General features: G+C 44.1%; 3 protein-coding genes and 2 long non-coding RNA genes across 16 annotated transcripts; 3 read left to right on the top strand and 2 right to left on the bottom strand.

Moving 5' to 3' along the window:
- The first annotated feature begins 15,081 nt into the window (after positions 1-15,081).
- LOC144996606 (uncharacterized) lies at positions 15,082-25,154 on the top strand. Its single transcript, XR_013659515.1, has 3 exons — positions 15,082-17,065; positions 18,048-22,331; positions 25,013-25,154. It is a non-coding gene; the product is annotated as an uncharacterized LOC144996606 (long non-coding RNA).
- Positions 25,155-34,951: 9,797 nt separating this feature from the next.
- Positions 34,952-43,663, top strand: dync2i2 (dynein 2 intermediate chain 2). Its single transcript, XM_004075040.5, has 9 exons — positions 34,952-35,164; positions 38,232-38,483; positions 38,572-38,681; positions 40,072-40,229; positions 40,619-40,728; positions 40,831-41,001; positions 41,755-41,987; positions 42,104-42,261; positions 43,297-43,663. Exons 1-9 carry the CDS (start codon positions 35,087-35,089, stop codon positions 43,533-43,535), a joined length of 1,509 nt encoding a protein of 502 aa, XP_004075088.1. The 5' UTR covers positions 34,952-35,086; the 3' UTR covers positions 43,536-43,663.
- On the bottom strand, positions 43,651-76,548 carry sptan1 (spectrin alpha, non-erythrocytic 1). Of its 9 annotated transcripts, none has more exons than XM_004075041.5 (56): positions 76,378-76,529; positions 67,830-68,069; positions 67,573-67,698; positions 66,867-67,007; positions 66,179-66,459; positions 65,927-66,071; positions 65,674-65,828; positions 65,261-65,396; positions 65,052-65,153; positions 64,382-64,519; positions 64,140-64,250; positions 63,981-64,058; positions 63,707-63,862; positions 63,383-63,587; positions 62,499-62,680; positions 62,173-62,416; positions 61,951-62,073; positions 61,642-61,859; positions 61,428-61,520; positions 61,163-61,297; positions 60,471-60,619; positions 60,187-60,243; positions 58,705-58,903; positions 58,500-58,604; positions 58,387-58,419; positions 58,268-58,303; positions 57,772-57,819; positions 57,241-57,332; positions 56,270-56,414; positions 56,004-56,185; positions 55,815-55,914; positions 55,538-55,735; positions 55,315-55,461; positions 55,136-55,239; positions 53,881-54,043; positions 53,700-53,714; positions 52,881-53,012; positions 52,475-52,612; positions 52,291-52,395; positions 51,243-51,451; positions 51,040-51,160; positions 50,804-50,925; positions 50,590-50,722; positions 50,208-50,306; positions 49,974-50,133; positions 49,054-49,130; positions 48,759-48,968; positions 48,278-48,574; positions 47,968-48,080; positions 47,839-47,856; positions 45,833-45,887; positions 44,770-44,966; positions 44,636-44,689; positions 44,411-44,557; positions 44,144-44,291; positions 43,651-44,070 (listed from the first exon to the last, which is right to left on the bottom strand). In XM_004075041.5, the coding sequence occupies exons 2-56, from the start codon at positions 68,064-68,066 to the stop codon at positions 43,945-43,947; spliced, it is 7,440 nt and encodes a 2,479-aa protein (XP_004075089.1). In that variant the 5' UTR covers positions 68,067-68,069; positions 76,378-76,529; the 3' UTR covers positions 43,651-43,944. The 9 variants fall into 9 exon arrangements, with proteins under 9 accessions (XP_004075089.1, XP_078812006.1, XP_011480318.1 ...); XM_078955880.1 differs by lacking the exon at positions 76,378-76,529 and adding an exon at positions 74,449-74,728; XM_011482016.4 differs by lacking the exon at positions 53,700-53,714 and having other exon boundaries at positions 76,378-76,548.
- A 1,281-nt stretch (positions 76,549-77,829) lies between these two features.
- On the bottom strand, positions 77,830-91,906 carry odf2a (outer dense fiber of sperm tails 2a). Of its 4 annotated transcripts, none has more exons than XM_023960878.2 (19): positions 91,769-91,906; positions 90,802-90,918; positions 90,502-90,615; positions 89,144-89,332; positions 88,398-88,585; positions 87,135-87,276; positions 86,905-87,027; positions 86,312-86,386; positions 85,655-85,726; positions 85,401-85,517; positions 85,096-85,281; positions 84,888-84,997; positions 82,717-82,852; positions 82,421-82,531; positions 80,692-80,955; positions 80,473-80,573; positions 79,494-79,656; positions 78,896-79,021; positions 77,830-78,811 (listed from the first exon to the last, which is right to left on the bottom strand). In XM_023960878.2, the coding sequence occupies exons 2-19, from the start codon at positions 90,907-90,909 to the stop codon at positions 78,641-78,643; spliced, it is 2,496 nt and encodes an 831-aa protein (XP_023816646.1). In that variant the 5' UTR covers positions 90,910-90,918; positions 91,769-91,906; the 3' UTR covers positions 77,830-78,640. The 4 variants fall into 4 exon arrangements, with proteins under 4 accessions (XP_023816646.1, XP_023816642.1, XP_023816643.1 ...); XM_023960874.2 differs by having other exon boundaries at positions 91,686-91,879; XM_023960875.2 differs by having other exon boundaries at positions 79,494-79,653; positions 91,686-91,879.
- Positions 91,907-94,391: 2,485 nt separating this feature from the next.
- LOC105357309 (uncharacterized) lies at positions 94,392-95,069 on the top strand. Its single transcript, XR_002874344.2, has 3 exons — positions 94,392-94,502; positions 94,783-94,842; positions 94,934-95,069. It is a non-coding gene; the product is annotated as an uncharacterized LOC105357309 (long non-coding RNA).
- The last annotated feature ends 40,866 nt before the right edge of the window (positions 95,070-135,935 follow it).

Genomic DNA, 135,935 nt, shown 5'->3' with positions numbered 1-135,935 from the left:
CTGAGAAGGGCGGCCTCCACTGTGGCCCAGAAAAGCTTTTCGTCATTGGAATGGAAGTCTTTGTTGTGGCCCCCCCCCTTGAAGAACCGGGCAGAGCAGGCCGAGGGGGGTTAATCTGCCTGGGGAGGGTGGTCTGCATGATGACCAAAGGATGAAGCCAAAATTAGGCCCAGAGAAGTTTTTTTTTTCAATATGAAGGGAGTCTCTGCTGTGCACCCCCCCCTTGAAGGGATGGGAGCTCTTCTACCTGGGGAGGGGTGGCCAGGTAGAAGCCTCTGCTGTTGCCCCCCTGGAAGGGGCCGGCGCAACAGCCCAAGAGTGGCACTTCTGCCTGGGGAGGGCGGCCTCAACTTTGGCCCAGAAAAGCTTTTCGTCATTGGGGTGGAAGTCTTTGTAGTGGCCCCCCCCTTGAAGAACCAGGTTCAGCAGGCCGTATGGGCTCCTCTGCCTGGGGAGGGCAGCTTCCACTGTGGCCAAACACACGCTCAGGCCGAAAATAGCTTTTCTCGATTGGGACGGAAGCCTCTTTTGTGGTCCCCCCTGGAAAAACCAGGCGCAGCTGGACGAGATGGGCTAATCTGCCTGGGGTGGGTGGCCCCCACAAGCCGCAGCCAAGAATAGCTCTTCTTCTTCACTGGGAAGGTCTCTGGGCTTGAGCAATGCACCTGCAGGCTGGAGTGGCCCTCCGTTGGACAGCCGGCGTGAAGCCGGGGCCAGCGGTGGCTCTCCGAGGGCAGGTAGAGTGTGCCAGTCGGTCGTTCGCATGTGCGGAGGGGTCAGCGCCACAGTGGCACGTCCCAAGGCAGCTTCTGAGCTTTCAAAGTACGGCCGGAGTGACCCGAGTCGCTCCCCTGCCGATTCCTGGAGCTTCTCGCTTTCCGAAAACCAGGTTTCTGAAATCGTTCCCAAGGTCGTTTAGTAATGGTCCAAATCTGCTGTTTGCGGGAGATGAGTCAAAACCGTGCCACCCCAGCCACTCATCCTCCCCGCTTACAGCATTTGCTGTATGCAGGAGATGAGTCAAACCCACGTCATTCCATGCACTCATCTCCCTGCAGACAACGTTTGTTGTTTGCTGGACACAATGGCCCCAGGAAGACGCATAAGCTCAGGTCAAGAATAGGTTTTCTTGATTGGGACGGAAGCCTCTAATGTGGCCCCCCCTGGAAGGGCCGGGGGCAGCACCCTGAGAGGGGCTCTTCTTCCTGGGGAGGGAAGCCTCCACTTCGGCCAAAGGAAAAACCTCAAGCTCAAGTTGAGAAAAGCTCTTTTTTGCTTTTAAATGGGCCTCTGTTGTGGCCCCCCCTGGAAGGGCAGCCTCAAAGGGGCTCCTCTGCCTGGGGGGGGGGGGGGGGGGGGGGGGGGGGGGGGCTCCACTGTGGCCAAAGGATGAAACCTAAATTAGGCCCAGAGAAGTTTTTCTTTTCAATATGAAGGGAGTTTCTGCTGTGCACCCCCCCTGGAAGCACCAAGCACTGCAGGCTGCGAGGGGCTTATCTGCCTGGGGAGGGTGGTCTGAATGATACTCAGCGGATGAAACCCAAATTCGGCCCAGGGATGTTTTTTTATCAATATGAAGGGAGTCTCTGCGGTGCCCCCCCCTAGAAGGGCTGGGAGCTCTTCTACCTGGGGAGAGTGGCCAGGTAGAAGAGGTAGAGCTTTTCCTGATTGGGACGGGAGCCTCTGCTATGTGGCACCCCCTTGAAGAACAAGGCGCAGCAGGCAGAGAGGGGCCTTTCTACCTGGGGTGGGTGGCCAGGTTGAAGCCTCTGCTGTGGCCCCCCCTTGAAAAACCGGGCACTGCAGGCCGAGGGGGGCACTTCTTCCTGGGAAGGGCGAGCTCCACTGTGGCCCAGAAAAGCTTTTCGTCATTGGGATGGAAGTCTTTGTTGTGGCCCCCCCTTGAAGGGGCGGGCGTAATAGCCCGAGAGGGGCACTTCTGCCTGGGGAGGGCGGCCTCCACTGTGGCCAATGGAAGAAGCACAAGCTCAGGCCGCTAAAAGCTTTTCTTGATTGGGACGAGAGCCTTTTTCTGTGTGGCCCCCCCTTGAAGAACAAGGCACTGCAGGCAGAGAGGAGCCCTTCTACCTGGGGAGGGTGGCCAGGTAGAAGTCTCTGCTCTTGCCCCCCATGCAAGGGGCGGGCGCAATAGCCCGAGAGGGGCACTACTGCCTGGGGAGGGCAGCCTCCACTGAGGCCAATGGAAGAAACACAAGCTCTGGCCGAAAAAAGCTTTTCTTGATTGGGAAGGGAGCCTCTGCTGTGTGGCCCCCCCTTGAAGGACAAGGCGCAGCAGGCAGAGAGGGACTCTTCTACCTGGGGAGGGCAGCCTCCACTTCGGCCAATGGAAGAAGCACAAGCTCAGGCCGAAAAAAGCTTTTCTTGACAGGGATGGGACCCTCTGCTGTGTGGCCCCCCCCTTGAAGAACAAGGTGCAGCAGGTGGAGAGGAGCACTTCTGCCTGGGGAGGGCAGCCTCAACTGTGGCCAGAAAAGCTTTTCGTCATTGGAATGGAAGTCTTTCTTGCACAAGCACAAGCACAAGCTCAGGCCGCAAAAAGCTTTTCTTGATTGGGAGAGTAGCCTCTGCTGTGCGGCCCCCCCTTGAAGAACCGGGCACAGTAGGCCGCGTGGGGCTTTATCTGCCTGGGGAGGGTGGTCTGCATGATGGCCAAAGACTGAAGCCAAAATTAGGCCCAGAGAAGATTTTTTTTTTTTTTTCAATATGAAGGGAGTCTCTGCTCTGCCCCCCCACCCCCCCTGGAAAGGCTGGGAGCCCTTCTACCTGGGGAGAGTGGCCAGGTTGAAGCCTCTGCTGTGGCCCCCCTGGAAGGGGCGGGCGCAATAGCCCGAGAGGGGCACTTCTGCCTGGGGAGGGCGACCTCCACTGTGGCCCAGAAAAGCTTTTCGTCATTGGGATGGAAGTCTTTGTTGTGGCCCCCCCTTGAAGGGGCGGGCACAGCAGGCCGAGGGGGGTTAATCTGCCTGGGGAGGGTGGTCTGCAGATTGGTCAAAGGATGAAGCCCGAATTCGGCGCAGAGATAATTTTTTATCAATATGAAGGGAGTCTCTGCTGTGCCCCCCATGGAAGGGCTGGGAGCTCTTCTACCTGGCGAGAGTGGCCAGGTAGAAGCCTCTGTTGTGGCCCCCCTGGAAGGGGCGGGCGCAATAGCCTGAGAGGGGCACTTCTGCCTGGGATGGGCGGCATCCACTGTGGCCCAGAAAGGCTTTTCGTCATTGGAATGGAAGTCTTTGCTTTGGCCCCCCCCTTGAAGAACCGGGCACTGCAGGCTGAGGGGGGTTAATCTGCCTGGGGAGGGTGGTCTGCATGATGGCCAAAGGATGAAGCCCAAATTCGGCCCAGAGAAGTTTTTTATTTTTTTTCAACATGAAGGGAGTCTCTGCTGTGCCCCCCATGGAAGTGCTGGGAGCTCTTCTACCTGGGGAGGGTGGCCAGGTAGACGCCTCTGCTGTGGCCCCCCTGGAAGGGGCGGGCGCAATAGCCTGAGAGGGGCACTTCTGCCTGGGATGGGCGGCATCCACTGTGGCCCAGAAAAGCTTTTCGTCATTGGAATGGAAGTCTTTGTTGCGGCCCCCCTTGAAGAACCGGGCACTGCAGACTGAGGGAGGCTAATCTGCCTGGGGAGGGTGGTCTGCATGATGGCCAAAGGATGAAGCCCAAATTAGGCCCAGAGAAGATTTTTTTTTTCTTTCAACATGAAGGGAGTCTCTGCTCTGCCCCCCACCCCCCCTGGAAAGGCTGGGAGCCCTTCTACCTGGGGAGAGTGGCCAGGTTGAAGCCTCTGCTGTGGCCCCCCTGGAAGGGGCGGGCGCAATAGCCCGAGAGGGCAACTTCTTCCTGGGATGGGCGGCATCCACTGTGGCCCAGAAAAGCTTTTCATCATTGGAATGGAAGTATTTGTTGTAGCCCCCCCTTGAAGAACTGAGCGCAGCAGGCAGAGTGGGGCTTATCTGCCTGGGGAGGGTGGTCTGCATGATGACCAAAGGATGAAGCCCAAATTAGGCCCAGAGAAGATTTTTTTTTTCTTTCAACATGAAGGGAGTCTCTGCTGTGCCCCCCATGGAAGGGCTGGGAGCTCTTCTACCTGGGGAGGGTGGCCAGGTAGAAGCCTCTGCAGTGCCCTCCCCGTGAAGGGGTGGGAGCAATAGCCCGAGAGGGGCACTTCTGCCTGAGAAGGGCGGCCTCCACTGTGGCCCAGAAAAGCTTTTCGTCATTGGGATGGAAGTCTTTGTTGTGGCCCCCCCTTGAAGAACTGAGCGCAGCAGGCAGAGTGGGGCTTATCTGCCTGGGGAGGGTGGTCTGCATGATGACCAAAGGATGAAGCCCAAATTAGGCCCAGAGAAGATTTTTTTTTTTCTTTCAACATGAAGGGAGTCTCTGCTGTGCCCCCCATGGAAGGGCTGGGAGCTCTTCTACCTGGGGAGGGTGGCCAGATAGAAGCCTCTGCTGTGGCCCCCCTGGAAGGGGTGGGCGCAATAGCCCGGGAGGGCAACTTCTTCCTGGGATGGGCGGCATCCACTGTGGCCCAGAAAAGCTTTTCATCATTGGAATGGAAGTATTTGTTGTGGCCCCCCCCTTGAAGAACCGGGCACTGCAGACTGAGGGAGGCTAATCTGCCTGGGGAGGGTGGTCTGCATGATGGCCAAAGGATGAAGCCCAAATTAGGCCCAGAGAAGTTTTTTTTTTTTTTTTTCAATATGAAGGGAGTCTCTGCCCCCCCCCCCCCCCCCCCTGGGGAGGGTGGCCAGGTAGAAGCCTCTGCAGTGGCCCCTCTGGAAGGGGCGGGCGCAATAGCCTGAGAGGGGCACTTCTGCCTGGGATGGGCGGCATCCACTGTGGCCCAGAAAAGCTTTTCGTCATTGGAATGGAAGTCTTTGTTGCGGCCCCCCCTTGAAGAACCGGGCACTGCAGACTGAGGGAGGCTAATCTGCCTGGGGAGGGTGGTCTGCATGATGGCCAAAGGATGAAGCCCAAATTAGGCCCAGAAAAGTTTTTTTTTTTTTTTTTCAATATGAAGGAGGTCTCTGCCCCCCCCCCCCCCCCCCTCCCCTGGGGAGGGTGGCCAGGTAGAAGCCTCTGCAGTGGCCTCCCCGTGAAGGGGTGGGAGCAATAGCCCGAGAGGGGCACTTCTGCCTGAGAAGGGCGGCATCCACTGTGGCCCAGAAAGGCTTTTCGTCATTGGAATGGAAGTCTTTGCTTTGGCCCCCCCTTGAAGAACTGAGCGCAGCAGGCAGAGTGGGGCTTATCTGCCTGGGGAGGGTGGTCTGCATGATGACCAAAGGATGAAGCCCAAATTAGGCGCAGAGAAGATTTTTTTTTCTTTCAACATGAGGGGAGTCTCTGCTCTGCCCCCCCACCCCCCCTGGAAAGGCTGGGAGCCCTTCTACCTGGGGAGAGTGGCCAGGTTGAAGCCTCTGCTGTGGCCCCCCTGGAAGGGGCGGGCGCAATAGCCCGAGAGGGGCACTTCTGCCTGGGGAGGGCGACCTCCACTGTGGCCCAGAAAAGCTTTTCGTCATTGGGATGGAAGTCTTTGTTGTGGCCCCCCCTTGAAGGGGCGGGCACAGCAGGCCGAGGGGGGTTAATCTGCCTGGGGAGGGTGGTCTGCAGATTGGTCAAAGGATGAAGCCCGAATTCGGCGCAGAGATAATTTTTTATCAATATGAAGGGAGTCTCTGCTGTGCCCCCCATGGAAGGGCTGGGAGCTCTTCTACCTGGCGAGAGTGGCCAGGTAGAAGCCTCTGTTGTGGCCCCCCTGGAAGGGGCGGGCGCAATAGCCTGAGAGGGGCACTTCTGCCTGCGATGGGCGGCATCCACTGTGGCCCAGAAAAGCTTTTCGTCATTGGAATGGAAGTCTTTGCTTTGGCCCCCCCCCTTGAAGAACCGGGCACTGCAGGCTGAGGGGGGTTAATCTGCCTGGGGAGGGTGGTCTGAATGATGACCAAAGGATGAAGCCCAAATTCGGCCCAGAGAAGTTTTTTTTTTTTTTTCAACATGAAGGAAGTCTCTGCTGTGCCCCCCATGGAAGTGCTGGGAGCTCTTCTACCTGGGGAAGGTGGCCAGGTAGAAGCCTCTGCAGTTGCCTCCCCGTGAAGGGGTGGGAGCAATAGCCCGAGAGGGGCACTTCTGCCTGGGATGGGCGGCCTCCACTGTGGCCCAGAAAAGCTTTTCGTCATTGGAATGGAAGTCTTTGTTGTGGCCCCCCCTTGAAGAACTGAGCGCAGCAGGCAGAGTGGGGCTTATCTGCCTGGGGAGGGTGGTCTGCATGATGACCAAAGGATGAAGCCCAAATTAGGCCCAGAGAAGTTTTTTTTTTTTTTTTTTCAATATGAAGGAGGTCACTGCCCCCCCCCCCCCCCCCCCCTGGGGAGGGTGGCCAGGTAGAAGCCTCCGCTGTGGCCCCCCTGGAAGGGGCGGGCACAATAGCCCGAGAGGGGAAATTCTGCCTGAGAAGGGCGGCTTCCACTGTGGCCCAGAAAAACTTTTCGTCATTGGAATGGAATTCTTTGTTGTGGCCCCCCCTTGAAGAACTGAGCGCAGCTGGCAGAGAGGGGCTCTTCTATCTGGAGAGGGCAGCCTCCACTGCGGCCAATGGGAGAAGCACAAGCTCAGGCCGCAAAAAGCTTTTCTTGATTGGGACGGTAGCCTCTGCTGTGCGGCCCCCCCTTGAAGAACCGGGCACAGTAGGCCGCGTGGGGCTTATCTGCCTGGGGAGGGTGGTCTGCATGATGGTCAAAGGATGAAGCCCAAATTAGGCCCAGAGAAGATTTTTTTTTTTCTTTCAACATGAAGGGAGTCTCTGCTGTGCCCCCCATGGAAGGGCTGGGAGCTTTTCTACCTGGGGAGAGTGGCCAGGTAGAAGCCTCTGCTGTGGCCCCCCTGGAAGGGGTGGGCGCAATAGCCCGAGAGGGGCATTTCTGCCTGGGATGGGCGGCCTCAACTTTGGCCCAGAAAAGCTTTTCGTCATTGGAATGGAAGTCTTTGTTGTGCCCCCCCCCCTTGAAGAATCGGGCACTGTAGGCCGTGAGGGGCTTATCTGCCTGGGGAGGGTGGTCTGCAGATTGGTCAAAGGATGAAGCCCGAATTCGGCGCAGAGATAATTTTTTATCAATATGAAGGGAGTCTCTGCTCTGCCCCCCATGGAAGGGCTTGGAGCTCTTCTACCTGGGGAGGGTGGCCAGGTAGAAGCCTCTGCAGTGGCCTCCCCGTGAAGGGGTGGGAGCAATAGCCCGAGAGGGGCACTTCTGCCTGAGAAGGGCGGCATCCACTGTGGCCCAGAAAGGCTTTTCGTCATTGGAATGGAAGTCTTTGCTTTGGCCCCCCCTTGAAGAACTGAGCGCAGCAGGCAGAGTGGGGCTTATCTGCCTGGGGAGGGTGGTCTGCATGATGACCAAAGGATGAAGCCCAAATTAGGCGCAGAGAAGATTTTTTTTTCTTTCAACATGAGGGGAGTCTCTGCTCTGCCCCCCCACCCCCCCTGGAAAGGCTGGGAGCCCTTCTACCTGGGGAGAGTGGCCAGGTTGAAGCCTCTGCTGTGGCCCCCCTGGAAGGGGCGGGCGCAATAGCCCGAGAGGGGCACTTCTGCCTGGGGAGGGCGACCTCCACTGTGGCCCAGAAAAGCTTTTCGTCATTGGGATGGAAGTCTTTGTTGTGGCCCCCCCTTGAAGGGGCGGGCACAGCAGGCCGAGGGGGGTTAATCTGCCTGGGGAGGGTGGTCTGCAGATTGGTCAAAGGATGAAGCCCGAATTCGGCGCAGAGATAATTTTTTATCAATATGAAGGGAGTCTCTGCTGTGCCCCCCATGGAAGGGCTGGGAGCTCTTCTACCTGGCGAGAGTGGCCAGGTAGAAGCCTCTGTTGTGGCCCCCCTGGAAGGGGCGGGCGCAATAGCCTGAGAGGGGCACTTCTGCCTGCGATGGGCGGCATCCACTGTGGCCCAGAAAAGCTTTTCGTCATTGGAATGGAAGTCTTTGCTTTGGCCCCCCCCCTTGAAGAACCGGGCACTGCAGGCTGAGGGGGGTTAATCTGCCTGGGGAGGGTGGTCTGAATGATGACCAAAGGATGAAGCCCAAATTCGGCCCAGAGAAGTTTTTTTTTTTTTTTCAACATGAAGGAAGTCTCTGCTGTGCCCCCCATGGAAGTGCTGGGAGCTCTTCTACCTGGGGAAGGTGGCCAGGTAGAAGCCTCTGCAGTTGCCTCCCCGTGAAGGGGTGGGAGCAATAGCCCGAGAGGGGCACTTCTGCCTGGGATGGGCGGCCTCCACTGTGGCCCAGAAAAGCTTTTCGTCATTGGAATGGAAGTCTTTGTTGTGGCCCCCCCTTGAAGAACTGAGCGCAGCAGGCAGAGTGGGGCTTATCTGCCTGGGGAGGGTGGTCTGCATGATGACCAAAGGATGAAGCCCAAATTAGGCCCAGAGAAGTTTTTTTTTTTTTTTTTCAATATGAAGGAGGTCACTGCCCCCCCCCCCCCCCCTGGGGAGGGTGGCCAGGTAGAAGCCTCCGCTGTGGCCCCCCTGGAAGGGGCGGGCACAATAGCCCGAGAGGGGAAATTCTGCCTGAGAAGGGCGGCTTCCACTGTGGCCCAGAAAAACTTTTCGTCATTGGAATGGAATTCTTTGTTGTGGCCCCCCCTTGAAGAACTGAGCGCAGCTGGCAGAGAGGGGCTCTTCTATCTGGAGAGGGCAGCCTCCACTGCGGCCAATGGGAGAAGCACAAGCTCAGGCCGCAAAAAGCTTTTCTTGATTGGGACGGTAGCCTCTGCTGTGCGGCCCCCCCTTGAAGAACCGGGCACAGTAGGCCGCGTGGGGCTTATCTGCCTGGGGAGGGTGGTCTGCATGATGGTCAAAGGATGAAGCCCAAATTAGGCCCAGAGAAGATTTTTTTTTTTCTTTCAACATGAAGGGAGTCTCTGCTGTGCCCCCCATGGAAGGGCTGGGAGCTTTTCTACCTGGGGAGAGTGGCCAGGTAGAAGCCTCTGCTGTGGCCCCCCTGGAAGGGGTGGGCGCAATAGCCCGAGAGGGGCATTTCTGCCTGGGATGGGCGGCCTCAACTTTGGCCCAGAAAAGCTTTTCGTCATTGGAATGGAAGTCTTTGTTGTGCCCCCCCCCCTTGAAGAATCGGGCACTGTAGGCCGTGAGGGGCTTATCTGCCTGGGGAGGGTGGTCTGCAGATTGGTCAAAGGATGAAGCCCGAATTCGGCGCAGAGATAATTTTTTATCAATATGAAGGGAGTCTCTGCTCTGCCCCCCATGGAAGGGCTTGGAGCTCTTCTACCTGGGGAGGGTGGCCAGGTAGAAGCTTCTACTGTGGCCCCCCTGGAAGGGGCGGGCGCAATAGCCCGAGAGGGGCACTTCTGCCTGGGATGGGCGGCATCCACTGTGGCCCAGAAAAGCTTTTCGTCATTGGAATGGAAGTCTTTGTTGCGGCCCCCCCTTGAAGAACCGGGCACTGCAGACTGAGGGAGGCTAATCTGCCTGGGGAGGGTGGTCTGCATGATGGCCAAAGGATGAAGCCCAAATTAGGCCCAGAGAAGTTTTTTTTTTTTTTTTTTTTCAATATGAAGGGAGTCTCTGCTCTGCCCCCACCCCCCCCCGGAAAGGCTGGGAGCTCTTCTACCTGGGGAGAGTGGCCAGGTAGAAGCCTCTGCTGTGGCCCCCCTGGAAGGGGCGGGCACAATAGCCCCAGGGAGGCATTTCTGCCTGAGAAAGGGCAGCCGCCACTGTGGCCCAGAAAAGCTTTTCGTCATTGGAATGGAAGTATTTGTTGTGGCCCCCCCTTGAAGAACCGGGCACAGCAGGCCGAGGGGGGTTAATCTGCCTGGGGAGGGCGGTCTGCATGATGACCAAAGGATGAAGCCCAAATTAGGCCCAGAGAAGTTTTTATCTATTTTTTTTTTAATATGAAGGGAGTCTCTGCTCTGCCCCCCCCCCCCCCCCCCCCTTGAAAAGGCTGGGAGCTCTTCTACCTGGGGAGAGTGGCCAGGTAGAAGCCTCTGCTGTGGCCCCCCTGGAAGGGGCGGGCGCAATAGCCCGAGAGGGGCACTTCTGCCTGAGAAGGGCGGCCTCCACTGTGGCCCAGAAAAGCTTTTCGTCATTGGAATGGAAGTCTTTGTTGTGGCCCCCCCCCTTGAAGAACCGGGCAGAGCAGGCCGAGGGGGGTTAATCTGCCTGGGGAGGGTGGTCTGCATGATGACCAAAGGATGAAGCCAAAATTAGGCCCAGAGAAGTTTTTTTTTTCAATATGAAGGGAGTCTCTGCTGTGCACCCCCCCCTTGAAGGGATGGGAGCTCTTCTACCTGGGGAGGGGTGGCCAGGTAGAAGCCTCTGCTGTTGCCCCCCTGGAAGGGGCCGGCGCAACAGCCCAAGAGTGGCACTTCTGCCTGGGGAGGGCGGCCTCAACTTTGGCCCAGAAAAGCTTTTCGTCATTGGGGTGGAAGTCTTTGTAGTGGCCCCCCCCTTGAAGAACCAGGTTCAGCAGGCCGTATGGGCTCCTCTGCCTGGGGAGGGCAGCTTCCACTGTGGCCAAACACACGCTCAGGCCGAAAATAGCTTTTCTCGATTGGGACGGAAGCCTCTTTTGTGGTCCCCCCTGGAAAAACCAGGCGCAGCTGGACGAGATGGGCTAATCTGCCTGGGGTGGGTGGCCCCCACAAGCCGCAGCCAAGAATAGCTCTTCTTCTTCACTGGGAAGGTCTCTGGGCTTGAGCAATGCACCTGCAGGCTGGAGTGGCCCTCCGTTGGACAGCCGGCGTGAAGCCGGGGCCAGCGGTGGCTCTCCGAGGGCAGGTAGAGTGTGCCAGTCGGTCGTTCGCATGTGCGGAGGGGTCAGCGCCACAGTGGCACGTCCCAAGGCAGCTTCTGAGCTTTCAAAGTACGGCCGGAGTGACCCGAGTCGCTCCCCTGCCGATTCCTGGAGCTTCTCGCTTTCCGAAAACCAGGTTTCTGAAATCGTTCCCAAGGTCGTTTAGTAATGGTCCAAATCTGCTGTTTGCGGGAGATGAGTCAAAACCGTGCCACCCCAGCCACTCATCCTCCCCGCTTACAGCATTTGCTGTATGCAGGAGATGAGTCAAACCCACGTCATTCCATGCACTCATCTCCCTGCAGACAACGTTTGTTGTTTGCTGGACACAATGGCCCCAGGAAGACGCATAAGCTCAGGTCAAGAATAGGTTTTCTTGATTGGGACGGAAGCCTCTAATGTGGCCCCCCCTGGAAGGGCCGGGGGCAGCACCCTGAGAGGGGCTCTTCTTCCTGGGGAGGGAAGCCTCCACTTCGGCCAAAGGAAAAACCTCAAGCTCAAGTTGAGAAAAGCTCTTTTTTGCTTTTAAATGGGCCTCTGTTGTGGCCCCCCCTGGAAGGGCAGCCTCAAAGGGGCTCCTCTGCCTGGGGGGGGGGGGGGGGGGGGGGGGGGGGGGGCTCCACTGTGGCCAAAGGATGAAACCTAAATTAGGCCCAGAGAAGTTTTTCTTTTCAATATGAAGGGAGTTTCTGCTGTGCACCCCCCCTGGAAGCACCAAGCACTGCAGGCTGCGAGGGGCTTATCTGCCTGGGGAGGGTGGTCTGAATGATACTCAGCGGATGAAACCCAAATTCGGCCCAGGGATGTTTTTTTATCAATATGAAGGGAGTCTCTGCGGTGCCCCCCCCTAGAAGGGCTGGGAGCTCTTCTACCTGGGGAGAGTGGCCAGGTAGAAGAGGTAGAGCTTTTCCTGATTGGGACGGGAGCCTCTGCTATGTGGCACCCCCTTGAAGAACAAGGCGCAGCAGGCAGAGAGGGGCCTTTCTACCTGGGGTGGGTGGCCAGGTTGAAGCCTCTGCTGTGGCCCCCCCTTGAAAAACCGGGCACTGCAGGCCGAGGGGGGCACTTCTTCCTGGGAAGGGCGAGCTCCACTGTGGCCCAGAAAAGCTTTTCGTCATTGGGATGGAAGTCTTTGTTGTGGCCCCCCCTTGAAGGGGCGGGCGTAATAGCCCGAGAGGGGCACTTCTGCCTGGGGAGGGCGGCCTCCACTGTGGCCAATGGAAGAAGCACAAGCTCAGGCCGCTAAAAGCTTTTCTTGATTGGGACGAGAGCCTTTTTCTGTGTGGCCCCCCCTTGAAGAACAAGGCACTGCAGGCAGAGAGGAGCCCTTCTACCTGGGGAGGGTGGCCAGGTAGAAGTCTCTGCTCTTGCCCCCCATGCAAGGGGCGGGCGCAATAGCCCGAGAGGGGCACTACTGCCTGGGGAGGGCAGCCTCCACTGAGGCCAATGGAAGAAACACAAGCTCTGGCCGAAAAAAGCTTTTCTTGATTGGGAAGGGAGCCTCTGCTGTGTGGCCCCCCCTTGAAGGACAAGGCGCAGCAGGCAGAGAGGGACTCTTCTACCTGGGGAGGGCAGCCTCCACTTCGGCCAATGGAAGAAGCACAAGCTCAGGCCGAAAAAAGCTTTTCTTGACAGGGATGGGACCCTCTGCTGTGTGGCCCCCCCCTTGAAGAACAAGGTGCAGCAGGTGGAGAGGAGCACTTCTGCCTGGGGAGGGCAGCCTCAACTGTGGCCAGAAAAGCTTTTCGTCATTGGAATGGAAGTCTTTCTTGCACAAGCACAAGCACAAGCTCAGGCCGCAAAAAGCTTTTCTTGATTGGGAGAGTAGCCTCTGCTGTGCGGCCCCCCCTTGAAGAACCGGGCACAGTAGGCCGCGTGGGGCTTTATCTGCCTGGGGAGGGTGGTCTGCATGATGGCCAAAGACTGAAGCCAAAATTAGGCCCAGAGAAGATTTTTTTTTTTTTTTCAATATGAAGGGAGTCTCTGCTCTGCCCCCCCACCCCCCCTGGAAAGGCTGGGAGCCCTTCTACCTGGGGAGAGTGGCCAGGTTGAAGCCTCTGCTGTGGCCCCCCTGGAAGGGGCGGGCGCAATAGCCCGAGAGGGGCACTTCTGCCTGGGGAGGGCGACCTCCACTGTGGCCCAGAAAAGCTTTTCGTCATTGGGATGGAAGTCTTTGTTGTGGCCCCCCCTTGAAGGGGCGGGCACAGCAGGCCGAGGGGGGTTAATCTGCCTGGGGAGGGTGGTCTGCAGATTGGTCAAAGGATGAAGCCCGAATTCGGCGCAGAGATAATTTTTTATCAATATGAAGGGAGTCTCTGCTGTGCCCCCCATGGAAGGGCTGGGAGCTCTTCTACCTGGCGAGAGTGGCCAGGTAGAAGCCTCTGTTGTGGCCCCCCTGGAAGGGGCGGGCGCAATAGCCTGAGAGGGGCACTTCTGCCTGGGATGGGCGGCATCCACTGTGGCCCAGAAAGGCTTTTCGTCATTGGAATGGAAGTCTTTGCTTTGGCCCCCCCCTTGAAGAACCGGGCACTGCAGACTGAGGGGGGTTAATCTGCCTGGGGAGGGTGGTCTGCATGATGGCCAAAGGATGAAGCCCAAATTCGGCCCAGAGAAGTTTTTTATTTTTTTTCAACATGAAGGGAGTCTCTGCTGTGCCCCCCATGGAAGTGCTGGGAGCTCTTCTACCTGGGGAGGGTGGCCAGGTAGACGCCTCTGCTGTGGCCCCCCTGGAAGGGGCGGGCGCAATAGCCTGAGAGGGGCACTTCTGCCTGGGATGGGCGGCATCCACTGTGGCCCAGAAAAGCTTTTCGTCATTGGAATGGAAGTCTTTGTTGCGGCCCCCCTTGAAGAACCGGGCACTGCAGACTGAGGGAGGCTAATCTGCCTGGGGAGGGTGGTCTGCATGATGGCCAAAGGATGAAGCCCAAATTAGGCCCAGAGAAGATTTTTTTTTTCTTTCAACATGAAGGGAGTCTCTGCTCTGCCCCCCACCCCCCCTGGAAAGGCTGGGAGCCCTTCTACCTGGGGAGAGTGGCCAGGTTGAAGCCTCTGCTGTGGCCCCCCTGGAAGGGGCGGGCGCAATAGCCCGAGAGGGCAACTTCTTCCTGGGATGGGCGGCATCCACTGTGGCCCAGAAAAGCTTTTCATCATTGGAATGGAAGTATTTGTTGTAGCCCCCCCTTGAAGAACTGAGCGCAGCAGGCAGAGTGGGGCTTATCTGCCTGGGGAGGGTGGTCTGCATGATGACCAAAGGATGAAGCCCAAATTAGGCCCAGAGAAGATTTTTTTTTTTCTTTCAACATGAAGGGAGTCTCTGCTGTGCCCCCCATGGAAGGGCTGGGAGCTCTTCTACCTGGGGAGGGTGGCCAGGTAGAAGCCTCTGCAGTGCCCTCCCCGTGAAGGGGTGGGAGCAATAGCCCGAGAGGGGCACTTCTGCCTGAGAAGGGCGGCCTCCACTGTGGCCCAGAAAAGCTTTTCGTCATTGGGATGGAAGTCTTTGTTGTGGCCCCCCCTTGAAGAACTGAGCGCAGCAGGCAGAGTGGGGCTTATCTGCCTGGGGAGGGTGGTCTGCATGATGACCAAAGGATGAAGCCCAAATTAGGCCCAGAGAAGATTTTTTTTTTTCTTTCAACATGAAGGGAGTCTCTGCTGTGCCCCCCATGGAAGGGCTGGGAGCTCTTCTACCTGGGGAGGGTGGCCAGATAGAAGCCTCTGCTGTGGCCCCCCTGGAAGGGGTGGGCGCAATAGCCCGGGAGGGCAACTTCTTCCTGGGATGGGCGGCATCCACTGTGGCCCAGAAAAGCTTTTCATCATTGGAATGGAAGTATTTGTTGTGGCCCCCCCCTTGAAGAACCGGGCACTGCAGACTGAGGGAGGCTAATCTGCCTGGGGAGGGTGGTCTGCATGATGGCCAAAGGATGAAGCCCAAATTAGGCCCAGAGAAGTTTTTTTTTTTTTTTTTTCAATATGAAGGGAGTCTCTGCCCCCCCCCCCCCCCCCCCTGGGGAGGGTGGCCAGGTAGAAGCCTCTGCAGTGGCCCCTCTGGAAGGGGCGGGCGCAATAGCCTGAGAGGGGCACTTCTGCCTGGGATGGGCGGCATCCACTGTGGCCCAGAAAAGCTTTTCGTCATTGGAATGGAAGTCTTTGTTGTGGCCCCCCCCTTGAAGAACCGGGCACTGCAGACTGAGGGAGGCTAATCTGCCTGGGGAGGGTGGTCTGCATGATGGCCAAAGGATGAAGCCCAAATTAGGCCCAGAGAAGTTTTTTTTTTTTTTTTTCAATATGAAGGAGGTCTCTGCCCCCCCCCCCCCCCTCCCCTGGGGAGGGTGGCCAGGTAGAAGCCTCTGCAGTGGCCTCCCCGTGAAGGGGTGGGAGCAATAGCCCGAGAGGGGCACTTCTGCCTGAGAAGGGCGGCCTCCACTGTGGCCCAGAAAAGCTTTTCGTCATTGGGATGGAAGTCTTTGTTGTGGCCCCCCCTTGAAGAACTGAGCGCAGCAGGCAGAGTGGGGCTTATCTGCCTGGGGAGGGTGGTCTGCATGATGACCAAAGGATGAAGCCCAAATTAGGCGCAGAGAAGATTTTTTTTTCTTTCAACATGAGGGGAGTCTCTTCTCTGCCCCCCCACCCCCCCTGGAAAGGCTGGGAGCCCTTCTACCTGGGGAGAGTGGCCAGGTTGAAGCCTCTGCTGTGGCCCCCCTGGAAGGGGCGGGCGCAATAGCCCGAGAGGGGCACTTCTGCCTGGGGAGGGCGACCTCCACTGTGGCCCAGAAAAGCTTTTCGTCATTGGGATGGAAGTCTTTGTTGTGGCCCCCCCTTGAAGGGGCGGGCACAGCAGGCCGAGGGGGGTTAATCTGCCTGGGGAGGGTGGTCTGCAGATTGGTCAAAGGATGAAGCCCGAATTCGGCGCAGAGATAATTTTTTATCAATATGAAGGGAGTCTCTGCTGTGCCCCCCATGGAAGGGCTGGGAGCTCTTCTACCTGGCGAGAGTGGCCAGGTAGAAGCCTCTGTTGTGGCCCCCCTGGAAGGGGCGGGCGCAATAGCCTGAGAGGGGCACTTCTGCCTGCGATGGGCGGCATCCACTGTGGCCCAGAAAAGCTTTTCGTCATTGGAATGGAAGTCTTTGCTTTGGCCCCCCCCCTTGAAGAACCGGGCACTGCAGGCTGAGGGGGGTTAATCTGCCTGGGGAGGGTGGTCTGAATGATGACCAAAGGATGAAGCCCAAATTCGGCCCAGAGAAGTTTTTTTTTTTTTTTCAACATGAAGGAAGTCTCTGCTGTGCCCCCCATGGAAGTGCTGGGAGCTCTTCTACCTGGGGAAGGTGGCCAGGTAGAAGCCTCTGCAGTTGCCTCCCCGTGAAGGGGTGGGAGCAATAGCCCGAGAGGGGCACTTCTGCCTGGGATGGGCGGCCTCCACTGTGGCCCAGAAAAGCTTTTCGTCATTGGAATGGAAGTCTTTGTTGTGGCCCCCCCTTGAAGAACTGAGCGCAGCAGGCAGAGTGGGGCTTATCTGCCTGGGGAGGGTGGTCTGCATGATGACCAAAGGATGAAGCCCAAATTAGGCCCAGAGAAGTTTTTTTTTTTTTTTTTCAATATGAAGGAGGTCACTGCCCCCCCCCCCCCCCCCCCCTGGGGAGGGTGGCCAGGTAGAAGCCTCCGCTGTGGCCCCCCTGGAAGGGGCGGGCACAATAGCCCGAGAGGGGAAATTCTGCCTGAGAAGGGCGGCTTCCACTGTGGCCCAGAAAAACTTTTCGTCATTGGAATGGAATTCTTTGTTGTGGCCCCCCCTTGAAGAACTGAGCGCAGCTGGCAGAGAGGGGCTCTTCTATCTGGAGAGGGCAGCCTCCACTGCGGCCAATGGGAGAAGCACAAGCTCAGGCCGCAAAAAGCTTTTCTTGATTGGGACGGTAGCCTCTGCTGTGCGGCCCCCCCTTGAAGAACCGGGCACAGTAGGCCGCGTGGGGCTTATCTGCCTGGGGAGGGTGGTCTGCATGATGGTCAAAGGATGAAGCCCAAATTAGGCCCAGAGAAGATTTTTTTTTTTCTTTCAACATGAAGGGAGTCTCTGCTGTGCCCCCCATGGAAGGGCTGGGAGCTCTTCTACCTGGGGAGAGTGGCCAGGTAGAAGCCTCTGCTGTGGCCCCCCTGGAAGGGGTGGGCGCAATAGCCCGAGAGGGGCATTTCTGCCTGGGATGGGCGGCCTCAACTTTGGCCCAGAAAAGCTTTTCGTCATTGGAATGGAAGTCTTTGTTGTGCCCCCCCCCTTGAAGAATCGGGCACTGTAGGCCGTGAGGGGCTTATCTGCCTGGGGAGGGTGGTCTGCAGATTGGTCAAAGGATGAAGCCCGAATTCGGCGCAGAGATAATTTTTTATCAATATGAAGGGAGTCTCTGCTCTGCCCCCCATGGAAGGGCTTGGAGCTCTTCTACCTGGGGAGGGTGGCCAGGTAGAAGCTTCTACTGTGGCCCCCCTGGAAAGGCCGGGCGCAATAGCCCGAGAGGGGCACTTCTGCCTGGGATGGGCGGCATCCACTGTGGCCCAGAAAAGCTTTTCGTCATTGGAATGGAAGTCTTTGTTGTGGCCCCCCCCTTGAAGAATCGGGCACTGCAGGCCGCGAGGGGCTTATCTGCCTGGGGAGGGTTGTGTGCAGATTGGTCAAATGATGAAGCCCGAATTCGGCGCAGATATAATTTTTTATCAATATGAAGGGAGTCTGTGCTGTGCACCCCCCCTTGAAGGGCTGGGAGCTCTTCTACCTGGGGAGGGTGGCCAGGTAGAAGCTTCTACTGTGGCCCCCCTGGAAGGGGCGGGCGCAATAGCCCGAGAGGGGCACTTCTGCCTGGGATGGGCGGCATCCACTGTGGCCCAGAAAAGCTTTTCGTCATTGGAATGGAAGTCTTTGTTGCGGCCCCCCCTTGAAGAACCGGGCACTGCAGACTGAGGGAGGCTAATCTGCCTGGGGAGGGTGGTCTGCATGATGGCCAAAGGATGAAGCCAAAATTAGGCCCAGAGAAGTTTTTTTTTTCAATATGAAGGGAGTCTCTGCTGTGCACCCCCCCCTTGAAGGGATGGGAGCTCTTCTACCTGGGGAGGGGTGGCCAGGTAGAAGCCTCTGCTGTTGCCCCCCTGGAAGGGGCCGGCGCAACAGCCCAAGAGTGGCACTTCTGCCTGGGGAGGGCGGCCTCAACTTTGGCCCAGAAAAGCTTTTCGTCATTGGGGTGGAAGTCTTTGTAGTGGCCCCCCCCTTGAAGAACCAGGTTCAGCAGGCCGTATGGGCTCCTCTGCCTGGGGAGGGCAGCTTCCACTGTGGCCAAACACACGCTCAGGCCGAAAATAGCTTTTCTCGATTGGGACGGAAGCCTCTTTTGTGGTCCCCCCTGGAAAAACCAGGCGCAGCTGGACGAGATGGGCTAATCTGCCTGGGGTGGGTGGCCCCCACAAGCCGCAGCCAAGAATAGCTCTTCTTCTTCACTGGGAAGGTCTCTGGGCTTGAGCAATGCACCTGCAGGCTGGAGTGGCCCTCCGTTGGACAGCCGGCGTGAAGCCGGGGCCAGCGGTGGCTCTCCGAGGGCAGGTAGAGTGTGCCAGTCGGTCGGTCGCATGTGCGGAGGGGTCAGCGCCACAGTGGCACGTCCCAAGGCAGCTTCTGAGCTTTCAAAGTACGGCCGGAGTGACCCGAGTCGCTCCCCTGCCGATTCCTGGAGCTTCTCGCTTTCCGAAAACCAGGTTTCTGAAATCGTTCCCAAGGTCGTTTAGTAATGGTCCAAATCTGCTGTTTGCGGGAGATGAGTCAAAACCGTGCCACCCCAGCCACTCATCCTCCCCGCTTACAGCATTTGCTGTATGCAGGAGATGAGTCAAACCCACGTCATTCCATGCACTCATCTCCCTGCAGACAACGTTTGTTGTTTGCTGGACACAATGGCCCCAGGAAGACGCATAAGCTCAGGTCAAGAATAGGTTTTCTTGATTGGGACGGAAGCCTCTAATGTGGCCCCCCCTGGAAGGGCCGGGGGCAGCACCCTGAGAGGGGCTCTTCTTCCTGGGGAGGGAAGCCTCCACTTCGGCCAAAGGAAAAACCTCAAGCTCAAGTTGAGAAAAGCTCTTTTTTGCTTTTAAATGGGCCTCTGTTGTGGCCCCCCCTGGAAGGGCAGCCTCAAAGGGGCTCCTCTGCCTGGGGGGGGGGGGGGGGGGGGGGCTCCACTGTGGCCAAAGGATGAAACCTAAATTAGGCCCAGAGAAGTTTTTCTTTTCAATATGAAGGGAGTTTCTGCTGTGCACCCCCCCTGGAAGCACCAAGCACTGCAGGCTGCGAGGGGCTTATCTGCCTGGGGAGGGTGGTCTGAATGATACTCAGCGGATGAAACCCAAATTCGGCCCAGGGATGTTTTTTTATCAATATGAAGGGAGTCTCTGCGGTGCCCCCCCCTAGAAGGGCTGGGAGCTCTTCTACCTGGGGAGAGTGGCCAGGTAGAAGAGGTAGAGCTTTTCCTGATTGGGACGGGAGCCTCTGCTATGTGGCACCCCCTTGAAGAACAAGGCGCAGCAGGCAGAGAGGGGCCTTTCTACCTGGGGTGGGTGGCCAGGTTGAAGCCTCTGCTGTGGCCCCCCCTTGAAAAACCGGGCACTGCAGGCCGAGGGGGGCACTTCTTCCTGGGAAGGGCGGCCTCCACTGTGGCCCAGAAAAGCTTTTCGTCATTGGGATGGAAGTCTTTGTTGTGGCCCCCCCTTGAAGGGGCGGGCGTAATAGCCCGAGAGGGGCACTTCTGCCTGGGGAGGGCGGCCTCCACTGTGGCCAATGGAAGAAGCACAAGCTCAGGCCGCTAAAAGCTTTTCTTGATTGGGACGAGAGCCTTTTTCTGTGTGGCCCCCCCTTGAAGAACAAGGCACTGCAGGCAGAGAGGAGCCCTTCTACCTGGGGAGGGTGGCCAGGTAGAAGTCTCTGCTCTTGCCCCCCATGCAAGGGGCGGGCGCAATAGCCCGAGAGGGGCACTACTGCCTGGGGAGGGCAGCCTCCACTGAGGCCAATGGAAGAAACACAAGCTCTGGCCGAAAAAAGCTTTTCTTGATTGGGAAGGGAGCCTCTGCTGTGTGGCCCCCCCTTGAAGGACAAGGCGCAGCAGGCAGAGAGGGACTCTTCTACCTGGGGAGGGCAGCCTCCACTTCGGCCAATGGAAGAAGCACAAGCTCAGGCCGAAAAAAGCTTTTCTTGACAGGGATGGGACCCTCTGCTGTGTGGCCCCCCCCTTGAAGAACAAGGTGCAGCAGGTGGAGAGGAGCACTTCTGCCTGGGGAGGGCAGCCTCAACTGTGGCCAGAAAAGCTTTTCGTCATTGGAATGGAAGTCTTTCTTGCACAAGCACAAGCACAAGCTCAGGCCGCAAAAAGCTTTTCTTGATTGGGAGAGTAGCCTCTGCTGTGCGGCCCCCCCTTGAAGAACCGGGCACAGTAGGCCGCGTGGGGCTTTATCTGCCTGGGGAGGGTGGTCTGCATGATGGCCAAAGACTGAAGCCAAAATTAGGCCCAGAGAAGATTTTTTTTTTTTTTTCAATATGAAGGGAGTCTCTGCTCTGCCCCCCAACCCCCCTGGAAAGGCTGGGAGCCCTTCTACCTGGGGAGAGTGGCCAGGTTGAAGCCTCTGCTGTGGCCCCCCTGGAAGGGGCGGGCGCAATAGCCCGAGAGGGGCACTTCTGCCTGGGGAGGGCGACCTCCACTGTGGCCCAGAAAAGCTTTTCGTCATTGGGATGGAAGTCTTTGTTGTGGCCCCCCCTTGAAGGGGCGGGCACAGCAGGCCGAGGGGGGTTAATCTGCCTGGGGAGGGTGGTCTGCAGATTGGTCAAAGGATGAAGCCCGAATTCGGCGCAGAGATAATTTTTTATCAATATGAAGGGAGTCTCTGCTGTGCCCCCCATGGAAGGGCTGGGAGCTCTTCTACCTGGCGAGAGTGGCCAGGTAGAAGCCTCTGTTGTGGCCCCCCTGGAAGGGGCGGGCGCAATAGCCTGAGAGGGGCACTTCTGCCTGGGATGGGCGGCATCCACTGTGGCCCAGAAAAGCTTTTCGTCATTGGAATGGAAGTCTTTGCTTTGGCCCCCCCCTTGAAGAACCGGGCACTGCAGGCTGAGGGGGGTTAATCTGCCTGGGGAGGGTGGTCTGAATGATGACCAAAGGATGAAGCCCAAATTCGGCCCAGAGAAGTTTTTTATTTTTTTTCAACATGAAGGGAGTCTCTGCTGTGCCCCCCATGGAAGTGCTGGGAGCTCTTCTACCTGGGGAGGGTGGCCAGGTAGACGCCTCTGCTGTGGCCCCCCTGGAAGGGGCGGGCGCAATAGCCTGAGAGGGGCACTTCTGCCTGGGATGGGCGGCATCCACTGTGGCCCAGAAAAGCTTTTCGTCATTGGAATGGAAGTCTTTGTTGCGGCCCCCCCTTGAAGAACCGGGCACTGCAGACTGAGGGAGGCTAATCTGCCTGGGGAGGGTGGTCTGCATGATGGCCAAAGGATGAAGCCCAAATTAGGCCCAGAAAAGTTTTTTTTTTTTTTTTTCAATATGAAGGAGGTCTCTGCCCCCCACCCCCCCCCTCCCCTGGGGAGGGTGGCCAGGTAGAAGCCTCTGCAGTGGCCTCCCCGTGAAGGGGTGGGAGCAATAGCCCGAGAGGGGCACTTCTGCCTGAGAAGGGCGGCCTCCACTGTGGCCCAGAAAAGCTTTTCGTCATTGGGATGGAAGTCTTTGTTGTGGCCCCCCCTTGAAGAACTGAGCGCAGCAGGCAGAGTGGGGCTTATCTGCCTGGGGAGGGTGGTCTGCATGATGACCAAAGGATGAAGCCCAAATTAGGCCCAGAGAAGTTTTTTTTTTTTTTTTCAATATGAAGGAGGTCACTGCCCCCCCCCCCCCCTCCCCTGGGGAGGGTGGCCAGGTAGAAGCCTCCGCTGTGGCCCCCCTGGAAGGGGCGGGCACAATAGCCCGAGAGGGGAAATTCTGCCTGAGAAGGGCGGCTTCCACTGTGGCCCAGAAAAACTTTTCGTCATTGGAATGGAATTCTTTGTTGTGGCCCCCCCTTGAAGAACTGAGCGCAGCTGGCAGAGAGGGGCTCTTCTATCTGGAGAGGGCAGCCTCCACTGCGGCCAATGGGAGAAGCACAAGCTCAGGCCGCAAAAAGCTTTTCTTGATTGGGACGGTAGCCTCTGCTGTGCGGCCCCCCCTTGAAGAACCGGGCACAGTAGGCCGCGTGGGGCTTATCTGCCTGGGGAGGGTGGTCTGCATGATGGTCAAAGGATGAAGCCCAAATTAGGCCCAGAGAAGATTTTTTTTTTTCTTTCAACATGAAGGGAGTCTCTGCTGTGCCCCCCATGGAAGGGCTGGGAGCTCTTCTACCTGGGGAGAGTGGCCAGGTAGAAGCCTCTGCTGTGGCCCCCCTGGAAGGGGTGGGCGCAATAGCCCGAGAGGGGCATTTCTGCCTGGGATGGGCGGCCTCAACTTTGGCCCAGAAAAGCTTTTCGTCATTGGAATGGAAGTCTTTGTTGTGCCCCCCCCCTTGAAGAATCGGGCACTGTAGGCCGCGAGGGGCTTATCTGCCTGGGGAGGGTGGTCTGCAGATTGGTCAAAGGATGAAGCCCGAATTCGGCGCAGAGATAATTTTTTATCAATATGAAGGGAGTCTCTGCTCTGCCCCCCATGGAAGGGCTTGGAGCTCTTCTACCTGGGGAGGGTGGCCAGGTAGAAGCTTCTACTGTGGCCCCCCTGGAAAGGCCGGGCGCAATAGCCCGAGAGGGGCACTTCTGCCTGGGATGGGCGGCATCCACTGTGGCCCAGAAAAGCTTTTCGTCATTGGAATGGAAGTCTTTGTTGTGGCCCCCCCCTTGAAGAATCGGGCACTGCAGGCCGCGAGGGGCTTATCTGCCTGGGGAGGGTTGTGTGCAGATTGGTCAAATGATGAAGCCCGAATTCGGCGCAGATATAATTTTTTATCAATATGAAGGGAGTCTGTGCTGTGCACCCCCCCTTGAAGGGCTGGGAGCTCTTCTACCTGGGGAGGGTGGCCAGGTAGAAGCTTCTACTGTGGCCCCCCTGGAAGGGGCGGGCGCAATAGCCCGAGAGGGGCACTTCTGCCTGGGATGGGCGGCATCCACTGTGGCCCAGAAAAGCTTTTCGTCATTGGAATGGAAGTCTTTGTTGCGGCCCCCCCTTGAAGAACCGGGCACTGCAGACTGAGGGAGGCTAATCTGCCTGGGGAGGGTGGTCTGCATGATGGCCAAAGGATGAAGCCCAAATTAGGCCCAGAGAAGTTTTTTTTTTTTTTTTTTCAATATGAAGGGAGTCTCTGCTCTGCCCCCACCCCCCCCCGGAAAGGCTGGGAGCTCTTCTACCTGGGGAGAGTGGCCAGGTAGAAGCCTCTGCTGTGGCCCCCCTGGAAGGGGCGGGCACAATAGCCCCAGGGAGGCATTTCTGCCTGAGAAAGGGCGGCCGCCACTGTGGCCCAGAAAAGCTTTTCGTCATTGGAATGGAAGTATTTGTTGTGGCCCCCCCTTGAAGAACCGGGCAGAGCAGGCCGAGGGGGGTTAATCTGCCTGGGGAGGGCGGTCTGCATGATGACCAAAGGATGAAGCCCAAATTAGGCCCAGAGAAGTTTTTATCTATTTTTTTTTAATATGAAGGGAGTCTCTGCTCTGCCCCCCCCCCCCCCCCCCTTGAAAAGGCTGGGAGCTCTTCTACCTGGGGAGAGTGGCCAGGTAGAAGCCTCTGCTGTGGCCCCCCTGGAAGGGGCGGGCGCAATAGCCCGAGAGGGGCACTTCTGCCTGAGAAGGGCGGCCTCCACTGTGGCCCAGAAAAGCTTTTCGTCATTGGAATGGAAGTCTTTGTTGTGGCCCCCCCCTTGAAGAACCGGGCAGAGCAGGCCGCGAGGGGCTTATCTGCCTGGGGAGGGTTGTGTGCAGATTGGTCAAATGATGAAGCCCGAATTCGGCGCAGATATAATTTTTTATCAATATGAAGGGAGTCTGTGCTGTGCACCCCCCCTTGAAGGGCTGGGAGCTCTTCTACCTGGGGAGGGTGGCCAGGTAGAAGCTTCTACTGTGGCCCCCCTGGAAGGGGCGGGCGCAATAGCCCGAGAGGGGCACTTCTGCCTGGGATGGGCGGCATCCACTGTGGCCCAGAAAAGCTTTTCGTCATTGGAATGGAAGTCTTTGTTGCGGCCCCCCCTTGAAGAACCGGGCACTGCAGACTGAGGGAGGCTAATCTGCCTGGGGAGGGTGGTCTGCATGATGGCCAAAGGATGAAGCCCAAATTAGGCCCAGAGAAGTTTTTTTTTTTTTTTTTTCAATATGAAGGGAGTCTCTGCTCTGCCCCCACCCCCCCCCGGAAAGGCTGGGAGCTCTTCTACCTGGGGAGAGTGGCCAGGTAGAAGCCTCTGCTGTGGCCCCCCTGGAAGGGGCGGGCACAATAGCCCCAGGGAGGCATTTCTGCCTGAGAAAGGGCGGCCGCCACTGTGGCCCAGAAAAGCTTTTCGTCATTGGAATGGAAGTATTTGTTGTGGCCCCCCCTTGAAGAACCGGGCAGAGCAGGCCGAGGGGGGTTAATCTGCCTGGGGAGGGCGGTCTGCATGATGACCAAAGGATGAAGCCCAAATTAGGCCCAGAGAAGTTTTTATCTATTTTTTTTTAATATGAAGGGAGTCTCTGCTCTGCCCCCCCCCCCCCCCCCTTGAAAAGGCTGGGAGCTCTTCTACCTGGGGAGAGTGGCCAGGTAGAAGCCTCTGCTGTGGCCCCCCTGGAAGGGGCGGGCGCAATAGCCCGAGAGGGGCACTTCTGCCTGAGAAGGGCGGCCTCCACTGTGGCCCAGAAAAGCTTTTCGTCATTGGAATGGAAGTCTTTGTTGTGGCCCCCCCCTTGAAGAACCGGGCAGAGCAGGCCGAGGGGGGTTAATCTGCCTGGGGAGGGTGGTCTGCATGATGACCAAAGGATGAAGCCAAAATTAGGCCCAGAGAAGTTTTTTTTTTCAATATGAAGGGAGTCTCTGCTGTGCACCCCCCCCTTGAAGGGATGGGAGCTCTTCTACCTGGGGAGGGGTGGCCAGGTAGAAGCCTCTGCTGTTGCCCCCCTGGAAGGGGCCGGCGCAACAGCCCAAGAGTGGCACTTCTGCCTGGGGAGGGCGGCCTCAACTTTGGCCCAGAAAAGCTTTTCGTCATTGGGGTGGAAGTCTTTGTAGTGGCCCCCCCCTTGAAGAACCAGGTTCAGCAGGCCGTATGGGCTCCTCTGCCTGGGGAGGGCAGCTTCCACTGTGGCCAAACACACGCTCAGGCCGAAAATAGCTTTTCTCGATTGGGACGGAAGCCTCTTTTGTGGTCCCCCCTGGAAAAACCAGGCGCAGCTGGACGAGATGGGCTAATCTGCCTGGGGTGGGTGGCCCCCACAAGCCGCAGCCAAGAATAGCTCTTCTTCTTCACTGGGAAGGTCTCTGGGCTTGAGCAATGCACCTGCAGGCCAGAGTGGCCCTCCGTTGGACAGCCGGCGTGAAGCCGGGGCCAGCGGTGGCTCTCCGAGGGCAGGTAGAGTGTGCCAGTCGGTCGGTCGCATGTGCGGAGGGGTCAGCGCCACAGTGGCACGTCCCAAGGCAGCTTCTGAGCTTTCAAAGTACGGCCGGAGTGACCCGAGTCGCTCCCCTGCCGATTCCTGGAGCTTCTCGCTTTCCGAAAACCAGGTTTCTGAAATCGTTCCCAAGGTCGTTTAGTAATGGTCCAAATCTGCTGTTTGCGGGAGATGAGTCAAAACCGTGCCACCCCAGCCACTCATCCTCCCCGCTTACAGCATTTGCTGTATGCAGGAGATGAGTCAAACCCACGTCATTCCATGCACTCATCTCCCTGCAGACAACGTTTGTTGTTTGCTGGACACAATGGCCCCAGGAAGACGCATAAGCTCAGGTCAAGAATAGGTTTTCTTGATTGGGACGGAAGCCTCTAATGTGGCCCCCCCTGGAAGGTCCGGGCGCAGCAGGCCGAGAGGGGCTCTTCTGCCTGGGGAGGGCAGCATCCACTGCGGCCAAAGGAAAAACCACAAGCTCAGGTTGAGATTTGATCTTTTTTGCTTTTAACCCTTGTGCTATCTTAGATGACCCCACCCTTGCATTGACGTGTTATTCCTACCATGACAAAGATGGATAAAGGTGGAAAGATTTCATGTAATCCATGGAAACCATGCAGTGAAGATCACAAATCATTGAAGAAAAAAGGTTCAGAGCACTGTCTAGTGGGTCTGGATGACCCAACTCCCAATGTTAAAGTGCCAAGGATAGCACAAGGGTTAAGGGAGCCTGTGCTGAGGTTCACCCCTTGAAGAACTAGGCGCAGCAGGCGGAGAGGGGCTTTTCTACCTGGGGAGGGCGGCTTTCACTGTGGCTAAAGGAAGAAGCAAGAGTTTAGTCCTAGAATAGTTTTTTTTTTCAATAATGAACGTAAAACTGAAACTCAACGAAGCTAAATCAAAGATAAGTAAAAAGTGAGATGACACACAACGCATGCAAAAACTATTTTGGCGGGGCAATAGTGGCAGTTTTTTCACACTAAGTCGCGCTCAGAGTAGTCAGCAAAATCGAAGATAGAAAAAAGGGAGATTTGACACAATGCATGCAAAAACGTGTTTTGCAAACGCAAAAAAAAACGTTCTTGAAAGCAAAAAAAAAGGTTTTGAATGCAAAAAAGTTTTTGAAAGCATGAAAAATTGAAAGCAAATTTAAAAGTTATTGAAAAGCAAATATTTAACATTTTCATTTGTAACTTAGAAAGTTTTGTGTGTAACGGTGTGGCAGAAATTTCACTCCATAAAGTTTCTGTTTAGCATGACAAAGCTGCCTTCAAACAGCTGCTGATTGGTCCAGATTCTAACCAATCAGGTTTCTCTGTCTCATATTGACGGTGCTTGGAGGCAGACATGGACTTTGTGTCGGTTCTGTTCTAAAAGGGTTCTGACATTTTCAACCATTCTGGCCCGTTTCTTTCAGAGTAAAACCCAGAAAGAGCAGCAAAGCAGCTAAAATAAAACCAAGTTTTGTATTTATTTATGTCATTGTAGCGACCAAAATGTCTGCAACAGAAAAAAAATCCAAGCTCCAACTCAGTCCGTCCAGCAAGAAGTAAGACTTAATAATTTGTATCTGAACTTTTGTTTTATTTTAATCAATAAGTGTTTAAATATTAAGAGAAAATAGCAAAATGAGTGCCCCTACTTTGGACAAACACTCAATAGTTCTAAAAAGATAGGAAAAAAGCGAGATTTGAAAAAATGCATTTGAAAAAAAACAAAAATGAGTTTTTGAAAGCAAAAATAAAACATTTGAAAGCAAAATAAAAAATAATTTAAAGGCAAATATTTTATATTTTCAGTTGCAACTTAAAAAATGTTGTCTGCAATGTGGTGGCAGATATATAACTCTATAAATTTTAAAGTGGCGGGCAGGGCAGTACACCCCCAACAACAGGTTATATCAGTGTTTTTCAACCAGTGTGCTGCGGTACACTAGTGTGCCGTGGGAAATTGCCCTCATTCACTGATCTAAAGACATTTCCTAACTCCAGGAAATCGGCTTTGTTCACCCAAACAGGTCCTAATAAAACACTGAGTAGTTAAGAATATGAAAGATCACAAAATTATCTTTTCTTTGTGTTTATTTGATTCTATTAAAGACATTTTGATAAGAATGACGGTACAGCGATTTAGCTGCAGTTTAAGCTCTGTTTTAGGAAAAGTCCCGCCCCTTTAACTGTTTCCGCCAATCATTCTTGAAGGCTTAATCACATCATCAGTCTGACCAATCAGAAGTGGTTAAAGACTTAACTTCCTTGTCCCAATTAAGCTCAAAAAGTCGCTAAGTTCTATCAAAAATAAGGTAGCGGTGTAGCTTTCCACAGAATCCGGTATCAGACCGTGGCACAAGTGAACAAAACAATGAAGCTCAGAGAAGAGTCTGTCTGCACTGTAAGTGTCACTGAAAAGGTTACAAAATTAGTTCATTTTTGGTTTAAAGGAAGAAATACCTTTGGTTGAAAATTGTGTTATTAAAAAGTGTAAATTGTGTTTTATTTGATTTTATGCTGTTTAGTACTGTTATATTACAATGTTATAGTTGTGTATAACGCTAATAACGCGAGAGTTCATGAGAACTCGCATGATTTGAAGTTGGGCTGAGGAGTTTATTCTCACATTATAATAGACTTAGAACCAAGATCCATGCAAAAAAGCAGCTTGGAAAAGGAGTCAACCAGCTGCGAAAAGTTGAATACAGGCTGGTTATTTATCAAAGACCTCCGAAGTGACAGGCAGCCACGAGGTAGTTAACTTGTTATGTATTTTTTGGTGAAACTGTAAATGTCAAGTCTTACGGTATTTGTACAACTCTGTTATGTAGTTACATGGAGTGAAAACATTAAAATGTGCCTGTTCTCGAGAATACCGTGTCCAGCATTGTCATTGAGGAGGAACAGTGAAGAAAATTCTACATCCCAGCCAGCAATGTCACGTGGGCCCCAACTTGGAGAGAGGTGGGCTACGTGGGTACTGACTGGGCATGGGTTTATTTTGGGTAAACTTATTTTTATTTTATTTTTTATTTTGGGTAAACCCCATTAGGTTTTGCCTACATTGGCCCCACATTGGCCCCCCACATGGGTTACCTGTTAGGGCCCTACAAAGGATCCATGTTGGCTAGAACCCATGTAGGTCAGCCAAGTAAGGCCCATATGGGTTGCATCTGGGCCATGAAGACTTGGGCTGTAACTGGGACACTGTATATGGGACCCATATGGTGTGGCCTACATGAGTCCCACGTGTGGAGCCCTCATGGGCTAACCATATAGGCCTGATAAAGAGCCCGGGTGGGCAAAGAAGACCTGGTCTGTAACTGGGCCACTGAATGTAGGGCCGATGTGGTATAACTTACATGGGTCCCATATGAGGAGCCCTCATGGGCTAACCATATAGGCCTGATAAAGAGCCCGGGTGGGCAAAGAAGACCTGGTCTGTAACTGGGACACTGTATGTGGGACCCATATGGTTTGGCCCACATGAGTCCCATGTGTGGAGCCCTCATGGGCTAACCATATTGGCCCGCTACAGGATCTAGGTGGGCAAAGAAGACCTGGTCTGTAACTGGGCCACTGTATGTAGGACCCATGTGGTATAACTTACATGGGTCCCACATGAGGAGCCCTCATGGGCTAACCAAATAGGCCCAATAAAGGGTCTATGCGGGCGAAGAAAACCTGGTCTGTAACTGGGCCACTGTATGTAGGGCCCATGTGGTATAACTTACATGGGTCCCACATGAGGAGCCCTCATGGGCTAACCAAATAGGCCCAATAAAGGGTCTATTTGGGCGAAGAAGACCTGGTCTGTAACTGGGCCACTGTATGTAGGACCCATGTGGTATAACTTACATGGGTCCCATATGACGAGCCCTCATGGGCTAACCATATAGGCCCGCTAAAGGATCTAGGTGGGCAAAGAAGACCTGGTCTGTAACTGGGCCACTGTATGTAGGACCCATGTGGTATAACTTACATGGGTCCCACATGAGGAGCCCTCATGGGCTAACCAAATAGGCCCAATAAAGGGTCTATGTGGGCGAAGAAAACCTGGTCTGTAACTGGGCCACTGTATGTAGGGCCCATGTGGTATAACTTACATGGGTCCCACATGAGGAGCCCGCATGGGCTAACCATATAGGCCCGCTAAAGGATCTAGGTGGGCGAAGAAAACCTGGTCTGTAACTGGGCCACTGTATGTAGGGCCCATGTGGTATAACTTACATGGGTCCCACATGAGGAGCCCTCATGGGCTAACCAAATAGGCCCAATAAAGAGTCAATGTGGGCGAAGAAGACCCCGGGCCTCATTTATAAACGTTGCATACGCACAAAAGAAGGCGTACGCCACTCTCTACGCAATAGTTGATATTTATAAAAAGCAAACTTGACGGGAAAAGGTGCGGCCCTTCACACAAGCTCTGACCCAGGCGTACGCACAAAAACGGGTGAAATGAGAAACGGCGACACCGTCGGCAGATGGAAGAAACACGTGAAAGTGAAAATGACAATCCTGCCTCTCATAAATAACATGAAGACTTCACAAAGCAAGTCTTACGATTAACAGCCTACACGAACACCCGTTTGATCGATCAGCAGTGAAACAAACAAAAAAATCAAACGAAAATTACAACAGAAATTCAAATGAACACATATTTGCAAAAAGAAAAGTGAAATATGTTTTGCAATATTGGCATGTTGTGCAATTCATCCTCATAAATAATATAGTTAACAGAACGAAATAATGTAAAAAACTGATATTCTTACCATTAATTACCATTAAAGGACATATGTCCTTTAATGGTAATTTTCACACTACTTCTCCCATGATGCATTGGGTTAAAGGGACAGCGCCTCAGCGCACAATGAGTCTTGTAAAGTGTTAAATGTCTTGAAACCAAAACGATCACACATCAAACTGTTTTAATTTTTTTTTTTTAACTTGTCCTGTCCAACAGCTGGGCAGGCAGATGAGAGCTGAGGGCCTCTTGTGTTGGACATATTTTACTTTAACAATAGGGGTTATTAATCTTCATACAAACCAGAGGTATGTCTGAATAAACCCCTTTTGTAATTGAGGCCAAACTTTATTAATTTCAACCATGTTTGAAAATCTTGGGTGTTGGACCGGACGGAAAAGGAAAGAAGGGAAGAAAAGGGAGGGATGTTAGAGAGAGAGGGGGGTAGGAGGGTGATAATAGGAGGGGAGGGGGGATAAGACCATGAAGCAGCATAAAGCAACAAGTTTACTGGTTGTTTATCATTACGGTAAGGTTCAAATGTAGTAAAAAAAGGGCGGGGCCTGTCCACACACACACTCAAATGTTATCAACACACCTGTTAGCTGCAAAAATGTCCACATGTCGACATGCACACAAAACAGATAGTGTTCACACGCATACTTATGCCTTAAAACCAACTAGTGTAAAATATTTCAGTCATTCAATCATGCAAACTGTTAGTGCAAAGGTGATCTAACACCTGTGCTCAGGTGAGTGTTTATGTTCTTCTAAAATGGATGGTGGAACGTGAAAAGAAGGAGGGAGAGTGCCCAGCCATCCCCACCCCAAGACCCCCGCCGCAGCAGCAGCGGCAGCCGGAATCCCCCCAACGCCACACGGGAACAGGCAGGGAACAACCGCCCCCCGGGCGACCAAGACCGCCATCCAGGACAGGGCCAGCAGGACCGCCGCGAGGCCCCCAGAGCCAGAGAGCAGGGAGGTGGGGAGGGAAAGAGAGCGCGGCCCCAGCCCAACCAGGAGAGCAGCCCCTGCCGCCGCGCCAGGAGAGCCCAACGCAGGGCCCCACCGGAGAAGGACGCCCACAGCCCCAGACGAGCACCCCTTCACCACCCAGGAGTTCCGGGCATCCCCCCGCCCCAACCCCAAGTATGAGCCAGGACCCCCCAAGGGAGACCCGCTCCGCACTCCAGGCAGCCACCCACCCGATCCACGGTTGGTCCAGGGAGGAGCAAGGCAGGGGCCCGCCGTCCCCGCCCAGGAGGGGGGAACCCCGGGGAAAAAAGGGGGCCCACAAGGGGTGTTGTAAATATGGCCCGACCAGGCTCGGCCACAGTAGGAAATTTGGCGGGGCCCAGCGCTCAGGGGCAAGGACCAGTACCCACCCCCCAGGGAAACGAACACCCCCGGCTCAGGTGTAATGTGAACCCCCCCACCACGCGGAGAGAGCACCGCCGGGCCCAGGAAGCCGGCACCCAGGGGACACGGCCGCCGTTGCCAAGGGGCCCGCACCCCCCACCAGGGAAGGGGCAGGGGACAGATGGTCCTAGGTCCCACCTTCCTTGCAAAATGTGTGTGCGTGTATGTGTGTTTGAGAGGGTGTGTGTGTGCATGTGTGTGTGTTTATGTTGGAATGTATGCATTGAGGGGGTAGGGGTGTGTGTACTAAGGGGGGTGCAGTTAAAATTGGCGGGTAGGGCACTAAGGGGACATCTCCTGATTACTCACAGTGATGTCCCCTCACCCTCCCCACCAAGGGGCCCTTAAATGTCTAAGGTGCGGTTAAAATTGGCGGGTAGGGTGCTAGGAGGACATCTGCTGCTTGCTGGCAGTGATGTCCAAGCACCCACCCTACCAAGGACCCTCCATGTCTAAGGTGCAAATAAAACTGAAAGAGGGGGGGCCCACTCCATACGGCAATCATAGGAGGGGGGCCACTGCCAAGTAGCCCCCCCCCAAGGTGAATCGCAGGCTAAACCCCCCACCCCCCCACCCTAATATGAGGTTATATGAGGAAGGGGGTAAGTTGGGGACAGCTGGTAGACTGTCCCCCGGTGGTCAAACAGCTGTCCCCCAGCCCCCCCCCCCCAGCAAAGGGGCCAGGCCCACCCAGCCCAGGGGCCCCACCCCCGGAGACCGACACCCGAGGCCCAGCACCACCCACCCCACACAGAGAGAGAGGCCCCACCCAGGCACCGGACCCGACCCCCCGACCAACGGAGCCCCCACTACCCCCCGCTAGGCACCGGAGGCCCCGACCCCCACCCCGAACCACGGCAGAAGGGCAATGAGCAGCGACGACAAGGCCCCCCCACCCCCTAAGTCATGGAGTTAGCTATGGGAGACCAGAGAGACTGAATTCTTTCAAAGTTACTTGAACTTTGGGCTGTCATTTTTTCCAAGCTGATATGATCAAGCAGCAGATTTCTGTGTTGACTTATATTTATATTTTTCTTGTTTTTCCAATTTATTAAAATAGTTTTTTAGCAATACAAAGAGTTATGAAAATGATAGAGCCTAATCCTCCTTCTACATCGATGGCACTCATGTCACCAAGCACACAAAGTGACGGTGAAGCCGTGATTGAAACTTTAAGCCAGACTGATAGATCGGCACATACCTGCTGGCAGAGAGCCTGGACAGGCGTGCAAAACCACAGTAAGTGCATGTAACTGTCGGGTAGATTACTGTCACAGTGCTGACAAATGTCTGAGTTGCTGAGACCCATCTTGAACATCCAGTGTAGTAAATTCTGTGAAGAGTTTTGAAATGGATTAGCTGCAGATTTGGACTTTTTGTCAGTTTAAAGTTGTTTAGACAAAGTTCTGACCAGAAGCTTCCATCTGTGCTGATGCTCAAATCCGCATCCCATTTTGTTGTTGGAAGTGAAATATTATTATCTAAATTACATAAAAGTTTGTATATTTTGGAGAGAGTTTTATTCATTGAGAAATTAATCAGAGTGGTAACTACATCTGGTGGTTTTAAATCGTTGTCTCTGTATTTAAACTTTTTAGTAATAATTGATTTAAGTTGCTGATATTCCAAGAAGTTATTTATTCCATGTTTGTCTTGAAGTTCCTGGGGAGTTATGAATCTTCTATCAATAATTATGTGCTCTAGTTGTTTTATGCCCCCTGCTTGCCAAGCTGGGAAGTGGATCATTTTTTTGTTTATAAGGATGTCTGGGTTGTTCCAGATGGGTGTCATTTTGCATGGTTGAATTGATGATTTTGATATTTTGAGAAATTCCCACCAGGCTGTCAAAGTGGCATTTATATTAATACTTTTGAAACAATCCTGTTTTTTAACTGTTTGGCTAATAAATGGAAGATCTGACAGGTTGATCTTTCCACATAACGCCTGTTCCAAGTGTCAGGGTCCGCTCGGCAGAGATTGAGCCACAGGACAAAAAGATCTTCAAATCAGGGGTTTTTATTTTACCCAACACAACACGACAGGGGCTCAAATTAAAATGGGGTCAACTTAACAAAAATGTAACTGAGCGAATCAATAACAAAAGCTCAAACCAACTGAACTCAAACTGACCCCCCAACAGGAAACATTAGGGAGATTTTATACTGGCTGATCAGACCAATGACACAATAGGGAGGGGAGCACAAATACAAAACATTCAAAACCAAAATATTAATTAAAGTAGTAAATTACTAGTAATTTAACGCTTCAACAGAAACTGAACTTGTACCTCAAAGCAAGCTTAACATATTCCAAAAAATACAAACAATAGTCCAACATAAGAATACACTTCGTCTTTCCCCTCCATCTTCTCCAGATGGAAGTTGTCCATGCTCCTCCCTTTCCAAGTCATCAGGAGCTTCTTCAGCTCCTCCCACTGCCACATCATCAGGAAGTTTTCTGCTCCAGCCTCTGCCCCAGCATCAGGCCTCAAACAGAACTCAAAGAATAGAATTACTCAAAACAATACAAAATTAACTAAATGTGTGCACAAGTCATTAAGTCAATTTTGTTATGAAATGTGTGAAATAAAATGAAATGGTTTATTCAAGAGAAAAATATAACAAATGAACTTAACTTAACTGTGGGGCAGTGGGTTCTGCCCTCACACCAAGTCTAACCATGAGTTGGTTTCTGGATTATTTTTTAACCATTTTAAGATGTATTGTAATCTATTTGCAAGAAAGTAATTGTGGAAGTTAGGTTATTCTAATCCTCCACAGCTTTTTGCAGATTTTAAAGTTTTTAGACTGATTCTTGCAGGTTTATTGTTCCATAAAAAGCTTGATATGGATGAGTCTAATGTTTTGAACCATTTTAATGGTGGTTGTGTGGGAATCATTGAGAATAGATAATTAACTTTGGGTAAGATTTTCATTTTTACCGTGGCTACCTTGCCCATAAGGGACAGAGGCAGGCTGGTCCAGCGTGTTAGATCGTCCTGTATGTCTTTCAGTAATGGGGTGTGGTTTACTGCACCAGTTCTGATAGTTTGGGGGGAAAATTGATACCTAGATATTTGATATTTCCTGATTTCATCTTAAAATTGACTTGAATTTGTATCCTGTATATCTTCAATAAAGTTTATTAAAAAAAATTAATCTCTGCCTGGTGCATTCACGAAGCCTCAGTACATAGGACTCCAAGCCACACAGCCTAACTCAGTCCGCCATTATATATTGATGAAGGGGGAAAAAAACACCGAACCGCCCAAATTATCTATACCCGCCCAAAGCCATTTTTACCCGCAAAATTAGAACCCAAACCGCCAAATTGGGCAGAAAACCGCCCAACACTGCCTGGAACCAGACGGGTTTAGTTTTCTTCATCTAACCGGAAATTACGTCACCGTGGCGCAGCCTCCTTTTCGGGTAACCAAGGTAACGACGCTTTGTGGCAAAATGGCGGCTGCTGCGTCAAACGGGTTTCTGCCTGTTTAGCCTATTTTCGTTGCTCTTTTCAGTTGTACTTCTTTTAATAACATTTTAAAATGTTTCATGATGAAACCTTAGAGGCTGTGACTGTTGAGTCACAGTGGAAGAAATCTCAGCTGGGAACGTTACACACGGTACGTTTGACGACGTTTTCCTTTCCTAGCTACGAACGAAAAGATAACTAGACCACCTTATCCAAAAAAATTGAATATCACAAAAAGTGTTTTCATTTTCAAAAACTCCATTTGTAAAATGTAACTTTTAGAAAATGTCGATTTAGGCCCCACTTTTTAACTGATTTCAAAATAGTTTTTTGACATAAATTGGGGTTCCAGCCTATAAACCTACCAAAACGGGTTTTCAGAAATACTGTGGAGAAATCTAGTTCTAAGTTTTTCAAAAAGATAAAGACAGAGATGATCACATCAATCAAAATATCAAAGTAAAGTATTTTCAAGATGTCAAGGCTGTCTTCAGTGCTTCAACTTTCTGGGCTGAGTCCTGCAATATGATATTTCGTTTTTTTAATTTATTTTTTTATTCTTGCACTGAAATGGTGATGCTTCAATTTCATTGTACAATGGAAAATGGCAATGAAAACAAATGTGATCTAAGTTTAATCTGCTGGAAGATGAAATCTGCATCTCCTTCTAGATCTTCAGCAGAAGAAATCCTAAGGTCCTCTAGAACATTCTGCTAGGACAGAATGCAATGACTCTGGACATTGCAGCCACAATCATGACTGACTGTGGAGATTAAACACTGGACCTCTAGCAGTTTGGGTTCTGCTCCTCACCACTCTTCCTCTAAACTGCTGGACCTTAATTCCCAAATGAAACACACTTTCCTTTCCTTTCATAAAAACAACAACAACAAAAAAACAACATGGTTGTTTTGGCCAACAGTCCTTCTTCTCTTAGGCCCAGTCGAAATGTTTCCTCTGTTGACCAAAGGAATCCAACAGTTGTAGCCCATCTTCTGATGTGGTTTCTGAGGCTGTTCCTCCACCTCATTCCACTCTTTCTGGATGTCTCCCAGATTCTTGAATCTTGTCCTTTCGATAATCCGTTGAAGCCCGCGGTCGTCTCTTTTGCTGGAGCTCCTTCTCCTGACACATTTTTGTCCTTCCAACCCCGATCCTCAGGAGCCTTAACACTGCCCATTCTCCAGTTCTCCCTCCACTGCTTGATGCTGACTACCTGAATCAGGTGTTTTCAGTCAATCAGGATGTTGAATTACTTGATTCAGCTTATCAGCAACAAGCTGGTCAGCAAGGACTAGATCTGTGTTTTTCAACCAGTGTGCCGCGGCACACTAGTGTGTCCTGGGAGATGGTCAGGTGTACCGTGGGAAATTGCCCATTTTCACTGATCTATAAACATTTACCATCCCCAGGATATCAGATCTGTGTTCATCCAAACAGGCCCTGATAAAAAAAATAGTTAGGAATATGAAAGATCATAAAATACTTATTTATTTGTGTTTATTTGAGTCTATTAAAGACATTTTGATCAGAATGACGGTACCGCGATTTAGCCGCAGCTTCAGCTCTGTTTTAGGAAAAGTCCCGCCCCTTTAACTGTCTCCACCAATCATTCTTGGAGGCTTAATCCTACGTCATCATTCTGACCAATCAGAAGTGGTTAAAGTTTTCACTTCCTTGTTCTGATTCTGCTCATAAAGTCTCTCAGTTCCAACAAAAAGACCAGCTAAAGCTCGTCTTTAGCGGTGCAGCTTTCCACAGAATCCGGTGTCAGACCGTGGAACAAGTGAACAAAACAAAGAAGCTCAGAGACGCCAGTCTGTCTGCATTCGGAGGCTGATTGCACTACATCTCCCATGATGCACTGGGTTAAAGTGACAGCATCTCAGCGCACAATGAATCTTCGTTGTTAAACATCTTGAAACCACAACAAACACAAATCAACCAGTTTTTAAATCTTTTAACTTAACTTTTATTACATCTTTTAGAAAAAAAACAGCTACAACTTCCTGCTTTTTCTGCCACAATAATTATCACAAAATGCATGTGAGATTGCAGAGGGGCTGTAGATCAATACAGACTATGAGTTTCTCTGGTGCTGGTGTGCCGTGGGATTTTTGTCAAGCTTAAAGTGTGCCGTGGCTCAAAAAAGGTTGAAAAACACTGGACTAGAAGACAGGCAGGGTTGTGGCTCTTCAGGACCAGGGTTAGCCAGCCCTGTATTAGACGTTCCGTTGACCTGTATGGACACGGCGCTCTGGGAACAGCCAGCCTCCTTAGCAAGATAGTTGGATACTTGTCAAGTCTGAAGTCTCCCCCACATTGAATTAAACATGACCAATTTAATGACATTTGAGGAGCCTGTGCACATGCTTTGAGTTTAGTAGATGATTAGTGGAGGAATCTCGGTTTAAAACATTCATGTCTTGAAAAATGTGAGCAGATTTCTTATTTCAAAAAAATCTTTTTTCAGTGGGTTTATGACCTGGAACCCAAATATATGTAAAGATAAACAAATACTTAAAATCAAGTAAACAGTGAGCCCTGAATCTGTATTCTATGAAAGGTTACTTTTTTAATGAAAATTATGAAAATGAATACACTTTTCTGCTCATATTACATTTGGTGCATGTATGGAAAATATTGACAAACTTTGTCTGAATGTAATTCTATTGACAGGGAAGTTTATTATACACATATAAAAAATATGACATTTCCTCCAAACTTAATTATTTTTCATTTTCATCTTTAGTCTTTAAAATGATCAAAAGGACCAAAAAACAAAACGAACACATGATAAAATGGAAATTTCTTCCAATCTGTAATTAATGTTTACATTAATAAGTGGATCTCTCATGAATTAGAAACATAAAGTGTTCTTTTTCTCACATTTTATTTGACATTTATATTTCTTTGAATCGAATAAACCCTTTTCCCTGATGGTAATGACTTTGAAGAAAGTATGACAAATACTGATGTGTGCTGCCATGTTTGCTCCTGTTTAACATGTTTGTAAAAACATATTAAGCTTAGAGCACACACAGTCGGAAACTTTCCATTTCAAACCAAGTTAATCCCTTCTAAGACTAGAAGGAAACACAAAGACAAGAAGAACAAATATGAGGACATAATCTTGTGTATTTGTCAGTCCCTGTAATCAGCGATTCTGAATGTTTTACACGGGTTGGGAACTCACTTTTTGTTGTTCCATGTGTTAGAAAAGCTGTCAGAGCACACCTGTGCACACTGCAGAAGCATCGGTCCAGACCGCCTTTACCACTGATGGTGATGCACAGACAGACGAGCAGACACATCAGAACCACCAACAGAACTGGGACCAGCCACCGCCGCCCGGCCTCCTCGACTTCCTTCAGAAAGTTGAGGACAAGGTCGTCAGGGAGTTGGTGAAAAACGCCAAGAGCCATGCTTTTGATGGATTTCAGGCAAACTGGGAGGATCACAGCACAGGGGTAAGCGGTCACAAACATTCATCGGTGTATTATTGATTAATCTACGTGACGAGATCGAAAAATGTTGATGTTACTGTCACGTTTGAAGGTTTCCCGCCTCCACTGTCTTCAGTATCCCAGTGCTCAAGAGCAAGGCTTTCATGTCACCAGCGTGAGCTGGAGCTGCACAGGTTCAGTCGTCGCCTGTGCCTACGGTCGGTATGTTGGAGTTGGTCTGACACGCTCGCATCCTGAAAGATGCTTTAAAGGTTTTCTACAATCTGCTACTGTGAGAAACACCAGCATCATTTCTGTTTAGTACCTATTTTAGCTCACACTTTAAGTTTTGTTGATCTGAAAATCTGATCTCATGGGGATTATGGTCTTTTTGACATATTCTAGTGGCATTGTTTTTAAAGATGGAGGCTGTTTGTAAAAAAAAAAAAAAAAAAAAAAGCTCAAAATTGCATTTCTGAGTATTTCTAACCCTAACTGGTTTTTGGAATTTCACAAAAAAACGGCATGATCATACGGCATAATTGTTATTATTATACATTAAAAAATGATCGTAGTGGGTCTTCAAAGTCCAGCTCCTCTAAAGTACGGACGGCCGGTGACAACACTTGCTGGATTAATGCGAATCTTTACAGACACGCTGGTTTCTTTCCTTTTACTTAACAACGCAACATTAAGCCCATCCCATCCAAGAGTGATGCAGAGAAACTGTTCATTATAAGGCAGATTTGATCTGTTTTGAATAAATGAAATCATTTTAAGTGCACATTATGTCTAAGGGTCACTTAATTAGATCTGATTTCATTTTGGTTTGTTCGATTTATGAATTTCTGTCAGAGATGCACCACAAACATTAAAATAAACTGTGTGCTTTTTGATTTTTCAATCACTGCTATGTGACACAGGCTGTCTTTTATTTTGGAAGGAAGTCATGTGAACCTCTGTCAAAAGTTATAAACTATTTTGTATTTTCAGAAAAGGGCTATTTCTGTTTGTGCTTATGTTTTCTTTATGCCAAAAAACAATAACTCATTTATATTTAGTATAATAGCAATAATTACATTAATACAAATCGGTTTCCTGTTTTTCTAAAGAGCTAGGTAAAGTAATGGGGTTTTGTGGAGAAATGGACCTGAATGATTCTATACGTGTTGAAGGCTGCAGACACCGTTATAGGTCCTTTTTGGTTATCATATAGTACAGTAAATATTTGATTTTGATTTAAAATGGTTTATTTCAAGCAATCATGAAATAATGCACAAAACAATGCAATAAGCATTCATACATTCATTCAAAGATGCATCAAACTTAGGATAATTAGATATTAAATCAAAGATTGCTTGAAAGGGAGTGGAAGGAAGCCAATTTATAGAATCCCACCCCTGTTATCATTATACTACTGTAATTGAGTATTATCAGGCTGTTTAAACATATCAAGTCTTATCATAAAACCTAGAATAAATTGTCTTTTTTTTTAAAGCTTCTTTTGTTTTAAGACTAGAAAGCTGTTTCCCTGAGTATCAGATGCAGGTTGTGAGTTTATGCTGTGTGAAATAACTGAATACATTTCAGATTGGGGTTTTCTGCTGAACAGGACGGACGATGGAGACTGGAGCACGGAGAGGTCTTGTGTTTGCCTGTGGAATCTGGAGCAGAGAGGCCTGCAAAGCAACCAGCCCAACCTGATCATAGATGCTCCTTCAGCCGTCACAGCACTGTGCTGTCACCCCAATCATCCCGCCCTCATCGCAGGTATATTAAAAACAATTTTTTTTTTAAAATGACATGTGCCACATAAACAACAGTTAACAGCAATCTCCATAATCAAAAGAACCTCTTTAGATTGCAAATCTTTAGTGTTTGTGCAAATAATCATTTTTTGGTATCTATTTTGATTTTATATTCAGTATTATACATTTGTTTTACTTAAATGCAATCTATATTGTATAATTTAAAAAATATTTTTTGTTTCAAACAGTGACTTGCTGAGATTTGTGGATTTTGAAATGGATAATGCCCAACGAGGAATTCATTTGATTTCATTGAATTAAAGTATTAAAAAACCTTTATCTTCAGATGCTACAAAGTCTGTGGTGTTTAGATGACATGTTAGTCAGAACTGTGGGATGTTTTGGTTGCAGGCGGTCTTTACAATGGAGAGGTGGTGGTCTGGAACACCAGCCAGACTCAGGATCCTGTCTGGGCTCAGACTGGGATGTCTTCAGACAGTCACAGAGAGCCTGTGTACCAGGTGCAGAACAGACAAACGGCCTCTGGGTTCATGCAGAGTGAACCCAGTCAACAATAAAAGAATTTTGTTGGAAAAGTAAAATGAAATTCCCCATCTTTCCAGGTTGCCTGGGTGCCCCTGCAAAAGAAAGGAGACTTTGGGATTCTGAGCGCCTGCTCCGGTGGAAGAGTGCTGTTGTGGCTTGTGGACTCGTATCGGACCAGGCTGGTTCTGAATGATGGATACGCTTTAGCCAAACAGCAAATTCCACACAGCATCAGTGTTGGTCTGAAGGTGAGAATCAAACCCTCAAAGTGTGTTCTTCCACCTAAAATAGATCTGCCAGAAGTTCCCGGTTGTATGTGAAGCAACCTGAACTGGACCTCTGTTAACTAAACCAGCTGGGAAGAAGCTCAGAACCATAGACTGGATCTACACACAATAAGTTAGGAATATTGTGAAAACCTTAGTGGATGTTGTATACACAAAGCTGGTTTAACTTCCCAGATTTTCTGAATAGAGAGGAATTGAATTTTGGTGATTGACTCACCTCATGTTGTGTTCAGTGTTTTTTACTTCTTGAGGCCAAAACCAAGAAACTCTAAACCATTTCAGTGTGGAATCAATTCAGCATTCTGTGGATATAAAAAAGCTGACTTTCTCAGTAAGTCATTTTAAGTTCAAACAGCTATGAACCATGTGTTAACAGTGCAATCCCCTCTTGTTCTTTTAGATTAAAAGCAAACTAGAACGTTTTTACTTTAAAAAAAGGTTTGAACTTGTGATGTGTAGTACAATTTTTCTAAGACAATTCTCCATCATCTTGACAGGATGTCTATGTGGGTCCCCAAAGTACTTTAATCTGAGCTGGATTTCACTAAAGTGAAGTCATGAACTCTGTTATGCAGTTAGTTAAGCATGGCAGAGGCAGTATCTTCATTTGAAAGCACTTTTGCTCAACATTCTCTTATCTTCCAGATTGAAACACTTAAGCATTTATTTTTTAGAGTGAGAGCTGTTAAAAAACGGCTCTTGTGTTGCTCATAGGGTCGTGGCAGCAATACTGTGGGCGTCACCTCCCTTGCTCTGTCTCCGTGGGACTCCGACACCTTCCTGGTGGGGTCCGAGGGCGGCCTGCAGCTCAAATGTTCCTTCTCGTCCCGAATGCTGGCGGCGGTGCCTTCTGAGGGCCTGAGCGTGGCTCTAAAAGCCCCAGCAGTCTTTGCGTTCAGGCCCCACAGCGGCCCGGTGTATTCCCTACACTGCTCCCCTTTCCACAGGTGAAGACTCAGTCGCTTATTTGAGCCGTTTCATCTTGTCCTAAAATGAAACACGTGGTCAGACAAAATACGAGGCATCTCTGCTGTTTGGTGAGCTTTCGTTGTTGTGTTTACAGAAACCTGTTTGTGAGTGCAGGGACTGACGGCCTGGCTCACATCCACTCCCTGCTGCAGGCCGACCCGCTGCTCTCTCTGAGGGTTTCAGACTCCTACGTGTTTCAAGTGCAGTGGTCTCCAACCAGGCCACTGGTGTTTGCTGCAGCCAGTGGACAAGGTACACCGAAGTGCTTGGTGACAAACATCAGTTTATTTTCCTTCTAAACGCCAGCCTGTTTTTGAGGAACACGGACTGATGGGACGAGAAGTGGAGCTGAGTCCGTTCAACATTTAGATGGAATTTTTTCAAAGATTCCAGATCTATATCTTTAGCCCCAGAACAGCTGATTGTGTAACAGTTCTGGTCTTCTTTTAATCTATTTTCAAAGTTTTCCCAGTGGTCTTTTAATTATGGTGTTTATATTTTTAGCCAAAATCAAAAATCCTGTGTCGTTTTCTAGGACATAGTTTCTGCAGAGCGGTTGTAGTTCACTAGAAATTCACCTGAGTTGTGGACGGAACTGTTATTACCCCTATTATTCCTCCCCATTGTTGAGGGCTCTCCGTTTACACTTTCTCTCGCTAGCTTACAGCCGCTCACAACCCCAACCTAACGTTAGCGGTACAACAGGAATGGCGAACAATACTGGAGCTATCCCGCCGTACAGTGCTGATCCAGATTCCAGCTCAGACCAGGAAAATAAAGACGTACATGGATCCATTTGTCTGCAAGTGGATGAATCAGAATGGAGTGGAGCAGATACTTTTCTATGTCGCAAATGCAATCATTTTCTAAGCTTAATTTCCTTCATATATCCTCCATTATTAGAAGAATCCAACAAGAGCATGTCAAAAACACCAAAAACATGATTTTCATCAAAGTGGGTCTTTAAGCAACACCAAGAAATATAACTAGGCCTATCATGTGAAAGTATTGTTTGTGAAAGCAAAGACATTAACCCTTGTGCTATCTTAGATGACCCCACCCGTACATTGACGTGTTCTCCCTACCATGACAGAGGTGGATAAAGGTGGAAAGATTTCATGTAATCCATGGACACCAGTGAAGATCACAAATCATTGAAGAAAAAAGGTTCAGCGCACTGTCTAGTGGGTCTAGATGACCCAACTACCAATGTTAACATGTCTAGGATTGCACAAGGGTTAACCTCATCCTACATAAACCCTAACGTGCTAAAATTAACCTCTCTAGGTGACGTGCAGATTTTTGACCTGGGCCGCAGGTCACTTCGACCAGCAGCCAGCATCCAGGACGGAGGAGCGGACCACGCCGCCACGTGTTTGGATTTCAACCGTCACAGGCCACGAGTGCTGGCGGTGGGAAAAACCAATGGAACAGTCAGCATTTGGCAGCTCAGCGATGATTTGGTGGAACAGAAGCCCAGAGAATGCACCCAGCTGGAGCAAATAGCCAATCAGGGGGCAGAGTGAGACCTGCTACCAAAAGACGGAAGACCGCCTTAAAAAGAAAAGCAGATCAAACTCACATCTGCTTCCATTTCTTTACTGAAAGGACTCATTGGAAAAAATAAAGCAGCAGCACAGGTTTCCAGTTCTAACCATTTGCGTTTATTGAAGCACACTGCAGTCATTAAGGTGTTATAATAGTTCTTAACATCATTAAAAGCACAAGCTAAAACAGCAAAAACAGTCACATTCAGAAGCAAAGGGATTTACTAAGCTATGATGAGAAGCACACGTAGCTAAAGGTGAGATAAACTGACATTACAGATACTTAAGTGAGTTTCATGTGCCACCATCATGCAGATTCAGCTGTGAGGTTGATGAAGTGTGTGGGGAAAACGCTTCCTGATTGGTCACTGGGGAAGGGGGTGGGGGATCAATTGACGAAAAGCGAGCGAGTGAATTCAACAAAGTCGAACGCCGACGGCAGCTCGCGGCCCTTGCTGTCCAGGTACGGCTTCATGTGGGACAGACAGTAGTCGGCCTGCTCCCTGGTCAGGTTCTGGAAGACAGGTGACGTGGGTCAGGACAGCAGCGATCACAGATCTGCACGAAGACAAACCAACACCACTCACCTGATAGAGCTCCTCTTTAGTGACGTAGGGTTTGTTTTCAGCGCTGAGAGCCCGGAAGGCACTCTCAATCTCTTCACTGGACTTTACGTTCTCCGTCTCACGGCTGATCATGAACGCCATGTACTCCTGCAGCGATACGTTCCCATCCCTACAGAAACACATCACTCCAGTACCTTAGATTGTGGAGGTCTTCCCTAAACTCTGACTCTCTAAGCAATGCAGAGACTCGTTCCATGCAAGACCAATACATGTAAAACAGCAGCAGACCTGTTTGGATCCACTGTGTCAAGTATGGCTTCAAACTCAGGATCAGGTTCTCCTTCCTCCACCATGGGTAGGTCGTATCCCAGAGAGCGCAGACACGACTTGAACTCCTGATGGTTCAGGCGGCCGGACTTCTCCTTGTCAAAGTGTCTAAATGAAACAGAAACAGGTGATGATTCATCCTGGCGTTGAACACGCCCATAAATCCGTTGACGTGAGGCAGCTTACTTGAACATCATGCTGAACTCCTTAAGAGCCTCTTCTGTCACTCCGGTGGTGTTTCTGAAAGCAGGATGAGCAGAAACATGAACACAGATTCCCTTTAGCATGTCGTGAACTTCAGCGTCTGCTGCGATCAGCACCTGGCTTGTATCTGTTGCTCCAGGTTGTGCTGCATCCTCATGCCCAGCTGGTCCAGTTGGTCCCACTGCTGGGCCAGGCCCACCGTGCTGTGCTCTGTGTACTTGTTGTCCAGGATGAGAGCTTCTTCCATGGCCGCCCCCAGGTCTTCAATCTTCTTCAGCTGGCTGCGCATGGCGCGGATCTCCTGGTGCTTCCGCTGCAGACGCGCCAATCCAGGAAAGCAGATTTAGAGTTTCACTCAGTTCAGTGTTTCACTGATTCATACTAAAATGATTAGTTTAACTGTGAGGCCAACTTTATTTATGGTTAGTACAAAAAAACAACACATTTTTTATTTTTAAAAATACTTTTATGGATGATTTGCAATTTCACACATGTTAATGACTTTAAATGTATGGTGGTTTTTGTTTTCCCTGATCCTGATTGTCATTGTAAATATTTTTTTACAAGATAAATAAAAGTTTAACAACAACTCTTTGCTGCGTTCAAACTGCATCACATTTGGTGAGGGTCACCATCTGCTGCAAGATCTGCGTCTGAATGACGGCTGCTTTCAGCGGTACTTCCAACTCTCCGTGACCCACTTTGATTACTTGCTGTGCCGCATTAGTCCGAGGGAAAATTATAAATAAGAATACAATTAGAGGAACCTTTTATTATCGTCTGGATGCTTATTGTGAAAAAAGTATAAAGTTTACGATGAGAACAATCCGATTCTCCTCCATGTTGGTTTTGGACTCCATCCGGTGAATACCTCATCAACGCGTCATGGGCCAAAGGTGAGTTCCTGATTGGAATTCGCGGTGCGTCTTCTTCACCAACGTTAAGATATTTAAACTCTAAAAACACTGCATTGCACCACAGGACCTCTGATTATCTGTACACTGACTTAGCATTGAAAACAGACGGTCCTGACGGTGTGAACGCAGCATTATGCATATTTTATTTCATGCTATAAAGATTCCGGACCAGTGTGTAACGTTTCAAAATTCTACCATGAAAAGGGTTTGGGGTATCTGCATGAACCCCACAGAAATGCAATAATCCACAGGATCTTTTTACCTTAGTGGCCTCCAGTTGGGACTCCAGTGTACCAGACTCCTCCACCATACATGACCTGATCCAAAAAACAACAACCAGAGTTAATAATAAAAAATAAAAAAAAGAATGGCAGCTTCTTAAATAACATTATCTGTATTTACATCAAGCTTTTATTTCAGATTGTATTACAAAAATGTATTTCTGTATTGAATTTGTGTCTGTTATTCTCCACACGCTGTATAGACTAAAGCTGTTCCTCTATACAGTATTCCCCCGCTTAATCACGTTTCACGTCTTTGCGGATTTTCTCCGGTTCATCACAAAAACTCAACTGAAGACGCTTGTATGAGACTTTTGCGTCCGAAGAATATGCTGCGGGGCAGAGATGAAGAGCACGGCAGCCCATCGGCTTCCTCGCTGGCTGCTAAAGAATATTTCACAGCTATTTCCTTCTTTTTCTGGTTCCTGAATCTCTGTAACTAAAGTTTGGCCCCCTGCATGCAGAAATGGCATTAGCTGACTCCGAAGCGGCTGGAAAATATCCTGATACGCTGAGGAAGATAATGGCGGAGAATAATTATCATCCGGATGAAACCGGCCTCTTCTGGAAGAAGATGACCTCCTGCACTTAAGTGATGGAGGAAGCACAGGCTCCTGGTATTAAGGCACAGAGAAAGAGTGATACTCCTATTGTGCGTTTTAAAGTACACTACGGTACAGTCTATTGCTCTGAATAAAAAAAAACTCTATGTAGAGCAATGTTCCAATGTACTTTCATAAATGTTTTAGAAAGCATCAGAAATGTTTCAGACGGGTTTTTGATGAGTAACGATCGGTGACGGACATTCTTCGGCCGCTGGGTTGGGGGTGGTTTTCCGTATTTGCAGGTGTCAGGTCCCTAACCCCCACGGATAAGGGGGGGGAGTACTGTAGTGTCTTTGTGTTCAAACAGCAGCTACATCTGTGCCAATTTATCCCACTAACCCAAACCATGCTGGATTAGGGCTGCAGCACCCTTAGTGCAGCCGGTCAGCGGTGAACTGTGGAGGTCAGTGTCCATAAAAAGCACAGCACACGTGCAGAAAAACCTTCATGTGTGTGCACACAGAGGGAGGAAATGAAATCCACACAGGGGGCAAACCAACACGTCTACGGCTTTAAAGCAGCACTACTCTAAAGGCCGATTTCCACGGCTCTGCCTGCGATGCGTCTCCATGTGACGAATTAAAAAAGCCAGAGAAACAGGTCCAGGTTTCAAAATAAAAACTTCCATTGTTCTTTCAGAATAAAACTATAGAATGTTTTTCTATATTTAAAAGACGCAGGTTATCACTGCGGTAAACACCGTTGTCCATTTTCAACATGACGAAAGTTAATTGTAAAAGTACAAACACATAATCTCTGACACAAAACCTGCATTTTACAAGGACTCGGTGAGGAAGGAGGGGGCATGGGGCCTTTACTTGAGTTTTGAATGGACTACTTGACATGGGGGTGGCAGGACAAACCAATCCTCTGGAAGCCATGGGGACGGACCAGAGATGCAACAAAGACGATGTCAACTAACTGACGGTCGTGAGTCGGACTCCCGCACAACACAAGGGAGACGCACCGCAGACAGACCAGTGTAAATCAGTCTCAACTGTGAGGAGGGTTAGTGCAGAGGGGGGGTGCTGGAAACATGATGGCCCAGTCGGGTATAATTAGAATGAAGTGAATGAGGTCACACGGCCTCCACGGCACGGTGTGGGTCAGAAAAGCCAAATAAACCAGAGCAAAGCCTGAAAAGGATTGACCTTCCTGAAAGATCATCAGCTACTTGGTACTGATAGACATAGATAACCCGGCGATACGCTATGCTACACAGAGAGGGGACACCGGGAGGAAGGAGCACAGATTAGAACAACGAAACAAGAGGAATTAAGATTCTGGATTACTTCATTTAAAAAAAACAAGATTAAAAAGATGTGCAGAACATCACATCTTACAAATCTAACTTTTACAAATATAAAAGAAGTGATACTAACCCATCCAGAAGATAAGTCCTGATGAGGAGAGCGATTCCGAGCACCAGCAAGAGGAAAAACAGATTAGCAACATTACTAACCCGGCTGCTCCACAGTTTAACACTGGATCCGTTCAGAACCACACTCTACCTGGTCTCCTGCAGCCACTGGTGGAAAGCATTAGCGTGCTGAGCAAACTCCTGACGTAGCTTGTCGTTTTCTTCCTGCCTCCTCTGCTCCTTCTGCAGCTCCAGCTCCCGCTCCTGAACTCATTGAAGAAAAGAAAAATCAGGAAAGAACTGCCTCCTAAAAATACTCAAAACTGCAGCATGAATATGTTTACACTTTGAGACAACTGGACTTGAAACATTCTTCCCTGAAACATTTCTCCACTAAGATTTCAAGTCTCACTTTCAAAACTCTCAACAGTTCTCTATAGAACTGGGTTTCATGCACATGCCTTGATGATCTTCTGTAGGTTCCTCCAGGTCTCCTCCAGGGCCTCCATGGTGAACCAGGTGTACGGGTTGGACACAACCTGGTAGCTCTTGATCTGTTGGTCCAGCTCTGCCAGCTGGTTGAAGTCCGCCTGAGCCGAGCTCAGAGAGGAGCGGAAGGCCTCATGGGCTTCACGCAGCGCCCGGATCTCCTCCAGAGAGTTGCACCTCACCGGATCGGTCAAGTCCTCCTCTGCGTTCTCAAACCAGCTGTTGAAAGCCGACGCCTTCTTGGCAAAGGTCAGGAACAAGTCCTCGACCTGTGATGGAGCAGGGAGTAAAGTCCTTGAATAGAACTCAACTGAGAGAGCATCATTGCAAACTTGTTCAAACGCTTAAAAGTGGCCAACATCCAGGGATCCACAGACTAAAGAACAATTTACAGGGAAAGGTCACTAAGAAGGAGGATGTAAAGAATCCGTACAGATAAATGTGACCCCCAACCTTTCTGAAGTGCTCCTGGGCCTCAAGAAGCTTCTTCTTTCGTGCAGCAGAGTTGGACAGCAGCTGGTTCCAGCGTTTTATCAGAGCCGCATGGCGAGCCTCGATGGCTTTGGACTGGACGTGCTTGGCAGTGAGCAGCTGGTCCTTCAGAGCTGTGATGTTGGTGATGCCCTCCTGCTGGAAGGCCTGCAGACCGGCGTCAAATGTTTCCTGCAGAGGAAAAAAATTGTGACAATGAGGAGCCGACTCTCACGACAAAGAGGAGGCAGGAATATCTGGGAAAGCGCGGCCTCACCTGTTTGGTGAGCAGAGTCTGCACTGAGGAAAGGTCTCTGCCGTAGTCATCAGTTTTCAGGCTGTTTTCCTTCTCGCCTGAATACAAAACAGCAGTTCAGAGATGAGGAGAACATTCAGAACTGTCAGCTCAAAACCATGGACACTTTACAACAACTCAGGTTTTGGACAAAGACCAGAACATTTTAAAAAAGACAGAAAATTAAAAATAATTATCCTTTCTAATCTATAATTGCTCTGCAAACTGTTTGATACTTGCAAATAACAAAATAATAAAAATAATAAAAAACCTTGTTTTTAAACAACAATTTATTAGGATGAGACAACTTGGACCGAGCTGCTATTCTCATTTAGTCATAAAATTAGTCATTTCCACTTCCACATTTTGTCAGTAATCAAAATAAACTACAATTAGGTACATGGGAACCCCAAAAACATAAACTATTTGCTTAAAACTAGCAACAACAAAAAAAAAACTTACTGCCACATATAGTCCGCATTTTTTGCTTTTTTTTCCTTCCTTTTGGAATGCTTTTGTGGAACTCGTTTTTCTATATTTTGATATCTTGTTATCCGATTTCTTGTTTAGGAAAAATGACTTACTGCATGGACAGTTACTTTTACTACATTCTAGTGATTTTCTAGTTGAGATTAGTATTCTTTTCCAATTTCTAGGCTCTCTCTTTTTTGCATTTTAGTTGGATGTTGATGTGTGATCTGTCTGGTGTTTTGATGACTTTGTCTATCTGCTAAATCTCAAACTCTGCAAAGATTTTAATCTGAACTAAGACGCTCGTTCGCTTTCTTTAGGCATTAAACTTTTTTTGGCTAAACTTTAAAATCCAACTTTAATTCAAATTAACAGCAGGATTTGCAGTCTGTCTGGATGAGGGTGGGGCCCACAAAGGCCAGGCTTCCTACCGATCCAGGACTCCACCACGTCCGCCTTCCAGTTGAACTGCAGGAAGGCAGAGTTCTCGTCCAGCTTGGCCTTCCTCTGAGCGGCGGCCCTGTCCAGCTCTGACACCTTTCCTCGCAGAGCGGCCATCTTGGCATTGATGTTGTCCACGTGATGGTTGTTCTGTTGTCAAACACGGATCGTGAGTATCTGTGTTTGCAGCGCTGCTTGTTGACCTGCATTCTGCTCGTTACTACCTTCTTGATGAGCTCCTCTCCGTTGGCGCACACGTCGCTGACTCTGTCGCGGTGAACGGTGAAGTCCGTCTCAAACGCTTCGTGTTTTTTCAGCAAACCCTGAAGATGCAGATTGAACCCACTTTGTTAAAGAATGATGAAGCTGACCAGCAGACGAAGGAACACTTCTACAAAGAGCTCAGCATTGTGTGCACTTATAAAGCTGGGATTATTTTAGATTTCAAAAACTTTGTTTTTACAATATAGTCACTTCACGGTTTATTTTTAAGAGTTTTTTTGCATGAACAATCAAATCCAATAATTCAAATAAAATGCACCCACAGGACGTTTCAACAGTCTGGCAAAGCTCTTCAAAAAGTCCGATATGTTAACAGTACAGTACCTGAACAGCAGCCAGTGTGTCTCCGTAGTCCTCACTTCCCACAAGATTCAACTTCTCATTAATCCACGCTTCTTCTTCCTCCACATTCGCCACAAACTGCTGGTACTCCAGCGACTCCTCCAGCCTCCTCCCCCTGAAGCCAATCACACATTTGTAGACTCATTTCTATACGTGCAGATCCGTCTACTGCACCTGTGTGGCGTAGCAGGCTCACCTCGCTCCAGATAAGTCATTGAGTTCCTTCCAGTGGTCCACAAACTGGGCCAGCCTCTGCTGGATCTCCTCCTGACCAATGGTGTTATCATCTGACAGCTTCTTCCCAGTGTCCAACACCGACTGATGACACACACAACACACAATGAGTTACCGTCTCCGAAACTACTGATCATCAAAACACTGACGACATGAATCCAACAGAAATGACTTGTTCTGATGAAGCTCAAAGGTTACCTGGATGGCTGGCTCATGCGCTCCTAGCTCAGCCTCAAGCCTCTTATGTTTCTTCCTCAGATTCTGCACTCCTGTCAAATCACGTCCGTAGTCTTCAGAACCCACGAGCAACTTCTTCTCCCTGAAGAAGGGTGCAGCAGAAGTACTTCCGTTTACACTTTTTTCTCCCAAAAAAGGACAACAAAGAAAGTGGAATCACTTACTTGATCCAAGACTCCTCATCATCCAGGTCCCTGAAGAACTGATGAAGGCGGTGGGACTCGTTGAGCTTTGCACGGCGGGCTGCAGCCATGCTCTTGATCTTGGTGAAGCGTCCGTTCACGGCATCGCGCTTGTCCTTCACCTGGGTGGTGTCGAAGGCATTGCTGGCCATCAGGCTGTCTGCCTGACCGTTAAGATCCTTCAGGCGATCCTGGAGAAGTTCATGTAAAGACCCCTCAATGCATTCATCACGACTCTTCAATCAATGTTAGAGATTAGATCCTCTAAGATGCAGCATGTTTCCACTGGGACAATAGCAGAATTCTGATCTTTGGAGATGGTTGAGCTTTAAAGGTTGGGCTCTCATCCAAGGAGCTTCTTCGGTCTGCTGGAGATTTCCAGTTGTTTATTAAATGATTATCCGTCTACAGTGCTGATGTGGTGAGGGAATTCCTCCAATTCCTGGGTTTTGATTTGAGCCCACTGATTCTTGCATCGAAACCAGTGGCTGTGTCCGAATTCCTTCATCACTCAGGTTAATGATAGGTTAGGTTTTCACTTCAGCAAATCTATGGTGTCATATTTGGCTTTAAAAAAAAAAAAAAGTAAGCATGGTGTCTGAATTGCGTTAAAATCCAGCATTAGAACTTTTGCAGTGTCGCTGTTTCAGATTCTTTTTAGTGCAATTTTGCATACTTTTTTATATTTTTAAACAGCACGTTGGGTTCTGCGTCCTGGTTGGCTGCAGATCTTGTCAATCAGTCTGTGTGCCGTATCTCCTGTACAGAGTGCATTCACTTTGCCACATTTACATACATCTTTGATTGCAACCAGTTCTCCATCAGCTGTTAGAACTGAAGAAGCGGTTAGGATGAGAACCTTTTAAAGTTCAGTTGTCATGGCGAGCAGAATCCAGTGAGAATATGACTTGGATGACTGAAAATCTTCAGGCAACTGGGACAATGTCATTTAAAGATGCCACAGCTCTGAAACGAGGTTAGGGAGGTTTAAAATACGGCTGCCCAACATTCAGGAAATCATGATGCATACCTCATGGGCAGAAATGTCTGCTTCTAGCAGCTGGTGTTTCTTCAGCAGGTTGTTGACTGAAGCCAGGTCTTTGCCATAATCTTCAGAAGCAAGAAGGGCTTCCACCTGGGAAGAACCAGAGACTTCCTTTAGTTTCATGACATGTACCCAGGTGTGCCCAGTCCTGTTGGACGCTGCCTCTCACCTCAGAGAGCCAGAAGTCAAAGTCTTTGATGCCAGTGTTGAAGTTCTGCTGCTTGTTGGCCTCCTTCAGTTTCTGACTCTTTTCTGCAGATTTGTTGACGAGGAATTGCCACTGCTCATCCAGAGCGTTCAGACGAGCCTAAGTGGAACAGAGTTGTGAGTCTGTTAAAGTGATCCATGTTTCGCTACAGCCCCAACAAATAAAACTTCCAAAAAACTGTCCAGCTGAGTAAACAAATTGTAATTTTTCATAAGCTTCATCAGTTTCTAAAGATAAAAGCTGCACTCAACCTTTCCAGCTCAACATACTTTCTAAATAAAATTTAAAAAAAGTGTTTGCTGCAGGAGTGATTTAGTGAAGAAAAACAAAAACGTGTTGAATGTAAGAGAAAATAGGCGTGAGAAACCTTGACTGCATCCTCACTGCCGGCGCAGCCTCCCCTCTGGATCAGAGCGTTTCCGGTGTCGATGACTCCACGGATCCGGTCTGCATTGGCGTGCAGCTCGGCTTCAAAGGCCTGATGTTTCTGATGTTTGCTCTAAAATCACACACACCAGGGCCGACCAGAACCAGGCTTAGAACCACATGAAACCTTAGAAAATGCTCACAGCATTTTATTCCACACAAGAAGCCATTAAGCTCCGAAACTTCTGCTCAGAGGCAAACAAAAGCTCAAAACTGATGGAGACAACAGTCTTCACATTTTAGGCACCAAACACAAATTAGTCACAGGTGTTTGAGTCAAACACAAAAAAGCACAATGCAAAATGATGAGACAGGCAGCAACTATGATGGACATCTACAAACACGGAACACAACGTGAGGAATACAGCAGACTTTGAGGACGAGTCACTAAAAAGCTGCTGATGGTTGAGTCCATCATGTGTGCAGCTGCTCCAGAACATGCTCAGTACCAGAGGCACGTTCACCGCATGCTGAGTTCTGGTCACGCGTCTTTGACTCTGGATTCTGAAGCACATTTAAAGTCAACTCCCCTCCAAGACAACAAACAAAAACGAAGCACAAAACAACAAACCTTCAGGAAAATAAATGACCCAGAATTAACTAAAAGGTTTTTAACTCAATTAAAACCAAGCCAAGAAGCTGATGAGGGACAAACTCAAGCTAGAGCAAACGGAGTTCTAGGTCACGCTCACACAAACAACAAAGACGTGTGACGATCGTCTGCTCGGAGGTTAGTCAGCGACAAACTACTCAAACTTACCAGCAGCTTGGAAAGCTACAAGAGAACAAAACAGTGAGAGAAAGATTCAGTCTCACTTCAGACAAGACATACATGTTTCATTAAGAACTACTGAAGAAGTAAAAACGTGAGATTCCTCCTCAGGATCCTCCAGTGGGAAGCCCTGCTGCTCTTGGGGTCATACCAGAGACCCTGTGAGTACCTGGATGTTGGTGGGATCCTTGTAGGACTCATCAGTGGCAGTCTGCAGTTTCTCACTGATCCAGGCCTCGATCTCATCCACGTCCCGGCTGAACTGCTGCAGGGTCTGGGATTCACCCAGCTTCGACCGCTTCTCGATCATCTGGGCCTTCAGCCGGCGCCACCTTTCACACATTACAGTCTTTGGTTAAAAGAGGTTCCTCCACTGGAATTGGGCAATCACTGAGGCTATGCCCAAACTTCCTTACTAATCACTAACCCCTAAAAGACTCCACAGTGGTCCCTCACTATAACAAGGTTTACTTTTTGCAATCTCAGTGTTTCACAATTTATTTTGTTCAATTTTTGCACGCTTCTTTAAAAATGTTACCAAAGCATTGTGTTCTGCATCCTGATTGGCTGTTGACTGTCAACGATCTCCTCCGTGCTATGTATCCAGAATGTGTTCAGTTTGCCAAATCTACACAAATCTTTGAACAACCTCAGATTGTTGTTTTCATTCTATAATACTGGACTTATTTTTCTATAAAGGTTTGAACTTTGAGAGTTTAAACAAGAGAAAAAAGTATGAAAATGTTCATTTCTGTCTGAGAAAAAGTCAAATGTGTAGTGACGATTTTTACAGCATTGAAACATCTGTAATCCTACTTTTTAGATGTCACCTATCGCAGTTTATTTTAACTCCCGCAATAAACGAGGGAAGACTATCTAGTGCAGGACTCCCCTGGATTTTAAAGCATAGCATGCTTACTATTTTTTAATTCATTGAAAAAATGGAAAACTTTCTTTCATTTCTTTAGTTTGGAAATACAATAATCTGCAGAGTGTAACTGTAAACTGGGATTCAACTGTCATGACAAACAAGGTTTTGATGAAGCAGCAGCAGGGAGCTGAATTAAACTTTCATATTTACATTTATTTGACTTTAAGTCCTTGTTTAATTCATGTTTTCTAAATATACTTAATAGACATGTTTGGTTCATTTTTTTATTTAATTTGACGAATATGCTTAAAGAATTGCAGGTATACTTTATACAGTATTAATATAAGTACTAATAGTGTTTTTTTTTGTCATATGGTACATTGGCAAAGAAGTTACCTTTTCAAAAGGCCCAACATTTGTACCAAACATGTTTGTGGGATCAGAAGCAGAATGGGGTGAGCTCCTCTTAAACAACATATTTCCGAATCTTTCTTTGTCAGTGCTCAGCAGTTTGTTTTAGTAATGATGGTCTAAAAAGACCAGAGCTTCTTACCTGTCAAGCACCTCATTGCGGCGGTTTGTGATGTCAGGTTTGGCGTAATGACCAGCTCCAATCAGCTGGTCAGCAAAGGACTGCAGGGCAGCAATCTTCTCCTCCTGTCCAGCAAAACAACCATCATGAATTCTTAACCCAAAGCATTTCTGTGATTTTCCTCTGGACATTTTCCTCACCTGCACATTGATCGCTTTGTCAAAGTCCTCGTGTTTTTTGATGAGGGCCTCGACGCTGTCTAGGGAGTCTCCCTTGTCGTCGCTGGCAAGGAAGGCCTCCCGAGCTGCCATCCAGTTCTCTGCCTGCTCACAGTCTCTGTTGAAAAGCTGTGAACAGAAAACCCCCACAGCTGTAAAGGCTGGATTCTAGTTGGTTCCTTCAGGAGGAAAGAAGCTTCGTTACCTGAAGCTCCAGGCACTGGTCCAACATCATGCGGCGCTGAACCCAGGCCTTCTCCAGGTCGGCACGCTCCTGGTCCAGAGCCTCCAGTTTCTGTTGAATCTCAGGACTGGCATAGTGACCTCGAGCCAGCAGGTGCTGACCAAACTGTTCAAAGGCCTGGAAGGTTCCAGCACGAGCGTCGATCTCTGTGCGGTGCTCCTGCAAACAGAACCATGTAGGGTTAAATCTGTTGAAGTCTGGAATTTGGTGAAGCTGCAGGAGAGGAAAAACCACAGACCTGATGTCTCTCTAGCAGAGCCTCAGCTCCAGTAACATCTTTTGCCAGCTCCTCTGAGGACACCAGTCCTCGGATTCCATTAATCCAGGACATGAGATCTCTGCAAAAGGGGAAAAGAATGAAGCCGTCAACAAAACATCTCAACAGCTACTCTTAAAGACGGTCTAACAGGGTTCATCTGCTGCTCACCTAAAGTCAGAGAGGAAGCGCTGCAGGTCATGAGAGTTGCTGAGCTTTTCCTTGCGCTGGTCGGCTCGTCCCACCAGGCTGCTCCAGGCTGTGTTCAGCTCTGTGCATTTCTCCTGGATGTCATCCTTCGCCTCAGGGTGCGACTGGATAAGGCGCTCCGCTGTCTCTCCAAGAGAATTCACCTACATTTGGAAAAAAACGATATAATACTGCAAAAGACAGTAAGGCTGGCGGTTAAAAGCATGTTTCCTCTGTGATCATCTGACCTTATCACCCAGGGCAGCCAAGTCTCTCTCAAAGCCCTCATGCTTGCGCTGCAGGGCCTGAACACTGGCCAGGTCGTGTCCATAGTTGTCCGTGTTGAGTGCTTGGTTCTTCTCCTCAATCCACTCCTTGGTTTCATCAGCATCCCTGAACATCAATTATGTCAAGAAATGGAGAAACAAGCATTGGTTAAGAAAGAAAATAGGAAAATGTACTTAAAGTTCTAAAAGTGTTCCCAGTGGTCTTTTGATTATAACCATGCAATTTGTAAGCCAAAAATAAAAAAAACTTTTGTCGTTTTCTAGGACATAGTTTCTACAGAGTGGCAGTAGTTCATTAGAAATTCACCTCTGAGTTGTGGGCGGGACTGTTGGATCAGAGTAGACACCGCCACCCCCAATTACCCATGATCCCTGTATTTTAAAAGCTCTCCTGCAAGCTTAAAGTCCCTCACAATCCCAACCTAGCATTAGCGGTGCAACAAAAATGGTGAGCAATATTGGAGCCATCCAGCAATAGAGTTTTGAGCCAGATGCCAGCTTGGACGAGGAAAACTGAGAAATACATGGATTTAGTAGTCTACAAGTGGACGCACAAGAATGAAGCGGGGCAGGGAACTTGTGGCTTGCTTCATAGGTCTTATATCACACCTACACAGTGTGTGGACCTCTAGCAAACTCACTGCTGACTGGTGAGAGTGATTGCCATAGAAACGATGACTCAGACCGTGTCGTACCAATAACTGCTTACTAACAATTTCTGGTTCCAACATCCCGGTGTCCCAATCACAAAAAAATGGCAACTGTATTTACTTCATTTTGTTGGAGCCAGGAGTAAACCACTTTCTACGGGTGACATCACAATCACTCGGTCCAGTTCTTATATACTGTCAATGAGCTGAAGAAACACTACGCTGAATCTTCAACTATCCAATAGTGTTTAGCCAGGACTGTCCTACTGCAACAGCTTGTACCTGTGGAATCGCTGCACCTCATGGGCACTCCCCAGCAGGTTGCTCCTGTCTTCAGCCAGCTGCTGCAGCGACCGCCAGCGATTGTTCAGCTCCTGCACGCAAATACAAACGGAAGCTGACCTCGGCTGCTTTCCGATTTCATTGTTGAAATGAAAGGGCTGCAGGAACGCTGGCATGCAGCTCTACAACAGGGAGAACTAAAGCAATCACTTTAATGTAACAGGAAGAAGAACTCGCCAAAGATCAGCATCTGCTGTTATGCTCTATTGGGTACAAACTGTGATGAACACAAACATGCAGAGAATGGAAACTAAAAAGAACCATATTTTGATAATCTGCCGAGATCCGATTATCATCTTCATGTAGAATGTAAGCAATCATTTATACCAGAATAAAAACAAAAATGCATCACATATAAGAGCAGTGAAAAGGCCTAACAGGGCAGCGTGGACAACTGTAGGGTTAGCTTACTGATCATATGGAAGACCATGGGAAGTGATGAGAAAATCGTTGGAATGGAATCAACCTTACCTTGATGGAATTAAAGTTAGCGGTAGTTTGAACTCCCAGGCGAACCGTCTGAAGAAAAGAAAGGCCAAAGATGACAGAAAGGAGGATGAGGAAATAAAATCCAATAGAAACACCAGTCAGAAGCTATTTGGAGATTTCTGAGTCTTCTTCCAGGACAAACCAAGAAAACAAAAGATGCCCATAGAAAAACCAAACCATGAACCCTTAACAAGAAACATGACGAAAGAAATAACCCCATGAGTGTCTAAAAAAGTCTTCCCACATCCTGTTGATGAGCAATTAGTGTAATTATCTGGTAGTATGGTTGAGTATGAACGATACAATATTACAATTCACCCATTATCTAAACAGTAACACATAGATTCAGATAAAGGAGATCCAGATCTTTGCAGTTGATGCATATTCTCTTAAAACACAAAGCAACCGGGCTTTAATTAACCCATTTTTAAATATCTGAAATACTGGTAATTATGTTTACGTGTTCAGTCAAGTTTACCTTCCATGGAGATGCAGTCTTAGAATCAGATTCATCCTGTTCAGCAAATATCATAAGTTAGTATCTTAGATGTCACAAGGAGATAATCAATCAGTAAAATAATCTGAACGTGTTTCTACCTTTCCAGGAGCAGAGCCCAGAAGTTCTTGTTGCTACAAAGAGAAATGGATATGAAGACAGCTGAAACCTTAAGTATTGCATGGGGGTGATGTTTGATCCTTTTCAAACACACCTGTGCCTGGACCATGGGAGCCTCCTCTGCCATCAGGCCTTCAGACTCCAGCTCTGACGCCACTTTGTTGATGTCCCGCAGGCGAGATTCATTTGCTTTCAGGTCCTAAGAAGAAAAACAGACACCATATACTCTTACTCACCAACAAGAACGGCCAATGCGTCCTGCTGAAGTTCAGAGGCTCAGAAAGAGAAACAAACAATACCTTTTGGAAGTCATCAAACTTCTTTTGAAGGACTTCCACTTGTTCCAAATCTGAGCCAACCTCTTCATTGGTAAGGGCACTCTCCTTCTCATGTATCCACTGCTGGAGCTCATTGGCCTCACGGAACAACATGAACTTCTTGCAGCTCTTCTCCAGCATGTCTTTGCGCTTCTCTCCCAGTTCTAACAGAGTGCCGTACCTGAAAGCAGGTAAGAGGATGCATTGAGTACAGGATGCTACGTTAGTGCATACTATGCCATTGAATAAAGGCAAACCTATCATAAACTACCCATTCATAAACTTTTCTCTACATTCACTGTTGCACACTTATCCAAAAAAGTGACAGGGACACTCCCGCTGCGTGTTGGAGGAGCTACTGTCAAAAGTTTTTAGCCTCATCAGATACATGGAAGACTGTATATTTGTACATCTCATATACAGCCAATGCATGAAAGACACGGGTGATGTTGAGAGATCAGGTTTATCGATTTCTAAGAGCTCTACAAAAACATCGGTAATCATGAGCTCGTTCAGAGACTCTCACAGTATGATGAGAATCCCCATCTACTGCACCAGCAGTGCCTGAACGACGGCTGCCTTCAGTGGAACTTGACTCTCTGTATGACCCAGTTATCCTAACTCGCAGTCCTGCATTAGTACGAGGAAGGAAAAAAATAAAAATAATGATAAAATTAGAGGATGTTTTTATTATTGTCCTTTTGGAAAAAAATAAAAATATCATAAAGGTCTATTCTTCTTTATGTAGGTTTCGGACTCCACCCACTGATCATGTCATCAACACGTCACAGGGAAAAGTTGTTCGCCAAAGTTCAGATATTTGAACTACTTGCCACGTGTCCGAATTTTGTCTGCCCAAATTGTGCCCTAGACCGTCCCAGCTGACTCTCAAATCGCAACGCAGGACTTCAGATCGCATCCCTTATGGACTTAATATTGAGACTGGACACCTCTGACGCACGAATAGCTTTCAATGTGAATGCAGCCAAAGTGACAAAGAACCAGAAAAACATTAAATGAATAAATGGGTTTCTATTATTCAACTAAGAAAGTTAATAAGATCATTGTGTCCCTTCATTAGACATCTCAATTTTTATTGTTTATATCAAGTAAAGGAGAGTCTAAAGATCAAACTCATCCTGAACAAATATTCGGAAATAAAAGAAAAAATGGGAACTTAATTCAACTAGCAGCTCAAATACTAAAAAGGATGAGAAAGTTGATCAAACATTTTTGAACAAAAATGATGCAGGAAAACAAAAGTCTAACGTGAAATTCTGTTTAATGACAGATGTGACAGATCACCCTTTATCCTGGTGCTGAATAGAAGCTATTGGCACAGAGGACAGTCAGACAGTCATGGGGGGGAGTTGGCAGGGTTAGGATGAGAGTGGTGTTCGGGTGCTACCAATAGGGTTCAGTGGAAAAACATGAAATTGGCAGCAAAGCGCTGCTCCTACTCACAGCTCCTCCACCTGCTTCATGCGCACTGAAACGCTGCAGGCCTCCTTGGTAACAAGCCTGTGCAGCGGCAAAGCGAGGCCGAACGCAGAGCAAGATTCAGATGTTAAACACGGAGAAGGGAAAGAACAAAGCCAGGAGCACAGTCGTTAACAAAAGACCACAAAGCAGAACATTAGATCGAATGGAGATGCAGTCAAAAGAGCATGCCAAAGACGGGAGTTAAGTAGAGCCTTGTTAGATCTGTTAAGAATGGACATGAGAAGATTTGGATTTGAATTCCTTACTGAGTCTCAATTTGCTCCTGGCGGACTGCGATGCTGCCATGTTCATCTAGCAGGTTCTCCCTGGATGAGGACTGGGTTGGGTCTAGCTTCTTCACGTATGCAGCAGGAACAAAGCCCTGGCGGTCGTTCACCTCCACCTTCCACCAGTCCTGCCGAGGAGGAAACAACGACATGAACAGAGAAGAGCAAACGTTCAAGGAATTCTGTTATGGAAGTGATGGAGCAAAGAGAAATCCCATCATTGACAACACAGGAATCATCACCTGATGTTGGCCACCTTAAAAGGATGCTGGAAACATGTCTACTAAAAGACTCAGATTTAGCTGCTTAAAGTCCCACTCTGATTGTCTGGATTTATTCTAAAAGCGTTCCCAGTGGTCTTTAAATTATGACTATGCCATTTTTAGCCAAAATTAAAAAACCTCTGTTGTTTTCTAGAATATAGTTTCTGCAGATAGCGGCAAGAGTTCATTGGAAATCCGTCTCCGAGTCGGGGGTGGGACTGTTGGTGCTCTCAGAAATGCAATTTGAGCTTAAGTTTCTTCATAAATGTCCTCCATAATAACAAAAAATCCACAAAAACATGTGAAAAACACAATTTTCATCTGTCTTTAAGTTTCAGCTCTTATAAATATTGATAGGAACTGGGTGAAACAGGACAAAACTAAGGAATTCCAATGTAAACTCTGTACCTTGTTGGTGCTGTTGAGCAGGGTGAGGATGTCACCCTTCTTCATGGTAACTTCTCGGGGGCTCTTCTCCTGGTAGTCATAGAGAGCTAGAACCAGCTCTTTCCCGGTCTCGTCGTCAGTCGGGGCCACTTGTTGCTGTTTATTTTAAGAAACACAGTCACTGATCTTTGCTCTCATTCAGCTAAATTGTGTTTGATTTTGTGCCATTTCAACACAATTTATTGTTATGAGGCTCAGCTGTCCATATCAGCTCTCCTGATCTTACCCTGCAGGCCTGAGCTTGCTCTTTCAGGGCTTGAATGCTGCTGCCATAAGCGCTCAGGTCAGACATCAGGGCCTCGTGCTTCTTCAGCAAAGCCTGCAAAACACCAATAGTTAGGCATTTTGGTAATTACAGCTCCTTTTGGAATTAAAACAGCTCATAAATCACAGACGACAGGTTCTTTAAATGTTTGTCTTCCACAAAAGCATCCCCTTGCCTCAGCCGAGTCTTCATCTTTTCCATAATCAGTGCTCCCGACAATGGGCTCCTTCTCCCTCATCCAGGACTCTGCCTCATTGGCATCAGCAAAGTACTGCTGTGCCTGCAGGGAGTCCTCCAGGTCTTGTCTTCTTTGGGAACTCTTTGCCTTCAGGGTGTCCCAGCGTCCATGCAGCTCAGCCAACCTTGTCTTTACATCCTCACCAGCAAAGTGGCCTGAGAGCAACATATAAAAAAAACCCACAGAAATGTTTTATGTTCACACAGAATCAGTTCCTGAAGCTGCAAAGTCAGCCTTTGAAATCACCTTCTTCCACCATAGCCTCTCCTTTCTGGGTGACGGCTTTAATGCGAGGCTCGTGGCCTGTGATCTCCGCCTGCAGAGCCTGGTGCTTCTTCAGAAGATTCTGCACACCAATCAGGTCTTTTCCTGAAGAAACCATTACAGGTTTAGGAACGAGAAACATAAAAGTGTGCTGGGCCTGAATGTAGCAACAAAAGCAAGAAAGCAAGACGAACACGGTGGTACCTCTGTTGGTAGAAGCGGCGATGGGCTCTTTTTCACGGATCCAGGTCTCCTCATCCTCAACATCTCTGAAAAGCTGCTGGAGTCTGAGAGAGTCAGACAGCTTCTGCTTGCGTGCAGCCATGGGCTCCCGCAGACCTTCATAACGAACCACCAAAGCCTCCTGCTTCTTGCGGATGTTGTCAGAATCAAAGTGCCCGGCTTCCTGGAACTGGCGAGCCTGGATGGTTATTCCATCGATTCGATCCTAAGAGGATTCACAGAAGAGTCAACCCTCTTTCGTTTCCTGACTGTACATGGAAACCGTATGCAACGTGTCTAAAATGTACCTGGTGAGCAGCCACGTCAGCCTCCAGCAGCGCATGTTTCTTCTGCAGGTTCTGGACGCTTGTCAGGTCTTTTCCAAAATCATCTGAAGCAAGTTGGCCCTCAACTTCATACAGCCAAAGCTCAATGTCCTCCACATTCCTGTTGAACTGCTGCTGCTGGTTGGCCTCACGGAGCTTGATGCCTAAAAAGGAAAATACATTAGTCAAGAAAGGCCTGGGTGATTTCTTACAATAAACAATCAGAATCAAACAAGAAACAGCAAAACAACTTCAACATTTTCCAAAAACCAAAGGTCTTTTGTGGGATTTTTCTTTTGGCTTGATCAATTTTTAACTGCAAGAACCGGGTCATGAAGAGTTCAAAGATCAAACATCTCCATCAGATATAAACTTGGAGGAGAAACGGAACTTTGAACAATTTCAGGATGGAGCTTTCAGTGCTCATTAAAAGCGATCAAAACCTTTATTCTGCATGTCAATTACAATTTGCCTCCAGTCCAAAACAAACACAGATAAACAAATCACCATTACTCCAGTCTAAAGGACTGTGTGCCTTCACATAGGCAAATATAGATTGTAAATTGTTCATTTATGAGGACTTTGATTAATAGAAAATGAATACGAGCAACTACTAAACAAACCTGCTAAAAAAAAACTTTTGTAAGACTAGACTAGACTACACCTTTTTTTTTGTTTCTGAAAAAAAAAAATGAGCGGTCAGTTTTTAATTGCAAAGCATCCATTCTAGCACCATCATGTGTTTTAATGCAAAAGTATTTGACTTTCAGCTCCTAAACCTTAACTATATAGCAGAAAGTGACTGAGGGAAAGAGTTGTTTGAATGTTTTAAATTGCACTAAATCGTGTTAAGACTTGAACACTACCTTTAAACTCAGTGGCTTCCAGAAGCTTCTTCCACTGGGAGCTGACCTCCTCCATGCGGGCAGCCACCTCAGCTGCAGCGTAGTGCTTCCTGTCCAGCAGCTCTTGGCCAGACTTCTGCAGGGCATCAATGCGGCTCTGGTTGGCAGAGAGCTCGGCTTCAAAGGCCTGGTGTTTCTGCACTTTGCCTTGCAGATTGGAGGGATCCTGATGTTTAGAGCAGAAAAACCAAAGTAAACCAATGCAAGGAGCTAAATCTTTTAAACCATTGCTGTTTAAAGAAACATTGGATTTAGTAAAACAAAAAAAATGAAAAGAAAGCCTACTTTATAAGATTCATCAGTGGCCGTCTTCATCTTCTCGTTGATCCAGCTCTTTAGCTCGTCAGAGTCCCTGCAGAACTGCTGCAGGTGGAAAGAGTCCTCCAATGCGGCACGGCGTGACTGAGCGCGTTCATGAAGGGCGTTACGGCGACTCAGCAGCTATGTAACAAACAAAAAGCATGAGAAAAAACAACTCAAAAATGTCTAAAAACAATTTTTTTTAGAAGAGTCCACAGTTGCTGCTTCAACATTGACAGGCTACATCTGTGGGGCTTACAGCATCACGGCGCGTAGCCACGTCCTCTTTGGCGTAGTGGTTATTCTGAATTAGCTTGGTGGCAAATTCATCCAGAGCCTGAAGGAGAACACATCAATAAATTACCAAATTACACAATTAAGCAATATTTGGTCAAATTGTTCAAATGATGCAACTTACAGTGATCTTCTCTTCCTGAGCACTGAGGGATTTCTCAAAGTCTTCATGCTTTTTCAGCAACGCTTCAACACTATCCAGAGAGTCTCCAAGGTCTTCATTCAGGAGGAAAGCCTAAACAATCAAGTGACATTAGAGAAGTCATTTTTGTCTGGTAATATAACCAACATACATGATTTGCTGCTTTGTATGCTTCCGTCACATTTCTCTGTACAAGCTGAGGCTTAATAAGTGCCAACTTTCACCTCTTGCTTGCTCATCCAGTTGTCGACTTGCTCAGTATCCCTGTAGAAGAGCTGCAAGTCCATGCACTGCTCATACTGCTGCCTGCGAACCTCCCACAGCTCCAGCAAAGACTCTTTCTCTCCTGTAAGAACGCCGAGCTAAACACAAATACGACCGATTAAACGTAAAAAAATTAGCTTCACTCTTATTACCATGAAAGAGATGAACTTCCAAAAATGATCAAAGGAGATCTGATGAAAGCACAAATATATTGTAGTTAGTGTATCCCATTAGTTTTCCATTCCATAATGTAAAGAAAATAATGGTTCTTCTATTAATGCAGATAAAGTGTATGTTGATTAGATTATTCAAAGGCATTAAAAAGAATCTAAGGAGCAGTTTTGCTCCATCTTTATGTTGCACTGGGTGTTTAACCAAAGTGCAGAGGAAGGGAGGGCTCTTCATTCACTGGGACTGAGAATGACTTTACCCAAAAATAATGTGAAGACTTTGCATTGATATATTTTTCTTAACGCCCGTTTTCTCTGTTTTTGTCTGATTTATCCTATTCATCAAAATCGGCTTGACTGGAAAAAAAAAGGAAGAGTCTGTGTCCATCTCACAGCAATTTGCATCAGAAATCAATCTAAGAGTGAAGCAAATTAAGCACTGATTTTATGACAGCCGTACCTTTTCCTTGACCTCCTCTGAGGCGTAGTGTCCAGCACTGAGCAAAGCCTTTCCAGACTCATCAGTGCCTCTGAAACTGTCCTCGTGGGCATCAATTTCTCCCTGAAAGACGTTAAAATATTCAGAATGGTACAAGGTCTTGCATGGGTTGCATTAATGCCATTTGCATTAACATAGAATGCTTGTTTTTGTAAAGAACAATGATTTACCTTGTGCTCCTGGTGGCGGTCTAACAGAGCCTCTGCCCCAGCCACATCATTAGCCAGTTCATCAGCATTGATCAGAGCCTTCATCTCCGTTACCCAGCTGATCAGATCCCTGAAGTCTGCAAGGAAGCGCTGGAGCCTGAAAAATTCAGACAGCATGGCAGAAGACTAAGGGACAGAGAAGCTATGAAGAGTGCATGTTATTTAAACAAGACAGTTTTTTTTATAGGATCTATTTCAAATAGTTTGTCTTTAAACACCTTCAACTTCTAAAGATCAGCTTTCACATTTGATGTGCAGCTTCATTGTCATTTTCTTTATTCATTTCCACTTTTTTATTAAAACCATGAAACTGAAAACATTTTGGTTTTTAAAAACAAAGCCCTAAACTAGAGGTTAGATATAGAAACATTTACTGGTAGGAGTCGTTGAGGCGGGTGCGGCGCTCAGCAGCCAGAGTGCGGATCTGCTCCCAGTTGGTGATGAGCTCATCCTTCTTCAGGTGGATCTGAGAAGCATTTTGGGGATGCGTCTGCTGCAAACGTTCCACTTCAACACCCAGTGTATCGACCTGGATCACATGAAAAATGTAGGGGACCAGATTAGAGATGTCCCTAGTTCAGATGATGTCATTTCCGGACATGTTTATCCATACAGCATGTGCCCTGCCTTTTGATTCAGAGCGGCGAGGTCTCTCTCCAAACCCTCGTGTTTGCGCAGAAGAGCCTGAACGCTGGCCAGGTCACGTCCAAAGTCATCAGATGCCATCAGTTGTTCCTTCTCCCTGATCCAGCTGATTGTCTCATCAACATCTCTGTTATGAATTAAATAGTTAAAGTCAATACCATCCTAGAAATGGCTTTTTATCAGACTTACAGCTATGACCAGCGGTCTACAGAGGGCCTTTTGGACCATGTTCACCTGTTGAAGCGCTGTACTTCTGCAGACCCAAACAGCTTGGCCTGTCTCTGCTGCGCCAGGCCCTTCAGCCGCTGCCAGGCCGAATTGACCTCTTCCTGTTTGCGGACTATGAGCTCAGCCTCTGGATGTTCTTCCTGAATCAGCTTGGCCGCCAGCTGGTTGACCTCGTTCACACGCTCTTCGTGGGCTGCCAGATCTGTTTGGAACTCCTCAAACTTCTTCTGCAGGAGCTCCACATGCTCCAGGTCCTGGCCTAGCTCTTCAGATGTGGTGATGGCCTCCTGTACAAGAAATAAAATAAATCGTTTTCAGATTTTTTTCTTTACGATAAAGTTGAGAGGACATGAAGATGTAAACGAAAACATACTGGGCTTGTAACAAAGTAAACCATAAATGTTCTGATAATGTCGTGTTTCTACCAACTCTTACGTTGGGGGCATTTTTTTCTTGAATGAATGACCTGCTGCACCAGCAATAGGATATGCAGCACTAACTGCTAAATGGTAGAAAAACATGATGTGGAAGATTTTAAATATTTGTGACATTATGTGTTAATATTAATGAATGATTAATGATTCAAATGTTTGAGTTTATGATAAATGACTAAGTATTTTCAATAACACTATATAATAAAGATGCCTAGGATCAAATAAAAAGAGTGGAAAAAGCTTCAGATGAGCATGTGGACCTTATCACTGATCCAGTCCAGGGCATCCTCACACTCCCGCAGGTACTGGACCAGCTTCTGGGCCTGCAGCAGACGCAAACCTTTCTCCTGGGTCTTCTGAAGAAGGAGGTCCCATAAGCGATGCAGTTCCTCTAAGCGAGACTGGCAAACATAGGAAAAGTGTTTATTTTTATTCAAGAGGAGACAGAAAACAGAAAAACACTAAAGATGCATTATTTAAATAACCTAAAACGTGGCTTAAAATGTAAAATCTTCAAAAAAAAATCCACAGCAATAAATTTGAATCCCAGAGCTGGATTAGGTAGATTTGATCTAATATTGTTAAAAATCCAAAGATGGAGCAAAAGTTTTTTTTTTACCAGCAACCACTCCTGGACTGCCAGGAAAAAGAAGAAAACAACATGCAGAAGTTCCAATTCATTGTTAACTGACAATAAGAAAGCTGACTGATTACGAAACGCTCAGTAGTCACAGCAAATAAGCAGCACACACTTGGATATACTCAGCCATGTTAACACTTGTAACTATGGGTCTCTGTTGAGTCCGGTAAGGCGTGTAGGACTGAATCACGTCAAAACGGTCAACAGCGGACAGGAATTTAGCAAACGAATCGACGCAAGTTCATTTCCTTCATGATCAGGTTTGTTTTTTTTCCATGTGAATGCAATGATTCAACACAGCAAAGGCCATTTTCTCTGTAACTTACTCGAATGGTCTCAGAGGCGAAGTGCCCCTCAGTGATCATGAGGTTTCCAGTATCGTCCAGTTTGACAATGGCCCTCGCGTTAGCCTGAACCTCAGCCTCAAAGGCCTGATGTTTCTGCAGTTTGCCCTGTGGAGAAAAGCCATGTTATGTCGGCAAATGTACCGTCTCTACGCTAATCCTAATTCCAGTGCTGCCTGTGGAAGTGTAAAGGTCTGACAGTAAAAGTGAAAAACAGTACAGAAAAACACAAGTCCTACCTGCAGGTTGGAGGGGTCCTTGTAGTTCTCATCGGAGGCTATCTGCAGCTTTTCTTGGATCCACTTTTCCAATTCATCAGCATCACGGCGGAAAAACTGAAAGCGGTAAGAGTCCTCCAGCTTCTGCCGGCGCATAATCGACAGCTCCTTGAAGCGTCTGTAGCGGTCCAAAACCTGCTGCCGACGCTCCTGAATGTCTTCGGCTGTTTCCAGCACTTTGACTCCTGCAGTGTCCATTTTCTGAGGAAAAGAAAACCAAACACTTGAGTTTCTGTCATTTGCAGCAGATCAATTCTATGCAGAAATAAAAAGAAGCTGAGATCATTTCATTTAGATAGTACTACAATTCAAGATGAGAGGATTCTGAGTAATTAGCTGACTAAAAGTATAGATTCAAAATGTTGCCTTGAATATAGTTTAAACCAGCCAAATAAATGCTTTAATCAATTCTCAGAGGTTTATAGAGGGTTATGAGAGTAATCTAATATCCTACCAATTATTTGACATTAATAGTTATGTTTGTGTTAAAAAAAATTGTAACAAGAAGCAAGTAAGCAACAAGAAGACTAAGGGTTTCAAAAAATAAAACAAACAATATTTTAAGTGTGAAATCACTTCACTTGAACAAAATCCTAAATTTTTTACAGCAACACCAATGTAAACGCAAACTGTCTAACCCACAGTCGATCAATAACAATAAACTCCATCATCAGCAGAATGTAGTTTAATGTAGATCTTTTTGGAATATTTGAACAGATCAGCAATGCTGTATAAGGGTTCATCTTAAAGCCGATGTGTCAAACTCTGGCCCACGGGCCAAACTTGGCCCGCAGTGTAATTATAATTGGCCCCGCGAGATCATATTAAAGGTGCACACTACAAATCCTGCAATGCTTGTATGTTGGCAGGCAGTTAAAACCAGCAAGCGCTCCTTTTTTCTGTTGACAGTCATCGACAGCCATACTTCAGTCACATCAGACAAATCAATTTCACCCTCCACAAAAATGGCCAAACCAAAATGGACAACAGGAGCTTTGAAGACAGGTGGGAGGCAGATTATCTGTTCACGAATATAAAGACAGACCTGTTTGTCATGTGTGTGGAGATAATGTGGCTGCAACGAAGAGTATAACATAAGAAGACACTACATAAAAAGGTTACACATTACAAATCAGCTGCAGTTCATATTTCAATAAGTATTTAGTTTGGCCCGTGACTTTACTTCCCTACTTAATTTTGACCCACTGTGAATTTGAGTTCGACACCGCTGTCTTAAAGGTTCGAGAGATCCAAGGTATGTGTGCCCCCTTGGGGTTCCCAAGTACATTTCAGGATTTTTTTTTCTCTTTGGTCAATTACCTTAAAAGTTCAGTTTGTGTTTCCATTCTTTCAAAGGTTTTGCTTAAGGAAGTGTAGCAGCAGTCCCAGCACACCCAATACACAAATACAGCTTAAACACTCACTTCCTGGGATTCTGGAATCAAGTGGGGGGTTCAGCAGAGGCAACAAGCAAAAGGCTGAGGCCAAAAGGAAAAACAGAAAGCTCTACAAAGACTACATTGATACTAGTTTACGGTGTCAGCTTATCAGCAGACTCTCCAGGGCCTCAGTTTTTCTTGGAAATAATTATAAAGTTAGTGTGTGGCACCAGAGTGCAAAAAACTAAAGACTAGGGGTGTAACGATACACGTAGTTGAACTGAACCGTTTTGGAACGGCAGTTTCCGTTCGGTTCACTTCTGTACCATTTCTGTACGTTTTTTCTTTTTTTCCTTACATATGCATTGTAACGATCCAGCTGCTTTGTCACTCGTAGCGGGCAAACGAGAGCCGAACTGCTGTTTGAGTAGCTGCATTGACTTTCCTTGCCCCGTAATCCACACGCCCTCAAATAGTCTCAGAGAGAGAGTAAACAGAGAAATAGATTGTTCCATCTCCTTTCCAGCATTAAAGCCTATTTATTATGAACACACACGAACAGCGTAACAACATGAACCTCACTTCTCTTCATAGCTCTCTCAGTGATGTCACACTCCCCATGAGTCTTAGTGGCTGTAGGCGTGGCTAACCCCCAGGTCGCCACTGTATCAACTTTGCGCCGAGGCGGAAGTAATGTTGTTTCCTCCGAGATGCTATGAGGTGACGGACAGTAAGCATGTCAACATATGGCTAATGCAGACGTGAGGCCAGAGATGAGGACCCCCCCCCTCCATCTCCTTACGCTCTCCTGTGTGGGAACACTTCGGCTTTGTTGTCAGAATCCATGAAGGGAAAAGACAGTTGGATAACTGCGCATTTAAAAAAAATTTTTTATCAGACACTTGTTTTTTTTGATAAAAACTTACCGAAACATGTCGGTTCGTTTTTATAAAACAAACCAGTGTCTGATAAAAAAATAATTTAAAAACGCAGTATAATTTTATAGACACAATGAACCTCACTGAATCATCGACAGTTGGATAAGTCGAATGCTGTGTGTTGACATTGTTGCACAAAGATAGCATTAAGTAACACCACAGTAACGCATCTAGTCTGTTAACGAACTTAAAACGGCATCAACGACTGTAACAATCGGGTCTACAAGAAAAAAAATGTGCAAGTTCAAATGTTTTTTTTCAGGCCGGTGTTAAGTATCCAAAGTTTCTGGCTCCTGGCAGCTAATAGTTTTTCTTATTTTATTGAGCAGATCACCTACATAGGTCTATTCTATTTATTATTATGTAAAACCAATAAATGCATTTTGTAAGTAATTTTTTTCTGCCTTAGTTTTTTGTACCGAAAAAATAATGAAAATAAATAGATAGATAAAAACGTTATTAATCTCCCAAGGGAGAAATTCAGGTGTCCAGCAGCAAAACACACACAAACACACACACAATAAATTAAAATAAAGTAATAGTTCATAAAATAACAGTTCATATTAGGCAGATTTGTTAAACAGCAGTACTGAACCGAAACGTACCAAACCGAGCCCTAGTAAAGACCAGTCAGAAAACACAATGTGTTATTTACAATGCAGCAAGTTCAGTTCAGCAAGTTTTTTGGAATTGAAATTGTACCGATACTAACTCTGATTTTAAGGTACCTTCTGTTCTGTTTAAGACTCATTAAAACGGGAGTGTGTGGGTAAGCAGGGTATGATGGTCATGGGGTACACAGGATAAAATAGGTTAAAAACCATTACTGGTGAAAATTAATAAACAATGTAAAATAAATTATTTTCATCAGACTGTGTCTACAATAAGGTGATGCTATTTAAGGATAATTATTGAAATCATTAAGAATACATTTTAAATAATAAAAAACAAGTGTAAAATTTCAAATTGGAACTGAAAAAGAAACCATTGACAGAATATTGGCCGAGATGCCGAAGACAGGATTTTAAAACTGTCTGCATATGTCGCCACCCCTTCCAGCCTGCTAGACTGAAGAAGGCAGCAGCTGAAATGTTACAAATGCCTGTAGGGGGTGGGGGCGGAAATTCCACATGCATGTGAACAGCAGCCAGGCCTCCCTTCACAATGAGATCACTGCAGTCAGCCTCTCTGTCCTTCCAGCCTGTGGCCTCATGGGCAGCTTAGTCTCAAACTAAACAGCCTTCATTTGGCATTCACTGTCGTTCCAACTCACAAAACAGAAGCAACAGAATGTCCGATAGCCAAGAAAAATAAAACATCAATGCATAACCAATAAGAAACTGCTATAATTTGCAGATTTTATGCTCTAATCAGCTTCATACTTGATTGTAGTCTCTGTAAAGAAGGAACTATATTAGAATTGGCATTTCACTCCCTTTTTGCGTCAAATAGAGCACTTAAAGGGGGGGAAATGTGGTGCTCATCCATATAGCTGAGCCGGGGTGACCACACCCATGGACAAGAGCTGACCTTCAAACTGGCAAGCTCCATCACTGCTAGAAGTACCGGACATAGATTTTGTTTATGTGCACACAACAAGGCAAGACAAAAGCAAGATAGGTTAATGGCTCCCTCCTAGTCAGAATTGGCATTTGGATCGGACGACTCAGCACTGGAGTGCACTGAGCATCTATCTAGAATAAGAGGATAAAAGCTTTGGTCCCAGGAGACCGCATTAGTTTTCCAGACCAACTGATATTTCCGTGAGCTTCTACATACACAAGCAACACCAGAGTATCACTAAAGGCACTGTAAGCTGATTAGAACCATCAACTCCCTGTGATGTCCACATCATGAAGCCTCCACCCAACACACAGAGCCTGATCATTTTAGAAGTTTCATTATGTGCTGCAGAGAAATGTCAGTAAAACAGAAGCTGGTACACCTGACACAAAAACCGGACCCAATTACACTGTTTTTCTTATTATCCAGTTAGATTTAACGTCACATTAGCACGCATTTACAAAAGCTACCAACAACTTCTATACAAGAAAACAAAATCCTTCTATACTTCATTTGAATTATTTACTGAAGTGAAAGGTTATGTATTTCACAAATTCAGGATTCTAAAAGTTGATATGCTTTGTCACACAAATTAGAGTAGGGAACGTGCAATTTTTAAATTTATTTTAAGGGATACGAGTAAGGTTTTCATCCGTCATGGTCTAATATCCGGTAGCTTTTATTTCCTCTGCAAGAGTTTCCCCGTCTTGGATGGTACGGTATCCCAGCAGTCACATAAATTATTAAAACTGCTGCTGTAAGAACTTGATGCCTTCAGAACCAACTGCCTGGGAATTCTTTTTAAAAAGCATGTCAAGCTTACATTATTTAAAAAGGTAAAAAAAAGAAAAAGTTTCTTTAAACTCTCTGAAAGTTATTAACTTCAAACATTTTGTTATAAACCTGTACAGAGTTGCCATTTTACAAATAAAGATAGCTTTTTTTAAATTTAAAGTATAGTGTGCGTAATTAAAATCCATTGAAAACCATCTGAGGACAACTACAAAGTACGACAGAGGCATAATAATTTAATTTCATTAAACATTCCCCAACAATACGTTACAAACTGTCACACAAATTTTATGTAAACATGTGAAACCACAAAACTCCCCTCGATCCAGACAATTTGAAAATAATTAGATGATGACCAGACTGGAAGGTTTTTTTTAGTGATAATGAGGATATTGTAAAACACATATACCAAGTAAAATCTAAACCTGATTTGAGTGAATAAAAAGCCTAAAATTGAGTGAAGTTCCTTTCAGCATAAGCTGCTTTTAGCTCTGTAACAAACTGAATTGTAGCCCTGCAGCAGCTGATAACATTCCCTCCCACACTGTCCTAGGAGATAACAGCTTTCCTCGCTCAAGTCTTCGGCTGTGCCTGGCGATGGCGTTTGCCCTCTAAGCCTAACGCCAACCCCTGGTGTGTGGTCGACGTCTCCGTCGGGTTTTTTTCCCCCTTCAACCAAATGTGGTCATGAGACAACAGTAACATGCCTCCATTACAAGCAGATTTGAAGAACAAAATGCAGGACAATTAATTAACCCAGTTTTACACTTGAAAATGCAAGTACTGTTACTGGGTATAACAGCCAAAAAATGTAGCCCACATGATCATCTTTCCACTGACAATCTGGTTACTAAACAGAATGTGAAAGAACTAATTTAATTTAAATCAAAACACAACAATTACTTTCAGGTTTGACATACATGTCATGTTTCCTCCTGCCTGCACATCCGATAGCAATAACCTACTATAATCAGTTTCCTCTAAAATAATTGCCTTTGATAAGTTAATTAGAACAGTTTTAGATAAACTAATAAACCAGCAACCCATACAGAACGTACACCGTCTTTTCCACCAACATCAGGCACTGCCCTCCTCCACCTTATGCAACACTTAAAGAAACAGAAAAAAGATTTCAAAATATGATCCTTCGTGTGTGCAACAAACCCGGCCTTTCCGCTGTACTGCAGAAGCCCACTTAGCTGTCCTTTTGTTTCAGTGCTTGAAGAAACCCATCTGCCTGGAGATAAAGCATGCGTGGGTGGAAGGCAACCATTATCAATTTAAATGCCGGCAACTAAAGTACAGGGTCCATATAAACGTTTCATAGGTCAGGCTTAATCAACTGTTTCCCTTTTAGTAAATCCTAAACACTTAGGACTCACCAATCAACTCAAAATAGCAAAGATACAAACATTTGTTAAGACATTTTGATTTGTAGCATTAGAATAGGAAACCGCTAAAAACCAAAGCTAAACGTATAAATGAATGCTGAGTCTGATCTGCAGATGACTGAATGAAACAATGACACTCCCAAAGCCCTCTTATCACCAGACATTCCCAACAACTGGGCTGGTCACTCGACTGTTTATGATACTTCCATAGACTGGGTGTGAAATCTACTGTCACAGCCAAGAATAAAACCACCAACTAACCAGAAGAAAAGAGGCTGTAGCTGTACTGCTCTGTTTTCTTGTTTTTGTTTTTATTTAACTTCTGGATTACAATCAAACATTTAAGTATGCTTTTGAATAAACATGGTGCAGTTACAGAAAAATATTTTATGTCCCAAAATGCTTTTAAAAGCAAAATACTATGATAAAGTTCTCACTAAAAAAAAGGCATGCAGTAGATATTAAGGATGTTCTACTTCAGAAAAAGCATGCAGAAAACAGATCTTTAACTACTTACCCAATCTATAAATGAATATATTGATGCAACAGACTTGGGTTAAAGGGGGAAAAAAAGGGCTATATCAAACCACACACAGCGGATATCATCATCATGTTCCGATCGGATTTCTTCAGCCCTAATAGCTTCAGGTTTTATTCTATCCTGATGTGCTCCAGTGACAGTCTCAAACACCGTCTAAAATTTGTATTACACCAGTTAACTAAGAGAGACTGAGAAAACAAAGTCTGGACCGCAGCACGAAGAAGCGCATTGCACCTGCAGTGACTGTGCATTACCAACAAGCAAAAAAAGATGAGGCTGTCTGCACTTCCCACCTCTCCCTTTACTCAGCAAAACAGCATCATAGCCATACAGCTCCAGAAGATTCTCTTAAACATCACAGCATCCCATTTCAATGCTGGTTAATGTCGATGTCTTGGGAAAAAACTCTACAGGCTGACATCGGGGGAGACCCAGACAATTCAAAATACTACTGGCAGTATTAGTAAAAAGCCACTATGGATCTCAAAATCTTTAAATGCCAATTTTACAAAGCTGTTATATATTTGCAGAAAGAACATCAGACTAGGTAGTACTAGAAAAAAAAAAACAATTTTTGAATGTGGGTCAATGTCACCTTACAGTACAGCTTTGGCTGGTAAATGGGTCTGGTGATGTCAAAAGCAGCTATTTCAGAGCCAGATGTTAGCATCTGAACTTCAAAAATGCAGTAATCTTTTTTTCCTGATTATCAAATAATATTGATTTTAGGTAGAATTGTATTATGATGTTTTTAAAAGACGTTCACATTCCCAGAATCAAGCCATTCGTATGCATGACCATTCATGGCTAATCAGAAGATACATTATGGAAGATCTACACAGGGGTTTGGATCTTAAATGATATTCAGTCACTAAGCTTGATTTCAAGAGTTTGTGGAATACATATATACTTAAAACGCACAATTTAGAGGAATCTCGATTAAATGCGATCCTTCTGAAGAATGAACTGACAACACATGAAAGAGATCCGAGTCCAGCTGTGACACAGCAGCTTTAGCCTTTCAGCAGAAGCCTGCACCGTTTTAATCCAAACACGACTCCACTGCGAGTGGGTAACTGTGGCGTCTAACGGTGTGAGTCACAATGGAGGGGTGTCATAAACGTCTACAGAGAAAGTGGGACAGTGTGCGTGTTTGATGCCGGATGGTGATCGGGTGGGCAGTTGGAACCAAAGGTTTTCATTTGAACTGGGCGGCTCCCGTTGTTCCAGCTAACGTAGCCGTGTCTTCTAGCCCTGCCATTTTTGCAACTTAGCCTTTCGTTTTCCAACATTTGTGAAAAATCTAACCAACACTAAAATTTGTCTCAATGAAATAAAACAAAATCGAAGCAAATAATCGCCAAATAGTTAGACTTTAGCAACATTTTTTAAATAAATCAAACATATGCTTAATAATGAGGCCATAGTAGTAGTAGCGCTGACAAGAGCGATATATTGATTTGATTCATTTTTAGTATCATTTGTATGGCGTTAATAAAAATCACATCAACTGTACAAAACAAATACTAATAATATCTATTATGGTCACTCCGTGCAATATGTGTATTTCTTCGAACTACTAGCATAAAATCTAGCTAAACACAAAGGCTTTCGAATGGAAACAACACCCTTTATTTATTTTTGCAGTTTCCAGCTTTAAATGAAACATAAAGACTCAGAGTTTTTTTTTTTTTTTTTTGGAAAAGCATACCGCAACAATGTTTAAAAAACATAATTCAACCCAACTTGCACTGCAGCTAGTCGGCGTTAGCCAAAGAGCTAGCAGATTTGTAGCAGCTATATAAATCAATAACCAACAGAGCAAAATCATGCAAGACAAGCCCAGTCTACCTAATGCGCGGCGTTACGTTTACGAAATAATTCAACAAAAAGCTCATTTCTTACCTCAGTTTTTTTGTTACAGAGCTAACAGCGATGGGTTTGACGGCAACGATAACGAGAGTGGGTAGAGCTGCTCTGCTGTTTTTTTCTCTCTCACAAACGTGACGTAATTTCTGCAGCTGTACGGAAACAGCCGATGACCGCCGGTAATGGCCGACACCTCAACTAAGCCCCTCCTAATTACGGTACTCCTTCATTAGATACACATTATTGGAATGTAAACATTGTAATTATTTTATTAGATATATATAAAAACATCTAAATACCCATTTATCCGGAACTATGTTTTTAATATATAATAATAATAAAATGATACTTAGAATAATGCAAATTCAGCTAGAAATATGTTACATTTTTAAGAGGACTAGGATTAGCCTCAGGGTTCTTTCTGGTTCCTTTTTATTCAGTTCTCCTTTTCCTTGTCTTTACAGTTTTCTGGCATTTTATGTTTTTACTGGATCATTGTTTGTGATAAATAAACAAAGGTATTTATGGATAGATATTTGTTTTCATGAGTAGATCTTCAGTTGTTATGATCTGAAAAGAAACACATTTTTATAATATAAAGAGTTTATTAATTTACATTAATACATTAACAGCCTGGAAAGAGGTTTGATTGTGGATTAAATTTTGACTATCACTTATCTTTTTTTAAAGTTCAGTTTTAAATTGAACAACTTCAGAAGTGGTTAAGTCTTTGTTAAATATTTGAAAGATTGTGTTCAGTTTGAGCAAAAGTTCAGCCACATCAGCTGACATCCTCGGGGCACGGTGGACTGGGAATCAGCTGACCTGATCAATCCACTCAGGAATCTCAGAGAATCTGACTTTAAGAATATCAAAATGACTGCATCTATTAAACTGCAAATTCTGGTAAACCAACATTTTACAACTACATTTTTATATCTATGAACCCATGATTCTGGGTTTATTATTGAAAGCTTGTTGGCCTGCGGAACACCTCAAACCTTAAAAAACATATGGATGTGTACGTTTTTTTTTACTTAGAAAAATGGTTCTAAGATAACATGTAAATAAAAAGAACAACGACACATTTCGAGATTTTAGATCAAGTGACAGGCTTATAGTTGTCATCCACAAATAAAAAAAACACGTTTGTAGCCCTGTAAAAAAGAGCACTGGATTTACTTTACTTATTTCTTCCCCAAATTCAAACCTTGTTATTATTGCTCAAATCTTACAAATACTTTGAATGATCTCACTGCTAATTGCAGCTTTGCAACACCAATTTAAATACATAAGAAGTATTTTACATAAAACGATATTAAACTCAAAGCACAGAGCAAAGTTTCATCCTTACAAAAATACCCACTTCAAACAAAAATACCTAATCTCATTTAACTGTTGGAAACATGATGCAACCTGATCAGGAGCCATTAGCTCAAAGGTTGTCTTGAGTGTGAGGCCCTTAAAGAAACTGAAAGCACAAATTCCTTGTTGTTTTAGGAGAGTAATTTTTATGCACACAATAACACTATCAAGTCACAATTAGCACAGTTGTATTTAGAAAAAAACAACATGCAAATGTCTGATAAAGGAAGCTAAAAGGAAGTAATTTGAAAAACTAAAGGGAAAAAAAAAATTAGTGTTCTCCAAGGCAAAACTTTAAAATTAATGTTGTCGTAATTATTAGCTAATTTAGGTGATGATGCATAAAAAATTCATGCATTTATTTAAAAAAAACAGTACTTTTTTCTGCATAGTCATGATAAATTTATGTTAAAGAATACAAAAAAGTACTTACAAAATAAAAGAACGCAGTATAAATAAAGTGTAAAAGGAATAGTTTATGGTGATTTTGGTCTTTAAGTTTTTGATCAAACACAAATAACTTAAAAGTTTTGACAGGTCTTAAGCACCATGATATCATTTTCTTAGACCTTATTACTTAATATTACTATTATTACTTAATATTAGTATTACTACTTTCTGAATGTCGTTTTGCTGCCACAGATAAATGAAATTTATCTATCTATCTATCTCTCTATCTATCTATCTATCTATCTATCTATCTATCTATCTATCTATCTATCTATCTATCTATCTATCTATCTATCTATCTATCTATCTATCTATCTATCTATCTATCTATCTATCTATCTATCTATCTATCTAAATAAAGCAAATTAAATAATTGAAGGCTTAATACTGTAAACTTCAGATCCAGATTTCCTTAATTTACTTACTAACAGTCAAAAACCTGCTCATTTCTTTCTAAGTAAGTGCTTTATTCAAAGGTGGGGAATCAGACAGGTGATGGAGCTCGCAAAGAACTCGACAGAAGTGGATCTCCAAATACATTAGTGTACGACGCTTTGAGAAACTGCACATAGTTCTGAAGGCTTCTGTTGGTTCCATCTGACTGCTCCAGGCGATCCTTCATGTCCTGCATCCGGCTCTGGTACCGCCTTTCTGCCTAAACATGGGGGAAAAAAATCTTTAAAAAAATCTGGTTCAGAGACCTACTTAAAGCATAACGTTTATCAATTTAAGTCCACACCTCCTCCTTGCTGCGTCTGAGTTGAGTTATTTCAGAGGTTATTCTGCTAAGCTGGGTCTCCAATTCCAGGATTTTGCTCTGCATGGAGCGTTCTTTGGTGGCAGCACGTTCTCTAGTCTCTGCAATCTGTAGAGAAGAGAATTATTTTTTCAAATAATGGTAACATTTGTTTTACATATTTGGCATATTCCTTAATTGCAACAGTACTACTCTATTATAAAAAAAACAAAAACACACAAGCATCTTTAAAGGGCAAATGCTTGAGAAAGATTTGCAGAACATACAAAAAAACTTCTATAAATTGTGAGAAAAGTTTGCCACTTTTAGAAAATCTGGAATGGTTTCTAGCCCACAGTCTGATGTTTGTTACAACAACTGCTGTATTATAACTGTAGGAACACAGCAATGTATTACATTTGCAAAACATTTATGGGCACCTTATATTTTTCTTTTCCAACCAACCAGCATTCAGTTTTTAAAACATTACAGATGCACTTAGTAAACTCCAGCTGCATTCCAGGAAACGCTTCTTCCTCAGTGACCTATATCTTTAGTTGTGTTTAACTTGTTAGCTCTAGTGTCGAATCTGGAGATTTACCTGCTGCCGAGCCTCATCCACGGACTCTTCCAGCTTCCGGCTCAGCAGGGAACATTCTCTTGTTTTTTCTTCCAAACAGAGCTGACTGCTGTGAAGCGTCTTCTCCCGTTTGCCAACGACTGCAATCAGGTCACTATTTTGAGCTGCAGTCTCATCCATCCTTCTGATTGAGCACCAACGGAGAGAAACCAGGGACAACAATGAGGAGTGGCTACCAATGGTTAAATACATGTATGCCCACGGGTGCTGGTGGTTTCTGTATTTCCTTATATACGCCACTGACTATATGAGAACTGGACTGAGTGACCCGTCTTCCCTCGCGTTCCAAACAGGAAGTACCGGTACCCGCTGTCTTCAAGAAGCCAAAATCACTTAGAATTCTATCCAAAATCTGCCCTGCTTTGGAGAAGATTTCCGTTTTCAGGTGTGCAGGTTGTTTGTGGAGCCGCTTTTAGATGAAATTATTTTCTTGCAGACTCTACACTCTTCCTTTGTATTATCAATGAAAGAAAACTGGTTTTAGATATTGCTTCTTCATTTCTCCTCTTGCTTCATCTCTCTGTCTCTCCTTCATACTTGGTTTGTGCTGCTGCTGTGTGTAATGAACTCGGCGCACGGCAAACACCTACTGACCAATCACATGCAGTTTCAAGAGAAACAAAGTATGAGAGGGTGAATTAAGTTAAAAAATAAACAAATAGCACAGCTCCCAGTGTGGAGCCGGCTCTTTAAATCTACTTTATTTCAATGTTCTTCCAAGCTAGCAAAATTTTAGTCCACAGAGTAATAAAAAAACTGTTTTTCACCTTAGTAAAAACATTGTTTAGACTTTAAACATTTATTGTAGAAACAACTTCACTGAAAAAACTGAGTTGACTCAATAATTTTAGAAAAACTGAAAAAAGAACAAATTAAAAGAAAACAATGTATCAGATAAAAGTCATAACATGACACTGGGATCTGTAGGAAGTGGAATGACCTTTCCAAAGTTTCCACTTGCTGCTGAAGCTTTCTGTTCTCCTCCAAGAGAACCTGGTTCTTCTGTCTGAAATGTTCCACTTGGCTGCTTTTGGCCTCCATCTTACACAAAATCAAGAGAACATTTTTTTTGATAGCTCGAAGGGTGAATCTAGCTTCCATTAGAATGCTTTTACATGAAAACTTGCAACACTTTAAGGATAAATTTGACTGATTTTACCTTTAACCGCAGATCTGTCAGGGTGGTGCTGAGCTCCAGGTTCTGCCTCTCCTGGGCATGCACCCTGTCCTGGGCCTCCTGAAGCTGCACCTGGGAGCGTTTAAGGGCCTCTGGAAGAGGCTCTAGCCCTTCCAGCTGGCCCAGGAGATCCCTGCGCACCTGCTCAATCTCCTGCTGCAGCTCCCTCCTCACCGCCTGGGCCCCCTGCTCTGCCTGAGCTAGCTTAGCACAATACTCATCAGCCTCCGCCCGAGTTTTAACAACCTGCACACAGTCAGTTCAGAAAGTAAAACACCTGTCTCTCACTATGACCACAGTCAGAGTGGTTGTGGTTCAGTGACGTGCAGTGAGGTTGACTGGTGGTGAGGCACTGACTGCTCTAGTCAGGTTTACAATTGCAAGAACTGAATATTTCACCATTCATCCAACAGCAGGTAACAGCATAGAAGATACACACAAGAACATATCTGTCCTACAGAGAATATTTATTTTACGGACATGGATAGAACATTTTTCTCGTGTATAAATTATTCATATATACTTTAAACAGTTAAAGTATACAGCTGTGTTTAGCACACATTTCATTTTGACCCTCTGTAACTTTTTCTAGTATTTTTCCAACTTCAATTTCTGGTTCTTTAATCAGTGTTATCAATGGAAAATACAGATGATTCTTTCTCAAAAATCATTAATATCATTTTACTTTTAGGAAAATACCATATCCACTGTTGCAAGTGGAGAAGTTCCAAGCCCTCCTTCCCAGGTTTTATTAACACATTTTTTAAATTATATTATTCCTCACTGAAAAGATTACAATCCTCGGTAGGTGTTAAAATAATATCTAAAAACAAATTTCCTTGTGGCTGTTATTCTAGTTTCTGTCCTGTGCTATCATTTGGCTCCTGATATTTTTTATTTTATTTTTTCTAAGTGTCCTAACACTATATGTAGATGACATCTGAGAGTATTATCCCCCCCCCCCCCCCCCCCCCCCCCCCAGTGAGTGTTTATTTCATAATCATGTGTTCATCCTCTGCTGGAGTTTGTATTTGTCTTTGAAAAGCTCAATTAAAAAAAAATAAGTGTTATCAATGTTGTCTGTGAAAACAATCATAGAAATAAAACTTTTACGCCTAAAATTTAGTTTTACTTACATTTTTTTCCACTTACTCCCATGTTATTTTCACAAAACAAAAATTAAATTAAAAAACGTGTTTGGGCTTATTTTTTGAGTCCTTGCGCCGATCCTTCTCCACAAAAGTCTTCCTTTTTTGTCCCTTTAGTTTAAATTATGGCCAATGAAGAAAGACGTCCTCTGTCTGTTCTGTTTCTACTGCAAAGCAGCTGTCAGCTCACGTCTGCCCCCTGCTGGCGAGGCTCGCCTCTCCAGCAGCCTTTTCTCCGCAAATATAGCCAGCGCTCTGAACGCACGTCTCTGTTAACATTGAGTCCTGCAGTCTGACATCAGGCGAAGCACTCAAGAGCCTCACTTGGAGTTTCCGCTCCGTCTGTGATCGCGCAACACTCAAATTCGGCGACTTTAACCTCAGAAACTGTGGAAAACATGTCGAGTTGACTGAAAATGTATCTTTAACACGGATCAGTGGAAAATAATATTTACTTAATGAACGTTTTTCTATTTTATCACAATGACAGGTGAGGCCGAGCCTCACGTGCCTCATCTGACCGTACGCACGTCACTGATGTGGTTTAATGTAGCTTCACATACCTGCACCTTGTAACTGTCCAACAGACTTTCATATTGTCTGATTGAAGCTTTCACTTGCTGAATCTCCAATTGAGACTGGGCCAGCCTTTCCTCCACTGCAGACGCTGTGTCCTAAGATGAACAAACAACATCAGCTAATGAGCCATATCTAATTGGGTTAGAGGGACAGCCCATCCATTTGATCTAATATAATTTAGTTAAGGCAAATAATGAAAGTAGGAACGAGACTTTCGTTTAAAAATCAAGCAATGAGTTTTCCGTGTACTGTGCATACATCTCTATGCAGACTGTTTCACCTTGAGAGCCTGGTTCTCCAGTTTGATGGTGGTGTTCTCCGTGGTGACATGATGCATCCGATCCAGGAGTGCATCTCTTTCTGCTCTATTCTTGTCCTCCATACTCTGGAGTTGCTCTGTCAGATCTGCTAAACGACTTATATGACACAAAACGTTTGATTTCAGGCATAATCTGTACAGTGAAATGCATGCAGGAAAGATGATTAAAGTCCAGTTTCTATGACTCAACTTCAAGACAACCCTTCCAGGATGAATGAGGAATGCAGAGGAAAGGTTCTTCATCGACATGCAGAAAAGGTTTTCATTGTTAAAATACAGGGGGGCAAAAAAGTATTTATTCAGCCACCAATTGTGCTAGTTCTCCCACTTAAAGAGATGAGAGAGGCCTGTAATTTTCATCACAGGTATACCTCAACCATGAAGACAAAATGAGGGGGAAAACTTTCAGAAAAATTAAATTGTCAGATTTTAAAGAATTTATTTATAAATTATGGAGGAAAATAAATATTTGGTCACCTTCAAACAAGCAAGACTCCTGGCTCTCACAGACCTGTAACTTCTACTGTAAAGAGGATCCTCTGTCCTCCACTTTTTAACTTTATCAATGACATCTGTTTGAACTTGTCTATATAAAAGACACCTGTCTACAACCTCAAACAGTCACACTCCAAACTCCACTATGGCCAAGACCAAAGAGCTGTCTAAGGACACCAGAAATCAAATTGTTGCCCTGCACCAGGCTGGGAAGACTGAATCTGCAACAGTTAAACAGCTTGGTGTGAAGAAATCAACTATGGGAAGAATTATTAGGAAATGGAAAGATAGATCCAAGACCATTGATAATCTACCCTCTATCTGGGGCTCCCCGCAAGATCTGTGGGGTCAAAATGATCACAAGAACGCTGAACAAAAATCCCAGAACCATACGGAGGACCTAGTGAATGACCTCAGAGAGCTGGGATCAAAGTAACAAAGGCTACCATCAGTAACACACTACGCCACACGGGACTCAAACCCTGCAGTTCCAGACGTGACTCCCTGCTAAAGCCAGCACATGTGCAAGCCCGTCAAAAGTTAGAGAGCATTTGGATGATCCAGAAGAGGATTGGGAGAATGTCCTATGGTCAGATGAAACCAAAATAGAACTTTTTGGTAAGAACTTTACTGTGTGAAGGAGAAAGAATTTTGGGTTGCATCAGAAGAACACCATGCCTACTGTAAAGCATGGGGGTGGAAACATCATGCTTTGGGGCTGTTTTTCAGCAATGGACCGGGACGGCTGATCCGTGTAAAGGAAAGAATGAATGGAGCTGTGTACCATCAGATTTTGAGTGAAAACCTCCTTCCATCAGAAAGGACATTGAAGATGAAAACGATCCCAATCACACTTCCAGGGTAACGAAGAAGTGGCTTCATAAGAAGGATTTCAAGATCCTGGAGTCTCCAGATTTCAACCCCATAGAAAATCTTTGGAGGTGGTTGAAAGCCCGTGTTGCCCAGCGAAAGCCCCAAAACTAAACTGCTCTAGAGGAGAACTGCAAGGAGGAATGGGCCAAAATACCAGCAACAGTTTGTGAAAATCTTGTGAAGATTTACAGAAAACGTTTGACTGCTGTTATTGTTAGCAAAGGGTATAAAACAAAGTATTGAGTTGAACTTTTGGTTTTGACCAAATACTTATTTTCCACCATCATTTACAAATAAATTCTTTAAAAATGTGATTTTTCTGGATTTTCTTTCTCATTTTGTCTCTCATAGTTGAGGTTTACTTCTGATGGAAATTGCAGGCCGCTCATCTTTTTTAGTAGGAAAACCTGCACAATTGGTGGCTGACTAAATACTTTTTTGCCTCCCTGTAACACTGAACGTCATCAACACAGCTTTTTTTTAAGAATCACTAAATCATTGACTGTCGGTTACTTTCAACTAAAAAATATTAAAAGTACCGCTCCAATCATCTTTTTTTTTCTGCTCCATATTCACAATGATTTGAATAAAGAAATACTCCGAAATGACACGTCCTCCATCATCTAAAAATGCTACAAGGACCTGTTAAAAACATCAATTTCATTTCAGTGGGTCTTTAGATCCTCCCTTGATACCATTAAGAAAAACATTACTCAGAAATGGAGCTAAACGTATAATTTAACAAAGATGCAAAAATGACTTACCTGTTCAGCAGTGACAGTTCAACTTCAAGTTTCCTTTTTTCCTTTGCTTCCTCTGCATGCCGGCTTTGCCAGCTCTCAGCTGCTGATAAAGCCTCTGCTACCTGCTTCTCCTGTTAAAGAACATTTGATACATACTTTTTTTGTGAAATGGGCTTACAGACACAATCCAGGTGCCAAAGGAAAAACACATCAGTGTGATATAGCCAACCATGTCCAGCAACTGGACACTCAGCTGCCCTGCAGTGGCTTCGCTGTGTTCAGCTCGCTGTTTCTGGGCTCGTGTTGCTCGTTTCAGTGCCTCCCGGTCAGTGCAGGATTGCTGCTTCAGCTCTGCCAGCTGCTCTGTCAGCCGCTCCATCTCTACCTTCTGCTGGAGTGCTGCCCGCTCCAGGTTCTGAACCGTGGGTGGATGTCAGAGTGCACAGATAAATAGAACAAAAAGGAAAAAGAAAAAAGTTTAAATACAAAAGTAAACTTCATGGAACTGACTAAAACACATTTCTCAAGACAGACCTTTATCTGGACAGTAAGACGGTTGTTTTCGGCCTCTTTGCTGCGTAGCAATCTTTGAAGTTGAGCTCTTGTTGACTCCAAACTTTTGGTCAAACCAGCCGAGCTCCTGGCATTTTCCTGCATTTTTAGAGCAGAGTTGTAAACTAATTCAATTACTCCTGTTTTATCTCGATGAACATAACTGCAACACGAAATGCTTCAGAGACACACAGACGTTAAAAGAAAGGGTCACTAAAAGCAGCTGCATGTTATACCTTTTCTTCATCCAAAAGTTTCTTGAGCTGATGAACCTCCTCGTCTTTCTCCTGGAGCCTTTCCACAAGATGCTATGAAGGGAAAAAGAGCCAAGCTCTGCTTATGCATCACATGTCACACCCAGAATAAAAACATTTACAAACAAGCATGCATACTTGCAGATACACATTTAAAAAGGGCCATTTGTATATAAAACGCAGACATTACAAGCACATGCATTCTTCCTTTTTCCAGAACAAAGTGTCTTCTGTTAATGCAGTCTGCTCACAACCAGTACCATTAAGAGGGAGAGGATGAAGCTTTGTGTGTTTACTTAGAAAAAATCTTGAGAAAAGAAAGTATTTCTGTGATTTTTTTCCAAACCAAGTAAAAGCACATTTCTTTTTCGTGTGCCTTTTTGTTGCTTTTGGTTTATTTGTAAAAAGAAAAGAAAAACACAATTTTTGTAAAAAATCTCTTAGTTTTTAAATTCCTGCATCATTCAAGTTTGTGTTTTGATGTTTCTCATCTGAAGCAAAGATGCTTCTTGAATAAACAAATATCAGAGTTTTTGAAAATCGTAAAAAAGAAATAAAAAATAATTTTTTTTCTATTGCTACATCATTGTCCAGCGTAAACCAGTTTGAGTGAGCTGAAGTAGATTTGACAAAACTTACAGTGTTTTGAGCTTCTGTGTCCTCCAGCTTCTTTAGTAAGGCCTTTTTCTGCTGCGACTGCTGGATTGATTCCATCTGCTCAGGGCACAGACACAGGAGGACGTCGCAACACTCACTGTACCATACTGGTTAGAACACAATCACTGTTCTCTTATAAGTCTTTCAAAAAAAAAAAAGAATCATAAATTCCCTCCAAGACTTAATGGTTCCTTTCTTGGGTCTTTGTTTTATCTTTTTCTCTGATGACACCTTTCTGATCTGACCTCTAAAAGACAGTCATGGGTGAGTAAAATGCAGAGATGGATCTTAACTTAAATCCCATTAACAAAAAATCCTTAATATGAAAAAAAGTTAACTGGTAACCTGCCAAAAATAAACCCTTTCTTAGCCCAAAAATAGCTAAGAAAGACATTAGCTGCCTCTGTTACAATACTCAAGATTTAGCAAGTATAGATAACAGATGAATAGATAAACGGATGGATGGATGGATGGATGGATGGATGGATGGATGGATGGATGGATGGATGGATGGATGGATGGATGGATGGATGGATCAATAGATGAACAGATTGATGCATGGACAGATAGAGTACCTGGGATAATCTCTGTTCTCTAAGAAGGTGGCGCAGAGTTCGGCTTGTTGCCTCAAATATCTGCAGTTTCTGGAGCAGCAATTCCTTCTGGTGGGTCAGCGTTGAAGACGCAGAACCAGAGAGCTTTTATAGCACAAAGCAAACGTAAAGTCAGTAAAGAAGCACTTCAGTCAAAGAGAAACTTGTTTTGTAAAATCACTCCACAACAAATTTAGTTGGTTAATACTCACTTCTCTGCCAGCAGAGCCTCGTTTAAAAAGCGATTCTCGCAGCTCTGACACCTGCTCAGCTGCTGCAGCTCCACTGAGCTCAGCTTCCCTCAGTTTCCTGAGCAGAGCATGTTTGTCCTGCTGCAGACTCTCTCTGTCTACCCTGCAAAAACAAGAAAGAGCCAAATGCTCAAGTTTTCTTTATTTTCACAAAAGTACTCACAGCTGTGAAATCGAATCATTTCAACTTTCAATTTTTTAAGCATGATACTTTTATTGTCTTCTTAGCATGGGCTGAAAACCGGTGTATTTATAGGCCTAGATAACAAACGGGACGTAATTCACACTGAAACTAACAGAGATTTAGAAAAAAAAGACAAAAACTGTGTTTAAAAGAGAATCTTTACATGTTGAAGAAGACATTTATTCTAACCCCTTAGCGTAAGTGTGACAAATAATTTGTGTAATTATTAAAAAAAAAAAAAATCAATCACATCATCAATGTCCTATTGTGGGATCAGTAAAAGTTCTATTCTATTTGAAATGTGCTCCGTTTAAATAAATTTGAATGTGGACGCTGACTGGTTTGTCTTGAATTGAAATGGTTTACACTGCAGTAATCAGAGCTCAGTTGGACTGCAAAGAAAATGTTTCTTCTCTAAAAACGTCCACTGAAGACTTCTATGCTGGAAAGAATGGGCTTAAAAACAGAAAAACAAAAACTCAAATCCGTCTTTACCTAAGATTTGCTGTATCAATTCATAAAGTCTTTAAGTCTGTGTCCTTTAGAGGAAATGTTTTTTTCTGTTCCAAAAACATTTTTCTTTTAGTTTATATTATAAGAATTTATTATTATTTTAAATTTCACAATTAATAAATAGTAAATTATTCATTAAAATTGTTTTGCATATGCAAACAAAATTAACTATAGAATAGAAATTTGACAAAAGAATATTTATTAAATCAAATTGTACTAAATCCGAATTTCACTGGAATTGTGAAGTTGATTCAGTAGTTAGGCCCTGAAAGCAGCATTACTGGCTTTTAATTACATGATTGATGCTATAAATATGTTGAAATTTAGACAAGCAAAAAACTATTCTCACAGCAAAATGATCTGAAGATTAACAAGTGGTACTTCGTAGAAGAAATGCTTCTAGAGGATCAAGATGTTTTCAAAATTCCTTTTACCAAAGAATTTGTTGATTTGACTATGTTAGTTAAATATTATACCAAAAGACTTTTTTTTTCCTCAAACAGCAAACTCTTTGATAGTATAACCACCAGTTGTGCTCCGTCTCCTCCAGCATCTTCTCCATGGATTGGCGTAGTCGTGTGTTCTCCTTTTCAGTCTCCTCCAGCTGCTCGGTCACTTCCGCCAGCTCCTCCTCCTGCTCAGCAATCACACGCTGGGAGACGTTGAGCTGCTCAGTCTGACGCTCAAGCAGGTGATCCTTCTTCTGCAGTTCCACCTGTATGCACAGTTCACGCAAGGACGAAAAACAAAACACAACCCGCAGATTACCGAAGACTTTGCTTTCTTTGAGTTTGTAGTCTGATCAAAATGAACAGGTGTTGTTTCAGTAAGTTCACTCCAGTATAACGTTGAAAATAAAACAGATTTACCCAAACAAAAATGTAAATAAAAAAAAAAAAAAAAAAATGTTTGACTTTCCTCTGTATGTAAAAAAATGTATTTTTTTAGACAAAATAAAATAAAAAGCTATATTTTTATTTATTTTTTCTTAAGAAGGATGTGAATATTAAAAGAAATTTACATAAAAGTCTCACCAGAATATAATTTTCTTGCATTTACCCTGAAGTTACACTAAGATTCAAATAGGAAATCTTGAAAAAACGTAACTAATTTTGCATTATGTTAAGCATAAAAAAAGATTGTTTTTTTTAACAGAAACAACTTTTCCAGCTTGGTTTATGAAACATTTTCCCTGATATGAAGTCTAGCTTGGATCATGTGTTGGTCAGATGCAAACGGAAGTGTTTAGATGTGAAACAGGCCAGAAGCATACCTCATTTTTCAGAGAGCTGATTTCAGTCAGTAAGCTGTCAATCTTTCTCTCATACTGGCTGATTCGTCCTTGTAGATCTTCTTCTTTCTCTGATGTGAGGTCAGCCAAACGCAGCACAGGCTGGCCCGGTTCTGGTTCTGGCTCCGGCTCAGCGACTGGTGGTGTGACCTCCAGGCAATGTGTTGGCCCCTTAATGCAAAAGGGTCTTAACAAGTCTGACAGCCAACAAACAAACCTGTCATAAAGATGTTAAACTCACAGTGGATAGAACAGAGGTGTCTTTTTGCCAATGGCCACATACTGATGGGAATTAAAACGTTAAAATACTTTTTTATATTTTTTAATTTTAATTGAAGATATTTTGTCAAAACAATATTTTTTCTAAAGATATTCTGGTCTAGATTTTAACTACTGTTTTTGGATTTGGTTTATAATACTGTAAATGAAGATACACTTTTTATTTACATCGACAGACAAATGTCGATGTAAACAAATGACGCCATTATAATTTATCCTAATCATAAACAGACATATTTGCACTTACAGTAAAGAGCACATGAACCCATAAAATGTGAAAGTTTGATTAATTGCTTGAAAGGGAGTCCAGCAAATGTATGCAGCCCCTCTTTGAACCAAGACTTTTATTTTTATGAACTCAGTTTATTAAAATTACTAATGTTTATTGACAATTTTTTTTATCTTATTTTGATGATATGCAGAATGTGTTTGCGTATTCCTTGTTTTACATTTTTTGATTGTTTTTATTTTTATTAAATGAACAATGAAAGGAAAACAGTAGATGTTTCTGAGTCAGTATTCCTCCCAGTAAAGGAGAAAACACTTGAAGCCCTGTAAATAAATAATACTATAACCTGTAATACACTACAATAAATGGTTAATATTGTTTATTAATGTATACCGTAGGGAACTATGTATTTTAGACCTTTTTGCAATTTAATCTATGTTATGTTAATTTTATTTCATGCAATTTGATGTTAATAATGTACTTTTTTATTTCATTCATTTTATTTTATTTACAGTCTCCTGGTGGCTGGCCATGGTCAGCATGGGACAGAGGATAAAAAATTAGCTAAGGCTAAAATCCTGCATGTTTACAGACTTTCTCTATTTGCGGGCACTCCACACTGTTTTTGTATGGATTTTCCCTTTAATACATAAATACAAATATAAATACAAATAACGTTGGGATAAAAAAGGTTTTGGACAGAAATGATGCAGACAGAGAGTTTTCGTATATTCAAGACAAATATAGAAGACAGAATTTTGTTTGTTGTGGTTACGATTGCTCGCATGAGAAAATGGTTATTTTAAAGCAGGGGATGAGAATGGGCTGTTACCTCCCATTTGTATGAAATTCTCTTTGTGGATGTCTTTCCTGGTGGGATCCAAGGTCCTCTGGTTTTGACGTTAACAGTGGGGCGAAGGGTTACTTTGTCATCCTTCACCGTTCCCTTTAAAAGACAAGGTAACACCAGATAGAAATCAGACATCAGATTGGTAAAAAAAAAAAAAAAAACTTAACTGTACAAATGAAACAGACATGTAAGTTTTAAAAAAGATTTTCAAAAATCATTTGTTTACTTTAAACAGACTGGAACAGAGCAAACCTTTGGGATCAGAGTAAACTAGATTTTAACCTGAGGTCTCCTGGCAGGACTTTTCCTTTGGCTCTTCACGTGCACATGGACTGGAGTGGTTTCACTGACGTGCACATGGATTGGAGGTGAGCTTGAACGAGTTGGCATCGTCTTTCTCTGTGGAACAAGATTTATGTCTTCAAAGAACACAAGTACACAAAATATCACAAGAGAAAAGAACAAAAACACAAAAACAAATGAGGTTTTAACACTGCAAATATGTCTTTGAGCACTGAAAGAAAAATATGGACAAGATATTGTTGGTACTACTCAGCAAAAAGTAGTACACTTTAACTGTATTTCATTAAGTATACATTAGTAAAAGTAGGCTTTAGCAAGTAAACTATGGAGCATGTACTTGTGCAGAAAGTATACTAACTAAATACTGCTTCAGACTAAATTGTAATATTTTAAGTTTATGATATATAGATAGTATATATATAAAGTAAACTTTCTCGTAGTATAGACTAAGTATACTTGTAGTACACCAAATAGACTACTTAACCATCAGAAAAAAAGCTTTTTAAGACTCATCAAGAGTGTACATGAATGCATAACTGTTATTTTTAAGCAAAGAAGCGTGATGAGGAAAAAAAGAAAAGAAACTTTAAAGCTAATATCTTCTTCTTGAACAAATCATAGGAACAATCTCAGCGGAAGTCTATAATCTACACAAAGTAGACTATTTTTGTAGCTTTAATCTAAACAAACGCAACAAAAGAGCATTGCACACAGATTCTAGCATATTTTAAGGCTCCTGAATGTGTTTCTGTCGATAGTGGATAAACATTTATGACCAAGAAATAAAACAGCGACTAGTTAACCGTTAGCAGAACAGCCTAACAGCGTTTATAGTTTTTCGAAGGCATAAAAGTTCAACTTACCATAGGCGAAACTAAACTGTGTTCGTTGGAAGATAAATAGCTTTCATTTGCTTATTTTGTGTGTTTGTGTTTTGTTTTTTTACACGCTTATCTGGTTGGATATCTTTCTCATTCGGTTAGAGTAGAAGCTCGATTAACTTGGAGCAGGAAAGCTAAGTCTCGTGTGGTTGGCTAGTTTAAACCACGTGGTATGCACTTCGGCCAACGATTGGAGCAGAGACAGCATGCTATCGTTGCTAAGCGACAACGTCAACAGGACATCACGCGAGAAACGAGAGGGACTGGCATGACTGGAAAAAAGAAGACGATGAACACAAGTATATACAGTTACCGACCACTTTAATAGGTACACATTGTTAGACCCCCTATTGCCTTTGGAACTGCCTTAATCATTGGTGGCACATATTTAACAGGGTATTGGAAACATTCCTCAGAACGTTTGGTCCATATTGACATGATGGCATCACACAGTTGCTGCAGATTTGTCAGCTGCACATCCATGATGCCAATCTTCTGTTCCACTACATCCCAAAGGTGCTCTGTTGGGTTGAGATCTGGCGAAAGAGACTCCAATATACTTTGATTCCTTTATTCTGAGGCAGGAGCCCCTCTGGATGATCGGAGTACATCTTTAATGAATACTTTGCATGTTCTTGCTTCTCCCTACAGGAGATGCATGATTGACAAAACCATTTTTTTTTCTTTGATAATATATATGTAAAGATGAAGAACAGTTTTACAGGGTATTGTGTTTAAGCACTTTAAAATGTAGTTTTTTTCACCATTTCTGAAAATTACCTGTGGCACCATAGCTGTTATGGTTGGCTCTAAACCAAAACAAGGAAAAAAGGAGACAAAGCTGATATTACTAACACACACAACATGTTTAATAAGGACGTAGTATGATGGCCACATAACCCCCAAAGACTATCATCAGGACCTCCCCAGTTCTTTAAGGAAATTGTTCTTTCCCTTTGTGGCCTCGTCCAGAGCTTCAGGGTCCACGCTGACTCTTAAAGCACGCTGCTCATATGCTGGTACAGGTACTCCACCCCAATGAGCTTCTCTGAGTGAAGACAGAGCTTAGGTCTGTTTAGAGGCTGCATTCTTGTAGATTGATATGTCAGATTTACAGCTCTGCCCTCTTTTGTGACTGTTCATCCTTATATCCAGCATGTTTGGGGAAATCCTTAACCATCTGAAGACCTTTGGCTCTTCTGGTTAAGGACATGCTTGAGGTGGCCACTGTAGAGGCGGCAGAAGTTTCTCAGCAGCAGCCAGACATGCAGCAGGTGCTGCACGGTCGTCGTTCCACCCCACCATCTATTAGACATATTTTGGTCTTGGAGACGTCCCTGCGGGAACTGTGTTATCATCAGTAGTTAGGTGGGAAATTGCACATAAAGTCCAAGTTTCCAGATTTGTGACAATGAACAGTCCCTGCAGTTATCTGGGACAAACTGCAGCAGGTGGAGGTGCTCCAGAAAGGTGGAGCCTCTCGTATGGCGATAAACTGGCACGGTGACCCCACCTTTAGTCAGCCTTCCAGTCTCAGTGTCAAGCTGCACCTCTGGCCAGTCTTGAATGCAGCTAAGGTGGAACCTCTGAATGCTCCAAATCTCCTTCATGCAGAGAGCATCCAGCAAAGGGATGTCCAGGGTGCCAGTTCCTGCCGGGCCACTGAAGGTGTCCAAAAGGTTCTGAAAGAGGAATGTCAAGTTGAACAACCAGCTAGTTTCAGGACTCTGCAATGTGTTTCATGATTTGCTGTTGTGTTTCATGACTTGTTCATTTGTTCTAGGATTTGTTGTATTTGTATCTTAAATGTAAGCGTATCTTGCACCTCTCGGCCACCGTACATAATTATTGTTGTTCAATGAATCAGTCAATCAAACTTTGTTTATTAAAAAAAAAAAGCGCTTCTCATACATTGCACAACTTGAAGCACTTTAAAATTTCAAACAAAAACACCACAATAACACACAAAAACACAATATTACTATAAAAACCCAACCCACCCTTCACCCTTCCCACTCGCCTCTGTTAAAACATACGACCCATGACCCCACATACAATGAATACTGATTAAAAGTAATTTCTAAAAGAAATGTAAGGCTTGGCTCTGCTGTGAGAAAACAGGATTTGAGAATTTGAGAATAAGATTAGATGCATAAAATGAAATTAAATACATAAAATAATATTTACTAAAAATAATAGAATAAATAAGCAGATAAGATCAATTAAAAGCAAAATTATAAAGGTGGGTCTTGAGCCTCTTCTTAAAAACCTCTACAGTTTCTGTGGCCCTGAGGTTCTCCGGCAGGCTGTTCCAGAGGCGAGGACCGTAATGGCAGAACGAAAGCGTTATGTATGCTGGTCAACACAATGGTTTAAATAAAGCATCAGTTCAGAGAGAAAGTTCACCTCTTACCGCTTGTTTTTGTCCAGATGATGAAGCTAACATTTCTTTTAAAGAAGCCAGCGCAGTGATATAGAACATTTACCGAAGAGGATTAGGGCCATGGACAAAGAAAAAAAAAGCGCATAGAAAATTCTGACTTTAATCTCAGAATTCTGACTTTAATCTCAGAATTCTGACTTTAATCTCAGAATTCTGACTTTATTCTCAGAATTCTGACTTTAAAGTCAGAATTCTGACTTTAATCTCAGAACTACGGAGGTCTGTGAGCTACTTCCTTCAGTTAGCTTTAGCAGCACTGTGGAGTCATACATGCTGAGTGGAACTAACGAAAATGTCCTCTTTAAGTTTCTCGTTGCGTGCTGAAGTTTACCAGGAGGCCAGTGTGTTAACAGAAGGTGAGTAAAAAGAGATTAATTTAGAATTGTTTAATGAAACGGCGACAGACTATGCTAGCATTTTGTAACTGTAAAACGACTTTTAAAACTACGTATGCTGTTATCGACATCGTCATCTGTGACAGTCTCACGGACGGAGTTTCAAGTTGTGCATTTCTGCACACTGCAGTTGTTTGCATTCACCTACCTTTTTGACTTTTTTACATTTTGACTTTATTACAATATTTAGCTCTCATGCCTCCCTCCACGTCATTTTATATCTTTTTTATCGTCTTATTAGCCGACATGCAGAAAAATGGAACTCCACATGCCAAGACTTAATTTGGAGAAAAAGAAGATGGTTATTTTCTTATATTTTTACTGTGACATCAAGTAAAACTCATACTTTTTAAAAAAAATTATTATTATTAATTAATTTTTCTTTTGTGCAGATTGACCGTGAAGTCATCGCTTTGGAGGACGATGCAGCTCTGGGACAGACACAACACACACAATCACCATTCACACACTTTACATTAATCAACTATAATGCTTTTTGGACTGATGGAAGAAGCTGCCGGAAGGTCATGTATGCAGGAGAACATGCTAACTCCACACAGGACCCTTTTGGGATTTGAAGCCCTCTTGCTATGAGGCACGCCTGCTAACCAGTACGTCATTGTGCTGCTGAGAGAAGTTTATTTTGAAAATAAGACCATTCTAAGTTGGAAGCAGTTATTAGAAACAACATTAATTTGAGTTTATTGTTTCAATCATGGTCAATTGGAACATACTTCCTTCAACACAGGAACAGCACATATATAAAGAAACAAAAATAAGTCACAATCTGAGTATACATCCTTGTATCTTACTTTTCATTATACAAACTAAACAGTTAATGCTTGAAATGGGAAGAGAAGAAGCAAATTTATTTAACACATTCCCTATTATAATATGCATAACTTAATGATAAATTGTTGCTATGTTATAAATTTTAAACTGTAATGTTTCTATAAAAATGTATGAATAAAGGTCTTTCTTCTGAAATGTTTTTGTATGAATTTATAGGAACCATAACACCTTTTTTACCATGTGTGAGTTAAACAGGAGTTGCTAACATTATTTAAAAGGTCAGAACTAACACATGTAATGCAAGTGGCTGAATATTTCAAAAGGAAACAATTAAATCATATAATGGAAATTCAGTTGATTTAATACTTTTGATCTTAGGTTACTATTATTTGATGCATCTGTTATGGAAATACTGAAAATTAAAAGTAAATAATAAAATGAGAAAAAATGTGTTTAGTTATACATATTTCTTTAAATTTCACAGAAGAAATAAGAGGCCGGGATAGGCTCCAGCAGCCCCGTGATCCCAAAAGGGACAAAATGGGTTCAGAAAATTAATCAGAAATAAATTCAAATTAAAAGGAAAAGGTATGTCAGTTATCTGCAGGTATTCTCAGATATGTACTATCGCACATATAAACAAGAAAAAACGACAAAACAGTTAAATTACTTTGTTACCATAGCTCCATTAAAAACGACAGATAAATAAATAAATGTGCTTAAAAATAATAACAAGAACAAGTTTCCAGTGTCTAATGTAGAGTCTAGCATCTGATGGGAAGAAATCTCAGCAAAAGAACTTCTTTCTGCAATGACATGTTGCAGACTCCACAGGAAGGGATGTGAAGTGTCATTTCTATGGAGTCCTATACTGTTCATAATTAAATATTTAATTAAATAAATAAATATGAACTCATACAAATACACAATCAACCAATAAATCTCTTATATATATATATATATATAAAAGATCATGAAATTGTGAAAAACCTGCACACTGATTTTAAATTAGCCATTATATTATTCAATATATTTCATTTTGCTTTAAAAACCTGTTCATTATTTTAAAACAGCATTTTAAAATATTCATTTTATTCATGTGGAATATTATAATTCTACATCTTTTTTCAGAACCTTGGATTTCAAAATCAATATTTTCCAAAGTAGCTTTGTTTTTATTTCATGTTGCTGTTTTTCACAATGACGTATTTATTTCATGAAGAGCTTTTTCAGGAGAATGAGTCTGTCAATCAAACTAGACAAGGCGGAGACACTTTTGTGATTGGCTACTCCTTTACTCAGACACGAGCAGCTGCACCCTGACTACATCGATCGAAGATACTTCACCAAACGTGACGGCGCAATGCACACTCCTCAACACTAGGGGGAGTACGCACCTCAACACATCCACAGTGTTACACGAAATTGGGAAGTTTTTGTTCTAAATTTGTGGATAAAAGTGGCTTTGGGCAAGTGTGTATAATTCAGGTGGTTTTGTGGTCGCTTCTGCAATTTTCATCTTCTCATTAACATCTAGTAGTGGCCTAAGTTAGGCTGGGTGGTTGTTGGAGTTCCACAAAACGTCTATGAACTGGAGTTCCATGAACGCAACATGCCGCGTGTGGGATGGGCTACCAGCTAATGTTTTTAGCCTGATAGCCACATGGAGCAGTTTCCTGCGCTTGTCTCAGTAAAAATGCATGGATGCACAATGTACATGGAGTGTTAAAAGATCAGGTTGATTTATTTTGAATAGTTTCACATGATAACAATGTTTCCATTTTTGAGTTTATGAGATCAATTCCAGAGAGTCTCTGCTTCAGCTCAGCGCAGTCACGTCTTAAATTACGTGTAAATCAGAGCGCCCAGGCAGTGCGAGAGTGTATGTGTGAGCGCACGTTAAGGGTCTGTTGCCCTGTCACCCGGAAAAGTAATAATAAAAAAAGGTTTCCTCCAAAGTGCAGAGCCTGATTCTTGGAGTAAACCCTGGCTGCAGAATTGTTCAATCACTCCCGGATCTCCGCTGCGTTTCCCGACCACGGTCAGAAACGTCATCGCAGGAAAGGTTCAACATTTTGAAGGGAGGGAAAAATAAAATCAGAGGACCTGATTATAATCATTGTCTCATTGAAAATAGAAAAATATTTTAAGGTTCAGGAGGCCTCAGCAGGCTTCTTCCGCTTTGCGCAGCTCCTGGTCTGACTGTTGGTCCGCCAGCTCACCTCCTGTGAGCCGACACAGTGTGAGGCACGATGTGAGCTCTGAGTGAATGGTGTGAGAATGAGGAGTGTTTCAACGGGGGACTTATAGACGTGGACGACCGGAGCTCCTCTCTGTGCTTTGGTCCACACAAACCCTCAAACTACAAAAACAGAGTGGTCCATGTTTGCATCTTCTGCAGCAGACAGATCGTTTGTCTCTATTTGATCTCTAATGTCTGCAAAGCCGCGCAGATATCGCTGAAATATGCCATCTCTCTGACTGTCACACCGCTGAGCGGGTATCGAGGAATATGAGTCGATTTCCATGGATAAGCCAATGAGCGTTTAGACCCCGCCCACTTTCACTGATTGACAGATAGACCCATTCTGCTGAAAAAGCTCTTCATGAAATAAATACGCCATTGTGAAAAACAGCAACATGAAATAAAAACAAAGCTACTTTGGAAATATTGATTTTGAAATACGAGCTTCTGAAAAAAGACAGAATTATAATAATATTCCACATGATTAAAAGTGAATATTTAAAAATGCTTTTTTAAAATAATGAACAGGTTTTTAAAGCAAAATGAAATATATTGAATAATATAATGGCTTATATAAAATCAGTATGCAGGTTTTTCACAATTTCATGACATTTTTATATATTTATGAGAGATTTATTGGTTGATTGTGTATTTTCATAAGGCCATATTTATTTATTTAATTAAATATTTATTTATTTAATTATGAACAGTATAGGACTCCATACATTTCTGGATCCTCCACAGCAATGACATCACTGTCAATCTGCACAAAAGAAAAATACATTAGTTATAAAAGAAATGAGTTTTATTTGATGTCACAGGGAACATATAGGAAAAAAAAACAAGTCCAGTAGTATTTTCAGAAGCATAAATAAAAAAGTGATAAATGGAGCTTCTTTCTTTCTTGCTGTGTGCAAACATTTGACATAAATGTACTTGTTGGCCATTTATATGCCCACTAAAACTGGACAAATGTGGTTAATCAGGTGAATCCGAACGGACTATGAAAATGCAGCTGAGAGAAAATAGTAGACTACAGAAGAGTCAATCATCCGATTCTGCAGAACTACGTACATAATGACGTAACGATCAAGCTTCCCGGTGTTTAACCCCCCCCCCCCCCCCGCCCAATAAAAATAAAATAAAAAAACCCGCCCTGTAAAAATAATAATAAACTGTACCCTGTGAAGTTTGCAGCGGTGCCGATAGCTTAATGTGGGTGCTATTGTGCTAAATAGTAAACACATTGCTACGGTTCAACGAAGAAGAAACGGCGGTTGCCGTGGATACGCAACTCTACTCCGAGGTGTCACGTGACTTCCACCACCTGAACTTTATTTAAACTCGTGCAGATACAGAATAACAAAAACTATAATATTGTATTAAATGTTATAAAAGGGTATGATTCTGTGACGGGGGAGCGTCGTTTGCAGAGTGTTTGTTTAACAATGAGATAATAAAAATAGAGAACGTGTCTGTCACGTGAAGAGAAGGCTGAAAACCGAACGTTAAAGTTATTGTGTTGGACGTGTAAACTTAAAGATCAGTGGGCATGCTGCATAGTAAAACACGACAATCTGTTAGACATACGCAGAGAGTATTTTCTGAAGGGTATAAAAAACGAAATTATAAGGTAGTTGTTGATATAAACGGGCACGACAATGGGTGCTATCACAAAGCATTTTTTGCACAAGCTATGCAAAGCCCTGCATCATGACCGATGCAAAATGCTAGCATAGCCTGCTGCCCGTTCATACAAGATTCAGTTTAAAACGATTTCTTTTTACTTACCCTCTGTTCTTCCATTAGCGAAATGACCTCCTCTGGTCAACCCTCAGCGTGCAAAAAGACACTTACAGACGTCAATTTTGTTGGTACTCCGGCAGCTCCTTGGACTCTGCAGTGCTGAAGAATGTGGCTCACATGCGACTGTAGCGCACTATTCTGACTTTAAAGTCAGAATTCTGAGATTAAAGTCAGAATTCTGAGTTTAAAGTCAGAATTCTGAGAATAAAGTCAGAATTCTGAGATTAAAGTCAGAATTCTGAGAATAAAGTCAGAATTCTGAGATTAAAGTCAGAATTCTGAGATTAAAGTCAGAATTCTGAGAATAAAGTCAGAATTCTGAGAATAAAGTCAGAATTCTGAGATTAAAGTCAGAATTCTGAGATTAAAGTCAGAATTCTGACTTTAAAGTCAGAATTGTCTATGACCTTTTTTTTAATTTCTCCATGGCCCTAATCCTCTTCCGTAAACATTTAAGCTATGAGACCGGAACTTTTTTTTAGGCATTCGTTATCACTGTTTATACCATGGTCCAGGTGAATACTCGATTCTGATTGGCTGCAAGGTGTGCGTTAAAAAGTGATGTACCACAGGATAACCGCAGAGTGAAAAAAGACGTTCCGATCACCTAGCTTAAATATTTTCAGACACTGCGGCGGCTTCTTTAAAACAACCTTTTACTTCATCATTTGGACAAAAACAAGCGGTAAGAGGTGAACTTTCTCTCTGAACTTATGCTTTATTCAACCCATCGGAAAGATCAGCATATATTTATATATATCGCTTTATATCGCAGAGTCTTGACTGCAGCGATACACCATGTAACAGTTTGGAACCAGATTCCAACTCAGACCAGCAGCTTGTGGCTCGTCATTGTAGGTCCTACATCACATCTAAAAGCTTTTTCAAACGGCGTTTTTTCATCTGCTCCTCTTTCACAATGACTTGAAAGAAGACTCATAAAGAGGCTACTGAAAGCCTTACTAGTGTTATTTAGCTTAAAAATAATTATTAATAAGAACTTCAGGACAACTGCATGAAGCTAAATGCTTCTCTCTGAAACACTGATTTGTTTTATTTTTATCTTCTGATTAACAAGCAAAAGTTCTTGACTGAGAGTTTTTGGAGTTTCCGTTGAAGTCTTTGGTCTTACTTGACTTTAGAATTGACAAACTGACAGAAATCTTTAAAAACAGAAAGGTTCTTTGGCTTTGGCTTTTAAAAATGGGGTTTAAGGTCTGGAAGAGATCAGTATGTGTCGCAGAAGGACGTGATCTACCTGCAGTTTTCAGGAAATCTGCATGGCTGCATTTCGCCTGTCTTCTCTCCTGCAGCCGCATGGATGGATGGGCGGTTCCAAAATCTTTCCAGAAGTTTGGTTTTCATTTCACAAATGCAGCTTAGTGTTTCCATCTCCAAAATGACTGAAATGCTTCCAGTAGCTGCTGTTTCCCCACGTGCGTGCTTTTCAATCCAACTCTTTGCGCGTTTACCTGGACTGTACCACTACGGTCATCCCCCCCTTCAAAATCTCAAGTAATGGTACAAGCCTCTGCTGTACCGTTGGATAAGTGCTTTGGTTCTCCTCGGTAGGAGTCGGCTCTTTCATCCGCAATGAAAGACACAATGACATCTAATGACGTCATCTGTGATGAAACACACAATGATGTCATTTGACGTCATTTGATGTAATTACATCATCAAATGACATCACTGGGCAGTGGCCTAAAAGTTCCTAAATATGGGTCAAGAGTCCTGTTTCAGAACTCAACAGAGACTCAAAGATCTCAAGAGATTTCACACATAGTGGTTTTAAATCGGTTCTCACATTTACATTTTCACTTCATTTCATTTTTTCATTTACGACTTACACCTCAGAAACATGAAAAAAAAGGGCAAATCGACTAAACCTGTGGCCTCTGAAACCAAACCTCCAGCGGTTCCACAAGTTCAGAAAATGTCTGATGAGGAAAAACCAAAAGGCCCGTCTGTCAAAAAGGATTTGTCTGCTCTGATCCGAGAACGGGACCTTTTACTGAATAAACTGTATGAAAGGAATGAGCAGTTATCTGAACTGAAACAGAGAAGAATTGCCACTGAGGAGAGCTGTGTCCTGCACTGGGAGTTGCTGCAAGACATGGAAGTGGCCTTGGAAGAAAAACGCTGACTCAGACAAAGACGTGAAAAAGAACTCCAACATTGCAAACGGTTGATGAAGGCAAAAGCCCAAAAAGTCAAGCAGGATCTGGAGGAACAGGCCAGCTTCAAGCATCAACTGTGTACAAAATTGCAGTTGGAGATGACACTGGCAAACCAACTTGAGTCCCAGGTGGCAGAGCTTTCTGAGGAAATGACAACACTGCAAGCATCTGTCCAACCTGTGGAGTGTGCTGGCCAAACCGAGGGTTTGCTTGAAGAGAGTGACCCACAACCGGAAAGATCTGAGAATGTGACAAAAGATGCATCATTGGATGTTACAGTTTCAGACCCACAAGCAGTTCCAGAACCTTCCAAGAAGCGCAAGAAGCGTAAAAATAAGAAGGGAAGGAAAATTCCTGCCCTGGAGGAACTGGAAACCTGCGAACCAGTCAGCGCACCTCTGGCTGACCAAAGAACTCCAGAAAACATCAGTCTGGATCAAATAAACACAGAGGAAACCAACTCAACAGCAGCAGAGTGCTTTCCCCAAGAGACTGCCACAGAATCTAGGGAAAATGTTGCTGAGGAGCTTTCTGAGGAAATGACAACACTGCAAGCATCTGTCCAACCTGTGGAGTGTGCTGGCCAAACCGAGGGTTTGCTTGAAGAGAGTGACCCACAACCGCAAAGATCTGAGAATGTGACAAAAGATGCATCATTGGATGTTACAGTTTCAGACCCACAAGCAGTTCCAGAACCTTCCAAGAAGCGCAAGAAGCGTAAAAATAAGAAGGGAAGGAAAATTCCTGCCCTGGAGGAACTGGAAACCTGCGAACCAGTCAGCGCACCTCTGGCAGACCAAAAAACTCCAGAAAACAGCAGTGTGGATCACATAAACACAGAGGAAACCGACCGAAACTTGGACCAGGCTCCAGTCCAAGTCCAAGTTTCAGACCAAGTGTTTGCTTCTGAACAACCAGTGACTGCAGAACCTTCCAGAAAGCGCAGGAGACCTATGGAGATGGACACAACAGAATCTCCTCCCATCAAAAAACAGAGGATCTGTAAACCAGTCCTTGTAAGGACTCGTCTGGCCAAACGAAGGAGTGCAGTCAAGGCCAAACTTGAGGAGACAACAGACAAAACTGCCTTAGGACTGCCATGGACCTTTATCAGTGAGAATGACCCTGAAACAGAGGAAACAGTTGTGTCTGAACTTCTGAGAGAAGAAGCAGACGCTTCCAGTCAACCAGAGCCACCCAAAAAAGAAAAAATCTCCCTGTGGAGGAGATTCAAGAAGGCTCTCACACCTGCAAGATGGCGCAAGTACAAGAGCGACACTCCTGTGGTCATCCCAGATGAAAGATTGACAGACACTGCAGAGGCAGTTGAACATCTGCTTCAAAGTCCATCTGTGGATGATCAAGACAGTGACTCGCTCACCTCTCTGTCTACTGATTCTGGACTGACTGAAGAGGAAACGTCAGATGAAGAAGAAACTTCAGATGATGAGGACGAAACGTCAGATGAAGAAGAAAAAACTTCAGATGATGAGGAAGAAACTTCAGATGACCAGAGAGAAATGCCAGATGAAGAGGAAGATGAGTCTTCTCATGGTCAGAGGAATTCTGTGTGGAGAAGATTTAAAAAGGCTCTCACACCAGCAAGCAAACGCCAGTATAAAAATAGACTGGAAATCTAAATTTTAGACAAAACAAACTTGGGTTTTCTCCTGGTGCTCAGGTTCGCCGTTAAAAAAAATCTTCATCATTTATCTTTTTTTTTAATTTTTAAGAGATGAAGAACAAAACCTTTTTTTTTGTTATTTGTGATTGATCTTTTTGGATTTTCTTCTGGTGCTCAAGTTCGGGCTTAAAAAATGTATTATTAATATAACCTTTGTTTCATTGTTAAAAGATAAAGAAAAAAAAACTTTTTTTATTATTACTTGTGTTAAATCTGTGTGGGTTTTCTCCTGGTGCTCAGGTTCGCCCTAAAAAAAATCTTCATCATTATCATTTTTTTTTATTGTTAATAGATGAAGAACTAAGCCTTTTTTATGTTAAATCTGTTTGGGTTTTCTCCTGGTGCTCAGGTTTCCCCTTAAAAAAATGTAGTATTCATTTATTAATGTTGTGTTTTTTTAAAAGATAAAAAATAAAAGTTTTGTTTAATGTCTGTGGGGTTTTCTAATGGTGCTCAGGTTCACCCTAAAAATGTAATTATTATCAATGTTGTTGTGTTGTGTTTAAAGAGAAAAAAGGTTTAAAAAAAGTTTTGTTTTTCATTTGTTATTTAGGTTTACTATGAGTATAAAAACGTTTAAAAAGACAAAAAGGACAGAAAAAAAACAGAGTGTGTGTGGTTATGATATGCTGGATGAATGAATGAATACATAAAGGAATGAATGAGTGAATGATGGTTTGAATGTGTAATGCAACCACAAGGGGGAACAATCCAGTGCCCACTTGTGCCGGTCCCAAGTCCGAATAAATGCAGAGGGTTGAGTGAGAGAAGAAATCAAACTGAACATGTGAATCACTGAAATGAGTTAATGTGTGTGTGCATACATGTACAGTACAGACACCTTCCTATTCATTTGGATGAGAAGGTGTTTCCAAACTTTTGGTCTGTACTATATATGTATGTACACACACATTAACTCATCGTGTGTGTACATACATATACATGTATGTACACAAATACATCTATGTGTGTACATACATATATACAATATGTACAGGTATATTAACACACACACACACACACACACGGCAAGGCACAGGGAGTGGATGAAGTCCACCTGGAGTACCCTCTGGTATTTCTCTAGTTTATCATGTTTCTTCTTCCTGATGTTCCCATCACTTGGTACTACCACATCCTCCACAACAGCTTTCCTCTGTTCTTTATCCACTGCAATGTCAGTTTGGTTCACCATTACCATCCTGTGTGTATGTGGAAGTCCCACAGCATCTTTGCTCTCTCATTCTGTACCACTTTTGAAGCTGTTTGAGACTCTGACTTGGGGTTTGCAGTCTAGATTCTGCAAACATGTTTCTGTATATTATTCCAGCCACTTGATTGTGTATGCTTTCCCTGCCAGCATCTTACACCCTGCACTTATGTGCTGGATTGTTCCAGGTGCCTCTTTGCATAGCCTACACCTTGGGTCTTGTCTGGTGTGGTAGATCTGAGCCTCTATGGCTCTGGTGCTCAGGGCTGGTTCCTGAGCTGCCAGGATGAGTGCTTCAGTGCTGTCCTGCAGGCCATTCCTTTCTAGCCATTGGTAGGACTTCTCAATATCAGCCACTTCAGTTATGGTCCGGTGGTACATCCCATGCAGGGGTTTGTTCCCCCATGACGATCTGTCCTCCAGCACAGCATCCTCTGCACTCCATTGCCTGAGACATTAATTGAGCACACTGTCAGTTGGGGCCTTGTCCTTGATGTTTTCATGCATCTTGAATGTTTCATCCAGGATAGTGGCTTTCATGCTAACTAGTCCTCGCCCTCCTTCCTTATGGCTAGCATCCAGTCTCTTGAGATGGAACCCTCCATGTTGGAGAGGAGCTTTCGCGTCTTAACATCTGTGGCCTGTATCTCTTCCTTTGGCCATCTTATTATTCCTGCAGGGTATCTGATAACTGACAGCGTGTAACAGTTTACTGCCAGGGTCTTGTTCTTGCCATTGATTTGGCTTCTGAGGATTTGCCTTACTCGTTGGAGGTATTTGGCTGTTACGACTTTCCTTGTTGCCGGCTCCAGGTTACCATTTTTCTGTGGAGTTCCAAGGTACTTGTAACTGTCCTCAATGTCTGCTATTGTTTTTTCTATGTTGAATTTGTCCATAGTAAGTCCTGTTGACTATTTGGCTGAGGGTGTAAAGTCCAATCCAGAACAGTATAGTGGGGACAGAGCGTCGCCTCGGTACGTGCCATATTGGATTAACACTTCTGCAAGAGTCTTACCACTGGCTTCAAGGGTCAAAAAGAAACAAAAAGTTGTGTCAATGGCTGCAATGTGCCTGCTTTGTGCTGCAGATCTTTTCAAAAGCAGGTTGCAAGTTTGTTCCTGCAACTCTCAGGTCATGCTCAATATTGAGCCTAGCTCTGTTCTTTGTTTTCAAAGTGGCAACAGCAGAAAATCTCACAAAGATAGGACGTAATATGGAAACAGTCTGTCCACAGCCTTCTACCCTATTAGAAGATACTCCCTCACCACACCCAGCAGAATTCAGGGAGTGTCTGTGCTGTAAACTTCATCCTCAGGGTGGAGTCTGACGTGATTTCAATGAACTGATCCTCCTCAGTAGAGCTCAAATCAGCTGCTGCAGTGTTAAATGGATCTCTCAGCCAAATATTGAGCACTGTTGTCTGGGAAATATTTGAGAAAAAATCCTGGCAGGGAAAACATGTAAAGAGTGAATAATCCTTTATGCAAAGTATAAATAAATTGAATAAAGGAACATTCATTTGGTATGTTCTCAAACTGTGGGGCCCTCCTCCCTTGGGTGGGTACGTTCTCTGACTGTGGTCGGAGGCCGCAAGGGAGATCTTCTTTCAGGGTTCACTTCCCCATTAGAACCCTCAGAGCCTCCAGATTGGGTTAAACAAAAAAAAGGCTAAGTTCTTTAAGATAAACTTTCAAAATTACTTTTTTTCTTGACTCCAAAAACGGCGACTGACTACGCGCCTATGCGCTCCACACACTCACCCCCCACCCCCCTTCCTGCATCATGCGAGATCAGACACCCTGGTTTCAGCACACACACACACTCATCTCACAACACATGCATTTCTCTATTCTTCAACAAATCTGATCACAGTTGCAGGGAAAGGCAGAAGTTGTTATCCAATCCGTACCGGTGGCATGTGCGAAATCCAGGAGGCATTACCCCATTACCGAGGTGCAAGACACATTTACATTTAAGTTATAACCAACAACAAATCTGGTACAATCTAACAAATCATGAAGCACTAAAAACAATCTCGGAAAAGATGAACAAATATTGAAACACAAAAGCAAATCCGGGTGCGAATTACCAAATACCAAATTACAAAAAAAATCTCGGTACAAATGAAGAAATCTAAAAACACAACAACGAAAGTGGAGACACAGCTTCTTACAGAAAGGGAACGTCCTGAATTCCCAAAGTGACGTAAAATAAAACTAATTGTGTATGATTTTTTACATTTATTCATTACCTTTTTTTATATGGACATTTTAAATAATTTTTTAAATTGCATTACTACATAAGAAATTACAAAAATGTTTAGCAAGGTAATGTTTTTGCATCACTTCCGGTATTAAGGGTATTCCTTTCCGTTTAGCTTGCAAAACACCACAGCAGAAGACGGAGAAAAAATTAACAAAAACAAGCAGCTGCTAACGGAAAGGGAATATTCTTCCTACCGGATGTGACGTGAAACTTTACCTTGCTAAACATTGCTGTCATTTTTATTGAAATAATACAATAAAAAAAGATTTTGGACTGTATCATGTATTTAAAATGTCCACATAAAGAAAACTAATAAATAACTTTAAAACATCATACACTATTGGTTTTATATTTAGTCCCTTTCTGTTAGAAGCCGTGTCTCCGCTTTCATTGTTGTGTTTCTGGTTTTGGTCATTTGTACCGGGGTTGTGTTTTTGTAATTTGGTTTCTGGTAATTTGTACCCGGATTTGATTTTGTGTTTCAGGACTCTGCAATGTGTTTCATGATTTGCTGTTGTGTTTCACGACTTGTTCATTTGTTCTAGGATTTGTTGTATTTGTATCTTAAATGTAAGCGTATCTTGCACCTCTCGGCCACCGTACATAATTATTGTTGTTCAATGAATCAGTCAATCAAACTTTGTTTATTAAAAAAAAAGCGCTTCTCATACATTGCACAACTTGAAGCACTTTAACATTTCAAACAAAAACACCACAATAACACACAAAAACACAATATTACTATAAAAACCCAACCCACCCTTCACCCTTCCCACTCGCCTCTGTTAAAACATACGACCCATGACCCCACATACAATGAATACTGATTAAAAGTAATTTCTAAAAGAAATGTAAGGCTTGGCTCTGCTGTGAGAAAATAGGATTTGAGAATTTGAGAATAAGATTAGATGCATAAAATGAAATTAAATACATAAAATAATATGTACTAAAAATAATAGAATAAATAAGCAGATAGGATCAATTAAAAGCAAAATTATAAAGGTGGGTCTTGAGCCTCTTCTTAAAAACCTCTACAGTTTCTGTGGCCCTGAGGTTCTCCGGCAGGCTGTTCCAGAGGCGAGGACCGTAATGGCAGAACGAAAGCGTTATGTATGCTGGTCAACACAATGGTTTAAATAAAGCATCAGTTCAGAGAGAAAGTTCACCTCTTACCGCTTGTTTTTGTCCAGATGATGAAGCTAACATTTCTTTTAAAGAAGCCAGCGCAGTGATATAGAACATTTAAGCTATGAGACCGGAACTTTTTTTTAGGCATTCATTATCACTGTTTATACCATGGTCCAGGTGAATACTGATTCTGATTCTCGATTCTGAGTGGCTGCAAGGTGTAAAAAGTGATGTACCACAGGATAACCGCAGAGTGAAAAAAGACGTTCCGATCACCTAGCTTAAATATTTTCAGACTCTGCGGCGGCTTCTTTAAAACAACCTTTTACTTCATCATTTGGACAAAAACAAGCGGTAAGAGGTGAACTTTCTCTCTGAACTGATGCTTTATTCAACCCATCGGAAAGATCAGCATATATTTATATATATCGCTTTATATCGCAGAGTCTTGACTGCAGCGATACACCATGTAACAGTTTGGAGCCAGATTCCAACTCAGACCAGGAGCTCGTGGCTCGTCATTGTAGGTCCTACATCACATCTAAAAGCTTTTTCAAACGGCGTTTATTCATCTGCTCCTCTTTCACAATGACTTGAAAGAAGACTCATAAAGAGGCTCCTGAAAGCCTTACTAGTGTTATTTGGCTTAAAAATAATTATTAATAAGAACTTCAGGACAACTGCATGAAGCTAAATGCTTCTCTCTGAAACACTGATTTGTTTTATTTTTATCTTCTGATTAACAAGCAAAAGTTCTTGACTGAGAGTTTTTGGAGTTTCCGTTGAAGTCTTTGGTCTTACTTGACTTTAGAATTGACAAACTGACAGAAATCTTTAAAAACAGAAAGGTTCTTTGGCTTTGGCTTTTAAAAATGGGGTTTAAGGTCTGGAAGAGACCAGTATGTGTCGCAGAAGGACGTGATCTACCTGCAGTTTTCAGGAAATCTGCATGGCTGCATTTCGCCTGTCTTCTCTCCTGCAGCCGCATGGATGGATGGGCGGTTCCAAAATCTTTCCAGAAGTTTGGTTTTCATTTCACAAATGCAGCTTAGTGTTTCCATCTCCAAAATGACTGAAATGCTTCCAGTAGCTGCTGTTTCCCCACGTGCGTGCTTTTCAATCCAACTCTTTGCGCGTTTACCTGGACTGTACCACTACGGTCATCCCCCCCTTCCAAATCTCAAGTAATGGTACAAGCCTCTGCTGTACCGTTGGATAAGTGCTTTGGTTCTCCTCGGTAGGAGTCGGCTCTTTCATCCGCAATGAAAGACACAATGACATCTAATGACGTCATCTGTGATGAAACACACAATGATGTCATTTGACGTCATTTGATGTAATTACATCATCAAATGACATCACTGGGCAGTGGCCTAAAAGTTCCTAAATATGGGTCAAGAGTCCTGTTTCAGAACTCAACAGAGACTCAAAGATCTCAAGAGATTTCACACATAGTGGTTTTAAATCGGTTCTCACATTTACATTTTCACTTCATTTCATTTTTTCATTTACGACTTACACCTCAGAAACATGAAAAAAAAGGGCAAATCGACTAAACCTGTGGCCTCTGAAACCAAACCTCCAGCGGTTCCACAAGTTCAGAAAATGTCTCATGAGGAAAAACCAAAAGGCCCGTCTGTCAAAAAGGATTTGTCTGCTCTGATCCGAGAACGGGACCTTTTACTGAATAAACTGTATGAAAGGAATGAGCAGTTATCTGAACTGAAACAGAGAAGAATTGCCACTGAGGAGAGCTGTGTCCTGCACTGGGAGTTGCTGCAAGACATGGAAGTGGCCTTGGAAGAAAAACGCCGACTCAGACAAAGACGTGAAAAAGAACTCCAACATTGCAAACGGTTGATGAAGGCAAAAGCCCAAAAAGTCAAGCAGGATCTGGAGGAACAGGCCAGCTTCAAGCATCAACTGTGTACAAAATTGCAGTTGGAGATGACACTGGCAAACCAACTTGAGTCCCAGGTGGCAGAGCTTTCTGAGGAAATGACAACACTGCAAGCATCTGTCCAACCTGTGGAGTGTGCTGGCCAAACCGAGGGTTTGCTTGAAGAGAGTGACCCACAACCGCAAAGATCTGAGAATGTGACAAAAGATGCATCATTGGATGTTACAGTTTCAGACCCACAAGCAGTTCCAGAACCTTCCAAGAAGCGCAAGAAGCGTAAAAATAAGAAGGGAAGGAAAATTCCTGCCCTGGAGGAACTGGAAACCTGCGAACCAGTCAGCGCACCTCTGGCTGACCAAAGAACTCCAGAAAACATCAGTCTGGATCAAATAAACACAGAGGAAACCAACTCAACAGCAGCAGAGTGCTTTCCCCAAGAGACTGCCACAGAATCTAGGGAAAATGTTGCTGAGGAGCTTTCTGAGGAAATGACAACACTGCAAGCATCTGTCCAACCTGTGGAGTGTGCTGGCCAAACCGAGGGTTTGCTTGAAGAGAGTGACCCACAACCGCAAAGATCTGAGAATGTGACAAAAGATGCATCATTGGATGTTACAGTTTCAGACCCACAAGCAGTTCCAGAACCTTCCAAGAAGCGCAAGAAGCGTAAAAATAAGAAGGGAAGGAAAATTCCTGCCCTGGAGGAACTGGAAACCTGCGAACCAGTCAGCGCACCTCTGGCAGACCAAAAAACTCCAGAAAACAGCAGTGTGGATCACATAAACACAGAGGAAACCGACCGAAACTTGGACCAGGCTCCAGTCCAAGTCCAAGTTTCAGACCAAGTGTTTGCTTCTGAACAACCAGTGACTGCAGAACCTTCCAGAAAGCGCAGGAGACCTATGGAGATGGACACAACAGAATCTCCTCCCATCAAAAAACAGAGGATCTGTAAACCAGTCCTTGTAAGGACTCGTCTGGCCAAACGAAGGAGTGCAGTCAAGGCCAAACTTGAGGAGACAACAGACAAAACTGCCTTAGGACTGCCATGGACCTTTATCAGTGAGAATGACCCTGAAACAGAGGAAACAGTTGTGTCTGAACTTCTGAGAGAAGAAGCAGACGCTTCCAGTCAACCAGAGCCACCCAAAAAAGAAAAAATCTCCCTGTGGAGGAGATTCAAGAAGGCTCTCACACCTGCAAGATGGCGCAAGTACAAGAGCGACACTCCTGTGGTCATCCCAGATGAAAGATTGACAGACACTGCAGAGGCAGTTGAACATCTGCTTCAAAGTCCATCTGTGGATGATCAAGACAGTGACTCGCTCACCTCTCTGTCTACTGATTCTGGACTGACTGAAGAGGAAACGTCAGATGAAGAAGAAACTTCAGATGATGAGGACGAAACGTCAGATGAAGAAGAAAAAACTTCAGATGATGAGGAAGAAACTTCAGATGACCAGAGAGAAATGCCAGATGAAGAGGAAGATGAGTCTTCTCATGGTCAGAGGAATTCTGTGTGGAGAAGATTTAAAAAGGCTCTCACACCAGCAAGCAAACGCCAGTATAAAAATAGACTGGAAATCTAAATTTTAGACAAAACAAACTTGGGTTTTCTCCTGGTGCTCAGGTTCGCCGTTAAAAAAAATCTTCATCATTTATCTTTTTTTTTAATTTTTAAGAGATGAAGAACAAAACCTTTTTTTTTGTTATTTGTGATTGATCTTTTTGGATTTTCTTCTGGTGCTCAAGTTCGGGCTTAAAAAATGTATTATTAATATAACCTTTGTTTCATTGTTAAAAGATAAAGAAAAAAAAACTTTTTTTATTATTACTTGTGTTAAATCTGTGTGGGTTTTCTCCTGGTGCTCAGGTTCGCCCTAAAAAAAATCTTCATCATTATCATTTTTTTTTATTGTTAATAGATGAAGAACTAAGCCTTTTTTATGTTAAATCTGTTTGGGTTTTCTCCTGGTGCTCAGGTTTCCCCTTAAAAAAATGTAGTATTCATTTATTAATGTTGTGTTTTTTTAAAAGATAAAAAATAAAAGTTTTGTTTAATGTCTGTGGGGTTTTCTAATGGTGCTCAGGTTCACCCTAAAAATGTAATTATTATCAATGTTGTTGTGTTGTGTTTAAAGAGAAAAAAGGTTTAAAAAAAGTTTTGTTTTTCATTTGTTATTTAGGTTTACTATGAGTATAAAAACGTTTAAAAAGACAAAAAGGACAGAAAAAAAACAGAGTGTGTGTGGTTATGATATGCTGGATGAATGAATGAATACATAAAGGAATGAATGAGTGAATGATGGTTTGAATGTGTAATGCAACCACAAGGGGGAACAATCCAGTGCCCACTTGTGCCGGTCCCAAGTCCGAATAAATGCAGAGGGTTGAGTGAGAGAAGAAATCAAACTGAACATGTGAATCACTGAAATGAGTTAATGTGTGTGTGCATACATGTACAGTACAGACACCTTCCTATTCATTTGGATGAGAAGGTGTTTCCAAACTTTTGGTCTGTACTATATATGTATGTACACACACATTAACTCATCGTGTGTGTACATACATATACATGTATGTACACAAATACATCTATGTGTGTACATACATATATACAATATGTACAGGTATATTAACACACACACACACACACACACGGCAAGGCACAGGGAGTGGATGAAGTCCACCTGGAGTACCCTCTGGTATTTCTCTAGTTTATCATGTTTCTTCTTCCTGATGTTCCCATCACTTGGTACTACCACATCCTCCACAACAGCTTTCCTCTGTTCTTTATCCACTGCAATGTCAGTTTGGTTCACCATTACCATCCTGTGTGTATGTGGAAGTCCCACAGCATCTTTGCTCTCTCATTCTGTACCACTTTTGAAGCTGTTTGAGACTCTGACTTGGGGTTTGCAGTCTAGATTCTGCAAACATGTTTCTGTATATTATTCCAGCCACTTGATTGTGTATGCTTTCCCTGCCAGCATCTTACACCCTGCACTTATGTGCTGGATTGTTCCAGGTGCCTCTTTGCATAGCCTACACCTTGGGTCTTGTCTGGTGTGGTAGATCTGAGCCTCTATGGCTCTGGTGCTCAGGGCTGGTTCCTGAGCTGCCAGGATGAGTGCTTCAGTGCTGTCCTGCAGGCCATTCCTTTCTAGCCATTGGTAGGACTTCTCAATATCAGCCACTTCAGTTATGGTCCGGTGGTACATCCCATGCAGGGGTTTGTTCCCCCATGACGATCTGTCCTCCAGCACAGCATCCTCTGCACTCCATTGCCTGAGACATTAATTGAGCACACTGTCAGTTGGGGCCTTGTCCTTGATGTTTTCATGCATCTTGAATGTTTCATCCAGGATAGTGGCTTTCATGCTAACTAGTCCTCGCCCTCCTTCCTTATGGCTAGCATCCAGTCTCTTGAGATGGAACCCTCCATGTTGGAGAGGAGCTTTCGCGTCTTAACATCTGTGGCCTGTATCTCTTCCTTTGGCCATCTTATTATTCCTGCAGGGTATCTGATAACTGACAGCGTGTAACAGTTTACTGCCAGGGTCTTGTTCTTGCCATTGATTTGGCTTCTGAGGATTTGCCTTACTCGTTGGAGGTATTTGGCTGTTACGACTTTCCTTGTTGCCGGCTCCAGGTTACCATTTTTCTGTGGAGTTCCAAGGTACTTGTAACTGTCCTCAATGTCTGCTATTGTTTTTTCTATGTTGAATTTGTCCATAGTAAGTCCTGTTGACTATTTGGCTGAGGGTGTAAAGTCCAATCCAGAACAGTATAGTGGGGACAGAGCGTCGCCTCGGTACGTGCCATATTGGATTAACACTTCTGCAAGAGTCTTACCACTGGCTTCAAGGGTCAAAAAGAAACAAAAAGTTGTGTCAATGGCTGCAATGTGCCTGCTTTGTGCTGCAGATCTTTTCAAAAGCAGGTTGCAAGTTTGTTCCTGCAACTCTCAGGTCATGCTCAATATTGAGCCTAGCTCTGTTCTTTGTTTTCAAAGTGGCAACAGCAGAAAATCTCACAAAGATAGGACGTAATATGGAAACAGTCTGTCCACAGCCTTCTACCCTATTAGAAGATACTCCCTCACCACACCCAGCAGAATTCAGGGAGTGTCTGTGCTGTAAACTTCATCCTCAGGGTGGAGTCTGACGTGATTTCAATGAACTGATCCTCCTCAGTAGAGCTCAAATCAGCTGCTGCAGTGTTAAATGGATCTCTCAGCCAAATATTGAGCACTGTTGTCTGGGAAATATTTGAGAAAAAATCCTGGCAGGGAAAACATGTAAAGAGTGAATAATCCTTTATGCAAAGTATAAATAAATTGAATAAAGGAACATTCATTTGGTATGTTCTCAAACTGTGGGGCCCTCCTCCCTTGGGTGGGTACGTTCTCTGACTGTGGTCGGAGGCCGCAAGGGAGATCTTCTTTCAGGGTTCACTTCCCCATTAGAACCCTCAGAGCCTCCAGATTGGGTTAAACAAAAAAAAGGCTAAGTTCTTTAAGATAAACTTTCAAAATTACTTTTTTTCTTGACTCCAAAAACGGCGACTGACTACGCGCCTATGCGCTCCACACACTCACCCCCCACCCCCCTTCCTGCATCATGCGAGATCAGACACCCTGGTTTCAGCACACACACACACTCATCTCACAACACATGCATTTCTCTATTCTTCAACAAATCTGATCACAGTTGCAGGGAAAGGCAGAAGTTGTTATCCAATCCGTACCGGTGGCATGTGCGAAATCCAGGAGGCATTACCCCATTACCGAGGTGCAAGACACATTTACATTTAAGTTATAACCAACAACAAATCTGGTACAATCTAACAAATCATGAAGCACTAAAAACAATCTCGGAACAGATGAACAAATATTGAAACACAAAAGCAAATCCGGGTGCGAATTACCAAATACCAAATAACAAAAAAAATCTCGGTACAAATGAAGAAATCTAAAAACACAACAACGAAAGTGGAGACACAGCTTTTTACAGAAAGGGAACGTCCTGAATTCCCAAAGTGACGTAATATAAAACTAATTGTGTATGATTTTTTACATTTATTCATTACCTTTTTTTATATGGACATTTTAAATAATTTTTTAAATTGCATTACTACATAAGAAATTACAAAAATGTTTAGCAAGGTAATGTTTTTGCATCACTTCCGGTATTAAGGGTATTCCTTTCCGTTTAGCTTGCAAAACACCACAGCAGAAGACGGAGAAAAAATTAACAAAAACAAGCAGCTGCTAACGGAAAGGGAATATTCTTCCTACCGGATGTGACGTGAAACTTTACCTTGCTAAACATTGCTGTCATTTTTATTGAAATAATACAATAAAAAAAGATTTTGGACTGTATCATGTATTTAAAATGTCCACATAAAGAAAACTAATAAATAACTTTAAAACATCATACACTATTGGTTTTATATTTAGTCCCTTTCTGTTAGAAGCCGTGTCTCCGCTTTCATTGTTGTGTTTCTGGTTTTGGTCATTTGTACCGGGGTTGTGTTTTTGTAATTTGGTTTCTGGTAATTTGTACCCGGATTTGATTTTGTGTTTCAGGACTCTGCAATGTGTTTCATGATTTGCTGTTGTGTTTCACGACTTGTTCATTTGTTCTAGGATTTGTTGTATTTGTATCTTAAATGTAAGCGTATCTTGCACCTCTCGGCCACCGTACATAATTATTGTTGTTCAATGAATCAGTCAATCAAACTTTGTTTATTAAAAAAAAAGCGCTTCTCATACATTGCACAACTTGAAGCACTTTAACATTTCAAACAAAAACACCACAATAACACACAAAAACACAATATTACTATAAAAACCCAACCCACCCTTCACCCTTCCCACTCGCCTCTGTTAAAACATACGACCCATGACCCCACATACAATGAATACTGATTAAAAGTAATTTCTAAAAGAAATGTAAGGCTTGGCTCTGCTGTGAGAAAACAGGATTTGAGAATTTGAGAATAAGATTAGATGCATAAAATGAAATTAAATACATAAAATAATATGTACTAAAAATAATAGAATAAATAAGCAGATAGGATCAATTAAAAGCAAAATTATAAAGGTGGGTCTTGAGCCTCTTCTTAAAAACCTCTACAGTTTATGTGGCCCTGAGGTTCTCCGGCAGGCTGTTCCAGAGGCGAGGACCGTAATGGCAGAACGAAAGCGTTATGTATGCTGGTCAACACAATGGTTTAAATAAAGCATCAGTTCAGAGAGAAAGTTCACCTCTTACCGCTTGTTTTTGTCCAGATGATGAAGCTAACATTTCTTTTAAAGAAGCCAGCGCAGTGATATAGAACATTTAAGCTATGAGACCGGAACTTTTTTTTAGGCATTCATTATCACTGTTTATACCATGGTCCAGGTGAATACTGATTCTGATTCTCGATTCTGAGTGGCTGCAAGGTGTAAAAAGTGATGTACCACAGGATAACCGCAGAGTGAAAAAAGACGTTCCGATCACCTAGCTTAAATATTTTCAGACTCTGCGGCGGCTTCTTTAAAACAACCTTTTACTTCATCATTTGGACAAAAACAAGCGGTAAGAGGTGAACTTTCTCTCTGAACTGATGCTTTATTCAACCCATCGGAAAGATCAGCATATATTTATATATATCGCTTTATATCGCAGAGTCTTGACTGCAGCGATACACCATGTAACAGTTTGGAGCCAGATTCCAACTCAGACCAGGAGCTCGTGGCTCGTCATTGTAGGTCCTACATCACATCTAAAAGCTTTTTCAAACGGCGTTTATTCATCTGCTCCTCTTTCACAATGACTTGAAAGAAGACTCATAAAGAGGCTCCTGAAAGCCTTACTAGTGTTATTTGGCTTAAAAATAATTATTAATAAGAACTTCAGGACAACTGCATGAAGCTAAATGCTTCTCTCTGAAACACTGATTTGTTTTATTTTTATCTTCTGATTAACAAGCAAAAGTTCTTGACTGAGAGTTTTTGGAGTTTCCGTTGAAGTCTTTGGTCTTACTTGACTTTAGAATTGACAAACTGACAGAAATCTTTAAAAACAGAAAGGTTCTTTGGCTTTGGCTTTTAAAAATGGGGTTTAAGGTCTGGAAGAGACCAGTATGTGTCGCAGAAGGACGTGATCTACCTGCAGTTTTCAGGAAATCTGCATGGCTGCATTTCGCCTGTCTTCTCTCCTGCAGCCGCATGGATGGATGGGCGGTTCCAAAATCTTTCCAGAAGTTTGGTTTTCATTTCACAAATGCAGCTTAGTGTTTCCATCTCCAAAATGACTGAAATGCTTCCAGTAGCTGCTGTTTCCCCACGTGCGTGCTTTTCAATCCAACTCTTTGCGCGTTTACCTGGACTGTACCACTACGGTCATCCCCCCCTTCCAAATCTCAAGTAATGGTACAAGCCTCTGCTGTACCGTTGGATAAGTGCTTTGGTTCTCCTCGGTAGGAGTCGGCTCTTTCATCCGCAATGAAAGACACAATGACATCTAATGACGTCATCTGTGATGAAACACACAATGATGTCATTTGACGTCATTTGATGTAATTACATCATCAAATGACATCACTGGGCAGTGGCCTAAAAGTTCCTAAATATGGGTCAAGAGTCCTGTTTCAGAACTCAACAGAGACTCAAAGATCTCAAGAGATTTCACACATAGTGGTTTTAAATCGGTTCTCACATTTACATTTTCACTTCATTTCATTTTTTCATTTACGACTTACACCTCAGAAACATGAAAAAAAAAGGGCAAATCGACTAAACCTGTGGCCTCTGAAACCAAACCTCCAGCGGTTCCACAAGTTCAGAAAATGTCTGATGAGGAAAAACCAAAAGGCCCGTCTGTCAAAAAGGATTTGTCTGCTCTGATCCGAGAACGGGACCTTTTACTGAATAAACTGTATGAAAGGAATGAGCAGTTATCTGAACTGAAACAGAGAAGAATTGCCACTGAGGAGAGCTGTGTCCTGCACTGGGAGTTGCTGCAAGACATGGAAGTGGCCTTGGAAGAAAAACGCCGACTCAGACAAAGACGTGAAAAAGAACTCCAACATTGCAAACGGTTGATGAAGGCAAAAGCCCAAAAAGTCAAGCAGGATCTGGAGGAACAGGCCAGCTTCAAGCATCAACTGTGTACAAAATTGCAGTTGGAGATGACACTGGCAAACCAACTTGAGTCCCAGGTGGCAGAGCTTTCTGAGGAAATGACAACACTGCAAGCATCTGTCCAACCTGTGGAGTGTGCTGGCCAAACCGAGGGTTTGCTTGAAGAGAGTGACCCACAACCGCAAAGATCTGAGAATGTGACAAAAGATGCATCATTGGATGTTACAGTTTCAGACCCACAAGCAGTTCCAGAACCTTCCAAGAAGCGCAAGAAGCGTAAAAATAAGAAGGGAAGGAAAATTCCTGCCCTGGAGGAACTGGAAACCTGCGAACCAGTCAGCGCACCTCTGGCTGACCAAAGAACTCCAGAAAACATCAGTCTGGATCAAATAAACACAGAGGAAACCAACTCAACAGCAGCAGAGTGCTTTCCCCAAGAGACTGCCACAGAATCTAGGGAAAATGTTGCTGAGGAGCTTTCTGAGGAAATGACAACACTGCAAGCATCTGTCCAACCTGTGGAGTGTGCTGGCCAAACCGAGGGTTTGCTTGAAGAGAGTGTCCCACAACCGCAAAGATCTGAGAAAGTGACAAAAGATGCATCATTGGATGTTACAGTTTCAGACCCACAAGCAGTTCCAGAACCTTCCAAGAAGCGCAAGAAGCGTAAAAATAAGAAGGGAAAGAAAATTCCGGCCCCGGAGGAACTGGAAACCTGCGAACCAGTCAGCGCACCTCTGGCAGACCAAAAAACTCCAGAAAACAGCAGTGTGGATCACATAAACACAGAGGAAACCGACCGAAACTTGGACCAGGCTCCAGTCCAAGTCCAAGTTTCAGACCAAGTGTTTGCTTTTGAACAACCAGTGACTGCAGAACCTTCCAGAAAGCGCAGGAGACCTATGGAGATGGACACAACAGAATGTCCTCCCATCAAAAAACAGAGGATCTGTAAACCAGTCCTTGTAAGGACTCGTCTGGCCAAACGAAGGAGTGCAGTCAAGGCCAAACTTGAGGAGACAACAGACAAAACTGCCTTAGGACTGCCATGGACCTTTATCAGTGAGAATGACCCTGAAACAGAGGAAACAGTTGTGTCTGAACTTCTGAGAGAAGAAGCAGACGCTTCCAGTCAACCAGAGCCACCCAAAAAAGAAAAAATCTCCCTGTGGAGGAGATTCAAGAAGGCTCTCACACCTGCAAGATGGCGCAAGTACAAGAGCGACACTCCTGTGGTCATCCCAGATGAAAGATTGACAGACACTGCAGAGGCAGTTGAACATCTGCTTCAAAGTCCATCTGTGGATGATCAAGACAGTGACTCGCTCACCTCTCTGTCTACTGATTCTGGACTGACTGAAGAGGAAACGTCAGATGAAGAAGAAACTTCAGATGATGAGGACGAAACGTCAGATGAAGAAGAAAAAACTTCAGATGATGAGGAAGAAACTTCAGATGACCAGAGAGAAATGCCAGATGAAGAGGAAGATGAGTCTTCTCATGGTCAGAGGAATTCTGTGTGGAGAAGATTTAAAAAGGCTCTCACACCAGCAAGCAAACGCCAGTATAAAAATAGACTGGAAATCTAAATTTTAGACAAAACAAACTTGGGTTTTCTCCTGGTGCTCAGGTTCGCCGTTAAAAAAAATCTTCATCATTTATCTTTTTTTTTAATTTTTAAGAGATGAAGAACAAAACCTTTTTTTTTGTTATTTGTGTTTGATCTTTTTGGATTTTCTTCTGGTGCTAAAGTTCGGGCTTAAAAAATGTATTATTAATATAACCTTTGTTTTATTGTTAAAAGATAAAGAAAAAAAACTTTTTTATTATTACTTGTGTTAAATCTGTGTGGGTTTTCTCCTGGTGCTCAGGTTCGCCCTAAAAAAAATCTTCATCATTATCATTTTTTTTTATTGTTAATAGATGAAGAACTAAGCCTTTTTTATGTTAAATCTGTTTGGGTTTTCTCCTGGTGCTCAGGTTTGCCCTTAAAAAAATGTAGTATTCATTTATTAATGTTGTGTTTTGTTAAAAGATAAAAAATAAAAGTTTTGTTTAATGTCTGTGGGGTTTTCTAATGGTGCTCAGGTTCACCCTAAAAATGTAATTATTATCAATGTTGTTGTGTTGTGTTTAAAGAGAAAAAAGGTTTAAAAAAAGTTTTGTTTTTCATTTGTTATTTAGGTTTACTATGAGTAAAAAAACGTTTAAAAAGACAAAAAGGACAGAAAAAAAACAGAGTGTGTGTGGTTATGATATGCTGGATGAATGAATGAATACATAAAGGAATGAATGAGTGAATGATGGTTTGAATGTGTAATGCAACCACAAGGGGGAACAATCCAGTGCCCACTTGTGCCGGTCCCAAGTCCGAATAAATGCAGAGGGTTGTGTGAGAGAAGAAATCAAACTGAACATGTGAATCACTGAAATGAGTTAATGTGTGTGTGCATACATGTACAGTACAGACACCTTCCTATTCATTTGGATGAGAAGGTGTTTCCAAACTTTTGGTCTGTACTATATATGTATGTACACACACATTAACTCATCGTGTGTGTACATACATATACATGTATGTACACAAATACATCTATGTGTGTACATACATATATACAATATGTACAGGTATATTAACACACACACACACACGGCAAGGCACAGGGAGTGGATGAAGTCCACCTGGAGTACCCTCTGGTATTTCTCTAGTTTATCATGTTTCTTCTTCCTGATGTTCCCATCACTTGGTACTACCACATCCTCCACAACAGCTTTCCTCTGTTCTTTATCCACTGCAATGTCAGTTTGGTTCACCATTACCATCCTGTGTGTATGTGGAAGTCCCACAGCATCTTTGCTCTCTCATTCTGTACCACTTTTGAAGCTGTTTGAGACTCTGACTTGGGGTTTGCAGTCTAGATTCTGCAAACATGTTTCTGTATATTATTCCAGCCACTTGATTGTGTATGCTTTCCCTGCCAGCATCTTACACCCTGCAGTTATGTGCTGGATTGTTCCAGGTGCCTCTTTGCATAGCCTACACCTTGGGTCTTGTCTGGTGTGGTAGATCTGAGCCTCTATGGCTCTGGTGCTCAGGGCTGGTTCCTGAGCTGCCAGGATGAGTGCTTCAGTGCTGTCCTGCACGCCATTCCTTTCTAGCCATTGGTAGGACTTCTCAATATCAGCCACTTCAGTTATGGTCCGGTGGTACATCCCATGCAGGGGTTTGTTCCCCCATGACGATCTGTCCTCCAGCACAGCATCCTCTGCACTCCATTGCCTGAGACATTAATTGAGCACACTGTCAGTTGGGGCCTTGTCCTTGATGTTTTCATGCATCTTGAATGTTTCATCCAGGATAGTGGCTTCCATGCTAACTAGTCCTCGCCCTCCTTCCTTATGGCTAGCATCCAGTCTCTTGAGATGGAACCCTCCATGTTGGAGAGGAGCTTTCGCGTCTTAACATCTGTGGCCTGTATCTCTTCCTTTGGCCATCTTATTATTCCTGCAGGGTATCTGATAACTGACAGCGTGTAACAGTTTACTGCCAGGGTCTTGTTCTTGCCATTGATTTGGCTTCTGAGGATTTGCCTTACTCGTTGGAGGTATTTGGCTGTTACGACTTTCCTTGTTGCCGGCTCCAGGTTGCCATTTTTCTGTGGAGTTCCAAGGTACTTGTAACTGTCCTCAATGTCTGCTATTGTTTTTTCTATGTTGAATTTGTCCATAGTAAGTCCTGTTGACTATTTGGCTGAGGGTGTAAAGTCCAATCCAGAACAGTATAGTGGGGACAGAGCGTCGCCTCGGTACGTGCCATATTGGATTAACACTTCTGCAAGAGTCTTACCACTGGCTTCAAGGGTCAAAAAGAAACAAAAAGTTGTGTCAATGGCTGCAATGTGCCTGCTTTGTGCTGCAGATCTTTTCAAAAGCAGGTTGCAAGTTTGTTCCTGCAACTCTCAGGTCATGCTCAATATTGAGCCTAGCTCTGTTCTTTGTTTTCAAAGTGGCAACAGCAGAAAATCTCACAAAGATAGGACGTAATATGGAAACAGTCTGTCCACAGCCTTCTACCCTATTAGAAGATACTCCCTCACCACACCCAGCAGAATTCAGGGAGTGTCTGTGCTGTAAACTTCATCCTCAGGGTGGAGTCTGACGTGATTTCAATGAACTGATCCTCCTCAGTAGAGCTCAAATCAGCTGCTGCAGTGTTAAATGGATCTCTCAGCCAAATATTGAGCACTGTTGTCTGGGAAATATTTGAGAAAAAATCCTGGCAGGGAAAACATGTAAAGAGTGAATAATCCTTTATGCAAAGTATAAATAAATTGAATAAAGGAACATTCATTTGGTATGTTCTCAAACTGTGGGGCCCTCCTCCCTTGGGTGGGTACGTTCTCTGACTGTGGTCGGAGGCCGCAAGGGAGATCTTCTTTCAGGGTTCACTTCCCCATTAGAACCCTCAGAGCCTCCAGATTGGGTTAAACAAAAAAAAGGCTAAGTTCTTTAAGATAAACTTTCAAAATTACTTTTTTTCTTGACTCCAAAAACGGCGACTGACTACGCGTCTATGCGCTCCACACACTCACCCCCCACCCCCCTTCCTGCATCATGCGAGATCAGACACCCTGGTTTCAGCACACACACACACTCATCTCACAACACATGCATTTCTCTATTCTTCAACAAATCTGATCACAGTTGCAGGGAAAGGCAGAAGTTGTTATCCAATCCGTACCGGTGGCATGTGCGAAATCCAGGAGGCATTACCCCATTACCGAGGTGCAAGACACATTTACATTTAAGTTATAACCAACAACAAATCTGGTACAATCTAACAAATCATGAAGCACTAAAAACAATCTCGGAACAGATGAACAAATATTGAAACACAAAAGCAAATCCGGGTGCGAATTACCAAATACCAAATTACAAAAAAAATCTCGGTACAAATGAAGAAATCTAAAAACACAACAACGAAAGTGGAGACACAGCTTCTTACAGAAAGGGAACGTCCTGAATTCCCAAAGTGACGTAATATAAAACTAATTGTGTATGATTTTTTACATTTATTCATTACCTTTTTTTATATGGACATTTTAAATAATTTTTTAAATTGCATTACTACATAAGAAATTACAAAAATGTTTAGCAAGGTAATGTTTTTGCATCACTTCCGGTATTAAGGGTATTCCTTTCCGTTTAGCTTGCAAAACACCACAGCAGAAGACGGAGAAAAAATTAACAAAAACAAGCAGCTGCTAACGGAAAGGGAATATTCTTCCTACCGGATGTGACGTGAAACTTTACCTTGCTAAACATTGCTGTCATTTTTATTGAAATAATACAATAAAAAAAGATTTTGGACTGTATCATGTATATAAAATGTCCACATAAAGAAAACTAATAAATAACTTTAAAACATCATACACTATTGGTTTATATTTAGTCCCTTTCTGTTAGAAGCCGTGTCTCCGCTTTCATTGTTGTGTTTCTGGTTTTGGTCATTTGTACCGGGGTTGTGTTTTTGTAATTTGGTTTCTGGTAATTTGTACCCGGATTTGATTTTGTGTTTCAGGACTCTGCAATGTGTTTCATGATTTGCTGTTGTGTTTCACGACTTGTTCATTTGTTCTAGGATTTGTTGTATTTGTATCTTAAATGTAAGCGTATCTTGCACCTCTCGGCCACCGTACATAATTATTGTTGTTCAATGAATCAGTCAATCAAACTTTGTTTATTAAAAAAAAAGCGCTTCTCATACATTGCACAACTTGAAGCACTTTAACATTTCAAACAAAAACACCACAATAACACACAAAAACACAATATTACTATAAAAACCCAACCCACCCTTCACCCTTCCCACTCGCCTCTGTTAAAACATACGACCCATGACCCCACATACAATGAATACTGATTAAAAGTAATTTCTAAAAGAAATGTAAGGCTTGGCTCTGCTATGAGAAAATAGGATTTGAGAATTTGAGAATAAGATTAGATGCATAAAATGAAATTAAATACATAAAATAATATGTACTAAAAATAATAGAATAAATAAGCAGATAGGATCAATTAAAAGCAAAATTATAAAGGTGGGTCTTGAGCCTCTTCTTAAAAACCTCTACAGTTTCTGTGGCCCTGAGGTTCTCCGGCAGGCTGTTCCAGAGGCGAGGACCGTAATGGCAGAACGAAAGCGTTATGTATGCTGGTCAACACAATGGTTTAAATAAAGCATCAGTTCAGAGAGAAAGTTCACCTCTTACCGCTTGTTTTTGTCCAGATGATGAAGCTAACATTTCTTTTAAAGAAGCCAGCGCAGTGATATAGAACATTTAAGCTATGAGACCAGAACTTTTTTTTAGGCATTCATTATCACTGTTTATACCATGGTCCAGGTGAATACTGATTCTGATTCTCGATTCTGAGTGGCTGCAAGGTGTAAAAAGTGATGTACCACAGGATAACCGCAGAGTGAAAAAAGACGTTCCGATCACCTAGCTTAAATATTTTCAGACTCTGCGGCGGCTTCTTTAAAACAACCTTTTACTTCATCATTTGGACAAAAACAAGCGGTAAGAGGTGAACTTTCTCTCTGAACTGATGCTTTATTCAACCCATCGGAAAGATCAGCATATATTTATATATATCGCTTTATATCGCAGAGTCTTGACTGCAGCGATACACCATGTAACAGTTTGGAGCCAGATTCCAACTCAGACCAGGAGCTCGTGGCTCGTCATTGTAGGTCCTACATCACATCTAAAAGCTTTTTCAAACGGCGTTTATTCATCTGCTCCTCTTTCACAATGACTTGAAAGAAGACTCATAAAGAGGCTCCTGAAAGCCTTACTAGTGTTATTTGGCTTAAAAATAATTATTAATAAGAACTTCAGGACAACTGCATGAAGCTAAATGCTTCTCTCTGAAACACTGATTTGTTTTATTTTTATCTTCTGATTAACAAGCAAAAGTTCTTGACTGAGAGTTTTTGGAGTTTCCGTTGAAGTCTTTGGTCTTACTTGACTTTAGAATTGACAAACTGACAGAAATCTTTAAAAACAGAAAGGTTCTTTGGCTTTGGCTTTTAAAAATGGGGTTTAAGGTCTGGAAGAGACCAGTATGTGTCGCAGAAGGACGTGATCTACCTGCAGTTTTCAGGAAATCTGCATGGCTGCATTTCGCCTGTCTTCTCTCCTGCAGCCGCATGGATGGATGGGCGGTTCCAAAATCTTTCCAGAAGTTTGGTTTTCATTTCACAAATGCAGCTTAGTGTTTCCATCTCCAAAATGACTGAAATGCTTCCAGTAGCTGCTGTTTCCCCACGTGCGTGCTTTTCAATCCAACTCTTTGCGCGTTTACCTGGACTGTACCACTACGGTCATCCCCCCCTTCCAAATCTCAAGTAATGGTACAAGCCTCTGCTGTACCGTTGGATAAGTGCTTTGGTTCTCCTCGGTAGGAGTCGGCTCTTTCATCCGCAATGAAAGACACAATGACATCTAATGACGTCATCTGTGATGAAACACACAATGATGTCATTTGACGTCATTTGATGTAATTACATCATCAAATGACATCACTGGGCAGTGGCCTAAAAGTTCCTAAATATGGGTCAAGAGTCCTGTTTCAGAACTCAACAGAGACTCAAAGATCTCAAGAGATTTCACACATAGTGGTTTTAAATCGGTTCTCACATTTACATTTTCACTTCATTTCATTTTTTCATTTACGACTTACACCTCAGAAACATGAAAAAAAAGGGCAAATCGACTAAACCTGTGGCCTCTGAAACCAAACCTCCAGCGGTTCCACAAGTTCAGAAAATGTCTGATGAGGAAAAACCAAAAGGCCCGTCTGTCAAAAAGGATTTGTCTGCTCTGATCCGAGAACGGGACCTTTTACTGAATAAACTGTATGAAAGGAATGAGCAGTTATCTGAACTGAAACAGAGAAGAATTGCCACTGAGGAGAGCTGTGTCCTGCACTGGGAGTTGCTGCAAGACATGGAAGTGGCCTTGGAAGAAAAACGCCGACTCAGACAAAGACGTGAAAAAGAACTCCAACATTGCAAACGGTTGATGAAGGCAAAAGCCCAAAAAGTCAAGCAGGATCTGGAGGAACAGGCCAGCTTCAAGCATCAACTGTGTACAAAATTGCAGTTGGAGATGACACTGGCAAACCAACTTGAGTCCCAGGTGGCAGAGCTTTCTGAGGAAATGACAACACTGCAAGCATCTGTCCAACCTGTGGAGTGTGCTGGCCAAACCGAGGGTTTGCTTGAAGAGAGTGTCCCACAACCGCAAAGATCTGAGAATGTGACAAAAGATGCATCATTGGATGTTACAGTTTCAGACCCACAAGCAGTTCCAGAACCTTCCAAGAAGCGCAAGAAGCGTAAAAATAAGAAGGGAAGGAAAATTCCTGCCCTGGAGGAACTGGAAACCTGCGAACCAGTCAGCGCACCTCTGGCTGACCAAAGAACTCCAGAAAACATCAGTCTGGATCAAATAAACACAGAGGAAACCAACTCAACAGCAGCAGAGTGCTTTCCCCAAGAGACTGCCACAGAATCTAGGGAAAATGTTGCTGAGGAGCTTTCTGAGGAAATGACAACACTGCAAGCATCTGTCCAACCTGTGGAGTTTGCTGGCCAAACCGAGGGTTTGCTTGAAGAGAGTGTCCCACAACCGCAAAGATCTGAGAAAGTGACAAAAGATGCATCATTGGATGTTACAGTTTCAGACCCACAAGCAGTTCCAGAACCTTCCAAGAAGCGCAAGAAGCGTAAAAATAAGAAGGGAAAGAAAATTCCGGCCCCGGAGGAACTGGAAACCTGCGAACCAGTCAGCGCACCTCTGGCAGACCAAAAAACTCCAGAAAACAGCAGTGTGGATCACATAAACACAGAGGAAACCGACCGAAACTTGGACCAGGCTCCAGTCCAAGTCCAAGTTTCAGACCAAGTGTTTGCTTTTGAACAACCAGAGACTGCAGAACCTTCCAGAAAGCGCAGGAGACCTATGGAGAGGGACACAACAGAATGTCCTCCCATCAAAAAACAGAGGATCTGTAAACCAGTCCTTGTAAGGACTCGTCTGGCCAAACGAAGGAGTGCAGTCAAGGCCAAACTTGAGGAGACAACAGACAAAACTGCCTTAGGACTGCCATGGACCTTTATCAGTGAGAATGACCCTGAAACAGAGGAAACAGTTGTGTCTGAACTTCTGAGAGAAGAAGCAGACGCTTCCAGTCAACCAGAGCCACCCAAAAAAGAAAAAATCTCCCTGTGGAGGAGATTCAAGAAGGCTCTCACACCTGCAAGATGGCGCAAGTACAAGAGCGACACTCCTGTGGTCATCCCAGATGAAAGATTGACAGACACTGCAGAGGCAGTTGAACATCTGCTTCAAAGTCCATCTGTGGATGATCAAGACAGTGACTCGCTCACCTCTCTGTCTACTGATTCTGGACTGACTGAAGAGGAAACGTCAGATGAAGAAGAAACTTCAGATGATGAGGACGAAACGTCAGATGAAGAAGAAAAAACTTCAGATGATGAGGAAGAAACTTCAGATGACCAGAGAGAAATGCCAGATGAAGAGGAAGATGAGTCTTCTCATGGTCAGAGGAATTCTGTGTGGAGAAGATTTAAAAAGGCTCTCACACCAGCAAGCAAACGCCAGTATAAAAATAGACTGGAAATCTAAATTTTAGACAAAACAAACTTGGGTTTTCTCCTGGTGCTCAGGTTCGCCGTTAAAAAAAATCTTCATCATTTATCTTTTTTTTTAATTTTTAAGAGATGAAGAACAAAACCTTTTTTTTTGTTATTTGTGTTTGATCTTTTTGGATTTTCTTCTGGTGCTAAAGTTCGGGCTTAAAAAATGTATTATTAATATAACCTTTGTTTTATTGTTAAAAGATAAAGAAAAAAAACTTTTTTATTATTACTTGTGTTAAATCTGTGTGGGTTTTCTCCTGGTGCTCAGGTTCGCCCTAAAAAAAATCTTCATCATTATCATTTTTTTTTATTGTTAATAGATGAAGAACTAAGCCTTTTTTATGTTAAATCTGTTTGGGTTTTCTCCTGGTGCTCAGGTTTGCCCTTAAAAAAATGTAGTATTCATTTATTAATGTTGTGTTTTGTTAAAAGATAAAAAATAAAAGTTTTGTTTAATGTCTGTGGGGTTTTCTAATGGTGCTCAGGTTCACCCTAAAAATGTAATTATTATCAATGTTGTTGTGTTGTGTTTAAAGAGAAAAAAGGTTTAAAAAAAGTTTTGTTTTTCATTTGTTATTTAGGTTTACTATGAGTAAAAAAACGTTTAAAAAGACAAAAAGGACAGAAAAAAAACAGAGTGTGTGTGGTTATGATATGCTGGATGAATGAATGAATACATAAAGGAATGAATGAGTGAATGATGGTTTGAATGTGTAATGCAACCACAAGGGGGAACAATCCAGTGCCCACTTGTGCCGGTCCCAAGTCCGAATAAATGCAGAGGGTTGTGTGAGAGAAGAAATCAAACTGAACATGTGAATCACTGAAATGAGTTAATGTGTGTGTGCATACATGTACAGTACAGACACCTTCCTATTCATTTGGATGAGAAGGTGTTTCCAAACTTTTGGTCTGTACTATATATGTATGTACACACACATTAACTCATTGTGTGTGTACATACATATACATGTATGTACACAAATACATCTATGTGTGTACATACATATATACAATATGTACAGGTATATTAACACACACACACGGCAAGGCACAGGGAGTGGATGAAGTCCACCTGGAGTACCCTCTGGTATTTCTCTAGTTTATCATGTTTCTTCTTCCTGATGTTCCCATCACTTGGTACTACCACATCCTCCACAACAGCTTTCCTCTGTTCTTTATCCACTGCAATGTCAGTTTGGTTCACCATTACCATCCTGTGTGTATGTGGAAGTCCCACAGCATCTTTGCTCTCTCATTCTGTACCACTTTTGAAGCTGTTTGAGACTCTGACTTGGGGTTTGCAGTCTAGATTCTGCAAACATGTTTCTGTATATTATTCCAGCCACTTGATTGTGTATGCTTTCCCTGCCAGCATCTTACACCCTGCACTTATGTGCTGGATTGTTCCAGGTGCCTCTTTGCATAGCCTACACCTTGGGTCTTGTCTGGTGTGGTAGATCTGAGCCTCTATGGCTCTGGTGCTCAGGGCTGGTTCCTGAGCTGCCAGGATGAGTGCTTCAGTGCTGTCCTGCAGGCCATTCCTTTCTAGCCATTGGTAGGACTTCTCAATATCAGCCACTTCAGTTATGGTCCGGTGGTACATCCCATGCAGGGGTTTGTTCCCCCATGACGATCTGTCCTCCAGCACAGCATCCTCTGCACTCCATTGCCTGAGACATTAATTGAGCACACTGTCAGTTGGGGCCTTGTCCTTGATGTTTTCATGCATCTTGAATGTTTCATCCAGGATAGTGGCTTCCATGCTAACTAGTCCTCGCCCTCCTTCCTTATGGCTAGTATCCAGTCTCTTGAGATGGAACCCTCCATGTTGGAGAGGAGCTTTCGCGTCTTAACATCTGTGGCCTGTATCTCTTCCTTTGGCCATCTTATTATTCCTGCAGGGTATCTGATAACTGACAGCGTGTAACAGTTTACTGCCAGGGTCTTGTTCTTGCCATTGATTTGGCTTCTGAGGATTTGCCTTACTCGTTGGAGGTATTTGGCTGTTACGACTTTCCTTGTTGCCGGCTCCAGGTTGCCATTTTTCTGTGGAGTTCCAAGGTACTTGTAACTGTCCTCAATGTCTGCTATTGTTCTTTCTATGTTGAATTTGTCCATAGTAAGTCCTGTTGACTATTTGGCTGAGGGTGTAAAGTCCAATCCAGAACAGTATAGTGGGGACAGAGCGTCGCCTCGGTACGTGCCATATTGGATTAACACTTCTGCAAGAGTCTTACCACTGGCTTCAAGGGTCAAAAAGAAACAAAAAGTTGTGTCAATGGCTGCAATGTGCCTGCTTTGTGCTGCAGATCTTTTCAAAAGCAGGTTGCAAGTTTGTTCCTGCAACTCTCAGGTCATGCTCAATATTGAGCCTAGCTCTGTTCTTTGTTTTCAAAGTGGCAACAGCAGAAAATCTCACAAAGATAGGACGTAATATGGAAACAGTCTGTCCACAGCCTTCTACCCTATTAGAAGATACTCCCTCACCACACCCAGCAGAATTCAGGGAGTGTCTGTGCTGTAAACTTCATCCTCAGGGTGGAGTCTGACGTGATTTCAATGAACTGATCCTCCTCAGTAGAGCTCAAATCAGCTGCTGCAGTGTTAAATGGATCTCTCAGCCAAATATTGAGCACTGTTGTCTGGGAAATATTTGAGAAAAAATCCTGGCAGGGAAAACATGTAAAGAGTGAATAATCCTTTATGCAAAGTATAAATAAATTGAATAAAGGAACATTCATTAGGTATGTTCTCAAACTGTGGGGCCCTCCTCCCTTGGGTGGGTACGTTCTCTGACTGTGGTCGGAGGCCGCAAGGGAGATCTTCTTTCAGGGTTCACTTCCCCATTAGAACCCTCAGAGCCTCCAGATTGGGTTAAACAAAAAAAAGGCTAAGTTCTTTAAGATAAACTTTCAAAATTACTTTTTTTCTTGACTCCAAAAACGGCGACTGACTACGCGCCTATGCGCTCCACACACTCACCCCCCACCCCCCTTCCTGCATCATGCGAGATCAGACACCCTGGTTTCAGCACACACACACACTCATCTCACAACACATGCATTTCTCTATTCTTCAACAAATCTGATCACAGTTGCAGGGAAAGGCAGAAGTTGTTATCCAATCCGTACCGGTGGCATGTGCGAAATCCAGGAGGCATTACCCCATTACCGAGGTGCAAGACACATTTACATTTAAGTTATAACCAACAACAAATCTGGTACAATCTAACAAATCATGAAGCACTAAAAACAATCTCGGAACAGATGAACAAATATTGAAACACAAAAGCAAATCCGGGTGCGAATTACCAAATACCAAATTACAAAAAAAATCTCGGTACAAATGAAGAAATCTAAAAACACAACAACGAAAGTGGAGACACAGCTTCTTACAGAAAGGGAACGTCCTGAATTCCCAAAGTGACGTAATATAAAACTAATTGTGTATGATTTTTTACATTTATTTATTACCTTTTTTTATATGGACATTTTAAATAATTTTTTAAATTGCATTACTACATAAGAAATTACAAAAATGTTTAGCAAGGTAATGTTTTTGCATCACTTCCGGTATTAAGGGTATTCCTTTCCGTTTAGCTTGCAAAACACCACAGCAGAAGACGGAGAAAAAATTAACAAAAACAAGCAGCTGCTAACGGAAAGGGAATATTCTTCCTACCGGATGTGACGTGAAACTTTACCTTGCTAAACATTGCTGTCATTTTTTATTGAAATAATACAATAAAAAAAAGATTTTGGACTGTATCATGTATTTAAAATGTCCACATAAAGAAAACTAATAAATAACTTTAAAACATCATACACTATTGGTTTTATATTTAGTCCCTTTCTGTTAGAAGCCGTGTCTCCGCTTTCATTGTTGTGTTTCTGGTTTTGGTCATTTGTACCGGGGTTGTGTTTTTGTAATTTGGTTTCTGGTAATTTGTACCCGGATTTGATTTTGTGTTTCAGGACTCTGCAATGTGTTTCATGATTTGCTGTTGTGTTTCACGACTTGTTCATTTGTTCTAGGATTTGTTGTATTTGTATCTTAAATGTAAGCGTATCTTGCACCTCTCGGCCACCGTACCTAATTATTGTTGTTCAATGAATCAGTCAATCAAACTTTGTTTATTAAAAAAAAAAGCGCTTCTCATACATTGCACAACTTGAAGCACTTTAACATTTCAAACAAAAACACCACAATAACACACAAAAACACAATATTACTATAAAAACCCAACCCACCCTTCACCCTTCCCACTCGCCTCTGTTAAAACATACGACCCATGACCCCACATACAATGAATACTGATTAAAAGTAATTTCTAAAAGAAATGTAAGGCTTGGCTCTGCTGTGAGAAAACAGGATTTGAGAATTTGAGAATAAGATTAGATGCATAAAATGAAATTAAATACATAAAATAATATGTACTAAAAATAATAGAATAAATAAGCAGATAAGATCAATTAAAAGCAAAATTATAAAGGTGGGTCTTGAGCCTCTTCTTAAAAACCTCTACAGTTTCTGTGGCCCTGAGGTTCTCCGGCAGGCTGTTCCAGAGGCGAGGACCGTAATGGCAGAACGAAAGCGTTATGTATGCTGGTCAACACAATGGTTTAAATAAAGCATCAGTTCAGAGAGAAAGTTCACCTCTTACCGCTTGTTTTTGTCCAGATGATGAAGCTAACATTTCTTTTAAAGAAGCCAGCGCAGTGATATAGAACATTTAAGCTATGAGACCGGAACTTTTTTTTAGGCATTCATTATCACTGTTTATACCATGGTCCAGGTGAATACTGATTCTGATTCTCGATTCTGAGTGGCTGCAAGGTGTAAAAAGTGATGTACCACAGGATAACCGCAGAGTGAAAAAAGACGTTCCGATCACCTAGCTTAAATATTTTCAGACTCTGCGGCGGCTTCTTTAAAACAACCTTTTACTTCATCATTTGGACAAAAACAAGCGGTAAGAGGTGAACTTTCTCTCTGAACTGATGCTTTATTCAACCCATCGGAAAGATCAGCATATATTTATATATATCGCTTTATATCGCAGAGTCTTGACTGCAGCGATACACCATGTAACAGTTTGGAGCCAGATTCCAACTCAGACCAGGAGCTCGTGGCTCGTCATTGTAGGTCCTACATCACATCTAAAAGCTTTTTCAAACGGCGTTTATTCATCTGCTCCTCTTTCACAATGACTTGAAAGAAGACTCATAAAGAGGCTCCTGAAAGCCTTACTAGTGTTATTTGGCTTAAAAATAATTATTAATAAGAACTTCAGGACAACTGCATGAAGCTAAATGCTTCTCTCTGAAACACTGATTTGTTTTATTTTTATCTTCTGATTAACAAGCAAAAGTTCTTGACTGAGAGTTTTTGGAGTTTCCGTTGAAGTCTTTGGTCTTACTTGACTTTAGAATTGACAAACTGACAGAAATCTTTAAAAACAGAAAGGTTCTTTGGCTTTGGCTTTTAAAAATGGGGTTTAAGGTCTGGAAGAGACCAGTATGTGTCGCAGAAGGACGTGATCTACCTGCAGTTTTCAGGAAATCTGCATGGCTGCATTTCGCCTGTCTTCTCTCCTGCAGCCGCATGGATGGATGGGCGGTTCCAAAATCTTTCCAGAAGTTTGGTTTTCATTTCACAAATGCAGCTTAGTGTTTCCATCTCCAAAATGACTGAAATGCTTCCAGTAGCTGCTGTTTCCCCACGTGCGTGCTTTTCAATCCAACTCTTTGCGCGTTTACCTGGACTGTACCACTACGGTCATCCCCCCCTTCCAAATCTCAAGTAATGGTACAAGCCTCTGCTGTACCGTTGGATAAGTGCTTTGGTTCTCCTCGGTAGGAGTCGGCTCTTTCATCCGCAATGAAAGACACAATGACATCTAATGACGTCATCTGTGATGAAACACACAATGATGTCATTTGACGTCATTTGATGTAATTACATCATCAAATGACATCACTGGGCAGTGGCCTAAAAGTTCCTAAATATGGGTCAAGAGTCCTGTTTCAGAACTCAACAGAGACTCAAAGATCTCAAGAGATTTCACACATAGTGGTTTTAAATCGGTTCTCACATTTACATTTTCACTTCATTTCATTTTTTCATTTACGACTTACACCTCAGAAACATGAAAAAAAAGGGCAAATCGACTAAACCTGTGGCCTCTGAAACCAAACCTCCAGCGGTTCCACAAGTTCAGAAAATGTCTGATGAGGAAAAACCAAAAGGCCCGTCTGTCAAAAAGGATTTGTCTGCTCTGATCCGAGAACGGGACCTTTTACTGAATAAACTGTATGAAAGGAATGAGCAGTTATCTGAACTGAAACAGAGAAGAATTGCCACTGAGGAGAGCTGTGTCCTGCACTGGGAGTTGCTGCAAGACATGGAAGTGGCCTTGGAAGAAAAACGCCGACTCAGACAAAGACGTGAAAAAGAACTCCAACATTGCAAACGGTTGATGAAGGCAAAAGCCCAAAAAGTCAAGCAGGATCTGGAGGAACAGGCCAGCTTCAAGCATCAACTGTGTACAAAATTGCAGTTGGAGATGACACTGGCAAACCAACTTGAGTCCCAGGTGGCAGAGCTTTCTGAGGAAATGACAACACTGCAAGCATCTGTCCAACCTGTGGAGTGTGCTGGCCAAACCGAGGGTTTGCTTGAAGAGAGTGACCCACAACCGCAAAGATCTGAGAATGTGACAAAAGATGCATCATTGGATGTTACAGTTTCAGACCCACAAGCAGTTCCAGAACCTTCCAAGAAGCGCAAGAAGCGTAAAAATAAGAAGGGAAGGAAAATTCCTGCCCTGGAGGAACTGGAAACCTGCGAACCAATCAGCGCACCTCTGGCTGACCAAAGAACTCCAGAAAACATCAGTCTGGATCAAATAAACACAGAGGAAACCAACTCAACAGCAGCAGAGTGCTTTCCCCAAGAGACTGCCACAGAATCTAGGGAAAATGTTGCTGAGGAGCTTTCTGAGGAAATGACAACACTGCAAGCATCTGTCCAACCTGTGGAGTGTGCTGGCCAAACCGAGGGTTTGCTTGAAGAGAGTGACCCACAACCGCAAAGATCTGAGAATGTGACAAAAGATGCATCATTGGATGTTACAGTTTCAGACCCACAAGCAGTTCCAGAACCTTCCAAGAAGCGCAAGAAGCGTAAAAATAAGAAGGGAAGGAAAATTCCTGCCCTGGAGGAACTGGAAACCTGCGAACCAGTCAGCGCACCTCTGGCAGACCAAAAAACTCCAGAAAACAGCAGTGTGGATCACATAAACACAGAGGAAACCGACCGAAACTTGGACCAGGCTCCAGTCCAAGTCCAAGTTTCAGACCAAGTGTTTGCTTTTGAACAACCAGTGACTGCAGAACCTTCCAGAAAGCGCAGGAGACCTATGGAGATGGACACAACAGAATGTCCTCCCATCAAAAAACAGAGGATCTGTAAACCAGTCCTTGTAAGGACTCGTCTGGCCAAACGAAGGAGTGCAGTCAAGGCCAAACTTGAGGAGACAACAGACAAAACTGCCTTAGGACTGCCATGGACCTTTATCAGTGAGAATGACCCTGAAACAGAGGAAACAGTTGTGTCTGAACTTCTGAGAGAAGAAGCAGACGCTTCCAGTCAACCAGAGCCACCCAAAAAAGAAAAAATCTCCCTGTGGAGGAGATTCAAGAAGGCTCTCACACCTGCAAGATGGCGCAAGTACAAGAGCGACACTCCTGTGGTCATCCCAGATGAAAGATTGACAGACACTGCAGAGGCAGTTGAACATCTGCTTCAAAGTCCATCTGTGGATGATCAAGACAGTGACTCGCTCACCTCTCTGTCTACTGATTCTGGACTGACTGAAGAGGAAACGTCAGATGAAGAAGAAACTTCAGATGATGAGGACGAAACGTCAGATGAAGAAGAAAAAACTTCAGATGATGAGGAAGAAACTTCAGATGACCAGAGAGAAATGCCAGATGAAGAGGAAGATGAGTCTTCTCATGGTCAGAGGAATTCTGTGTGGAGAAGATTTAAAAAGGCTCTCACACCAGCAAGCAAACGCCAGTATAAAAATAGACTGGAAATCTAAATTTTAGACAAAACAAACTTGGGTTTTCTCCTGGTGCTCAGGTTCGCCGTTAAAAAAAATCTTCATCATTTATCTTTTTTTTTAATTTTTAAGAGATGAAGAACAAAACCTTTTTTTTTGTTATTTGTGTTTGATCTTTTTGGATTTTCTTCTGGTGCTAAAGTTCGGGCTTAAAAAATGTATTATTAATATAACCTTTGTTTTATTGTTAAAAGA

This window comes from Oryzias latipes, chromosome 12 (assembly GCF_053564925.1).
Source record: "Oryzias latipes strain Hd-rR chromosome 12, Olatipes_Hd-rR_3.1".
In the NCBI taxonomy this organism is placed as follows: domain Eukaryota; kingdom Metazoa; phylum Chordata; class Actinopteri; order Beloniformes; family Adrianichthyidae; genus Oryzias; species Oryzias latipes.
This window is presented reverse-complemented; position numbering and strand designations above follow the sequence as displayed.

Coding starts and splice junctions, on each gene's coding strand:
- dync2i2 (XM_004075040.5), top strand. CDS start 35,087: ATGTTTCATGATGAAACCTTAGAGGCTGTGACTGTTGAGTCACAGTGG. Junction 38,682..40,071: donor GTCGCCTGTGCCTACGGTCG/GTATGTTGGAGT, acceptor TCTGCTGAACAG/GACGGACGATGGAGACTGGA. Junction 41,988..42,103: donor CACTGCTCCCCTTTCCACAG/GTGAAGACTCAG, acceptor TTGTGTTTACAG/AAACCTGTTTGTGAGTGCAG.
- sptan1 (XM_004075041.5), bottom strand. CDS start 68,066: ATGGACACTGCAGGAGTCAAAGTGCTGGAAACAGCCGAAGACATTCAG. Junction 55,736..55,814: donor CTCTGCTAGAGAGACATCAG/GTCTGTGGTTTT, acceptor TTCTGTTTGCAG/GAGCACCGCACAGAGATCGA. Junction 51,161..51,242: donor GATGAGGAGTCTTGGATCAA/GTAAGTGATTCC, acceptor ACCCTTCTTCAG/GGAGAAGAAGTTGCTCGTGG.
- odf2a (XM_023960874.2), bottom strand. Junction 86,387..86,904: donor GAGAACAGAGATTATCCCAG/GTACTCTATCTG, acceptor TGCCCTGAGCAG/ATGGAATCAATCCAGCAGTC. Junction 78,812..78,895: donor TCAGACGCAGCAAGGAGGAG/GTGTGGACTTAA, acceptor CCCCATGTTTAG/GCAGAAAGGCGGTACCAGAG.